The sequence below is a fragment of the Pelobates fuscus genome, chromosome 11, assembly GCF_036172605.1.
Source record: "Pelobates fuscus isolate aPelFus1 chromosome 11, aPelFus1.pri, whole genome shotgun sequence".
Taxonomy (NCBI): Eukaryota; Metazoa; Chordata; class Amphibia; order Anura; family Pelobatidae; genus Pelobates; species Pelobates fuscus.
In genome coordinates, this window is record NC_086327.1 from 115,169,006 (window position 1) to 115,313,184 (window position 144,179).

Genomic DNA, 144,179 nt, shown 5'->3' on the forward strand with positions numbered 1-144,179 from the left:
AGCGGCATTTGCAATTCACTGGCTGCTGTCCAGGGTCTTGCTAGCTCCATGTTGCTCTAGGTAGGGATGCTGCGCAGAGGCTAGCGTTGCCCTCAATACTCTCTCATACGATACCAGTGCTGTTGGGGTTGCCTCCAGGCTGGCTGGAAGTTGGACCGTAGAAAGGATGCTCCTAGCGCTCACCAAAGGACCATCAGCACCGTAGACACCATAAGTACTACAGACTCCACAAACCACCGCTGCTGGGCTGGTATCTCGCTGTCTGTTGTCCACCGTGAACCTATGACCAGGCTCCAGTGGGTGATCTCTGTTCCTTCTGTAGAGCGAAGCAGGATCAGGAACAAGAGCTCTTACAAGAGCTTAGTAGCTAAGGGAGTATGAAGAGCATAGCAATCCCTGTAGTGATTATAGCTGTCCCCTACAAACATGAGTCAAGGCTGCAAGTTAGAGGGTCAAGTAATTCTGTTTTATTGCATATTTATGTAATATTTTTACATAATTAAGTAATTTTATTAATTGCAATTTGAGGGACCTGCCTGCCAACCCAGGACGAAATTCCAGAGAATTTAATTTGCTAGCACTGTATTTTACCCTGTAACTTTCTATGACACCCTAAAACCTGTACATGGGGGGTACCGTTTTACTCGGGAGACTTCACTGAACACAAATATTAGTGATTCAAAACAGTAAACCCTATCACAGCGATGATATTGTCAGTGAAAGTGACTTTGTTTCGTATTTTTCACACACAAACAGCACTTTTACTGATGATATAATTGTTGTGATATGTTTTCCTGTTTTGAAACACTAATATTTGTGTTCAAGAAAGTCTCCCGAGTATAACAGTACCCCCCATGTACAGATTTTATAGCGTTTTTGAAAGTTACAGGGTCAAATATATGGGTCAAATATTTTTACATTGAAAATGGCCAGGTTGGTTATGTTGCCTTTGAGAGCGTATGGTAGCCCAGGAATAAGAATTACCCCCATGATGGCATACCATTTGCAAAAGAAGACCACAAAAGGTATTTCAAATGGGGTATGTCCAGTCTTTTTTAGTAGCCACTTAGTCACAAACACTGGCCAAAATTAGCGTTCAATTTAGTTTTTTAGTTTTTTCACACAGAAAACAAATATGAACGCTAACTTTGGCCAGTGTTTGCGACTAGGTGGCTACTAAAAAAGACTGGACATACCCTATATTAAATACCCTGGGTTGTCTACTTTAAAAAAAATATGTACATGTGGGGTGTTATTCAGCGATTTATGACAGATAATAGGGTTACAATGTCACTATTGATCCATTTTAAAAATTTATGTTTTGAAACCGCAATATCCTACTTGTACTTATAGCCCTATAACATACTAAAAAATAGCAAAAAGCATGTAAACACTGAGTATTTTTAAACTCAGGACAACATTTTGAATCTATTTAGCAGTTTTATTCATTCACTTTTGTAGATGAGTAAAAGATTTTTTCACATAAAAGTCAAAAAACATGTATTTTTTTCAATTTTTCATCATATTTTTTTATTTTTTAAAAATTAAATTACATGAGATTATATAAATAATGGTATGTAAAGAAAGACCCTTTTGTCCTGAAAAAAACAATATATAATTTGTATGGGAACAGTAAATGAGAGAGCGGAAAATTACAGCTAAACACAAACACCACAAAAGTGTAAAAAGATGCCTGGTCGCAAATGTACAACATCGCAAAAACAGTCCGGTCCTTAAGGGGTTAAAAAAAATATTATTATAGATTATAATTATAATAATAATAATAATATAATAACCATCAGTGGGCAAATTGTTAACTAACCTTTGGCAGTGAAAGTGTTATTTATGTGGAGACTGGTCTCTTGTTACATAGTTACATAGTTACATAGTTACATAGCTGAAAAGAGACTTGCGTCCATCAAGTTCAGCCTTCCTTTCATATGTTTTTTGCTATTGATCCAAAAGAAGGCAAAAAAAACCCAGTTTGAAGCACTTCCAATTTTGCAACAAGCTAGGAAAAAAATTCCTTCTTGACCCCAGAATGGCAGTCAGATTTATCCTTGGATCAAGCAGTTATTACCCTACATTGAAAGATTATATCCTTGAATATTCTGTTTTTGCAAGTATGCATCTAGTAGCTGTTTGAACATACAACAGACTTTTGGCAGATAATAGTGTTACAATGTCACTATTGATAAATTTGAAAGAATATATGTTTTGAAATCACAATATCCTACTTGTACCTATAACCCTATAACGTGCAAAAAAAAAAGCAAAAAAGCATGTAAACACTGGGTATTTTAAAACTCAGGACAATATTTTTAATCTATTTAGCAGGTTTTTTTTTTATTCGCTTTTGTAGATGAGTAAAAGATTTTTCAAGTAAAAGTCAAAAAAACATGTATTTTTTTAAATTTTTCATCATATTTGTCTGTTTTTTAAAATTAAATTACATGATATTATATAAATAATGGTATGTAAAGAAAGCCTTTTTTGTCCTGAAAAAAAAACAATATATAATTTGTATAGGAACAGTAAATGAGAGAGCGGAAAATTACAGCTAAACACAAACACCACAAAAGTGTAAAAAGAGGCCTGGTCACAAATGTACAACATCGCAAAAACTGTCCAGTCCTTAAGGGGTTAAAGGTGTATTATCACTCTGTTTATTCACAATGTCACATTTGTTTGGATTTTTGTTTTTCACATAGAACCCACTGTTCTAGTTAGGCTCTTTATATTTTAATATTCTAATATTCGGCTTTAATACAGGTTTATATCCCCTATACGAATTTTTACCTTTAAGGAACTTCTTTTGGTGGAGTGGGAGTCTGCAAACTTTAAGTGGGCGGTCGTCCCATCCTGCTTTATTTTTCCTCTATGCCAAAGGCTTATACCAAATTTATGGATACTTAATTCATTTAGAGGTTCTCGTTTATGGAGGAGGGATTCCCCACATATTTGTGAGGAGTTATCCTGACTCCATTTAGTAGTTTTTGTTCAATTTACTTTGGGTGATGCCCTTGAGTTCCTCTGTAACTGATTAGGAGGCACCAGTGCTGACTAGTGAAGCCTTGTTGCCTCTTCTTGTGTGAAGTATAAATGCTGGCTGATCAGCAGATAATCAGCAGATAAGGACCCTCTAAACTGTGCTGTGCTTTCAAGGGCACCTATCAAAGGGTTAATCTAGCTGTCACTGTCTATTAGGATAAAGCAGATCGCCAAAGTGTCAAGACACCCAGGTCTGACCCGCTGCTGATAGATATTGTTGTTGAAAATCTGTGAACATCAGTTTGCATACAGTATACCAGTCACAGTAGATATATTGAGTGGTAATCTGCAGTCAAGGCTGGGTGTTAGGATAGAGACCCAACGTACGTTTCGCCGGTCAGGCGGGTCTTCAGGGGGAAATGACCCTGTCCTCAGAGGTTTTAAATGCCAGGTGATGTCTAGTGATTGGTGTGAATGTAGCCAATCACATACTTGGTTGAGTTTATTGACAGATGTAATATACAATGAGGGAGATCTGGATGATTAATGACGTAGTGGTTAGGCTATAACATGAATTTGTGTAAATGAATGTCATAAATTAGCATAATCTTGTTCAATTAATTAATGACTTGCCTGTATTAGGCTGTTTGACCAAAAAAAAAAAAAGAAGAATACAAGATGTAGAATAAGGACATATAATATGAAAAAGTAGTTAGCTGAGTGTTGGTTAAAGTAATTGTAGTAATTCACTAAATAGTGTAAGTAATTTAAGATAAACAGTGGTCAATGATAATATTGATGGTAAATCAAATATTAGATATACAATTGAGAGAGCGAGCTAAGCATGGATGAAGGAGGTGAAGTTACATTTTTAATTTAACCCCCTAGGTACCATCGTTTGGTATTGATAGATGAATCTTCATTCCTTCTGTAATAATTTCAGATTGAAATTTCCTTCACGTGAGGCAAGAGTTAATTTCTCTATGGCTTGGAATCGTAAATGATCAGGATCAACATTATGAACGTTAATGAGGTGTCTGGCAATAGGGGTGGGGTTGCCAGCGTGAGTAGTGTAATTGACGTGTTGTAAAATATGTCGCCTGAGTTCCTGATAGGTTTTCCCGATGTATTGTTTATTACAGGAACAAGTGATAAGATAAGTAATCTTAGTGGTACTGCAGTTAACAAATGCATTGGTGTTGATTGTGATATTGGTTTGCGATGACCTTATGGGTTGGATAAATTAACACACCTTGCAGTGACCACAGCGATAGGTACCTTTGGTGGGAGTTAACCAGTGTGAATCTGTAGGTTTTTTCTCAAGATGAATATGTACAAGTAGATCATGAAGGTTCTTGGATCGGTGGGCTGTAATTGATGGATACTTGGGCAGTGTTTCACTAAGGTCCTGATTATGTGTCAAGATGGGCCAGTATTTTTTAAGGGCGTCCACCATGGTATCAAACGTCGCAATGCATCTGATGGTTTTATCCGGTGGTGGCCTTCTAGTTCTGATACTAGATGCTCTGTCTGTGAGGCATACTTTGTTGTATGCTATTTTAAGGACCTTGTTAGGGTATCCAAGTGATCCAAATCTCTGTCAAAGTTCCTGACATTTCAAAATAAAGTCGTTGTCATCAGAGCAGTTCCTGCGCGCATGCAGATACTAGCCGCACGGAATGGAGGATTTCAGTCTGGGGGGGATGATGACTTTCCCAGTGCAGAAAACTGTTGGTAGATGTTTTTCTGTACAGTTGTGTTTTTAAAGTATCATCTGGAGACAGCATTATTTTTAAGTCAAGAAAAATCAATCACAAAGATTAGTGTCATTGTGGTTTAGTTCTTCCACATATTCCTCAAATGTAGAGATGGACCCAGTCCACAGGAGCAGCATGTCATCTGTATACCTGTACAAGTGTAATATATACTGTTGGTATTTGGTATGCATAGGAGAACAGGTGACATGCTGCTCCCACAAGCCTAAAAAGAGATTAGTGAAGCAAGGGGCACAAGCTGTGGCACAAAGCTAGGGGCACAAATTAGATGAGGAAATCAAATTAATCCAGGAATTAGATAGAGAATCGCTACTGGTATATAAATCTAAACAACTAAAACGAGATAAAGGGGAACAAATACCTTTGATTTTTAACTATAGTAAAGACCAAAAACAACTTGAAATTCTGATCAAAAATTGGCATATCTTACAACAAGATTTAGAGATTTCACGTGTTACTAGCTTTCAATGTAAACACTGTATTTTCTCAGAAAATACAGTGTTTACATGAGAAAGGCTGCAGGAACTATAGTTCTCACCTGAACAACCTCATTAAGCTGATGTTGTTCAGGTGACAATAGTATCCCTTTAAGAATTAGCAACCAAAAGGACACTTTTTTCCAAATTGATCTGAAAGTACGACTCTGACATTAATTTGATAGTTTTTAATAAAAGTATTGGCTGGGGACCAAGTGGCTGCTTTACAAATCAGTTCTGGAGAGACTTTAGCAGTGGCTGCCCATAAGGAGGAAATAGACCTAGTAGAATGATCCTTGAGTCCATCTGGAACTGGCACCACTGAGGCTTGATATGCTTGGATAATAGCTGACACAATCCATCTGCTGATGGTCATCTTAGGAGCTTGCATACCTTTCCTAGCTTCATTAGGTACGACAATAGACTCTGAGAAGAGCGCCAAGCCGTAGTCCTGTCAATGTAAATCTTTAGACATCTAACCAAGTCTATGGATGCCAATTCTCTTTCCTCTCCCTTGTCCTCTGTTTCTGGATTTAAAGTTGGAAGGACAATATCCTCATTAATGTGAAAAGCTGAGGTTACCTTTGGTCTGAATTCAGGAATTGTACGTAGAATGACTCTATCTCTGTTAAAAACAGTAAATGTTTTTTGTTAGCTGATAACGCATGAGGTTCTGAGACTATTCTGCCTGAAGCTTGAGCCACCAACAAAACTATCTTGATTGTAAGAAAATGTAGCGAAATAGAGTCTAAAGGTTCAAAGTCGTGAAAAAAACCTTAAAGTTTTCAAAACTAAAGGTATGTCCCAAGGAGGAGCAAAAGGCTTGATTGGAGGATTCATTTTCAAAACAACCGTTGGGAATCTAGAGACATCTGTATCATAGGCCCATTTCTGATTAGTCAGGGCTGATAAAACAGAAATATGTACCTTCAAGGTATTATAGATTAATCCTTTATCAAGGCCAGCTTGCATAAATTCCAAGATGTCTTTGATAGAAGGCTTTTGTATGTCTATCTGCTTCTAAATGGCCTGTGAAGAAAAAACATCCCACATTCTGTAGTATGTAGATGAAGTTGATCTCTTTCTTGCTTTAAAAATAATGTTTATTACTGCTTGAGAAAAGCCTTTGCCTTCCAGCCCTTCCCTTTCAACTTCCATGCCATCAGATTTAGGGAGGCTGGGAATGGATGAAGAACTGGCCCTTGGTGCAGAAGATACGGAACCTTCGGAAGTTACTATAGAGGTTCTACGCAGAGACTCTGTAGAAGAGGGAACCATGGTCTGCGAGGCCAGAATGGAGCTATCAGGATGAGGGAAACCGATTCTTCTCTCATTCTCCTCAGGATAGGAAAAAAAATTAGAGGGAATAGAGGAAAGGCATAACCCCAGCTGAAAATCCGCAATTTGGTTCTGTACTCCTGGAAGGTGAACTGCTTTCAGACCTGTCAAGTGAGATTGTGCCCAGGTCATCAATTGTATCATTTTGTGGCTTCTGGTTCCTCCTTGGTGATTGATGTAAGCTACAACTGTAGTATTGTCTAACTTTATTTTTACCCATTCCTGAAGAAGTTATGGAGAGAAGTGCTTCAGAGCTTTGAGAACAGCTAGTAGTTCTAGCAGATTGGATGGCATGTTGGTCGTTTCGAAGTCCCATTACCCTTGGGCAAAATTGTCTTGGAAATAGGGTCCCCAACCCCATTGGCTTGCATGTGTCATAAGGATTTCGCATGTAACTACTCCCAGTGGGAATCCTTTGGACATTGTTTTCTTGTTCAGCCACCATATCAGAGATTGTTGAACAGTTAATGGAATCCTGATAGGTTGGTGTAGATTTCTTGAGGAAAATTGAGGAGGAAAATTGTTTTGGAAAGTCCTTATATTCCATTGGGCCCACCTTGTCAGCCCTATGGTGGAGGGCATAGATCCCAGCAGGCTATAGCTTTCTTTGTCAATGACACTCTGTATGCCAACATCTCTTATTTTGTATCTCATTCGTAGTATTCTTTCTTGGGAAAGCTGAACAGTGCCTGCAACTGTGTCGAATGGGGCTCCCAGGTATATAATTGATTGGGTCAGAATCAGATTGGTCTTTTTGAAATTGATTCTCCAGCCATGATGTTGAATGAATTGAATACAGATGAGAACATGGGAAGGTAAGGTCTCTTTGTTGTCTGTCACAATCAGTATGTCGTCCAAATAATGGAAGATGAAGATTCCATTCTTTCACAATGCTACAATTAGAACTACCAATACTTTTGAAAAAAAGTCCTTAGGGCTGCCCAAAAGGCAGCACTCTGAACTGGAAATGTCCTTCCACCACAAACCTTAGGTATTTCTGATGGGCTTTGGCTTTAGGTGTGTGAAAGTAGGCATCCAACAAGTCTATTGACATCATCCACTGATTTGGAAAGACTGTCTTTATGATTGATTGCAGAGATTCGATTTTAAACTTGTGAACATGCAAGTGTTGGTTCAGTCTGTGTAGGTCGAGAATAGGTCTCCATCCCCCAGATGATTTTATGGTTAGGCATAGGTGAGAGTAAAACCTGTGAGTTTTCTCTGGTCTTGGTACCTGTATAATGACTCCTTTTTGCAAAGAGGAGATGAAGTCTCGCAGATATTATTTTCTCTATCGTTTGGCCATCTTGTACCTTGAAAGGATCTTAGTGGAGTTTGTTTTTATAAAATTCCAGGAGATATCCTTTTCATACGATTTCTAGAACCCAATTGTGTCCTTTGGATACCTTCCATGCTGATCGGTATAGAAGCAGATGTACCACTACTCCTCCTTACTGGGAGAGAATACCATCACAAATTTCTAGAATTTTTGGATGTTGAGGTTCCTCGTGACTTTCCTTCTCTGGTGCCAAACTGATGGTGCCTGCACCATGATGGGTTCCTTCCATTCTCTCTTCCTGGTCTGTAAGATCTGCTATCTCGAAATGGGTAATATTCTCTTTTGGTACGAAAAGGTCTTTTGGATCTGCATTCCTGAGGTAAAAAGGCTCTTTTACCTTCCGCCGCTCTCTTTATACACTCATCCAGGTTTTTGCCAAATAGCATATCCCCATGAAAAGGAAGGGAACACCAACTGCTTTTGGAGGAAGCATCTGCAGCCCATGATCTGAGCCAAAGAACTCTTCTGGCAGAAACCAAAAGAATCATATTTTGTGACTAAATTTCTGACTAGATCTACTGCTCTTTCTGATGAGAAGTCAATAGCCAGTTTCACGTCCCTCAGGCTGTCCAGTAGTGAAGGCCTACTTCTGACATTTTTGTCCTCCTCCACCTGTACTTTCAGTTTCCTAGTAACTGAAGGATCAGAATACCTTGGTATTTTGTGCACTTTCTCTCTGATTCTTTGCTCTGCCTCCTTTAACCCCTTAAGGACACAACTTCTGGAATAAAAGGGAATCATGACGGAATATATCCGTCATCTGTCCTTAAGGGGTTAAACCTTGAGAGACAGCTTGTTTGTGATGGACCTGCAGCCACTGATAAACAATCTGTACAGAGACGTTTACCTTCTAGGGCTTTGTTATCATAGGCTTTGCATTGCATCCTTCTGGGCGACTTCCATTTGGATGATCCTGAGGCTCTGATTCCTTTAAAACGATAGTTTATTAATATATTAATGCCACACACTATTTTAATTTAATTAAAAGTACGACAAGAACAAGGAAGAACACTGCTTACCTATATGTCTTAGAACGCCGGCACCTGGGCATTTGCACAGTCAAATGCCGGCATCTGCGCATTCGCTCAGCTGAACGCCGGCGCCTGTGCATTTGTATAGCCAGCGCATGTGCAATAGTAAATACAAACACCAGATTCGCTCTCATAAAAAAAGATAATTGTCAACTAAAGAAAAGCTCACTAACCTTAAAAATTGCCAAACTCAGCTGCTCCAGGATCTGAAACATAGGAAACCCTGCAAAAGAGCCAGGAAGGAATATTTAAAGATGTGAGCACATACATTCATTGCATAGGAGCCTGCCACACTGCTACTCCATGGGTCACTGCAGTAAAAGGGCCATGGCATATAATCTTGCTACCACTTGGTAAAAAAAAAAACCTGGTCAGTAAAGGGGTTTCTCTAGGGGGTCACCTTTGTGCAGGACCATGTACTGTAGACTTCCCAGGGGAGAGTTGCGGAACTCCCAAGGGGCCAGAGGAAATTACTATCCTCAGGTAAGCCGTAAAATACAAAGTGTTTAGTACAAAGACTAACTTATCCTATAGGGATAGGACATGAACACAAAGACTGAGGGAGGAGAGGATAGGGGTGGTAATTATACCTTTATTTTAATTAGTCCCTGTCTCATTAGGAATGGGGAGGAGCTACCCATTGTTGTTCTGCCATGGATATGGCCAGGAAATTTATTTTAATATATAAACGTGACCAAGAGGGCTACACTCACCTGAGCATGCATACGTTATAGGGCTCTGCTGGGGCCAATTTATACAACATACAAAATCCAGCGCACTCGCTCATTCTCTAAACAGCAATTTCAGATCTCACAATATGTAATAGTTTTATTTAAACACACCTCACCTAGGCAAAAAATAAGGGGGGATTAGTTACAGTATTTGATCATACATTGCATAAGCTGGCCACAATGTCAATGTACCCCATTCTTGACAGGTCCTACTCTAGCAGCCTAATGACTGCCCTTATGAGATTAATCCACTTACATGGGAGCTACTTCCTCCTGGGACTCTCTGCAGGTCAAGGCTAAATAGGATCCTGGAATGAGGCACCCGTGACAGGGAGGGTTGCAAAACCAAGGAGTTGGCCTGGACTCCAAAATTTATAAATTAAACTAAGAGGTTCATTCTTAGCAGGTCCTACTCCAGCAGCAGCTAGTGAATAATTAAACAGTTTATCTCTTTGAATTTAAGCTTTAACGACAAATGCTAATGCCACCACAGATAACAGTACAACCATTCTTTTCATGTAAATGTTTGATAAAGATTTGCAGGACGTCTTTGTATAATTTAAGATCCATCAAACTCACATGTATATTGAAAGCATTCTTCATGTGTTTGTGATTTTGTATTGCATAATAAGTAACACTAATAATGGTGAAGGGGTGCAGTAGATATAGAACAGCCATCAAAACTAGTCATCTAAAGTCTTCCTTTTTCAAATCCTTTGTTAGCCTCAAAAAAGGCAAATTAGAAATCAATAATAACTGACTAGATTTAAAAGCAAAGAAAACATGGAGCACAAAAAATAAAAAATATATACAGTTTATATAAAATAAATAATGTAAATGTATATTTCTTTGAGAGGCATGAGAACTGCTTAGTAATGCATTACAAGGCTACTGTCAGGAGACAATGTGTGAGTCATGAAATCATTTAGCTGATAGCCTTCTGATTTTTATAATCTTTTATGTCTGTAGCATTAGATCTACAATTACCTATTACTGTTAAATATTAAATAGAATTACTAACATATTTGTCTCTTTGAATTTCAGCTCCAATTATAAATGCTAATGTCACTACAGATAACCGAACAACCGTTCTTTTGATGTTTATATGTTTGATAGCGATTTGCAGAACGTCATTGACAAATATTACATAAATCGAGATCCATTATGCTTACTGTTGGACATGTTAAGTACAAAGGTGCATAATATTTTGAAATTCTGACCTTGCATTTAAAGCTGCAAACAATACTGTATCAGCTCCTCTCTACAAATTATCAGCAACTTGCATGATTTAATATTTATTCCCAGGATCAATACCTTTCCTCCATTTAAAGTTGTTCCTGCTTATTTCTACATGATAATTCATACTTTCATTGTCTGTTGGACATTTGCTAATTTCCAATCTTCTGGGACTACACCTGTTAACAATAATTGGTTAAATAGATTTGTTAATGGTTTTGCTAGTACACCATTAAGCTCTTTTAATGACTTTGGGTGTATTCCATGAGGCCCCATCAATTTATTTGTCTATACTTTTGACAGTTGAAATAGAACCTCTTCCTCTGAAAACTCATATGTAACAAATTACTCCTTTTTCCTAACTGAGGTCCCTTTCCTTCATTTGCATCAGTAAATACTGACAATTTCTTTTTTAGGCAGTCATCTAGACCTTTATCCTTTTCCTCATACATTCTTTTTTTTTATTTTATTTTTTTAAATATATCTAATCCTTGCCTTACTTCCCTTTTCTAATTTAGCTATCTAAAAAATGTTTTGTCCCCTTTTTCTTTTCTCTTCTGGAGGCTTGTATAACTTGCTTAGACTGTTTCTGCCTAATCTTAAAGATCTGTCTCTCTTCTTCACTCTGTTTTTTTAAAATAATTTCTAAATGCTAACTTTTTGTTTTTCACTATTTTGGCCACTTCTGCAGAGTACCACAGTGTTTTTTTATTTTTTATTTTTTTGTTTTTACTGACAAGTCTGTGGTGTTACTCAGTCTCTGTTCTTATATTAAACCACACAGACTGGTGATCACTGGATCCTAAACGTTCACTTACAGTAATATCTGATACCAAATCTCCATTTGTTAACACTAAATCTATTATGGCCTCTTTACGAGTTGGCTCCTCAACGACTTGTTTTAGAGATAATCCCAGTAGGCAGTTTAGAATATGTGTGCTCCTGGCACAAGCAGCTATTTTGGTTTTCCAGTTCACATCAGGAAGATTAAAGTCACCAATGATGATAACTTCCCCCTTCATTGTCATTTTAGCTATTTCCTCGACTAGTAGATTATCTAACTCTTCTATTTGTCCTGGGGGCCTATAAATCAGACCTACATGAATTACTGTGTGATTACCAAATTCTAATGTAACCTAAACTGACTCTATGTTCGCCTCACTAACTTTTATTTGGCTAGATTTTATGGTATTCCTTCACATACAGGACCATCCCTCTGCCTGTCTTGCCTTCCCTTTCTTTTCTATATAAAAGACACCCTGGTATTGCTATGTTCCTGTCATTTTTCTCATTATACCATGTCTCCGTAACAGCGACTAAATCTACATTATCAGTTGCCTAAGATCAGTTATCTTATTCCCTAAACTGTTAGCATTTGTAGACATGACCCTCATCTCTTATCATTTTTAACACCCAGGAGTGATGGGAGTGTTTTTTTGTATTTATATTCACTTTTTGTATCACACAGCTATGTTTCAATGCTGCCACCCATCCCATGTGTTCCCTTTTAAGGGTTAATAAGTATATAGGGGTGTATATAAAAAATACCCCTCTTTGTCTAATAGAGATATCTTTGCCAGAAGCTCAAGGAAGCAAGGTAAAAGGTCAGTGTAGGACCCACCTGAGGGGGTCTGCCTTGACATTGGCAGGTGTGCATCCCCTCCAATGGCCATTGGAGTAACTAAATTTGTTTAAATATACATAGGGATTTAGGAGAGAATGCAGGTAACTTTTTCTTTAGTTTTTACTGTATGTATTGGGGCTGATGTGTACTGTCGTTGTTGCTGCTGCTCAGATGTGATGGGAGTGAGCACAGGAACACTCGAATAGTTTTTTGTATTTGTATTCACTTTTTGTATCACACAGCTATGTTACAATGCTGCCGTCCATCCCATGTGTTCCCTATTAAGGGTTAATTAATTTATAGGGGTGTATATAAAAAATGCCTTCTCTGTCTCATTGGAGATATCTTTGCCAGAAGCTCAAGGAAGCAAGGTGAAAGGTCAATGTAGGACCCACTTGAGGCAGTCTGCCTTGACGTTGGCATGCGGGCTGTCAGAACTTAACTGTCAGCTTCTCTCTATTCCGACACTTCCGGGTTGACGGAAAAACAACACGCCCCCCTTCTCTGACGCGGCTTCCTCATGCTACATAGGGGAACCGAGCCAGTTTCAAAGTGCTTGGTTATTTTGAAGCTTCCAAGATCTTCTGACCGGCTACAAACAATTCTCTTGCTAAACTTCTCTACACTTGTACCGAACTTGGACTGTTAAACTGCTGATCTCCATTCTCCTTCCCTTGACCTCGGACTACCTGAGATATTGTTCCTACTTCCTCTAGTCGGATTACATTAGTGGAAAACCTTCCAAGGAAACGGCAAGTTATATAAATTGGATTGTATCATTCTTCTGACATTTCAATACTATTGCAAATCTATTTCCTCGCCTCCTGATTTCAACTAATGAAATATCTAATCTTTGATATTCCATCTATAAACTGGCCTTCGTTTACCTAAACCATCTGCAGCAACCACTCTGCTTAATTGTTCCAGCTTCTACCTTCAAATCGTGTTCCTTAAAGCTACAGGAACTCTTCTCAACAAACTATCTTCATATTGTATTCCTTAAAGCTAAAGGAACTCTTCTCAACAAACTATCTTCATATTGGATTCCTTAAAGCTACAGGAACTCTTCTCAACAAACAATCTTCATATTGGATTCCTTAAAGCTACAGGAACTCTTCTCAACAAACAATCTTCATGTTGGATTCGTTAAAGCTACAGGAACTCTTCTCAACAAACTATCTTTATATTGTATTCCTTAAATCTGCAGGAACTCTTCTCAACAAACTATCTTCATATTTTATTCCTTAAAGCTACAGTAACTATCCTCAGCAATCCACCTTCAAATCAAATTCCTTTATTAGGAATTGTTCTATTTAAATTCTAATTATTTTTCTGATCATTCTCTAAGGTTTGTCCTATTAACAATTTCTGCTGTTGAGTTCCACTCCAAATCCATAGGTAGCATAACACGGGCATTCCCTCCAACGGCCATTGGAGTAACTAAATGACCTCCATTTGTTTAAATATACATAGGGATTTAGGAGAGAGCGCAGGTAACTTTTTATTTGGTTTAAACTGACTCTATGTTCGCCTCATTAACTTTTATTAGGCTAGATTTTATGCTATCCTTCACATACAGGGTCATCCCTCTGCCTTTCTTGCCTTCCCTGTCTATTCTATATAAAAGACAACCTGGTATTGCTATGTCCCAGTCATTTTTTTTCATTATACCATGTCTCTGTAACAGCGACTAAATCTACATTATCAGTTCCCAATATTGCCACAAGTTCATTGCTCTTATTCCCTAAACTGCAAGCATTTGTAGACATGACCCTCACCTCTTATCATTTTTCACACCCGACACCATTTATCAAGCCACAAGTTAAAGTCCCTAATAAGCATCCGCCTGTCATTTTGAGTGTTATGCACAGGCAGAACTTCAGAGAATGACAGTGTGGAAGCAACCTTCCGTATGTCAATGGCAAAACCCCCCCAAAAAACTCCTTTACCTCTGAAACCTTATTGCAAGGCAAGTCATTTGTCCCTAAATGGACATATACATCCAATTCACCTTCCTGCTTTGTTTGCTTAACCATATTAAAGATATGTCTCCTATGTCTGCGATCAGTTGCTTCCAGAAGACATTTCACAAGGCCACTATTGTCCAGATCCACACCTCTTATTGTAGAATCACTTAACAACAATTGCTTTCTATCAGGCCTCACCTTATCCTTTTTGGTCATTGGTTGGATCCACAAACTCAGTGCCTGAGCCTTTCTCCACAATACCACTACAATTGGTGGCTGACCCGTTATCATAATGACAGAGTTATGCGCTGTCATTTTCTTTTGGCAACACAAAACCAGGAAGATGCTGAATTGAGTAAATATCTTGCATTTGTGCTTTTTATTATTTACATATTTGGTCATTTATACTGTTCTTTGGGATTAATAAAACTAATTTTAGGTCTGCAACATCACTCGCTATCCTAATAACAAGGGTTATAGCAGCAATAGAGCAATTTTCTAGATTTTCTTATGTGTTTGCTAAAAGGTAAGTCTATTTTTGTGACAAACAACAAAGCAAACACCATTCCCTCACACAGTGGTGAAATGGTGTTCAGGAGTGAAGCGCTTAAGTAATACACTTACCCCTCGGGGTTAAAGGGGAGTATACAACAGTTGTAGAATCCTAGAAAATATATAGAATACAAATATAGAGTAGCACTGTACAGCAAATGTACTATATAGATGTCTAATAAGGACGCACTCACGCGATTCAGAGCCTATGGATGATCGGCTCTGATCTTGTATGCGGACGTGTACTTTAAGGTGACACACACCTATCTTGCGTAAATCACAACCTCAGAAAGGAAAAAAAACGGAAAAACCAGGGAAGCGATGCCAACCCTGGTGTAGAGACCTTCAATATATTCAATATATATAGTATTGTTACAGGTAATTGCTCACCTTCTAAGGAGCCTATAACTTGGCTCTCAGCGTATGTGCAAATATATCGATTTAGGGTGATATTTGCCCTTCTTGGTAGCAGGAAGTAGAGTTCATCTAGACCAGCTTGCAATAAAATTAAAACATTTATTCAATAAAATAAAAAATACATACAAATGATGCTGGTATCGGGAAGTCAACCAAAACGCGTTTCACTGATTCAGTTCAGCTTTATCAATTGGTAATTCGTTCTCTGCTACACATAGTTTAAATAACACCCACATTCACGTTATTGGTGGGTCAGGCCAATAGTTTAACCAATCAATCACAGATTGTTATTACCCCGCCTGTCAGGTGATATTGATAGTGCGTAATCTGTCCCCCTTGTGATGACATCACGCACCATACGCCGTGCGGATGACAGCACATATGGGACGCTGATCCTCCGTTCTTCTGAATCCGGAAGTAGAAATTTCCGACGATCGCAATCGCCATATCCTCATCAGCTGGTCTTTAATGTTGTAACGGGAAATCAAGTTTCTTCTTGTAGGTAGTTGCCATCTTTGTTTCTGGCATAGTCCGTTTTCTCAACAGTATGAATTTGTGTGGAATAGCTCATTCATGAATGTTGAATTGGAATAAGAAATAAGAAATAGCAATAAAAATACAATAAAAATTACAGTGATATTAATTCATTATAAATGAGTAAGTATAATGATGTCTAAAATCTAGTAGCAAATACATATATAGACAATGTTTTCAATGTGTGGATATAATAGTATTGAAAGACGACCCCGTAATCATGTGTATAAAAAGGATCTAACTACAAATGAAATATACTGTAGTGGGGGTAACTATCTATTAACCCACCTAATATCAAATATGAAAATATGTGTAGTATATAAACTACACATATAAAAATAAAAAGCCTATAAATCTATAAATAGCAAAATTTACAATTATAAAAAATGACATAACTCAAAGTCGTCATTCAATCCATACGGTTGCATGGTATCCAAGTTGAAAATCCATTTCATTTCTGCTCTTCCAATAATCTTGATTGGATCAGCACCCCTCCAGTTGGTATTCATTTTTTGTATACCTAAAAATTCTATAAAACTAGGATCACAGTTGTGGTGGTCTCTAAAGTGAAGGGACACACTATGCTTGTCGAAGCCTTTTTTCACGTTTCTCACATGTTCCTGTATTCTAGTGTTTAGAGTTCTTGTAGTTCTTCCAACATACACTAAATTACAGGGACATTTAATCATGTATACGATTTTAGTGGAATAGCATGTAATCAATTCCTTGATTTTGAACTTTCTCGTATCGTCTCTGGGATGTTGGAAGTCTCTTATAACACGTTTTTTGCTATTTGTGTTTTTGCATGCCGTACAGGAACCGCAACCATAGAATCCAGTTGCTTCGTTAAAGTATTGTTTCATTTGTATTTTAGGGGGAATGTGGTTATGAACCAAGTTACTCTTTAGACTCGGTATGCCCCTATATGTGATCATGGTTTTTTTCTGGTAATAAAGGGTAAAGGGTAGGATCATCCCTCAAAATTGACCAATGCCTTTTGATTATTTTTTGCAGTTGTCTATTATCACTATTAAAATCGCAAATAAAATTGAAATAAAAATTTTGGAATTCTGTGTTGGTATTTCTTTCTTTATACTGTATTAATTCTAATCTATTTGTTTGTTCTACCTCCACATAAGCTTTATCTAAAAGAGTCTGTTGGTAACCTTTTTGTTTAATATCATTGATTATCCTGAGTGATTGTTCCTGAAATGTATTCTTATCCGTACAGTTGCGTTTCACCCTCAAAAGTTGTGCCTTGGGGGCGTTAAGCAGCCACGGGGAAAAGTGACAGCTTGTTTCCCCTATGTAGCTGTTGACATCAACTTTTTAAAGAAGGTGCAAGTCTTTAGTGTGTTATCTTCTACATATATTTTAAGATCAAGAAATTCTACTGAATTTTTACAATAATTGCTACTTAATTTGATCCCCCAATTGTTATTATTTAGATGTGATACAAAAAGGTTCAGGGATTCCTCACTCCCTTTCCAAAATATAGTCTATGTAACGGTGATAGGTCACGAGGCTCGTACCCTACTCATGGCCCTGGTAAACAAATTCTTGTTCCCATAGTGCCATGAATAAGTTGGCATAACTGGGCGCGAACCTCGTGCCCATCGCCGTCCCACAAACCTGTAAATAAAACTGCTCACCAAACCAAAAATAATTATGCATCAGTATCCATTGGATGCCCTCAATGATAAATTCAATCTGTGTCTCCAAGAAATCATGCGATTGTTCCAAAAAGTGTCTTGTAGCCTTGCATCCCAGATCGTGGGAAATAATTGTATACAGCGAACTTACGTCCGCTGTAACCAAAAAATAATCAACATCCCACGAAATGGTGTGCAAAATCTGAAGGATATTTATCGTATCTTTAAGATAACTTGAGCACGCATTGACTATCGGTTGAAGGCATCTATCAATGTATTGCGATAGTTTTCCTGAAATGGAACCGATACCTGAGACTATGGGTCTCCCTGGTGGTTTATTCCTATCTTTGTGCAGTTTTGGTAAATAATAAAAAAACGGAATCTTGGGGAATGGCACATCTAAAAATTTGTATTCCTTTTGATTGAGCACGTTCAGTGATCTACCTTTTTCCACTAATTGGTTAATTTCCCTAGTTGGGTCTTTTGTTACTTTTTTATACGTTAAAGTGTCATTCAGTAGTCTCTGGGCTTCCTCAATATAATCATCTATGTCTAATATAACCGTTCCCCCACCCTTATCTGCCGGTTTGATGATTATCGAGTGATCCTCTCTTAATTCTTTCAAAGCGTGTTTTTCTTTAAGGTTAAGGTTGTATTCATGTAAAAAAACAAAAAGGCATGAATACAACCTTAACCTTAAAGAAAAACACTCCTGAACACCATTTCACCACTGTGTGAGGGAATGGTGTTTGCTTTGTTTTTTGTCACTTTATATTAGGACGAAGGGTTCCTATTTGGGTGGTAGCTGCTACTTCATTGTAATCGTTTTTACACTTTACAAGCACCTATTTCATAGATATCCATATATTTTCTAAGTCTATTTTTGTGGTTATGCATGAGTTCCTTCTGTCTCTTTCTTGTCCAACTCTAACTAAGAAGCTAGTGTTGAACATTATTCAATTAAAAACTATTTATAGGGAATTGTTGGAATGCAAACGCAGGTATCCAGTATTTATAGAAAAAGTATAGGTAGTGGAGCGCTGATTGAAAATAGAGATAGATGAGAATAGGGTGCACAAATAGGGAACCTAACAACCTATACAATATTGAACAAACTAAATAATAAACCCTTCTCTTTTAATAGATAATAAATCAATGACCTTGTTAACACACTGATGATTAGTATTGAAAATCCATTTTATTTATCAATATAAAAAATATATATAAAAATATAAAAATAAACTTTCCATATATCACAAATAATTTGTCGATTAGGAATCACAAATCAAGCCATGAAAAGTCCAGACCTTATTTGAAATGCTCAGCGTCCCAAGTCAGCAAAATAGTAGTGCTGAAAAAATATCAAACAATAGTGCCGATTAAAATGATAAGTAGTAATTTAATTAAAATAGCTTCTGAGTTTAATCAAATATTGTTATTTAGATACATAGTGAATAGATAGATTTTTTTTTTACACACACTGTTGGTCACTAATTTGCCACGGTCAAAAGAAAGCCGGCAGACACTATATAAACAAGCACTAAGAGACAGACCGCATCCATTGATAAAGCCGCCGAAGCGGAGAAACGCGTCTGGAGGGGTCTGACTCCCATCACCATCAGCCATCATCTCAACTTCAGAGAAGACTATTGTTTGATATTTTTCAGCACTACCATTTTGCTGACTCGGGACGCCGAGCATTTCAAATAAGGTCTGGACTTTTCATGGCTTGATTTGTGATTCCTAATAGACAAATTATTTGTGATACATGGAAAGTTTATTTTTATATTTATATATATTTTTTTTATATTGATAAATAAAATGGATTTTTAATACTAATCTTCAGTGTGTTAACAAGGTCATTGACTTATTATCTATTAGAAGAGAAGGGTTTATTGTGGCAACTGACATTTAAAGTGGATAAGTGCATCTTGGACATAAAAACCCAAGGGCAGAGTACAGAATATTTGATAGAGTCCCAACCTCAACATCTGAGGAAAGGGATTTAAGGGTGATAATTTCTGATGACTTAAAGGTAGGCAGACAATCCTTGGATCAAGCAGTTATTACCCTACATTGAAAGATGATATCCTTGAATGTTCTGTTTTTGCAAGTATGCATCTAGTAGCTGTTTGAACATCTGTATGGACTCTGATAAAACCACTTCTTCAGGCAGAGAATTCCACATCCTGATTGTTCTTACAGTAACAAAACCTTTCCTTTGCCTTAGACTAAATCATCTTTCTTCCAGTCTAAACGCATGGTCTCGTGTCCTATGTAAAGTCCAGTTTGTGAATAGATTTCCACACAATGGTTTGTATTGGACCCGAATATATTTGTATAATGTTATCATATTGGCAGAGGCGGCTGCAATCGCAGGCTGGCCGGGTGCTGGATCCAGATGGGCATACTGGTCCAAATGGTGGTTCTGCTGGTCCCACCGGGTAAATAGGTTAGGTATAGGTGTATTACCTGTACCATCTGTATTCATGGCCCTTGCGTAATGACAGGGACCAGGAACCAGACAGAGACAGAACTAGATGCAAAAACACCTTTATTAATAAATAACAAAGAAATAACCAAAAGCAAAGTCCAGGAATCAAGCAGGGGTCAGTCACCAGAGCGGGTAGTCAGACAAGCCAGGATCAGGAGCATGGAGAGCAGCGGAGTCAAGAACAAGGCCGGAGTCAGGAACCAGGAACAAACAGGAAACACAGGAACAAGGAGACTTCTGGGGAACAGGAAACCACACAAGGGCAAGGAGGTTCTGGGATTTGCTGCTTAAATAGGCTGAACTGATTAGCAGTAGGGTTGATTACTACTCTCAGGTGAGTAACCGTGGCAACATGCTGAAGGAACTGTAAGTAATAACAGCTGAAAGCTCAGTCACTGAAACAGAAAGGGTTGCTGTTTAAAACAGCAAAGAAACCCTGACACATATCCCCTCTCAGGCGATGTTTTTCTAAACTAAATAGGTTTAAATTTGTTAACCTTTCTTCATAGCTGATATGTTCCATTCATTTTATTAATTTTGTAGCCCGCCTATGCACTTTTTCTAGTGCCATAATATGCTTCTTTGGAACAGGTGCCCAAAATTGCACAGCATATTCAATATGTGGTTTTACCAGTGATTTATAAAGAGGCAAAATTATATTCTCGTTCCGAGAATGAATGCCCTTTTTCGTGCATGACAATACCTTACTGGCCTTGGACATTGCTAATTGACATTGCACATTGTTGCATAGTTTGTTGTCTATAACAATTCCCAAGTCCTTTTCGTGTGTTGTTCTCCCTAATTCGCTTCCATTAAGGGTATACGTTGCTTGAGTATTCTTTACGCCGAAGTGCATAACTTTGCATCTTTCAACATTAAATTTCATCTGCCATTTGAGTGCCCAGGTTAAAGGATCTTAACATGTATAGCTTGGAGGAAAGACGAGACGGGGGGATATGATAGAAACATTTAAATACATAAAGGGAATCAACACAATAAAGGTGGAGAGCATATTTAAAAGAAGAAAAGCTTCCACAACAAGATGACATAGTCTTAAATTAGAGGGGCAAAGGTTTAAAAATAATATCAGGAAGTATTAGTTTACTGAGAGGGTAGTGGATGCATGGAATAGCCTTCCAGCTGAAGTGGTTAACACAGTAAAGGAGTTTAAGAATGCATGGGAAAGGCATAAGGCTATCCTAACTATAAGATAAGGCCAAGGACTAATGAAAGTATTTAGAAAATTGGGCAGACTAGATGGGCCGAATGGTTCTTATCTGCCGTCACATTCTATGTTCCTATGTTTCTATGAATTAGTTTATCCAGCATTTATGTTTAAGAGTGGTTATTTAAACAATAACAGAATTCAGCATTCATATCTGCTCAACTACTATATAAAGTCCACACATCATTAAGTCACAGAATAGACCTGAAAAATTAGAAGAACTGACACAGGATCAGCCTAACTGTAAACAGTGAGGAGGGAGGATTCCTGCAAGCCTACAACAACATTGTGGGAATTTCAACTCATGCACACAACTCTGATTTTATTAAAGACACGGAGGCTCCTATTATGCATATCTCTTTCTTTATTTCCTCAGCAGCAAAGATAGAGGAATATAAATATTATCAAAAAATGAAAGAAAAAAACTGTATAGGCATAACAGGTAGCCAATCACATAACAGAGGAAGTAGCTATATAAGTCCTGTGTCTCCCACAATCCCCCTCTTTCTTTGCTGCTTCCTCAGACAGCTAAGTATTTTACTTGAGCTCTCCTACTCATTGCATTTCGTTTTGTGATGTTTACCTGTGATTCGTGTTTCTGATTATATTTATGATTATTACTATTGTCGTTTTTATTCATTGTTAATATTTTCTGGTACCTACATCGTTGGTGTATTTGGGGGTTCCCCTGGGACTTTGCCCGCCGCCGCGGGCTACTTTTCCCCTCCTCCCGTCCCTGTTTGCCGCTTCTCGGCGCTATCTCAGCCGCGTGGTCCTTCTCTGTGACCGCGGCTGAGTGTGCTCGTTTCCCCTCTCGCGGGCTGCCCGCGCGGGTAGGTGCACGCGCCCCTTCCCCCGCCGGGAGCCGGTCCGCGAGCGCACTCTGACACGTGCGGTGGCCATTTTGGGCGGTCATTCGCATCACCCTGTTCTGCCGTGCGGTCGGTCCTTTTCTCCGGGCCCCCCTGCTACACCAACAATCAGGTTTAGCTTATTTCTGTTCTACTGGGTTAATCAACCCATTTCTAGTGTTTTTCATTCTTGGCTTCTATTAGTGCCCGTTTTTTCTATTGTGCCTCATTATGCAGGATAGTAAGGATGGGCCTACTGACCCCTCTGGGGATTTCCCTATTGATAATCCTGAGGGTGCTATGGCCTCTCAGGAACTCCAGGCCTTATTAGAAGCTACTATGGCTTCCTCCCTTCAAAAGGCTATTGCCTCCGCTATGGGGGCTGTCTCATCCTCCTTTACCCAGTCACTTCACTCTGTGTTTTTGCCTTCCATGGCTGCCCCTAACCCCCTGGGTGTGGGGTCCCCTTCCCCTGCCCAAACTGTGCCGGGTGCCCGTAAGGCGAAGGCAAAGTCTCGACATATCGGCTCCCACTCCTCGATGCAGGCTTTGCCTGCCATGATTGACACGCCTCTGGCGGTCGCAGATAGCGCGCACCCCACGCGCACAAGAGCCCCTGGCCGGGCTAAAAAGGCTAGATTGTGGAAACGGGCTAGAGCCCTGGATGATGGGTCGGATACCGACCGGAGTGTGGAAGATGATTCCGATATTATGGAATATGACTCCTATGTGGAGGACGAGTCAGGCGAGGATCAACCCCTTATGGGTGTAACCCCTTCTGGGTCCTCTGCCGCCCCCCGAGGAAAAGTGCCAGACCCCGCTGGGGATAATAATAAAGGGCTTTTAGACCCACAGGGTAACCCCCTGTTTGACCCGGACGACCTGCGTCACCCGCGGTCTGCTGAATGGGTCCCTCCGGACCATATCGCCCAGTATGTGGCTAAGAGAATACGCACGCCTCTGTCCAAGGAAGGCCGCAATAAATTGCGTGCCGAATGCCCATGACCTTCCCTCCCTGGCGCTGCCTGTAAGACCCCAGACGTTGACCCTCAAATTGCCCAATTTCTTAATAAGTCTGGGTGGAAGCCTAAAAAGGGTCTTGATCACTCCCTGAAAGGGTGCCAAGATAAAATTCTAGATACGCTGGGCCCCCTGTCTAAGCTGTACGAGCTTCTTGAGGCCGCTCGTAATGGTGACTCAGTTCTGGATGTGGATGTGGCCATCGGGTGGGTCCAGCGAGCTATCTGCCTTGTGGGGAATGCCAACACGGCTTTGTCCTCCGAGAGACGCAAGGCTATTCTTTTGAAAATAGACCCTAAGCTGGCTGCTATGACCGTAGCTGAGCCTGACTCAGCCGATGAGGGGATGTTGTTCGGCACATCCTTTGTGAAGGACATGGGGTCCTATGTTAAAACCTTTACTGCTATCGACAAGGCGCAGGCAAATATGAAGCGCGTCTTCGCGCCCAAGGTTTTCGGTGGGGCCGGGCGTAGCAGGAACCGTCCACCCGGCCGTGGTTTCCGAGGCTCATTCCGTGCCACCAGAGGTTCCTTTTTCCCCTCTCGAGGGTTCCAGGATCCGAAAACGCCTCCCTTCTTCCCGGCTAGAGGGAGATCCTGGGGCTCCAGATACCCCCGTGGTGGGTCCTCGGGCAGACGCCCTTATGGTGAGTACCCCTTCTTCCCTTCTCGATCAGGTTCGGGTGGCGGGGAGGCTGGCCTTATTCTCCCCAAGGTGGGCAGTTATAACCTCAGATGCTTGGGTTCTGCAATGCGTAAAGGGTTACCAACTAGATTTTGTCTCCCTGCCTGTTCAAACGTATACCCCCAGGGAATTGTCTCTCCCACAGGAGCAGGACGCGATGATCTCCGCGGAAGTCGCGGAGATGTTCTCGAAGGGCGCCATCGAGGAATTGCCGTTTGCCACTCCAGGCTTTACGAGCAATCTCTTCCTGGTACCCAAGAAAGGGGGCGGTGTCCGCCCAGTGATAAATCTTCGCCCTCTCAACGCCTTCCTGCGCTACCAGCATTTCCAGATGGAAGGCATTCATTGTCTCAGAGACCTTCTGAGACAGTTGGATTGGATGGCCAAATTGGACCTGAAGGATGCGTACTTCACGGTTCCAATAGCGGTAGAGTCCAGGGACTACTTGCACTTCACCTGGCATGGACGGCGTTGGCGTTTTACATGCCTGCCGTTCGGTCTCTCCTCGGCCCCTTGGTGTTTCACCAAGGTAATGAAGCCGGTGGTGTCGTTCCTCCGTACCCGAGGGGTTCGACTGATTATTTACCTGGACGACATCCTAATCATGTCCCAATCGTTGAAACGCCTGAGGTTGCATTTGGACTGGACAGTCAATCTCTTACAGAACCTAGGTTTTCTGATCAACTGGGACAATTCGGTCCTGACTCCTGCCCAGTCTATGGAGTTTTTGGGGTTCCAGGTGGATTCCGTACGGCAGTTCCTGTACTTGCCGGAGTCCAAGATAAAGGCCATCCAGAAGGAGCTTCGTCGAGCTCTTCATGCTTCGGACTTGTCGGTCCGGCAGCTGGCAAGGATCATCGGTCTGCTGGCCTCCTCCATTCAGGCGATATTCCCAGATCCTTTGCACTACCGGGCTCTCCAGCGGCTCAAGGGGTCACACCTACGTTCGGGTCGATCGTACGAATCCCGAATTTGTCTGGACGAAGAATCCAGAGGCGAGCTGGTATGGTGGTTGGCACACATGGAAGCCTGGAACGGACGGGCGATTTTCGGTTCCGTTCCGGACGTGATCATAGAATCAGATGCCAGCTTGCATGGCTGGGGGGCTCGTTGTGGCGACATTTCCACGGGGGGCAGATGGTCCGACGCAGAGAAGTCGTTACACATCAACTGCCTAGAACTTCTGGCGGGAGCCTTTGCGATTCGCAGCCTTACCCCTGGAAGGGCGAACTGTTGTGTTCTCCTCAAATTGGACAACGTATCGGCGGTCCGATACATAAATCACCTGGGCGGCACCAAGTCCAAGATGTTGGCTCTACTGGCGAAAGACTTTTGGCAATTCTGCCTTCTCAACAACGTCTCGGTGACGGCGGAACATATTCCGGGTCTGGACAATTCCGGTGCGGATTGGAACTCCAGACATTTGAGAGACTCGGGAGACTGGCGATTGCACGCCTCGGTCTTCCAAGGCCTAACCAGGCTGTGGGGACGGTTCGAGATGGACCTGTTCGCCTCTCGACTGAACACTCAGTTGCCGAGGTTCTACAGTTGGAGACCAGACCCGGCGGCTGTGGCGACGGATGCCTTTCTTCAAGAATGGCCTCCGGGCCACCTGTATGCCTTTCCTCCATTCAACATGATCGCTCGTACGATCTCGAAGCTGGTTCGTCACGACTGTTGTCTAGCTCTGATCACCCCTCTGTGGAGATCCCGTCCGTGGTTCCCTCGTTTGATGGAGTTGTCCATAGACTTCCCTCGTCTGTTGCCGAACTTCCAGAACCTCATTCTGGATCCGGATGGGAACTCGCACGAATTGGTGCTCCAGCACCAGTTGCCCCTAGTAGCATGGTTCCTTTCAGGGGACGCTGGCTTGTCCCTGACGTTCCACAGTCAACTCTCTTGCTCCTCGATAACGCCTGGGCTCCGGGCACGCGATCAGCTTACCGAGCTGCATGGAAGTCTTGGTCTGATTGGTGCATGGAACGGGCAGTGGATCCCGTATCTGCCCCTCTCCATTTGATCCTGGGGTTTCTCACAGCCCTGTTCGACTCAGGCAAGGCGTACAGGACTATCAATGTTTTTCGCTCGGCCATATCTGCCGGTCACGGAGGTTTGGAAGGTTTACCCGTCGGCAAACATCCTTTTGTATGCCGTCTTCTCAAGGGTATTCGCTTCGTCCGTCCACCTAGGTCGCGGTTTTCGGCATTTTGGGACGTCAACATTATGTTGCGGTTTCTGTCGGAGTGGTACCCTAACCAGGACTTGACTCTTAAACTATCCTCCAAGATGGTTATGCTGTTTTGCCTGGTCTCTTGTAAGAGAGTCTCCGATGTTAGGGCTCTTGATTGGGGTGTTTACTCCTGAAGGCGTTACTTTCAACATATCTAGGAGAACTAAGTCGGCGTCCAAATCCTTCGTATATCCTAGATTCTCGTTATGTCCGGCACTCTGTCCGGTGGATTGTTTGAAGGCCTATCTGGAGGCTACGCGACCGTTGCGTTCATCTGACCGCCATCCCCTATTCATTTCGTTTAAGGCTCCTCATCGCCCAGTATCGACACCGACGCTAGCGCGTTGGATTCGTTGGCTTTTATCCCTAGCGGGTATAGACACGTCTGTCTTTACGCCTCATTCTGTACGAGGTGCTATGGCCTCGAAGGCATCCACAGTTGGTTGCCGTCTGGAAGACATCATGCGCGCTGCAGATTGGTCCCGAGAATCGACCTTCAGAGACTTCTATTTCAGACCAATTGAACACGTCGCATCTCAAGTGATAGCACAGCTTTGAACTTGCATAATAGGAGCCTCCGTGTCTTTAATAAAATTCCCAGATTTTACTAGTAACATGACGTAAAGTCATGATTTTATTAAAGACACGGAGGCGAGTATTATTCCCTCCCACCCTCCCGGTGTGGATTTGGGATTAGAGATGCTTCGATGCTATACAGGTATGTTGTCAATTAGGTCTGTATTGAGATCATGTTTTTGTATCGTGTAATTTTATCATGCTTAGATGATTTGACAGTTTTATATTGGTTTCTAATCTTATATGTTTTTTCTATTTCAGAATCTTATTTCATGTAGAATTCCTCACGGTTATGTTTGGTAAGTCTACAGTTTTGAGTTTGGAAATTACCATATTTCTCTATCTTTTTTGTTTTAGCTTGAAGTTATCGTTTTGTTTCCCGTTTCCTGTTTGGATCAAGTGGGACATCGTTTATCTTACCTGGTCTTCGGTTTCGCAAGAAAGAGGGGGATTGTGGGAGACACAGGACTTATATAGCTACTTCCTCTGTTATGTGATTGGCTACCTGTTATGCCTATACAGTTTTTTCTTTCATTTTTTGATAATATTTATATTCCTCTATCTTTGCTGCTGAGGAAATAAAGAAAGAGATATGCATAATACTCGCCTCCGTGTCTTTAATAAAATCATGACTTTACGTCATGTTACTAGTAAAATCTGGGAATTAGTTAAACGTTAAAAAAAAAAAAAAAGAATGAGACATATGGATACAATTGCTATTTCCTTTTAGGAAGTTGTTAGACTTGCTATCTGAATGACAGCTGGTGGTTGTGACCAAGCCGAAAAAAAAAATATCTGTGACAAAAATTAGACAGAATTAAGAAATAGAAGTGCATATACAGTATCAGTAAGCTTAACTTAAAGTGTTGTTTGTGCTTAGCCTGATGTTTTAAAAGGACACATTAGGCACCCTGCCACTTCATCTCACTAAAGTGGTCTAGGTGCAGTGCATCTGAGAAACTGCAATGTTTACATTACAGGGTTAAGCCCACCTTAGGAAAGCACTGTTTCAATGCTTTCTTACATGGAAGCTTTAATCTGCACAAGACAAACATTCTGTATGCACAATAGGACCCACCATTAATGTGAAGTCGTAACGGGGGAGACCTAGTTTGAAAGAAGACAATGGAAAATGGGTTCTCAACCCTTTGATCACCAGATGGTTTGGGGGGCCTAATTAGTCAGGGACACTAGAATGTTCCTTTAATTTTGCACTTTTTAATTCACTCCAATAACACAATTTTGTTTTTCAAGAATATACATAAGCAATGATATAAAGCTTTAAGTTGAATAGTATGGTTCAGAACAAAGTGTCTCGATGCAAAACAATGCACTGGTGTCATCAGTCGGTGTATATTAACAACATTTTATAACACCAATGAATTTCTGAGGACATTATAGACTACACATTGCTGGACCTTTTAACAATACAACATTGTAACAAATACACAAAATTTAAGAAGTTAATCAAGGGTACATAAGAAAATAAGGTAATTTAACAAAGCATGAAGTAGAGAAAACGTAGTGCCATTCTGTAGTTTGATGTATAAAATGAAAGTGGACTGCTGTTGGAGGGACTAAACTAAAAGGTGTCCCGTCTTTCCACCCTGTGTGTAATTAGTGTGATTTGTTGGTAGCATGTTAAGTTTTATTTGTAAGTTCTGCAGTGTAGTGAGTTCTGATCTCTTAGCTATTGGTGTTTTGTACATATCTAATAAACTGTCTTACAGTGTTTTTATTTTTGTTCATTAAGACAGAAGTTTGTTCTTCATTTTTACATTTTTAGGCAGCAATTATTTTGATGATTTTACCTCTTACTTCACACTTGTGAGCTTCCCATAATGTAGTGTGTGCAATGTCTGGTGTTCATTTTCTTCAAAATATCAGGTAATAGCGGACTTCAACTTGGTAATGGTGTTGTTGTGATTGAGTAATAAATCATTAAATTTCCATTGTGGGGAGATATGGGGAAGAGATGGTATTGACATGGCAAGAGACAGGAGTGCATGATCGAGCATGTGATTGGACCGTAGGAGCATGATTGGATTAGAGGGACATTCTGTGTGGTAGAAAGAGCATGACTATGTGTGTATAGGTACCTGTTGGTGGGGAATAGCTGGCGTAGTCCCTACTCATGGGGTGTAATGTCCTCCAACTGTTGTATAATTAAGCCTCATAAATGAGAAAGTGGAGTAATTTGCCCCTAGGCTAAATGGTCACTAGATGTGGGTTATGTGTCTAAATCATTGTCCATAGTGATGTTGAGTTCCCCACCCACAATACGAATACCTCTTTGGAATTGTTCCAATTTAGTAAGAATCTTACGCAGAGAAAGGCATTGTTTCCTATTCAGGTAATACAAATGCGATAATGTTATCATTGTATTGACGATTTTCCATTTAACATACATTTATCTACCTGCCTTGTCATTCAATTGATCCCTGAACAGGAAAGGGACGTTTGCGTCCATCAACATTCATACATCTCTGGATTTAGATTCGGAGTAGTGATTGAAGTAGCCTATTGGAAATTCTCGATTGCGTAATGTGGGTGCTGAGTTTTTATGGAAATGGGTTTCCTGCACAAACACTATCTCTGCGCTAAGTCTGTGGAAGTCAATTAGGGCTAAAGAGCATTTTTCAGGGGTGTTGAGGCCCTTAGTGTTGAAAGAAAGAATGTGTAATCTGGCCATGTGGTGCACATTGTGTGGTCAAAAGTAGTGTTAATTAATTTGTGAATATCAACAGTCACTGGTGCAAGGTAAAGTGTAACAAATGTGGTATACAGTAAGATCACAAAATAAAGCAAAAACTAAGACAAAGAAACTAAAACCTAATATCAGAGTAACAAATTGTAACAAAACTCTTGGATGGAGTTTTCCACCTGTTTCTTTGAGGCAGCTTTGTGGGTTCATAAGTTGGTTGTGGTGACTACCAGGCCAATATTTGGGTATCTAGAAATTCTAATGCTTGGGGGAAGGGTTACACATACAAGTGCGATGATGTAGAGTGTGTAGTTCCTCGGAGTGTGACTATGAGGGTGAAGGTAAACCCCATCTATATTTTATGTTGCGTTTCTGAAGGTCTTCCATAATCCGTGGTTTGAGTGTTCTCCTGGCCTGGAGCATGAGCCATGAGAGATTGGGACCAGTGATTTAGTAATTTTGACGAAAAAGGGGGCGTGGCCTGGCAGGGAGCTCGGTAAGTTTTATTAATAAAAAGTGCTGAGATTAAAAAACTTTTAATGGCAAGTTCATATAAAAGCAAGAAAGAAGGCTGGGGGACCTGTCTTTCTTGCTTTTATATGTTGACTATAGTGATCCTTTAATTTTTATTTGGTGTTGTCACTTGGTTTGTTTTGTTAATACACTTTGCATCTATCATATTTGTGTCTGTGTTTCTTTATTTTCATCCCTTAGTTATTGCTTTAGTATTACCCAATGTTGTGCTGCCATGAATATGGCCAGGAAAGAGGAAAATGTATTCATACTTACCATAATTTTCCTTTCCTGGTCATAGGCCATGGCAGCACAAAGATCCCACCCTGGGATATTGCTGGAAACAAGACTGAGTGAGGAGGGGATAGGGGGTGGTACTTAAACCTTTATTTTAATTAGTTCCTGTCTCATTAGGGAGAGGGAGGAGCTACCCATTGTTGATCTGGCATAGACCAACAATGAAAGGAAAATTACGGTAAGAATGAATACATTTTAATAGATAGATAGATAGATAGATAGATGTATAATAGATTAATCCTTTATCAAGGCCAGCTTGTAGAAATTCCAAGATGTCTTTGTGCCTGTGTATCAGAGTGTGTGTATCAGTGTTGTACTACATTAATAACAAAATACAGTTAGAATGAAATTACATATGAATATATAATTTATATAAAATGTTGTTTCAATATTTTATTTATTTATTTTATTATTTTATTTATTTATTATTTTAATTATACGTGTGTATATATATATATATATATATATATATATATATATATATATATATATGTAGATCTATTATATATATAATATATATACATATTATATATATGTAACGTCATTCTAAGGGTATTTTAATACTAATATATGTACTTATATTAATATTAAAATACACTTTGTATGACGTTACATATATATAATATGTATATATATATATATATATGTGCTCGGAATTTAATATGTAATGGATAATGTCAGAGATAAAAGTTGGTTGTGGTGTGCCGGAACCAACGTCCGAGTGGGCCTGTAAATAAAAGAGGGCCCACCAAGGAGAATTGTATGCACTAAGGGTGTCGGTGGGTGGGGAACACTTGAACTCTACTTGTGCTCGGAATTTAATATGTAATGGATATTGTCAGAAATAAAAGTTGGTTGTGGTGTGCTGAAACCAACTCCAGAGTGGGCCTGTAAATAAAAGAGGGCAAAGAGAAGTTCGAAAAAAAAACACTTTATTGCATTTGATTAAATAACTAAATTCCTGAAGGCTTGGCGAAGTTCTCTTTCTGGTCGTGGAATATACGTATTGTATATGGAGGACTTCCAGCGGCCCAGTCTCTTTATGATGTGGACCGGAGTGTTAGTACTAGAAGCTCCTATACGGAAGGAATGCCCGGAGAATGAAGTTGGGTTGTAACCCAATTTTTCCAGTAAGTTTCTGACATGTGTGGTAAATTTGGCTGTAGTGAGTGGGTGCCCTTGTAGTTATAATAGTGGTGAGTCTGGTAGGTATGTGCTATAAGCTGACCGTAATATGTCTAGTGTCTTAACTGGACACCAAGCATTGTCTGTAGGAAAGAGAGGAATGATAGTGGGGTGTAGGGACTGATTTGTTTTGGTAGATGGGTTTGTGAGAACGTAATAGTCGTCTATTTTTGTGAGTTGTGAGGTTTTAAGGCTGTGAGTGGTATCCCCTTGACAAATGACAGTAAATTCCGTAGGTCTTAGGAACCCATAAAAAGCCAAAAAAGATTGCAGATTTGATCACCAGGTTAGTGTTGGGATCAAACGGGGATTCGTCGAGGAGGTTGCTTAGTAATCTAAAGATAGGCCCATCTATAGGTAGTCTGGTGGTGATAGGTGGAACCGATACTTTAGAGATCCCCTTTAATATTTTCTTTATGGGGTATGATGATAAAAAGGGGGTGTTGTTAGGGAAATTTGTGAGGCTGTGGTGCTGCACCCCCGTGAGGTATAATTTAATGGTGTTGTGGGAAAGTTTTAAATGTAAATGGCAAAAAGAGGCAAAAGCCACCATGGTTTGGGTTGAGAAATCACCTTGTAATCCGAATTCAGCAGTAAATGTATTGAAAATGGTAATTGCCCTACTGTAGGTGATTGTAGTGTTTGGTGATAGTGCTTGTTGCGTGATTGTCCTAGCGTGGTGCATAAGTGTGTTTAGTCCAAGATTAGCTTGTGAAAATTCGGTGTTGTGGATGGTTGATGGTGGGCTGACGGGAGTGCCTGGAAAAACACCTGAAATTGAGATCGAGATAGAGCGTCAGCAGCCGTGTTGTGAATGCCCGGGATGTGAAGGCAAATTAGGTGGAACTGGACGGTTGCTGCCAACTAGGTCTGCTTGCGAATCAGCCGCATAATGGTAAGAGAGGATGAGCGCCCTTTATTGATGATATCGCAAGCTAACGAGCTGTCGGAATAACACTTTACTGCCTTGTCGGACCAGAGGTGACCCCAAGTGTGTGTGGCTGCCACAATGGGGCTGAAGTTTCTCCAAACCCCGGCAAGGCATCCGTCTCAGCTGGCCAGTGACCCCTAAACCAGTGATTACCAAATATAGCTGCAAAACCCGTGTTGGCAGCAGCGTCAGTGTAAATGCAGGGAGAGGATTCTGAGAGGGGGGGAATAAACATGGAGATACCGTTCCATAGGGACAAAAACTGCCCCCACATGAGTAGGTCGGCTTTGGCGTGCTAGTCCAACGCAATTGGGCAGTCGTCCGGTACCCAGTGAAGCAGACAAAGGAGCCTGGACACAAAAGATCTGCCCTGCGGAACGATGCGCATCGCGAAATTCAGGGACCCCAATAGGGACTGAAGTTCTTTCCTGGTGCATACATCGCTCCGCAGGAACATGTCTATTTCCCCTCTCAGGCGGATGAGTTTTTCAGTGGGAAGGCTGGCGCGGAAGGTAGCAGAATCTAGCTCTATGCCCAAGAAAGTGAGTTTAGTGGTGGGGCCAATTGTTTTAGCGGGAGACAAAGGTACCCCGAGGGTGGAGAAAAGTGCAGAGGTACTGAGGATATCGGTGGGTGTGCGTGTGCTTGGTTCTATGATGAGGAAGTCATCCAAGTAGTGAATGATGGCGTGACACCTAATAATGTTCAGAAGCAGCCAGCATAGCGTTTCCGCGTAAATATCAAAGAGTTTGGGGCTGCTTCTGGAACCGAAAGTGAGATGCGTGGAAAAATAGTACCTGTTTCTACATTTAACATCGTGCAAGTGCCAAAGTGATGGGTGCATGGGCAGTAGTTTGAAAGCGTTGGTAATGTCTGTTTTGCTAAGCCAAGCGTTGCTGCCAGTTGACATGATGGATTGTATGGCATCGTCTATTTTAACGTATTGTAGTGAGAATTCGTGTGCGGGGATGAGTGCGTTGATGCTAGGAACAAAAGAGGAGTGCGGTGCAGATAAATCGATAATCATAGTTTTTTTTATTAGAATATTTGTGTACAGCTATACCGATAGGGTTAGTGCGCCAGGAGGAAAACGGTGAGGAGGTGAAGGGGCCGATCATGAACCCTTGAGTGATTTCTGTGGAGAGGAGGGCGTCCGTGGCTTCCGGGTCTAGACAGGCTGATAGGAGATTAGGGCATTCCAGTATCCCTGGGGGGATGGCCACGAGACCCGTGAAAAAACCCTGGGTAAACCCTGTTATTAGATACTCCACAAGATGTTTACTTGGATGATCTTTAAGGTAAAAGGCCAGGTTGTCGATATTAACGTCGGTTAGTCATTTGTTAGGGGACAACCTGGCCGGACACATGGTCTTAGTGTGTGCCCTGAAACAGATGGAGCAGATGTGCAACAATCTACAAGCGCTGAAGCTGCAGGAACCTGCGCCTTACCCAAAAAGGAGATTTATCCCTCTGTCTGCCTTCCTGTTTAAGGTGAGGAGTGGAAGAGGATTGAGGGGTGGGAGTGGGGGTGGATGGGTCAGCCATAGAAGGGCACAAATCAGCCAAGTGGGTTGAGGAATTGCACATGGTGCAGGACGGGGGCCTCAGACCAGCGAAGTGGTGACAGAATAGTTCTGTATCCATCTGACACCAGTTAATTCTGACATTAAACTGTTTCAGATGGGTCGCCGCTTTCGCTGATATCGATTTGTGATAATCGTAAAAAGATGAGCCCCCGTACTTAACGCCCACATCCACCACTTTATGGAGATAGAGGTCCAGTTCCTCTCTCCTGTGGGGTTATACCGAGCAGATGACATCTCGGTATATCCCGAAGGCCAACATGAAATTGGGGATAGACAACTTTTTGTTGAGCCTTGGGCCTCTGGTTTTAAGAACCACCGAGATATCTCCAAAATTATAAGCCCTGTTCTCCAGTACGTCTTGGGAGGCAATAAGTAATGACACCAGACACACGTCCTTCCCATCTAGGATTTCTTTCCTAATGGAGTCTGGGACGGAGTGAACTGGTGACACAAAAGGCGACATGACTGGAGCAGGAGCGGGAGGGGGAAGTGTAGTGACGGGTGTTGGTGCCACAGGTACAGTCGGGATTGGGGCTATAGAAACAGGGAGGTTACCTGGGTAGGCTATGGCACTTTCCACCTTGCTTAACCTCCTGTTTAAGGTCTGCAGGTTGGCCAGGATTGCCGCAAGTGTGTCCTGGGTGGCAATGCCAGTGTCAGGGCTCCGCGGGCAGCGGTGAGGGGAGGCTGCAATCCTCTCGCAGCACTCACCCTCGGTCCGTCGCCGCCCGCGGTCCCCTCTCCCCTTACCGATAAGCGAGCGGCGTCCTCTCCTCTTGACACGCCGCTCGCGTCCTCCTCTCCTCCTCCCAGCGGCAGCATGTCTAACGCTGCACGCTGGGAGCCGGCACTATTATCTAAGTGCCGGGGTCACTCACGTGACCCGGCGTTAAAGCTACAGTGCAACAAACACAGTGGGGGGTATAGATATCCCCCACGTGTGTTTGTTAATACTGATTGGTGGTTAGCCAATCAGGATTCAGGCTAGGATTTAAATACTTACCTTTCCTGTCTATCTGTGCCCTGTTGTGGTCTTTGCTTTATAGTATTGATTCTGAATGTGTGCTTTCTGGTTACGTACTCTCTGGCTTGTTATACTGACTTTGTGACTTTCTCCTACCCTTTGACCTCGGCTTGTTTCTCGTGATTCTGTTTTCTGGTTCCCCTTACTCGGCTTGTCTCCTGACTATTCTGTGTGTGCTTAGCCCGGCCACTCTAAGGACCGGTACTGCACACTTTCTGTTTGTGTGTCTGTGTGTGTGTTAGCGTGTTGGGTTCCCCAGTATCGTGACAGCCAGCGCCAGAAGCTTGACTTTGAGAGCTTGTGCCTGGCCTAGGCTCTGGGGCTTGGTTGGTTAACAGTCTGTATAATTCCGCCTTTCGGGCTGTAGCCGGAAAGGGGATGCCCCTGAGCCTAACTTCGGCCGTGATTTTAGGTATAGTCCATGCTCTCAAAGACGTAGGGGTAGAAGGGGCGAGAGAAACTCCTGGGGACTCTGGCTGATAGGAGTTGATATTATATCCTTGGGTACCTCGTCCATGGGGATATGTCTTGCGACATTCTAGAATTAATTAAATGAGATGGGTTTAGTAGGGGCGTCTGAGAAACTATTTCAAGGGGTGGGGAAATTGCTCATGTGAACTGGACTGTAGGATTACTGCCGAAGCGAAGAACTTAACTTAGGCTAGTGACGGTTGAGGCCCTGCTAATGCCAAGTGGCGGTGAGAGGCTCTATCTATGATTTGGGCGAAGTGGATTACGTTGCCACAGATGTGGTGGCGGGATGTTGGCCTCTCGGTGACATTTAAAAGGTTCAAACGTGTGGCCGTGACAAGTGAGGCCCTGACTACGGCCCTGTAGAAGAGCGAATGAGGTGATTAACTATGATTTGGGCGTAGGGCCATACCTTCATGTTGAGGTTTGGGAGATGGTTTGTAAATGCCTCGGTGAGCTAGGTCTGACGTCCAGACCCTGAGAGCCAGTTCACGTAACAACTATGGGATAGATTGGCGGTTTATGTGCTGGTAGGATACTGACCTTGATAGAGATTATACCCGTGGACTTGTTCTTCAAGTATATGAGAGAGAGGTCCAGTGGTTGGTGATGTCGTAGCAGAAGCCTAAGGGGTTTGAGACAGATGTAGATCTAAGTGAGTGTGGCGAATGGGCGCCATATGCGTTAATGGGGGGCATAGACGGGTAAAACGAGTGGCAAAATGGACCATGAAGGCTGTCTGCGGCCTTACGTGGGAAACTGAAGTAACCTACTGAAGATTTAAAAAAAAAAAAACTATACCTGGGTATAAGGTACAAATAGCAAGGTTTTCCTCCGAATTTAGACGAGGCAAGTTGTTGTTGCTGCTATCATAGTAGAACCTAAGGGTTTGAGACAGATGTAAATCTGAGTGGCCGTAACGTATGAGTGCAGAGTGAGTTGATAAATGTAAATTGTTGGCTGCCTGAGTTTCCTCAAACAGAAAATAAAGCAAAATAAATACTCGACCTGGATTAAAGGACAAGAATCAGGGTTTCGAAAATATAGAATGAGCAAAACGGTTGGTGCTAGCGTAGAATGAAAACCTGGATTTAAGGATAAGAACCCCGGTTTGTTATTGCAATTTAGCCGTAATATATGGCAAAGTGCGATCTGTGGAGATCAAAGATATTTTTTTAACAGGGCTGAGATTAATTTGCGCGTTAATGCATGGTATAACATTGTGTGAATAGTCATTTAATTGCAGGGAAGCTGCATATTATACAGAAAAAAACAGTAAGTATCATAAAACCACTAGATGGTGATGTTAGCCCAATAAACTAGGTCTGTGAACTGATACCCAAAATATATTGAAGTATGAATGAAAGTTTATGGTGATACATGTGTTGTGCAAAATATGGTAAAATTACTGGCAACCCTTCTTTTATTCATACAATATAAAAGCACAGATTTCTATACCAGCATGTATTTTTACCCAAGAGGATTTATATATATATATATATATACCCCTAGCACAAAACGTTAGTACGGATTTTTAAGACCGTGAGAGGGTGAGGGGGGGTGTAGGACCCCTCAGACGGGTGTTTGAAAGTGACCGACTAGATGCTGGCGTGTGGGGAGCGTGTGTGGTTCCTGGTAAATTGTTTCATTTGCGTTCCGGCCCCAGATGAACCCACAGAGCGATGTGGAGGAGACCGGAATGAGAGGACTCACTGTTAGTAAGCAGGACCGCCGATTGCACGGAGGATTCTGCCGGACCGCCGTTAGCACGGAGGGTACAGACGGACCGCCGATAGCACGGAGGAGTCAGCCGTGCAGCTGATACGCGAGATGCCCGGACCAGAAATGACGCAACCTGAAGATACGCGAACCGGAAGTAGAACAAGGAACACTTGAACTCGAACGTCAGAGGTGAGTAGGGGCTGGGTGTTTAAGTAGGGGACTTACTCCTCCCACAAATTCAGGCCTTAATGGCCTTTCTACATATATAAATACTTTTAATTTAATTTTAAACATGTTTATTTTTATTTTTTTTACACTACCCACCAGCAGGGGACTGTCTGATATTTCAGACAGTCCCCCTGCTGGCAGATCCACAGCCAGCTAAAGGGGGCCATGTGATTGCTCTTTGAGAGCGATCACATGGCCCCCGGGGGCCTCATTTTCTGGGGGAGGGCTGCCTGGGCTGTCAGGCAGTCCTCCTGAAGAGGATCGCGCTGGAGGTAAGTACCTCCTGGCTCCTGGGGGCTTAAGCCGTTATGGCGTTCCATGCCGCCGCAACGGCTTTAAAGCCCATTTAAAGCGCGACGGCATTGAACGCCGTAACGCTGTTACAGCATCAAGGCAGACCCGTTGGCAGGCAGACATTCCCTCCAATGGCCATTGGAGCAACTAAATGACCTCCATTTGTCTAAATATGCATAGGGATTAAGGAGAGAGTGCAGGTAACTTTTTCTTTTCTTTGGTTTATACTAACAGACGCACATACTGAAACACATACACATGCATAAAGACACATACTAATATATATACAGACACACACATACATACTGACATACATACAGACACACACAGACATACATACAGGCATACATATAGACAGTCACACATGCATATGAACATACATACATACATACTGACATATACAGACACACACACACACACACACACATACATACTTGCATACATACATGCACACACATGCATACTGGCATACATAAACAGACATACATACATACATACATACATACATGCTGACATACATACAGATGCACACACATACTTACTGACATACAAACACACATGCAGCTCATTTTTCAGCCATTCTCCGGTTTCTTACCTTTTGGGTACAGAAAGGTGGCTGGGGCTGATGGGTGTTGGTCTGGCTCTCCCTCTTCATGCCCTTGGCTGAAAAGTAATGTGATGCTCAGGCCCCCAGGACTGCCGGACCCGTGACAATTGTCATGACGGCCATGGCGGCCATGGTTTGAAACAAGTGTGAGGGTGATCCCTTCAGTGGTAGTTTTCCAGCCTGGCAGGGAATCTATAGGGTTGACTCTTTTTTACATGAGATTGATTTTGTCTCCCATTAACTAAAGGGAAGCCCTTTTTGGTACTTGTCTACTGCTCATGTTGATTGTTTTAGAGAGTGACTTTTTCTCTTTTCTGGCACTCCTACTAAATCTCTTTACCAGACCGTGGATACCTGTCTTCTCTTGGTGAGCCTCAGCTGTACTAGGGACCTATACCCTGTTCATTTACACATTTCCCACTGCCTTCCCTGTGTGACCCCAGCTGTACTAGGAACCTAACACCCTGTGCTTGTACACATTTCTCACTGACTACTTTGTTTCTCTGGTCAGGACATGCCTACCCGCTGATCATGGGCAACTCACCTCAACCCACTCATTACTTTCAGGTGATGATCAATACTGCTGCAGCAGCATCGGTGGAGACAGTCTTGAAGGTGCTGACCCACATGCCAGCTGAGTCTGTTGGTCATGGGGCAAGTATATCACATGAGCAAAAGAATGCCAATGGCTCCAAGACTTCTAGGGATCACATACCTTTACTAAGCTGCACTGGAAAGGGGCTGGCTTTTATGTCCAGATACCGACATTTCATCCCCTCTCAATTAGACATCTGAGGTCATCGGAATGAAGCCTCCCAGTCCATCTATCTTGACTTATTCACTTCTGACTAAGAAAGCAATTGGAGAAAAAGGTGTGCATGCTTCTTTTGGCCGAAAGGCCTCACCTGCTGCTCCCAAAGTAGCGTACACTCTCAAATTTGACACCACATTAGTTGCCTTTATTTCCGGATGGGTCATGACTTCCGCAAGGGGATTGAAAAAGACTTGAAAGCTGCCCAAGCCCAAGACTTCTGGATATCATTGGTACTCTGGCTAAAAATAGAAAACTTTGCAGATCTGGCTCTCTCACAGGACACACAATTGGACCCAAATGACATCTGAGAGTTTAATGTGCATGCTTGTCAATACAAACACTGCTCATTAAACAGAACGTTGCAAAGCTGCTATTCTGAAGATAGACACCAAGCAACTTTACTCGGGTAAGAAGGAGCTCAGACCCTTTGTCAATGGGCTAATATTTGGGGAATTCTTTATCACCGAATTTAAGAGGCACATGAACCGTTTCACCACTCTGAATAAAGCAGAAAACAGATATGAAACAAATGTTTCGACCACCTCCTAGCTGGAGTGTTTTTGGCAGAGCTGATTGGCAGAGGGGCCGAGCAGCCATCTGTTTCAAGTATATTGGCCCCAGAACAAACAGTCTATCCTCATTTTTTTTTTTATGTTTTATATCATATATGTTTTCCTGATCGTTTCAGCAGTGCAATGCCAAAGTAACTCATAAAGCTATGGGTGCCAGTTCATTGTTATAATTTTTTTCTTGCTTTTATTATTTCTCTAGAAATGTGAAGCAACTCTCAGTGATCTATCACTGTAATAACTTGTTTTTGAAAAGCTTGATCTGTCATTGGGGCATCGCAAGCCTGTTTGCTACCTTATTCACAAGAAAATAAAGATTGACAAAAAAAAAATGGTTACCTAATTAAGTGGTTACCTCACACTGGGATTAATGACACAATTGCAATCTCCTATCCCCCACTCAAAGTTGTTTCAGGTGCCCATGGAAGTAGCTAGATAGCTAGATACAGCAGTAAACTAAAGCTAAAGTATAATTTGCTAAAGTAAGAATTCAAAGTAAATTTCAAACGTAAGGCCATAGTAGCTGAACTGAACACAGTATCTCTGCCTGTCTCCCTCCCTCATTAGATACAATTTTAAATGGATTAAGTCAAGATTTTGTTTTTTATTTTTTAACTTTGATTTCTGGATTATGTATTATTCCCTACATAGTATCCAGTAACCTCTGATCGGCTAATTGGACAGGTATACAAGGTACACAGTTCAATGTGTTTATCACTACTATTAGAGAGATGTAATCAGGGCAGTAAAGCCTCCATTTCTCATGAGCAGGAACCAGTGACATTGCACTATTCAGTTAATGACTTAAGATCAATCTGTTATATTTAAAAATAAGAAATTAATTGGGGTTGAAACTCCATATATTTCATTTATGGTACCTTTGACTGCCAGCACAGTTTGATGCATGAGGAGTCCTGTGGCAAACCTAGCCACTTACTGAATGTAATTGTATAGTTTCTGCTATTTCCTGTATCGTCTGTTTCCCCGATTACAAGATCCATGTATGAAGCATTCCTGTGTTACAGCACACGAATACCGCTAGCATTCAGCTTGGCTATCCATGAACAGTTAATCTCCGCACTGTTCGTGGAACAAGCAAAGTACCGAATGGGAGACCACCCCCAGCAGGTCGTGTGTCTCCAATTGGGTACTTTGCAACATTGTATCTGTGCCCAATTAATGTATGTTGCGTGTGGCCGCCGTTCGTGTACCGAACACGTGGCGGTGGCCATCTTTGTTCTCGGAGACCCAGCGGGGTTTTGTCATTGAGTGCCTGGAACTAAAATCGGCTACTCGGCAACACAAGCCCCGCTGGACTTCCAAGCCGTTCGGGAGTTTTATTCTTTCGGGAATCTCATTGCCTCAGTTAGTACAACTGTTTTAAGCCGAGTGGTCCTGATCATGTAAAATGAACGGCGTTCGGTTAATTGTGCTGGGATCTGAGCACAAGTTCCCTCAATAATGCGCTCAGGTCCCAGCTATGTAATAAGGGGTTTATTAGCTGCATAGCATAAATATTATGTCAGTTATAGATTTTTATGTAAAAACTGTATTTTTCTGTACTAGGAGATAATCCCATTAAAAATGCATTCTGGGGTAATTATCTCTCTAGTACAGCAGTGTATGATGGGAAATCAGCCTGTAAGCTCAGTCCCCCGTGTAGTCCACTACTGGACAACCCCTGCAATGTGACTTGGGAAACCCCTTACATTTGTAACCACATAAATACTGTGACCTGTGATTAAAACCTCAGTTGACCTCCAAGCTATGTGTCGTCTAGTTCTTGGGAGAAAAGGATTGTTACTATGCTACCTGTGTTTTACCTGCTTATCCTGACTACCAGCGGAGATACTGTGGATTAACCCCTACTACTCCGCTATAATTCCCATCTGATGGAACCTTCCACATCTTCAGCAATTGGGAGAGAAAAATTGAAACATCCTATAAAGTGATTCAGGAGTGTGATATTATTTTATATTTAATTTAAAATTAGTATTATGGAATATTGATCTTAAAGAACTTTTGTGATGAAGGTTGAGAATCCTCTTCCACTCATCAAAGTCCTATGAAAAAGTATGTGCCTATTTGATTTAAACAATAAAAGTCTACCCACCCATGTCCTAATAAAAACTGGTATAATACAGGTAAGGCTTAGTCTACTACTTAGTTTTCTAATGTAGGCAATTACATGAATTGCAGGTACATTAATTGTATTCATGTTATAATTTATGTAAAATAGTAACAACCTGCATACATTGCATGCACATCTGGAAAAAAAATATAATCAAAACCCTCACTCCAAAGTTTTTTTGCTTAAGACAGTTTCTAAATATACATGACATTTCTATATTAATTTTATAACTCATCTTTGTCACATCAAATCAATAAACAGGAAACAAGATTTGTGTAATGATGGGTTATTTTTTTTTGTTTTCACATGCAAAACGAAACTTTTTATTCAGTTCACAGGAAAATATTATATCTGCAATTACTTGTTTTATTACATTGCAATGAGTGGGGAAAAAAAAAGTTCAATAAAAAAAGGGAAAGAACAGAAATACCCCCCCCCCCCCCCCCCACATCCCCCCCCAAAAAAAAAAACATGTATAAAGCAGCGTGAACATCAGAAATGCTGTAAATGTACAGAACACAAACTTCTGCAATTACAACTGTCAAAAGAGAGAAGAGAAGGAAATCACAATAAGAATTTAAATGAAAAATAAAGTAAAGCTCTGTAGTAGGCTAGATTTTCCCTGGGTCATAAAGTCAATGCTTATCAGAGCTCCTCAGATGAGTTAATTTTTATTAATATCTGAACCATCTCATTCATCATGGGTTAATTTAATGACAAAACGCAGGCTTACTCACAAAAGTGGGAATTGTTAGGATTTCAAAGCAAATTTGACATTTCAGGGCAAAATAGCCAAATTAAATACATAGGTAATGTGGAGATTTTTGGTTTTCCAGTTTGGTTATTTAAGCCCAAACCTTTAAATTCAGTTTAGTGAATTACCCTATTAGTGTACAATACAGGTGCTGCTTCAATAACACATGCTTTAATGATGAGGTAACTCTCTAATAAATTACAGTTAATTCAAAATTAAAACTTCATAGGTAATGTTTTTGAAAATTCTGTTATTTGTATTGTACAATTCAACTAACAATCAATTATTTGTCAGTTAGGAAGAGGGAAAGATGTACAGACGCTTCTCTAGATGAGCATATATTTTTAAATATGAAGATTTGCTTCGAATTTTACTAATACAATCTATAATGTGCATACCTTCATGAAAGAACACTTGACATTCGCAATCTTGTAAAACTTTTTAGAAGACTTAAAATTTTCTACTTTGCTTTTTGGTAAAATGTAGACATTTTTTTTTTATATATTACTTTTGACCTACTGACAAACTTAGAATATATTTTTTTAACATGTGTATAACAGTCTATTTTATTGGGTGCACACAGTCAAATTTCAGCATTTCTGTTTTATGCCGTTAGACGTTTTGTGATCACAAGCAGGGTGAATGCTTGCATTAAAGCAATGAACACGGAGAATGGTGGAGTTGATAAACCGCTGGAGTTCTTGGGGACAGCTGTAAGATAAAAGAAACAACGCACATGAGTTTAACTTAAATATAAAAATGTAGCAACATATTAACAAGGATATTTTAACTTTTAGAAGCCTCTCTGTTTAACAATTGTTGAAGAGTTACATTTAATTTCCTAGCCATATTCTAGTGCCTCTTATCTCCTAACATAGCCCATTTCTTCTTGTCTCCACATAGTTTTCAATGTGCTTTCTCTAATCTCCCCAAGACTAATATCTTTCTTTCATTCAACTCCTGCTCTATCTATATACAGTAATGAACAAACACAAATTCATGCCAGCAGGACATTTTTACAGATTTCTCTCTAATTGTATATTTGTTAATACAGGATTTTTATTTTATTATTTATATTTAGGTTTTATCAGCTCACGTCAATGTCAATCACTCGAATAATGCCCATTTGTCGCTAAAATTCTTTGAAATTCTGATCCTAATGCTCCCAAATATATACTAATTCCTCTCTCCAAAAAACAAGTTGGCTTCTTTGATGTCCTGTGGATCAATACTTTCCCTTTATTCTAAACATTTTACTGTTTATCTCAATGTTTTATTGTACATACTTGTTTACACACTCTTTGCTGGACTTTCCTATAGATTTTCCCTAAACTTTGTGTTTTTTATTTATTTATTTATTGTTGCTTTAGTTGAATCCTGCATATTGTTCTCTTTTTTATCTATTGTAGCTACTTATCACAAAGAAAGAATTTAAGGCATACACACACAAAAAAAATAATATATATATTTATATATTTACCCTCCCTGCTGCATAGCTGCCCCAAGGCCAGTATTCTCAATGCTATATATCTTCCAACCACCCACTTTCTCACATTTACCATGCAATCATAACCCAAACTAGTCATATAAATGCATTCAATTGAATACTACAAACTGTGTGTGTGTGTGTGTGTGTGTGTGTGTGTGTGTGTGTGTGTGTGCGTGTGTGTATATATATAGCAAATGAGTTGGCAAAGTTTGTAGTATTCAATTGAATGTATTTATATGACTAGTTTGGGTTATAATTGAATGGTAAATGTGAGAAAGTGGGTAGTTGGAAGATAAGTAGACAGGGGTGGAAGAGGGTATGTGTGTACAAGTTGTTTCGGATGGTGTAGGTTTGTGGGGATGCTGCTTGTGGGATTACATGTCTGGTGTTGGATACTTGTAAGTTTGCATCTAGGGCTGTAATGGGGGAATAGGGGCTTGAGTGTGGCGGAGTGGCTATAGAAGGATTACAAGTTCTTTAGAGGGGTGGAGGGGTGACAGTGTGTGCGTGGGGTTCATAGGGTGTGTGGGGGCCTGTAACAAGGTGGAGAGGCTGTGACAGAGTGTTTGGAGAGTGAAAAGTTATAGGGGGCTGCGACACGGTGTGTGGGGTGACAGGGTGTGGGGGGGCTATGATAGGGTGTGTGGGGTGACAGAGTGTGTGGGGAGGCTGTGAAAGGTTGGGAGGGCTTAGTTATAAATTATGTTGCTCAGCCTTGTATCTATGCCTCCTTTATAAAAAGATGTGTTTGTATTTCAAGAACATATTATGCAGCACACATTATTTTTCATTAACTTACCATAGATTATTGTCGCATTAGCTACACTGGTAATAGCCCCAGTTCCATTTAGGATATAAACGCTAAAAGAAAATACATTTACAGATGTTAAAAACAGGCAACAATGTGCTGTTTTCCACTGATGCAAATTTTTACTATAGTTTTAATTTTATCAATTGTATCTTATTGAAATGCAAGTAGGAAAGGAAAAACTAAACATTTAACAGCATGCACATTAACTGTAAGTTTGTAGTCTAATCCTAAACAATCACAGCATTATTCTCTAAACTGTATAGTTAGGAGAATTCAAAGTGAATTAAAAGGACAAACAAACAGGAAAGAGGAAGCCTGAGGAACACACGTACTGGGGTTAACCCAAGGATTGGAGAAGTAAACAAGAGAAAGAATGAGTTTCCTTAAGAAATAACTTTTAATAGTAATTCTAAAATATAATCAAAATTCCCTAAATAGGAATAATATAGTGATAAACTAAGGTATATACATAGAGATTTTACACGAATATAATAATAAACCAAGGTATATACATATTATAGTTAGTAACTTATTAGTAGGAAAATATGTGAAGACGCCCTGTAAGCCTCAGATAAGTAGGGTACATGGCAAAGTATTTGGAAGTCTTATAAAATGGTATCTGCAGAGTCACAATTTGTGCAGACCACAGTGACTAGTGGTTGACACTGGCTATAAGGAAAGCCTTATCAAATGGTATCTGCATAGAGTCGTTTTTGCAGATCACAATGGTTGGTAGTTGTCACTGGTAACACAAAATAATAAATAACTAAAGTATATATACATAATAAACTGGTTAATAAATGAAGTACATACAGTAGAAAAAAAAATAGAAGGTGCAGTGTTAAAAAAAAAATGTTTGGAGTATATAATGGTTGGAAGGTTCTGTTCAGAAGTTTTCAGAAACCTTCACCTGATAACTGTATGCAAAACGGAGTTTTGCAATCCACAGGGGCTTGTCGCTTCGTGCTGATGATAAAGAGTGTGTCTCAGTACAGTAACAAGTTTATACTAAGATCACAGAAGGTGCAGTGTTAAAAAAAAATGTGTCTGCTGACTGTGAGGTTCCGGATCAAAGTTTACACAATGATGACGAATAGGGGGCGGACCGGAAATCGCATATGTTCGCCCACCGCGAACACGCTATGTTCGCTGGCGAACAGTTTGGCGAACAGTTCGGCGAACAGTTCGGGACATCACTACTAATAAGTTACTAACTATAATATGTATATGTCTTGGTTTATTATTATATTCGTGTAAAATCTCTATGTATATACCTTAGTTTATCACTATATTATTCCTATTTAGGAAATTTTGATTATATTTTAGAATTACTATTAAAAGTTATTTTTTGAGGACACTCATTCTTTCTCTTGTTTACTTCAAAGTGAATTCCATGTTGGTATTTTGATATGAAATCATGCTTTAGTGAATAACCATGTCAAGCTCTGCGCATAGAGTAGCTTTGAGCAGATATTTGTTCTTTGGAATGTAGTACATATTATTTGTAGTGTTGGTGGCTGGAGTATTTTGATTGCAGTAACTATTTAGAGGTATAGGAGAGGGGGCATCTCAGCAGTCTATGTGTAATACAGTAAGGGCCCAGTCCCTAGGACATCTCCTGGGTTCTTAATAACAAGAACAGCAATAATATTACTAAGCCTCTCTACACTGAGCCCTTGCAGTAGAGAGAGAAAAAAAAAAAACATTTATTTTCCTTAAATACTGGAGAGAGCAGAACAATTATTTTACTTAAGATTGTTGACCCACTCTCTCTATTTACAAGCCAGGGTCTGACAAACCTTTATCTTTGTCACCAATTTCAACGTTAAGGTGTTAAAAACGTGTCACTGTCTGCAGTTAGAATTGACAGGTTTATGCCTGTTATTTCCATAGCAAAGTGCTTTCTCTGAACTTACTCCATGGAAATAGATCCTCTGACTCCGCTCAGTTACACAAAGAAGCCACACTGTCATTTGTGATGGTGAATATCATGGATCTTTAACCTGACTTCTAAGTGTCAGTAGTGGTGTGTCAATTTACATTGTTTAGTGAAAAAAGGTGACAACATTTAAAAAATGGGAACAGAAGCCTGGGTCCCCACATATATGGATGAATAGGTAAATTGTTACCACAAAACATCACATGGATTGAAAAGACATTGTACAGATCCAGCATACATATACAACAATGTAATTATAAAAGGAATAGGGACTAATAAAATTACATTGAAAAACTTTAACTCTTTCTTTATATAAGAACATTCTTATTTTTTTTTTTTTTACAGTGCTCACTGTTCTTATTTAAAGGAACACTATAATGTTAGGAATATACTTATCTGGAGGAGCTGGTAGTCTCCTCCTCCAACGTCAGCCAATGGTGGAAAACTTATGCGGATGGGTGGCATGAGCCGCATGCACATTTGGCCTTTCCCTTAGGAAAGCATTGACTAAATGTTTACAAATGGGGATTTAGATGATGCTGAACATCCTCATGTAAATTCTGAGGATGTCCAGAGTTGATTCACAGAGCTTAGCTCTGTGAAACTGCAGGAAGCACCTCTTGTGGCTGCCTCATAGACAGCCACAAGAGGAAGCCTTTCTCTGAAGTTGCAATGTTTTAGATTGTAGGGCTAAGAGGACAGGGACAGTGCACGCAGACCACTGCAATGATATGAAATTATCAGGGTGTCTAAAGTGTCCCTTTAAGTTCTTTTTTTTTCACCGATTTGTATTTCCTCTCTTTCATTTCCTGCATTTCAGACTATAAGGAAGGAAAGGATGCAGAAGAAGGAATGTTGGTAAAAGGGGAAATGTAAAAAAGGAGTGTGGAGAAATAGAAAATGATAATTGGTAATTGGTAATTGGTAAAGGAAACTGAAATAAGGAAATTGTATTAAAAGAGATTAAACCTATTACCACTTCTTGTCTTAATTAATTCAATGCTCTACTGCTGTACCCCGTGTATCAGCTCATCATAACTCATATAATTTCCTGCTCTCTGTACAAGCTCATCCTGTGTATTTGAGCTTCTTTGACAATTCTTTTCACACTGCCATTTCATCTCTCTTTTTAACTTCCTCCTTTATAATCTCTCCAGCAGTAATTTGTTATATGTAAATATTCATTCTCTCCCTCCTCGATATCTAACCATTTATCCTCCCATTGATATCAACATACTAAAGTTCTTGATTTGCACTGTTATCACAAATTGCAGTGATAAATTGGAACATCGCCTTACTGAATAACATTTGTTCATTCAAAGGACTAATGCTGGCATGTGTGCCATTAGCTTGCCATCACTGGGCTAGGTCTTCAAAGATGGATCTCCTTGCCAGCTTGCACATTTGTCCATTTTCAATTTATGGGACATGTACATTAATGCACCATGACACCTTCATATGCTCTGTATGAAACCCAAGGCTGATGTATTGAGAATATGATTTTACCTTAGTATAACTGAAGAATTTACAGAGCTCGGAGCTGTCCAGTTTGCAGTGTTTGTTGTGTTGGTTGCATTGAAAGCAATTCCAAGAATACAGGTAGCAACATTAGTAGCATTTTGCCAAGTACCCACTGTAGAATTATTTGACTGTGCCCTTAGGATAACTGTTTTTGTATCATTGAGTCCATTCACTGTCACTGTAAATTGAGACAAATAAACAAACATGTCAAACATGTCATTATAGTTACAGTGAGTAATGTAATGGAGTACTTTATTATGGTAGTTCATGCAACATCTTTACACAATAAATGTGTATTGGAATGAATAGGCAGAAATTGATATCACACTAGTGCACATTGACTAACAAATAATTTAGGAAACAACTATAATTTATTATTATTATTATTATTATTATTATTATTATTATTACTTTTAAGCTCCAACAAATTCCACAGCAATGTACAATGGGTGGACTAAGGAAAGGGACAACTAGGAAAGGGACAACATTACATATAAATTAAACAATTACCCATGTCCAATCATTCCCATCCTCTTAGTGTCCAAGCCTGGATTAACAGCATCCAAATAAATCTAGGACTTCAACTAGCCTCCAGTTCTAAAAGCTATGGTAGGGACAAGTACTTTAGCAAGTCATAGTTGGCTGGTACATGTATGGCACATTTTAGTATTCTAATAATTTGCAACCTTGTTTTTAATCTGAAATTATTTGGTTTGGAACTTAATTATTTGGATAAGATTTTCAAATTATGAAAAAAAAATGTTAAACTTTTTAAATGATGTCATATTCTGAAAACTATACTAATATTGTAATATTTTAATATTTTTGATTGTTTTTTATATATGTGATTTTAAAGTGATAATATTCAAAAGGTTTATGCAAAAAAAAAAAATCATCTGAAACATATCATCTACAAGCCCAAAAAGTTGAAGCAAGATTTACAGAATTGTCTAAGGCTAGAAGACTAGGCTATTAATGATTTTTCCTAATTGAAATTGTAAGAGAGAAATTCATTTTTAGTAACATCCGTTTTTATGATTTCTATTCATGAGTTCTGGAGACAAGGAGCAAGGCATTTTGCACAATTAAGTGGACAGGAAAGTATAGATTCAAGGCTGCATGGGGACTGCCTAAAGATTAAGCAATCAAGATCAAGGCATTAAGGTATTAAGGCTATTATTTTCGCTTGTGAAAGGTGGGTGCATTATGTGGGACTGGGGAGAATCTTTTAGCCATAGAATTTAAAGTGAACTGAACTGACTAAAATCATGGAAAATTGAGCAGATTAACCACTAAAATTTAATATTTGAGAAATTATATTATTAATATGAAAAAATATTATTAATTAATCTTCCATTGAATAGAGAAGGGAATGAGCACATGTCCCATATTTTACCCATATATTTTTTAATGAAAAAATCTGAAACCATCTGCCAGACCTAGTGTGTTTAGTAGAAGGTCCAGCGAATTTGTGCACAATACTTTGAATAAAGGCTATTGCATTATAGAATACAAGTGGGTTCCATTGAGCAATGTAATTTTTTCCTTTAAGTAGGATGGAAGGTAGTGTATGCCTGTGGATAAGTTTATCTCCAGTACCTACACAATCATAATGCAATATGGTTAAAATGTTTTTACCACCATTATTTTCTATGATCCCATTTTACATTTCTTCATCACATACTTTTTTTTATACCACACACTCATTTATTTTCTTTTTAATACAATTAAACATTATTTCACAAAAGCCTAAAATTCTCAGTGATTTGGGGGTAGGGGTGGGAGAACTAGTGTAATGAATCGCTTTGTAGCCAGTTATTTCCTGGGTGTTCTATTTGCCCTGTTCTGTATTCCTATTGGTGAAACATTTTGGGCAATGTTTATTTACTGTACACAATGATCTATGTAAACTGGATCTTTATACAATAAACAGGGACTGCGTTCTTTTGAGTTGCTGTTGTTTGCAACAAGAGTAAGCTGGGGTTGTCTCCTTATTTACTGAAACTATCTAAAGACTGCTATAATGCAATCACTCATACGAGAATTGCTAGCAATTTTTAGTTAGATAGAATATCTTGCAATACTGGGAGCAACTCCTAGTCCTACCGTTTAGATGAGAAATTTAGTGGTACAGGCTATGTGGAAAGAATATGCCAGGGCCGTATCATCACTATATTTATATAAATAAATAAAACATAAAAATGCTCTGTTACTTATCACAAGTATGTATTACAAGTACTTAAAATGATTATCATCACCTTAGATGCAAATATAAGTGATCACATTTTAAAACTTCTGGATTCAATTCTGGATTCATACATCTTAAAACACACAGCAAGTGACAGCACTGAATTAAATGCACCTACTTAGTAATATTTCTTTCATATTCTCAGAATTAATCAATACAGATACAGTATATAGAAAACTTTTAAAGACTTGTAAAGGAGATTAACTGTATCTCACCTGTGTAGTTAGAGTTAGCAGTAAGATTTTGAGATGAAACAGTCAAACTGAAATTGGTAGAAGAGATGGCACTTGAATAATTGTCCCCACACTGAGTAGTGAGATTCTGTGTGTAGACTGGACTGATCATAAAACCAAGAACAAGAAGTGCAGCAGTTCCAATCAGAGCCATTGTGAATGTAATGTCAGCACAAAATCAATAATGCATTCTGTATATACATGCTATGTTATATATAGTATCGATAATGCAAATATTTTTAAGGGCAGGACAAAATATTCAAAATCTATAGATTTTATTCGTCAATTTTATCTGCCATTTATACCTTCCTCCTTATATCTGACAATAAAATATTGTAGCTACTGATGGCATTGCTTCACTTTTGCCTTAAGGATATTGAGGAAATATATGTAATAATAATTTACAATGTTCTTATTTTACATCACATTTCAAACATTCTGTAGATTTCAGTTCTGAAAGAAGTATGACTGGACAAACCGCATATTTAACTCTAACGTAGCTGTGATAAAAATGCTGCTCCTTCCCAGTAACCAACAAGTAGTCTAAAACTAGGTTCAATTCAACTATTACTAAGCAAGACATATCTATATAACTCCACATTTTTTGTATGTGGCACTGTACCACTGGCAGAGGGTAGGCACAACAGTAACCTAACCAGTCTAAAACTAGGATCAAAGACTCAGGCTATCTTTCCCTCAGAGTTTATGTATGTAGCAGTCAGGGCCGGTGCTTGGATTTTTAGTTACACAGGTGAAGATGCATTTTGGCGCCCTCTCCCCCCCCCCCCCCACCCTCCTTAAAAAAAAAAAAATGCATCTTCACCTGTGTGTCTTTCCTCCCAAGCCACAGGCACACAGGCATCAGTTTTCAGTCACAGAGTCAAAGTCATACAGGTACACTGTCATACAAAGACAGAAATAATCATACAGAGACATACAGTCAGAGACATACAGTCAGAGACATACATGCAGGGCCGTCTTTAATATTGATTGGACCCTGGGCAAAGCATTTGCTTGGGCCCCCTGGTACCCTCTCCCCAGGTGAGCAATCACGTCCTCCACCCCAACGCAGTGGCAGACCTAATGTAGAGAGGTGCAAGAATTTTTTTGAGCCTCCCTTTCACACGAGATATTAAAAGGTAGTTCCCCATCTGTCATGCAACTCCAGCAATGCATTGAATGTAAACAGGTTTTTGTATGGAATATGTTTGTATGTGGTGTTGGCGTACTTGCATGCATGTATTTATATGTAGGGTTGGTTTTTAAATGCAGGGGTGTGTTTACATATAATTTTGGTGTGTAACACAGACGTGTGTTTGTACATAGTGTTGGAGTTTGAATGCAGGGGTGTATTTGTATGTAGTGTTAGTGTGTGAATGCTGAGATGTATGCACATATACACACACACACATAGATATATATACACACACACTGAAACACATGCAGACACACAGATATACACACTGGCACACATGTAGCTATACAGACACATATACACACATGCAGATACACACACACACAGATACACCGAAACACACAAAGACAGCATACAGACACACACTGATACACATACAGACACACAGATATACAGACACATATAGACAGACAAACTGACACATACATACTGACATATGGACACCGACACATGCACTGACAGACATGCTGACACACACACACAGACACATACTGAGACATACTGACATACATTCACAGACACACACACAGACCTACTAACAGACACATAGACATACTGGCACACACAGACAGACATAGTGGCACACACACACAGACATACTGATACCCAGGCAGACATACTGGCACACTGACACACAGACATACTGGCACACACACAGACAGACCTACTGACAGACACAAACACAGACCTAGTGACAGACACACACACACACAGACCTACTGACAGACACAAACACAGACCTAGTGACAGACAAGACACACACACACAGACTGACACACACAGACAGACAGACACACACACACACAAACCTATTGACAGACACAAATAGAGGCCTAGTGACAGACAGACTGACACACAGACAGACTGACACACACACACAGACAGACTGACACACACACACACACACACACAGACAGACTGACACACACACACACACACACACACACACACACACACACACACACACACACACACACTGACACACACACATAAACACACACATACTGACATACACATGGGCAAACTGTAAAGTCCCCCTCCAGTTTCCTACCTTCCCTGAGGTTCAGTGTGCTGCCTTGGGTGGTTGGAAGTTGGGGACTGGCCCTCTTTGCTCAGCCCCCCTCCTTGCTGCCTCCTGGCTCAGCCTGCCTCCCGGACGTCACTTCCTCCCAGGCTGCCGTAAAGCAGGAGGCCCGGTCGTGCAATACAAGCACCGCGGGCCCATGGGTGGGGAGGGAATTTTTCTTATGCAGGCTATGGGCGGCGGGGCCACAGTGCAGCTGCTTTGGGCCCCCCAGGAGTAACTGGTCCCGGGGCAGCTGCCCCATTTGCCCCGCGTTAAAGATGGCCCTGCATACATGCAAACAGACATGCAGGCATATAAAGATATACATGCATACAGAGGCATACCATCATACAGACACAAACATACATACAGGTGTACAGAAACATACATACAAAGACATTCAGGCACATACATGCATACAGAGACATAAAGGCATAAAGAAACATACATACAGAGGCATACAGGCATGCAGACACATACATACATACATACATACATACATACAGGCATACAAAGACATACACACATACCGATACATGCATGCATACAGAGACATACCCTCATACAGACACATACATATATATTGGCATACAGAAACATGCATACAAAGACATACAGGCATGCAGAGACACACACATACATACATACATACAGAGACATAAAGTTACATACATACATACATGCATACAGATACATATATACAGACATTCAGAAACAAACATACATCCAGTTACATACATACAGAGACATAGATACATGGATACAGAGACATACAGAAACATATGTACAAGACATACAGGCATACAGACACATACATACATACATACATACATACAGAGGCATACCATCATACAGACACATACATACAGAAACATGCATACAGAGACACACAGACACACACATACATACAGAGACATAAAGGCATACAGTTACATACATGCATACAGAGACATATATACATACATTCAGAGACAAACATACATCCAGTTACATACAAACATACAAAGACATACAAACATACATCCAAAATTACATACTTGCATCTGTTAAAGCATGTCCCTGGGGTGCATGCTTCCTTGGCTCTGTGGAGTCCTGTCGTTTTGGATCAAAGAAAACTTTGATTATTTGTCTATCTACACCTTCCAAATTGATTGATGAATGCGTGCACGCTTTCCCTAGAAGTAATTCACACCGGAGACAAAGTTTCTGATCAGTGAAATACTAAGGAATGCTTTATTCCCCAAAGTGGGGGGGCTCCTTCTTAAAGCAAAAATACATCACAGTTTAACATACAGTATCCATTCAACAATTGGTTAACATTCTAAAAGGGTCTTGTCTAAACCCACCCTACAGGATGTGATGTCATCATTACAGAGCTCTTCCCCCCATATTCCAGCTCCGGCTTGGATACATGAAGAAAGGGGAAGTGAGTAGTTCCTTTGTTACTTTAACAGTGATTCTCCATTTTGTTGCACGTGGAATTGGCACAAAGGAAGTGGGGGAGGAGTTATCAAAGGAAGCTAACTGTTAACACAAGAATGTGTAACAAGAAACTTGCAGAGGAAATAGTGACTGAACCATAAAGGGGGAAGGGAATATTTACTCTAGCATAGTGAACACAGAATAAATAGACATTAGTAAATAGCTATTTTGGTTTAATTATTCTGTCCATAACACTGTCCTGCAGCTCAGCCTCATCACTGTGCGTCAGCCGCGCTGTGTGATACACAGGGAGCTGGGATATGATGTCATATCCCTGCCCCCTCCACACAGCCTGCGGCAGACACCAGCATAGACATAATATATATGTCTATGGACACCAGGGTAGGAGGTGGGCAGGCAAAGGCTGGGATCCGCGGGCGGAACAATCAGGGCTGCGCTCGGCCACGCTACAAATAGATTGGGTTTTACCTAGTCAGAGGTCACCTCAGGTGCGCGGGTTATGGACCCGTCAAGCGTGGGTTGAAGCCAAATAAAACAGACTGGATGAGAGCACAATCCGTTTCATTGTGTGCGATGCACTATGTAGACCCCAGCAGGGTGTACTAGTGTGCACTTTATTGTGTGCAATTTATTGTCTCAAAATACCAAAACAACCCCAGCAGGGTGTGTGATATGGGGTACCCCTGCAGGGTATCTTTTGTGGTGTAAATAATGTTAGTGGACCCCAGCAGGGTGGGCCTCACAGAGGTGGCCACAGGGCGACCTCCAAAAGCAGCACGGTAATAGGGGCAGCACCCCAGGCAGACAAAAGACGTATATATCATGCAATGGAAGAAAGAAAGAAGCAGCAGAATTTATTACATGAACCATCTTTCTCCTAGTACATATGTTGTTCGCTCAAACGAAACCCAGACGGCTAATGTTAGGAGACTCGCATTGTGACACAACATTTCCACCTGATGAACACATACCGAGCAAGCACAACACAGCAGCTGTTGCCCTTTCTCGTTGCAATCTACAGGTTTTCTTTCAAGGTCCTCCTACAGCCAAGAGAATCCCAAATAGACCACCGCTATTCCAGGAACTCATGCTGGACTAGCAATACTAATGGTGCATGGGAGAATGCTGACACAAACAGCACTATCAGCTAACACTAGACGATCATACAACCGAGCTCTCACTTTATTCAACAGATTCATCACAGAATACCGTATACAAAACCCATTCACGTTAGATACTATGGTGGCCTTTACCTCTTTTTGCCACGTAAATCTAAAACCTACTCACACTATGTTATATAAAACAAACAAAAAAAAACTTAGCCCACTGCCTAACTCTAACTGGAAAACAGAGACTTTGAACAATGAACGGGTTGTATTTTACAATGAACAGGTTGTATTTTACATTGTATATATTTTGCTCTAGACAAGTTGTATACACAATATTACATGCCTACTGATATGTTCCATTAGATTTTACTAGACGACTGTACCAATCTGAGTCAGGCCAATGAGTCCTGTCCTAGCCCATTTCTCTTCTCACCGTATATTGAGAGACTTACCCTGGGCACCTAATTGTAACATAGCATAAAAATGAATACCCTGTCACACCTGGAGACACCTTCAGGTACCATTCTAACGATACCTCCACAAAGCGGTCACAGTGGGCCACACAGTGTAAGAGTTAGACCTTATACATATGTGACAGATCCATCTGTATATGAAACATGGGGGATGGATGCACTCACCTGAACATGCTTAAATGGGGTGCTGCTCGGGGCCATATTATACAATAAACAATACACAAGATCCAGCGCACTCTCCTATCTACTAAACAGCAACTTCAATGTTGACAGATTTTATTAGTTTTTAAAAGTTTTTTTCAAAAACACCTAATCTAGGCAAAAAAAATAATGGGGATTTAGTTACATTATATGATCATACATTGCATAAGCCTGCCACAGTCTAATGTCTGCTCTTATGAGATTAACCCACTTACTTGGGAAAAAATTCCATCTGAGTACAAGGCTAAATAGGGACCTGAAATGAGGCACCTGTAACAGGGAGGGGTGCAAAACCAAGGAGTTGGCTAGACTCCCAAATATATATATATATGAAACATGGGGGATGGTGGCACTCACCTGAACATGCTTAAAATGTATGGACAGCAGGGTATTACAGACGCTTTGTCCCCGACTACAGCGCTATTGCTAAGCCCCTGACTGACCTGACGAAGAAAAATCTCCCTAAGCAGGTCCTGTGGTCTCCAGCTTGTGAAGCTGCGTTCCAAGCACTTAAGCAGGCTCTCGTGAATGCCCCTATCCTGGCTGCCGCAGTCCCTAACAAACGTTTTCTTGTCCATACAGATGCTTCCATGTATGGACTGGGGGCTGTGCTGAGCCAGGTCGGGGAAGATGGAGGAGAGCACCCTGTCGCATATCTCAGTAGGACGCTGTTACCCCAAGAAGTGAGTTATGTGGCAGTGGAGAAGGAGTGCCTGGCCCTGGTCTGGGCATTGAAAAAGTTAAGCCCTTATTTGTATGGGCAGGAATTTTCCCTTGTGACGGACCACAATCCCCTTGTCTGGCTTAACCGGGTCTCAGGAGACAATGGTAGACTGCTACGGTGGAGTTTAGCTTTACAACCATATAACTTCACCATCAGCTACCGACCCGGTAAGCAGAATGGGAATGCAGATGGATTGTCGCGGCAAACCGACGTTCTTGCTACCTCCTAGTCCGGTCATCCCCAAGTTGACCCGCTAAAGGGTAAAGCCGGGTCTGCTGGAGTGTCCCACAAGGGGGGAGCCGTGTAACAGATCCATCTGTATAGACTTATATTGCTGGTTCGTCTGTTTGCCTTGATTTAGTTTGATTTCCTGTCCGTATGCCCCTGTTCGTGTGTTTCCCCAAATACCGATTGAAACTACCGAACGGACGGCCACCCAGGAGAGGAGTGTGCTGCTAGTTAACCTATTGGCCTCAATTAGAACGTTGCGGTTAACCGCAGACACCTTTCCATTCCATTCGTACGGGTGGTCGTCGTTCGTATGCCGACCACGAGGCGGCGGCCATTTTGGGACACGAGGAGAATCAGCGGTGTTCGGTGCAAATCCTATGGAACTAAAAACGGATACTTTATCTGCCGAACACCGCTGGAAGCTGCCGCCCGCCTTCTATTTTGTCGAGGCGTACGAACACCGGTCAGTTCGGGAGTTTCTATCATTCGTACGGACTTTACCCAGGTAGCCGTCCCATGGAGTCATTCGTATACCGAAGGACTTGTGAAAGACTTTGACTCCATGGCGATTGAACTAGGTACATCGGATCTGAGCGCTATTCGGTAGAAATATGCACCATATGAATTCGGTATTTCTGAATTTACGTATTTTATTGTATTTTTCTTATTATGTTTTAAAATGGCGTTTGTCTCTATCCTGGGAGATAATTAGGTTTCTTCCTAATTATCTCCGGGATAGAGAAGAACGATTTATGGGTAAAATGGGAAGGGCTTATATTGAAGCCACTGCAATTGGCTACTGTCCAATATATTGTACAGTCTTCCACAAGGTCCCCTAGGGGAGTGTCCACCTTGTGGAGACCCGCATAAATACCGGGCAGGTAGCCCCCATTAAACACATTCCTGTTTGACCTTCAACACGGAGCTTTGTCTCGTTTGTGGAGGGATTTATTATTGGGACAGTACTTTTCATTATTTCTAGCTGTGGAAGGATTTCGACTGAATTGCTGATCGGGAGTTGCCGCGTTCGTATGCTCCGTTCGGGAGTTTGACGATCGGCTGGATTAAAACTGCATTTCTGGAGAAAGGGGATTATTCACTAAACGGCGGCTTCATTTCTCTGGCGGTGAGTGTCGTAACAACATATTTAAAAGTAGATAGCTAGGAGGAGAGTTCCTTGCATTGCATTACTCTAAAATACTACGCTAGTCTCCTGGTTAATCACCCTCCCCCCCACCCCATACACACAACATATTCTTTGTTAGAAGCCTCATTTCTAAAAGTCTCCATAATATGTTTGTGTATATCAAAGGGATTTATGTCGACTCAAGCACCACTCATCCGATAACTTATTCTGTCTCCTGCACTGGGATCCATTGCCCAAATAATAACCCCCCCTCCTTGTACGTTACACAGTCCACCAGTTAGCACACTGTCATCCCTACATCTACAATCTACCACAGGGATAGCATCTACTGCCCAGAAAATGTATCAGATTGTCACAATACCTGTCACTTCCAACGCTGTGCGATCACAGAAATTATGTAATGTCTTGAGTTGTGAAGCACACCCACTCATCCCTAGCTTTCTGGTGCTTCGTTATGACATCATATGACTTGGACCCCACCCATTAGTCTCATTTTACAGTGTCATCCCATGTGACACTTTTTGAGGATGTATACACACTTGGGACATCATGGTCCTCTGCAACCAATCACAACCCAGTATAGGGTATATATGCTTCCTGGTTTTCCTTGTTTCTTTGCCCTGTTGTGGTTCTTGTAACCTGACAGTGTGTTTATACAGTGTATTGGATTTCCTGTTTACTGACCATGGCTTGTTTGACAATTCTTGCTCTCTGTTATCCTGATCTTGGCCTGGATATTGATTCTATGTATTTCTGTTATCCTGACCTTGGCCTGTCTCTCGTTTATTCTCTGTCTGCTTGCAGACATTTCATATATATATCTGTCTTAGGCACTAACCCGGCCACTCTAAGGACCGGTACTTGTACCTTTACTGTTTCCTTTAGGTTTGTGTGTTAGGGCAACACCCCTGAAAAACGCTCTTTAGCCCTAGTCTACTTCCACGGACTTAAAGCAGAGATAGTGCTTGTGCAGGAAACCCATTTCCGTAAAAACTCAGCACCCACATTACGGAATCGTACATTTTCAATAGGCAACTTTACTCACTACTTCGAATGCAAATCCAGAGGGGTAGGAATATTGATCCCTTTCCTGTTCAGTGTCAGGGATCTTACCTGGAGTGGGAGTCCGGCAGGCAGAGTTAAGGCACCCTTTGCAATTCAGCACAGACCGAGGGGACTCAGGACAGAAATCCCCAAGGGTGTGACACAGTGCACTGGGGCTGAAATAACCAGTGCTTCCTGGAACGCAGTACAGACAAGGGAAATCCAGAAGAGTACTCGGTAACAGAATCAGAAGTCAGGGCTGGCGGCAATCAGGCGAAAACAGTAGACGAGCAGGAGATCAAAACCAGGAGTCAGATAAACAGCAGTGAAACCAAACGGAACAGGAAACACGATCTGACAACGAGGACCAGACTTGCGGGGTTTAAATAGGAAGACTCAGCCAATAATCATGGAACCAGGAACAGGTGTGCAAATCCCAAGCAAACAGGCTCAGGCTACAGGATACCAAGGACATGTAGAAACAGTCAAAGATGTGTGGAGCCCAATGTAAGGATCCTGACTGGGATGCAGACAACTCAGGTTCAATCCCAGCCAGACCCAAATACACAATATTGTGTAAAACCCAATGATGATCCTGACATTACCCCCCCTTCAAAGACGCCGTAGGCGAGAAGAGGAAGGCAAGTACGACCCAGGAGGTTACTTTTTAGTTTTCTTGGTTTTAGTAGTACCTGTAGGAGTGGAGGTCATAGCTCTTAGGGCCTTTTCAAAAACTTCCAAGTGCTCCTTCCGGACTAGAGTCCCATTAGAGGCATAGGTACAACCAGCAGGAGGGATTTCCTTGATAGGACTTGTAGTGGTTGTGGTGCTTGCCTTCCTAGAAGCAGACTCTTTAGTGGAAATAGCGATCTCGGGTTCTTTCGTAACTGATTCCAGCACATCCTCAGGAGCAACAACTGTAGAAGACGGAGGATTGTTCAAAGTGGTCAAGCAAGGACAGGCAGCATGTTGGCAGACAGGTCTCATAGGATATGCCGGAGTAGTACCCAGACGGAGAACCCGAGGCCTAGAAGGACGAATGGGACAAAAGGAGATTAAATGCCCTCTCTCCCCACAGTAAAAACACAGTCCATGCGCCACCCTTCTTGCCCTTTCTTGAGATGACTGACGGCACCTAACCAGTCCAATCTCCATGGGTTCTTCCGCCTCGCTGCCAGATGTATAGGATGTTTCAGGCATTTCAGGAGACTTGGGAGTGGTAGGGTTAGTAGTAACATCAGTCCGAGTAAAAGGAGTAGTGTAAACCATTTCCAGTCCGGGTTGCAATATATGGGAAGCAACAGTAGGTGTTCTCTGTACATAGGACTTTTGTGTCTTGTTGCATTGTAGCCCCAGGGACCGAATAAAGGACTCCCAGGAATCCAGGACTGGGCTTTTGGTGAGTAACAATTGGTGGGCCCAAATCTTAAGGTGCCCCGACAATAAGGTAATTGCTGTCCTCACTTTAATGGCATCTGTGGCATAGGTAAGTGGTCTCAAGAAAAACAGGACCTCGCAGTCAAGCTTGAAGGTGTCAAACTTAGACCGGATCCCAGAAAATTTCTCAGGTAGAGCAACCAGCGGTTCAGATAGTCCAGAGTCATAGGTTACTCTCCCTTTAAGGGAAGCCAGCTCCTGCTGTAAGCCCTGCAAAGCCTGGGTGAGCTGGGAAACTTGCTGGGTCATGGCTGCAACGGTAATCCTCAACTCTGCAGACTCCATTTGGTCAGATCGTACTGTCAGGGATCTTACCTGGAGTGGGAGTCCGGCAGGCAGAGTTAAGGCACCCTTTGCAATTCAGCACAGACCGAGGGGACTCAGGACAGAAATCCCCAAGGGTGTGACACAGTGCACTGGGGCTGAAATAACCAGTGCTTCCTGGAACGCAGTACAGACAAGGGAAATCCAGAAGAGTACTCGGTAACAGAATCAGAAGTCAGGGCTGGCGGCAATCAGGCGAAAACAGTAGACGAGCAGGAGATCAAAACCAGGAGTCAGATAAACAGCAGTGAAACCAAACGGAACAGGAAACACGATCTGACAACGAGGACCAGACTTGCGGGGTTTAAATAGGAAGACTCAGCCAATAATCATGGAACCAGGAACAGGTGTGCAAATCCCAAGCAAACAGGCTCAGGCTACAGGATACCAAGGACATGTAGAAACAGTCAAAGATGTGTGGAGCCCAATGTAAGGATCCTGACTGGGATGCAGACAACTCAGGTTCAATCCCAGCCTGACCCAAATACACAATATTGTGTAAAACCCAATGATGATCCTGACATTCAGGAACCAACTGAAGTATAAGGCAGGTAGATACATTTTCGTTAAAGGGAAAATCGGCAATACAATTAAAACATTTGCAAATTTGTATCTCCCGAATAAGAAACAATGCCATGCGTTGTGTGAGATCCTCCCTAAATTGAAACAATTCCAAGAAGGTATTCTTATTGTTGGTGAGGATCTGAAAATGACTCTGGACAATGATATGGACACGTCATCCACATCTAATAACTATTTAGCTACAGCGCACCACTCTCTCTACTATTTCCTTTATGAGACTAAATTATACGACTGTTGGAGGACATTACACCCCACAAGTAGGCACTATTCCTTCTACTCCCCACCAACAGGTACCCTATACATGCATAGACATGCTCATTCTACCACACAAACATCTCAATCTAATCCAATCATGCTCCTACGATCCAATTACATGGTCCAATCAGGAACCCCTGTCTCTTTCCATCTCAATAACATATCTTCCTCAAATCTCCCCACAATGGAAATTGAATTATTTCTTACTCAATAACAATGACACCATTAGCAAGTTGAAGTCAGCTATCACCCGATATTTTGAAAACAATGAACACCCAGACACTGCAAACACTACATTATGGGAAGCCCACAAGTGTATAGTAAGAAGTAAAATCATCAAAATAGCTGCTGCCCTAAAATGTAAAAGGGAAGAACAAACTTTTGCCTTAATGAACGACATAAAAACAGTGGAAGACAGCTCATTACATACATAAAAAACACTGATAGCCAAGAGATCAGAACTCACTACACTACTGAACTTACAAACGAAACGTAAAATGCTACTTACCAAACACTCTTATTACACTCAGGTTGGCAAGGGCGGACGTCTTTTAGTTCAGTGCCTCCAACAGCGAAGATAGTCCACTTTTATGTCATCCATCAAACTACAGAATTGCACACAGTTCTGTCCTATGCCACAAATTATATCAGCCTTTCAAGCATTTTACATTGAGGTATATAATCTTAGGAATAAACCACCCTCCACTCAGGAGATCCACACTTTCCTCTCGAAGAGGGGCAAACACCCTACCCACACAAAGTACTTGAATTGAAAGCCCGCTCTTAATAGATGAAGTTAGACATGCTATAGAACTATCCTAAGGTAAAAGCCCAGGACCAGATGGCTTCAGAGTCAAATACTATAAGACTATAGAATATGTTTTGACTCTAGCTTTTGTGAAGTCCTTCAACTCTTAGCTCACATCCACAACCTTGTTCCCCTCATCATTGCAGGCCACTTTTGCACTAATTCCCCAAAAGGACAAAGACCTTACAAACTGCGGTAGCTATAGGCCTATTTCACTAATAAATATAGACATTAAACTCCTTACCAAAATACTGGCTACCATGCTGAAGCCGTTGCTACCGGGAATAGTTTATCCTGACCAGTAAGGCTTTGAACCGAGCAGGGAGGCAAAAAAACAATACTGCCAATCTCCTAAACCTGATGTACTCGGTGAGACTATCTGAGAAGCCCAGTGCTGTAACGAAAATATACCCCAACTCGCAGGATTCAACTCAACAAAAGACAACACAGAGGAGAGATACGTCACAAAGAGACAGCTTAAACTAGGACTAGCCGGGGTCTGGTACACAGAAAACCGTAAGCCGGCAAACAGAACAGATAAGGATAAAGAGAAAACGTAGTCAGAATCAAAGCCAAGGTCAATAAGAAGGAACACAACTGAACACAACAAGCGCTAAAGGGAACTGCAATAGAAACCACGATAGGGCAAGGACTAAGGGAAAAAGGTGAGTATAAGTACCTTAGTAATTAATGTGATTGGCTCCTGTCATATTCACGCCCCCAAAAGGTAAGTGTATGGGGAGTGTGGCATGACAGGGGCCAATGGGAGCCCTTTGCCAATTTAGGCTCCTTTAGGAGCGCACCCGAGACCCGCGGCGCACTCTTAGATTCAGGCGGTCACTGCCCGCCTTCCTGTTGCAGCCGTCGGATGAGCCACGCGCGGCTCGTGCAGCAGCAGGACCGCGCGCGGCTCGAAGAGAGGACCCCGGCCGGCCCCTGGACAAGGTAAGTAACGCTACAAGTGCACAGCTCGCGATCGATGTCGAAAGGACGTTTGACAGGGTGGACTGGTCCATGATGTTGTCAACAGTATATGGGCTTCAGTCCGCACTGACTCAGCTGGATTTGAGCGATATACTCAACACCCAAGGCCTCTCCCACCCTGTGAAAATCTTAAATGGCACGAGACAAGGATGCCCCCTGTCCTCTCTTATCTTCCTATTAGTTTTAGAACCCTTTATAAAGGGGATCAGAGATAACCCAACTATACAGGGATTTCAGCATAAAGGGGAAGAGTATAAAATATCAGCATTCACCAATAAACTACTTTACACAGTCTCGAACCCGATAAATACGATACCACATTTATTGGAGGAAATGACTATTTACAATTTCCAATAGATTTCCAATTTCCAGGCAAACCAGTCTAAATGTGTGCTACAATGGTTTAAAAAATCCTTTGAAATAGACACAACACTGAAACAACACTTCCAATTCTCTTGGAATACTACAGCCATTAAGTATTTAGGTGTGTACTTACCTCACAGGATTGAGCGCCTCAATTAGCTAAAATTGCCCCCTCTCCTAGTGGTAATTTCCAAAGACTTAAAAAACCATCACCTTCCACAATATGGCTGGTTCTGTAGACTTTCTTAAAATGAATGTACTACCCCACCTATTGTACATATTACAGACACTTCCTATGGTCCACCCAAAACAATTTTTCACTACCAATTGTAAACTAATTATGATTTTCCTCTGGGCTAATAAACACATCAGGCTCACATATGTTCTTCTCACAAAGCCTTGAGCAGAGGGAGGTGTGAGGCTCCCTGACATTGACCTCTACCACCATTCTGTCCACCTCTCTAGAATATATAACTGGGCATCTACAACCTCAAGGCTACAATGGGTCAACATTTTACACTATATAATCTTAGGAATAAACCACTTTTTTTCTGAGTCCCTATCCACACAATCCTGTGGCATGATCCTGGCCAGACATTCCAACAACACAAGCTCCACCGGACCATTTCACCAACACAACGGATTTGGGCACTTATCAAACAAGCAGCACACATTTCCCCTCACCCATCACCCCTATACCCTCTCACACACAACCCACTTTTTCTGGCAGGGGTGTGGGTAGAGCCAAACAAAATTAAAAGGCCTTCTTGCAGGGATGTATGGTGACATGGGGCTAAGGAAGAGAGATACAAAGGTTACTTAAAAGGCATTTACAGCTGGGAGTGGCCACGGGGGGGGGGGGGGGAGGGGCGAGGGAGGGGGGTCAGGGGGAATGGAGCAGGCTAGCCATTTGCTATAAACAAGTAATTATTTGGCAACCAAAATTCTATCAGCCAGATTATTAATAACTACATGTAACATCAGGTACAAAATATTACAGTAGTAGACTATATGTAACAATGGTAGTATCATTATAGTAAACTAATAATCTAGTAACAAAATGAAAGAAATCTGGTTGAATATCTTCTCCATCTCAGTCCATACCTTACAGCTGCAGTGATCAAAATTAAAAGGCCTTCTTGCAGGGATGTATGGTGACTTGGGGCTTACAGCTGCAGTGATCAAAATTAAAATTCAAATTTCTGCTCTTTAACACAAATGCTAGATATTCTTTGCATTCCAACAATTCTCTATAAAAAGTATTTAATTGAAAAATGTTCAACACTAACCTCCTCGTTAGAGCTGAACAAGAAAGAGATAGAAGCAGTTATGCATCTAATAATAGGGAAGTTTTTAAGAAAAAAGGAAAGTATATAATATCATAAAAAATTCATTTTTAGTTAATGCATAACCTCAAAAATAGACTTACCTTTTAGCAAAAACATAATAAAGCTAGAAAATTGCTCTATCACTGCTAGAACCCTTGGTCTTCCAATTATTCTAATGCAGATGATCAAAAAAATAAATCCCACAGGCAAATATTTTTAAATCATATGTATTTAATGCAACAACATGTGTACAGTGTAATTATCTGTTTTGCAGCAAAACAAACAAACAGAAAAATATCTTAGGATAATATAATTTCTAATTAGTTTCTAAACATATACAGGAAATGTACAAAAGGACCCACAACACGATGAGTCCAATACACAAGGTTTATTAAGATAAACAGCAATGTTGCAATCCTAAAATTAGTTTTATCAAGCCCAAAGAACAGTATAAAAGACCAAATTTGTAATAATAAAAAAGCACAAATGCAAGATGTTTAATCAATTCAGCTTCTTCCCGGTTTAATGTTGCCAAACTATGTCATTACAATAAACATGGTCGGACTACAAGGGTGCACGACTACAATGTGTACTTTTCCTGTGTATATGAGAGCTTAGTCCTTCTAGATTGTGTGCATCATAATCATTGAGGTGTTTTCTATCAGTGACTGCTGCCTTTATTAGTCTGTGTTTCTTTTTAAATTTTCATTACATTTTTCTATTATAACCATAATTGTGTTATTTGTTACATCAAAATGTGATCAGGAATAAGATTTGTGTAATCATGGAATTAAATTATTGACACAGCACATGGCACAGTAAGATTATTCACTCAAGTGTGAACTGCCAGGAATTGAAACTGAATTCAAAGTATATTTCAAACTATATTTAATAATCGCATAGCTAAAAATACAGCTGACTTGAACTTTTTTCCTAGTTGGCTATTTGTGCCTAAAATTTTGAATTAACTTTCTGTTCACTTTGAATTCCAGACAATTCACACTGTAATAGATAATTGCGTTGTGTTATAGGTTCTGCTGTATAAATATGACTATCAGAATTTATTTTAAAAATGTGCTACAAATCCACTAAGGAATGTATCATTCAGCAGTTGATAGAATGGATAGCTGTATGTGCAATGTCTTTTAAAGCATAGATTTGTTGTACATTTATCCAATGCTATATATAATTTACATGTACTTCATGGGAGAAAGTTTGACATTCGCACTCCTGTAAAATATTTATATATAAAATAAATTATCTTTTACTTTTTGTAAAATTCAATCAATATTTTTTTTTAGATTCATTAAAACAGCTTTTGATAAACTGAAACTTTTAAAATATATTAACAGATAGCAATACATTTCTTTTTATGCTATTATGTGTTTTCTGATCACAATCATGGTTAATGTTTGTATGAGAGCAGTGAACATAGAGAATGCTTGAGTTGATGATCCGGAAGTAGTAGCTATAAAAGAAAAATAAACAATACATGAGTTTAAACATAAATACTAAAGTATAGCAACATATTAATAGTAAATCAAATCTATTGTTGTGACAATGACTTCTGATAAGCATGTTAAACAAAAAGAACACATATCTTATTATTATCTGTAGTGTTATCCCCCCTTGATTGATGGCTGCTGGTGTGATTTACATTTACATAAATGTATCTTATAGTAACCCCTTAAGGACCGGACTGTTTTTGCGATGTTGTACATTTGCGACCAGGCATCTTTTTACACTTTTGTGGTGTTTGTGTTTAGCTGTAATTTTCCGCTCTCTCATTTACTGTTCCCATACAAATGATATATTGTTTTTTTTTCAGGACAAAAGGTGCTTTCTTTACATACCATTATTTATATGATCTCATGTAATTTAATTTTAAAAAAAATGAAAAAAATATGATGAAAAATTGAAAGAAATACATGTTTTTTTACTTTTATGTGAAAAATCTTTTACTCATCTACAAAAGCGAATAAAACAAAACTGCTAAATAGATTCAAAATGTTGTCCTGAGTTTAAAAATACCCAGTGTTTACGTGCGTTTTGCTAATTTTTTGCATGTTATAGGGCTATAAGTACAAGTAGGATATTGCGGTTATAAAACATACATTTTTAAAATGTATCAATAGTGACATTGTAACATTATTATCTGTCATAAATCTCTGAATAACACCCTACATGTACATATGTTTTTTAAAGTAGACAACCCAGGGTATTCAATATGGGGTATGTCCAGACTTTTTTAGTAGCCACTTAGTCGCAATCACTGGCCAAAGTTAGCGTTCATATTTGTTTGTGTGTGAAAAAAGTAAAAAACTAAATTGAACGCTAATTTTGGCCAGTGTTTGTGACTAAGTGGTTACTAAAAAAGACTGGACATACGCCATTTGCAATACCTTGGGTTGTCTTCTTTTGCAAATGGTATGCCATCATGGGGGTAATTCTCATTCCTGGGCTACCATACGCTCTCAAAGGCAACGTAACCAACCTGGCCATTTTCAATGTAAAAATATTTGACCCATATATTTGACCCTGTAACTTTCAAAAACGCTATAAAACCTGTACATGGTAGGTACTGTTATACTCAGGAGACTTTGCTAAACACAAATATTAGTGTTTCAAAACTGGAAAATGTATCACAACAATTATATCATCAGTAAAAGTGCTGTTTGTGTGTGAAAAATGCAAAAAAGTCACTTTCACTGACAATACCATCGCTGTGATATGTTTTACTGTTTTGAATCACTAATATTTGTATTCAGCAAAGTCTCCCGAGTAAAACAGTATCCCCATGAATAGGTTTTAGGGTGTCGTAGAACGTTACAGGGTAAAATACAGTGCTAGCAAATTAAATTCTCTGGACTTTCGACCTGGGTTTGCAGGCAGGTCCCTCAAATTGCAATCAATAAAATTACTTAATTATGTAAAATATTACATAAATACACACGTAGAATTTAAATATATATGCATATTTATATATTTGAAGTCTACATGTATATTTATATAATTATTTATGTAATTGTGTATATGGACATATATATATATATATTTCGTATTCTTTTTATTTATTTATATATACATAGATATATATACAATTTCATTCTAAGTGTATTTTAATATAAATATATATATATATATTAATATCAAAATACAGTTAGAATAAAATTTCATATAGATATATAATTTTATTTTAAATTTTTATTATTATTTTTACATTGTTTAATTTAATTTAAATTACTTATTATTTGTATTTTATAATAATATATATATACAATATATAGTTATTATATATATGATATATATACTGTGTAATTTAATTATAAGTGTATTTTTATATTAATATATGTACATATTAATATAAAAATACACTTAGCATGACATTATATATATATGATATATAGACATATATTATATAGGTATAATATATGTCTATATAGTATATATATGTACACATATATAATTATTATTAATTTTTATTAACATTAACTTTATTTTTTTTCCAGATTTTACACTAGCTGGGAGACTGCCTGTCAGCACAGACAGTCCCCCTGCAGGCAGACACATGGACACCTATTGTGACCATGTGTTCGCTCTGCTGAGCGATCACATGGCCCCAGTGGTCCAAATCCGCCATGGGGAGACTGTCTGGGCTGCAGACAGTCTCCCCACACCGGGAGCACCGCCGATCGCCGCCGGGGAAACGACGGCGATCGGGTAAGTAACTAAGACCGTTAGGACGGTTCAGGACCGTCACCGGTCGGCAATGCAAAAATGACGATGACAGTCCTGAACCGTCCTCGGTCCTTAAGGGGTTAAAGGGACACTATAGTCAACAAAAAAGCTTTAGTTTATTGAAACAGTTTTGGTGTACAGATAACACCCCTGCAGTCTCACTAGTCAATTCTCTGCCATTTAGGAGTTAAATCACTTTGTTTAGGCAGCCCTAGTCATGCATCCTTTCATGTGACACACACAGCCTTCTTAACACTTCCTGTAAAGAGTAATCTAATGTTTATACTACCTTTATTTCAAATTCTGCTTAATTTAGAATTGTGTTTATTCTGCACTGTGTGAGACTAAAGTTCAATTTACAGAGCAGGAAATAAAAACTTTTAAAGTAATTTAACATGTGAATGAAAATGAAACCATTTTATTTTCATGCAGACTAGGTCAGTCACAGACAGGGAGGTGTGACAAGGGCTGCATAAAGAGAAAATAAAAGGCGATTTAACTCTTAAATGGATGAGAATTAAGCAAGTGAGACTTCGGAGGCATGATCCATACACAAAAACTGCTTCATTAAGTTAAGTTATTTTGGTGATTAAAGTGTCCGTTTAAACATTAGCCAGTCAGGTTGCATTAAAAAATTAATCTTAACCTGTCAATAATTATTTGCCATTGCAGTAACATAAAATGCCCTTTATAATAATGGAATAACATAAGTGTACAATTCTCGTGCACATATATCACTTTTAAATTATGAAATAAAGTCTACTAAGAACCAACATTTTGAAATAATGACTACCAAATTATTAAGGTCTCCTGGGACAAAGACATCTCAGTTAAAATTTAGTTGCTCAACTTTGTAACTATGTATCTATCATAAAACAATGTATTTATAGTACAAAACCATATGAAATAACCCCAAGTATTCTACCTACAGTAGTCTAATAACCAATACTAACACTGCTTCCTCAACTAAATATGTTCTACAAATCTGTACCTACCTTTGGTGGTTAGGGCTTGTGTAGTTGAAACTGAAATTAAATAAAATAAATATTTTAATTAGATATACAAAAATAGCAAGTAATGGTAGATTGGTTCAATAGTATAAACAGATTGTTCAGATGATGATTTAACTGTGGGCAAGTCTGCACATTTTAGACACATGTAGGAAGTCCATTGAAAGACTAAGTTTAATGCCAATCTCACATGTGCTAGAGTTAATTAATTATTATCTCTTGCAGAGCTAAAAAAAAATAAGTAAATGTTTAAAAATACAATGTAACGTCAGAAAAAAAAAAAACCATCAAAATTAAATCATTATGCTAACGGCATGAATTATGTAGGAAAACTAGTTATATTTCAACAGAAAAACTCACGTGGGACAAAGTATTATAGATGTCAAGTGCTGCAAACAACTCTGTTCCCAGATATGTATCAGTTCCTCTTTACAAATTCTCCCCAACTTTTATGAATTGATATTTATTCCCAGGATCAATACTTTTCCTAATTTCTAAAGTGTTTTTTTTTGCTTATTTCTACATGCTAAATCATACTTTAGATCCATTGCTTGCCGGACATTTCTATCATTGTTACTAATTTTGTAAAATTTATGATGTAGGAAAACTATAGTTGAGGAATCCTGTAATTTATTCTTATATTTAGTTGTACTAGTTACGGTGTACCTGTGAATTATGTATCTTTATAAATATAACATCAATGGGACACTATAGTATACAAACATTTATTCAATACACAATAGTGTCTTGCTACTAAAGTGTCCCCTTACCCCCAATATGTGAGGGTTTAAAAGCAGGCAAAATTCCTCACTGTGTCAATTAAATGCCGCCCTATGAGCAGCATATGATCTTTAGCTGAGTTTGCTCAGTTATAGCAGAGGAAGTGCTTCTTCTGGCTGTAAGGAAGACAGCCACTGAAGACACATTAAACCTGCAATGTAAACATTGCACCTCTGAAAGAATGACAATGTTTTACATTGCGAGATTGGACAGATGGTGCACTCCCCCCAGACCACTTCAATGAGATTAAGTGGTCTGGATTTCTCGAACGTCCCTTTTACAGTGAAATTTTACTTTCAATACATAAGTGAGCATGTTGGATCTTACACAATGCAATGAGTGTTCTGCAAATGAATAAATAAAAGTAAATAATTATATCAACCATATACACTACATAAAAAACAATGTTTGCATCATTACCCGTGGTAGCATTGGCTTGTGTACTTGAAACTGAAATTGCAAAAGACACATATTGAAATGATTCAATATATATATATATATATATATATGCAACAGTAATAAGTAATAGTAGAGAGGTCTAATACTACAAACACATTTTCAAACTCATTAGTACAATGATTACACTAGAGGCACTTTTACAGTTTTAGGGCAATCAGGCAAGTCTACTACAAGACCAATAAATCTTAAATACATGTAAAAAACATAATTGAAACTTTCCATCAGAATTCTTCATTCAAATCTTCATTTGTTAGGCTCCAAATAAGGCCAAATAAAAATCCATAAAACCAAGACTTAAAATATGAAAAAAGCATAACAAGCAGAAAACTTTGCCTCTAATCAGAGTTGCCTTGCAATTTAATACCAGGCAGGACTTGTGATAGGTGAGAGTTACCACTCACAGTGCTCTGATTTTCTGTTATTAAGTTATCAGTTATTAATGATTTTTGTATTTGCCTGTTTTAACCTAAAAAGCAGCTGTTTTAGATCTGTTGTGCCCCATCACTATTATTAATGTTGCTCTTTATACAAAACAAGATCACAAATATAAGATTTAACCCATACATTTTACTTTCAATACATATGTGAAATGATGGATCTCAATTTATACAATAGGTGTCAAATACATTCTGAACATCTTTATTGTATCTTTATTAGTTATCTTTAACATATACATAAAAGGATGGTTGCATTACCACCTGTGGTGGCATTAGCTTGTGTAGTTAAAGCTGAAATTCAAAGAGAACATTTTAACAATTCAATTTAATATGCAATAGTAATACGTCAGTGCAAAGAGGTCTATTACTATGGACACAGTGTCAAAGTCATAAGGCTATCAGCTAAGGGGTAGGCTTACAAATTTTGACAAAAAAAAGAAGACCATTACAAGGCCAATATTAAATCCTCCTCCTATGGACGCTGGCGTCTTCTCACTGTGATTTTCACAGTGAGACGCACGCAAGCGCCTCTAGCGGCTGTCAATGAGACAGCCACTAGAAGCTGGATTAACCCTAATATAAACATAGCAGTTTCTCTGAAACTGCTATGTTTATAGAATAAAGGGTTAACCCTAGAGGGACCTGGCACCCAGACCACTTCATTACGTTGAAGTGGTCTGGGTCCTATAGTGGTCCTTTAATACAAAAATTGTAATATGCAATGTTAATAGGGACATTTGATAAAAAGCAAAAACTACTTTTTTACAATGCCAAATCACAAATCTTAAAGCAAATATTTTACTTAAAATGAAAAAGGAACAAAGCACAAAGAAACTTGACTAAAAAATCCCACCTGAAACCTTTGAGGGCACCAAACAGACTTAAAGGACCACCATAGTGCCAGGAAAACATACTTGTTTTCCTGGCACTATAGTGCCCTGAGGGTGCCCCCACCCTCAGGGTCCCCTCCTGCCGGGCTGGATGGAGAGGAAGGGGTTAAACTTACCTCTTTCTCCAGCGCCGGGCAGGGAGCTCTCCTCCTGCTCTCCTTGGCTGAATGCGCATGCGCGGCAAGAGCTGCGCGAGCATTCAGCCAGTCTCATAGGAAAGCATTTACAATGGTTTCCTATGGACGCTGGCGTCTTATCACTGTGATTTTCAATTAGACAGCCACTAGAGGCTGGATTAACCCAAATATAAACATAGCAGTTTCTCTGAAACTGCTATGTTTATAGAAAAAAGGGTTAACCCTAGCTGGACCTGGCACCCAGACCACTTCATTAAGCTGAAGTGGTCTGGGTGCCTATAGTGGTCTTTTAAGTTTCAAACTGGGAAAGCCTGATATAACAAACTGCCCACACAGTGAATTTTAGTCAGACCAATCTGATTGATTGTAAGTAATGGAAATGGAAAACCACAAACACTAGTGTGTAGACAAAATATAAATGCAGAAACAACCTGTATATATGGAGGAGATATTGCACTGGAGCAGTATATCTAGAGATAGATCAAAAATCTGGAAAATTACAGAAAATAGATAGCGTAATCCTGCATAAATCAAATATCCCCCTGTATTTTAGAGATGTAACACTCAGAAACAAACACGATTCATCCTTCTTCTGAGACTTCAGGAGGAAGTCCCAGAGGAAGTCCCAGAAGGACGAAACGCGTTGGATAAGCATTTTAGGACTTTTTATATACATTTTTTGATTAAGTATTTTATTTGTATTTTTTGTATATCGAGCTGTACATCCTGCCCAGGGCCGGCGCTTCCTATAAGGCGAACTAGGCAGCCGCCTGAGTTTGATGGATTTTAATTTGTACAATAGGTATCAAAGATGCATTGCAAATCTTTATCAAACATTTACATAAAAAAAAACAGTTGTACTGTTACCTGTGGTGGCATTCGCATTTGGAATTGAAGCTGAAATTCAAAGAGACAAATTGTTTAATTATTCAATTTAATATGCAACAATAACAGGAAATTTTACATGAAATTAGGTTTTATATTTTGCATTAAATGATCTTTACTGAAGTCCAGCAGCACAGATCATTAACAGGACAAAATATCCAAAAAAACAGATTATATTTAAGGCCCTCACCTCTCAAGCACTTCCCCCTTCTTTGCTGCTCCTGCTGTGCACAGGCAATTGTATTTTGATCCTTTATGACTTTATCATACTATTTACTTTCTCATTTATTTTGTGCTTCCTTGTTTTTGGTATGTTCAAGGGCTTCCCCATCCTGCCTACCCCTTGTTCCCTAGTTTTCTTCATTCTCATCCACCTTCTCCCAACTTCTTACCTGTCTCAGGCCTGAGCCTTTCTGGCTCTTCTGGGCTGTTATTCTCTGCTCGTGTGTTATTATTGCTCTGCTTTTCATATTGGGTTGTCTGATTTTTGGGGCTTGTGTGGGGTACTGCGGGTGGTGGGGGCACAGTGCGCATTATTCTCTCATGCTATGTTAATGACAGCCATCTTGGTTCTCATGCAACATGCATTGTTCATAGTGGCAACGCTCCGGGTCTCGCGAGAGTTCACTCACCACTAGGACCACCAGGGATGGCAGCTGCGCGATCCCCCTTCCCAGGCTAAAGGTAAGAAGGGAGGGGGGATATAATCACACACTGCACGTTGACACTCACAGTACCCTCACTCACATACACACACACTGCACCCCTGACAATCACAGCACCCTCACTCACACACAGCACAGACACTGCACCCCTCACACATACACACACACAGCACCCTTACACACATCACTCCCACACACACACAGCACAATACTCTTTCTTGTCATTTTTGTCTCCTGGTATCCAATCTATGGAGACACCAGAGACAAATTTCAAGCAAACACAGTGCAAGCATATTATTAAATTTGCTTGCGCTGTGCAGAACAAATACAGGGTCTTTTTCCCATGCTAGAGCTCCTCTGCAGAGTTCTGAGCATGGTCTACCCTGGAAGAGCCAACATGGTCTACCCATCATGCTCACTTTGTGATGGGGCATGCTTGTCATCGGTGATGACAAAACACACCCTATCTGGCTCCGCTCCCTTTTTAGTTTAGTTAAAAAATGCCCAGGCCAAAATTTTTTTCCCCAGTCCGGCTCTGTTAGCTATATAAAAGTAAAGTCAACAGTGACTTTTGATAAAAGGATAACAATTATTTTTATGCAATACAAAATCACAAATATATGAGTTGACGCATACATTTTATATGGAATACTAAAGGAAGCATAATGGATTTCAATTTATACACTATGTTATAATGACCTTCTGCAATTCGTTATCAAACATATATACATCAAAACAACGATTGTACTCTGTTACCTGTGGTGACATTAGCATTTGTATTTGGAGCTGAAATTCAAAGAGAAAAATATGTTAGTAATTCGATTTAATATGCAACAGTAATAGGCAACTGTAGATCGTTCTAATACTACAGACATAAATGATTATAAAAATCAGAAGGCTGTCAGCTAAATGATTCCATGGCTTACAAATTTTCTCCTGACAATAGCTCAGTAATGCATTACAAAGCAGTTCTCATGACAGGTTACACTTGAGATTGCCTCTCAAAAAAATGTTTTGCTCCATACCCAACTAATCAGATAACTGACTGCTAATTTAAACATAGGGATGCCAAATTTAAGGTAAAAAAATGACTACGCACAGAGACCTCCACAGAATTATTATTAAGTCTAGTCAATTATTATTTATCTTTAATTTGCCCTTTTTAAGGCTAAAAAAAAGATTTGAAAATGGAAGACTTTAGATGACAAGTTTTGACGGCTATTCTAGATCCATTGTACTCCTTCACTATTATTATTGTTAGTTTTTTTACAACAAAAAATAACAAATATATGATTTAATAGATAAAGTTTATTTTTAATATATATATGTGAGTTTGATGGATTTTAATTTGTACAATAGGTATCAAAGATGCATTGCAAATCTTTATAAAACATTTACATAAAAAAAACAGTTGTACTGTTACCTGTGGTGGCATTCACATTTGGAATTGAAGCTGAAATTCAAAGAGACAAATTGTTTAATTATTCAAGTTAATATGCAACAATAACAGGAAATTTTACATGAAATTAGGTTTTATATTTTGCATTAAATTATCTTTACTGAAGTCCAGCAGCACAGATCATTAACAGGACAAAATATCCAAAAAACAGATTATATTTAAGGCCCTCACCTCTCAAGCGCTTCCCCCTTCTTTGCTGCTCCTGCTGTGCACAGGCAATTGTATTTTGATCCTTTATGACTTTATCATACTATTTACTTTCTCATTTATTTTGTGCTTCCTTGTTTTTGGTATGTTCAATGGCTTCCCCATCCTGCCTACCACTTGTTCCCTAGTTTTCTTCATTCTCATCCACCTTCTCCCAACTTCTTACCCGTCTCAGGCCAGAGCCTTCTGGCTCTTCTGGGCTGTTATTCTCTGCTCATGTGTTATTATTGCTCTGCTTTTAATATTGGGTTGTCTGATTTTTGGGGCTTGTGTGGGGTACTGCAGGTGGTGGGGACACAGTGCGCATTATTCTCTCATGCTATGTTAATGACAGCCATCTTGGTTCTCATGCAACATGCATTGTTCATAGTGGCAACGCTCCGGGTCTCGCGAGAGTTCACTCACCACTAGGACCACCAGGGATGGCAGCTGCGCGATCCCCCTTCCCAGGCTAAAGGTAAGAAGGGAGGGGGGATATAATCACACACTGCACGTTGACACTCACAGTACCCTCACTCACATACACACACACTGCACCCCTGACAATCACAGCACCCTCACTCACACACAGCACAGACACTGCACCCCTCACACATACACACACACAGCACCCTTACACACATCACTCCCACACACACACAGCACAATACTCTTTCTTGTCATTTTTGTCTCCTGGTATCCAATCTATGGAGACACCAGAGACAAATTTCAAGCAAACACAGTGCAAGCATATTATTAAATTTGCTTGCGCTGTGCAGAACAAATACAGGGTCTTTTTCCCATGCTAGAGCTCCTCAGCAGAGTTCTGAGCATGGTCTACCCTGGAAGAGCCAACATGGTCTACCCATCATGCTCACTTTGTGATGGGGCATGCTTGTCATCGGTGATGACAAAACACACCCTATCTGGCTCCGCTCCCTTTTTAGTTTAGTTAAAAAATGCCCAGGCCAAAATTTTTTTCCCCAGTCCGGCTCTGTTAGCTATATAAAAGTAAAGTCAACAGTGACTTTTGATAAAAGGATAACAATTATTTTTATGCAATACAAAATCACAAATATATGAGTTGACGCATACATTTTATATGGAATACTAAAGGAAGCATAATGGATTTCAATTTATACACTATGTTATAATGACCTTCTGCAATTCGTTATCAAACATATATACATCAAAACAACGATTGTACTCTGTTACCTGTGGTGACATTAGCATTTGTATTTGGAGCTGAAATTCAAAGAGAAAAATATGTTAGTAATTCGATTTAATATGCAACAGTAATAGGCAACTGTAGATCGTTCTAATACTACAGACATAAATGATTATAAAAATCAGAAGGCTGTCAGCTAAATGATTCCATGGCTTACAAATTTTCTCCTGACAATAGCTCAGTAATGCATTACAAAGCAGTTCTCATGACAGGTTACACTTGAGATTGCCTCTCAAAAAAATGTTTTGCTCCATACCCAACTAATCAGATAACTGACTGCTAATTTAAACATAGGGATGCCAAATTTAAGGTAAAAAAATGACTACGCACAGAGACCTCCACAGAATTATTATTAAGTCTAGTCAATTATTATTTATCTTTAATTTGCCCTTTTTAAGGCTAAAAAAAAGATTTGAAAATGGAAGACTTTAGATGACAAGTTTTGACGGCTATTCTAGATCCATTGTACTCCTTCACTATTATTATTGTTAGTTTTTTTACAACAAAAAATAACAAATATATGATTTAATAGATAAAGTTTATTTTTAATATATATATGTGAGTTTGATGGATTTTAATTTGTACAATAGGTATCAAAGATGCATTGCAAATCTTTATAAAACATTTACATAAAAAAAACAGTTGTACTGTTACCTGTGGTGGCATTCGCATTTGGAATTGAAGCTGAAATTCAAAGAGACAAATTGTTTAATTATTCAAGTTAATATGCAACAATAACAGGAAATTTTACATGAAATTAGGTTTTATATTTTGCATTAAATGATCTTTACTGAAGTCCAGCAGCACAGATCATTAACAGGACAAAATATCCAAAAAACAGATTATATTTAAGGCCCTCACCTCTCAAGCGCTTCCCCCTTCTTTGCTGCTCCTGCTGTGCACAGGCAATTGTATTTTGCTCCTTTATGACTTTATCATACTATTTACTTTCTCATTTATTTTGTGCTTCCTTGTTTTTGGTATGTTCAATGGCTTCCCCATCCTGCCTACCCCTTGTTCCCTAGTTTTCTTCATTCTCATCACCTTCTCCCAACTTCTTACCCGTCTCAGGCCAGAGCCTTCTGGCTCTTCTGGGCTGTTATTCTCTTCTCGTGTGTTATTATTGCTCTGCTTTTCATATTGGGTTGTCTGATTTTTGGGGCTTGTGTGGGGTACTGCAGGTGGTGGGGACACAGTGCGCATTATTCTTTCATGCTATGTTAATGACAGCCATCTTGGTTCTCATGCAACATGCATTGTTCATAGTGGCAACGCTCTGGGTCTCGCGAGAGTTCACTCACCACTAGGACCACCACGGATGGCAGCTGCGCGATCCCCCTTCCCAGGCTAAAGGTAAGAAGGGAGGGGGGATATAATCACACACTGCACGTTGACACTCACAGTACCCTCACTCACACACACACACACTGCACCCATGACAATCACAGCACCCTCACTCACACACAGCACACACACTGCCCCCTTACACACACACACACACAGCACCCTTACACACATCTACCCCCCACAGACACAGCACAATACTCTTTCCTGTCATTTTTGTCTCCTGGTATCCCATCTATGGAGACACGAGAGACAAATTTCAAGCAAACACAGTGCAAGCATGTTATTAAATTTGCTTGCGCTGTGCAGAACAAATACAGGGTCTTTTTCCCATGCTAGAGCTCCTCAGCAGAGTTCTGAGCATGGTCTACCATGGAAGAGCATTGAACCAACATGCTCACTTTGTGATGGGGCATGCTTGTCATCGGTGATGAAAAAACACACCCTATCTGGCCCCGCTCCCTTTTTAGTTTAGTTAAAAAATGCCCAGGACAAAAATTTTTTCCCAGTCCGGCTCTGTTAGATATATAAAAGTAAAGTCAACAGTGACTTTTGATAAAAGGATAACAATTATTTTTATGCAATACAAAATCACAAATATATGAGTTGACGCATACATTTTATATGGAATACTAAAGGAAGCATAATGGATTTCAATTTATACACTATGTGTCAATGACCTTCTGCAATTCGTTATCAAACATATATACATCAAAACAACGGTTGTACTCTGTTACCTGTGGTGACATTAGCATTTGTAGTTGGAGCTGAAATTCAAAGAGACAAATATGTTAGTAATATGCAACAGTAACAGGCAATTGTAGATCGTTCTAATACTACAGACATAAATGATTATAAAAATCAGAAGGCTGTCAGCTAAATGATTCCATGGCTTACAAATTTTCTCCTGACAGTAGCCCAGTAATGCATTACAAAGCAGTTCTCATGACAGGTTACACTTGAGATTGCCTCTCAAAAAAATGTTTTGCTCCATACCCAACTAATCAGATAACTGACTGCTAATTTAAACATAGGGATGCCTAATTAAAGGTAAAAAAAATGACTACGCACAGAGACCTCCACAGAATTATTATTAAGTCTAGTCAGTTATTATTGATTTTTAATTTGCCCTTTTTAAGGCTAAAAAAAAGATTTGAAAAGGAAGACTTTAGATGACAAGTTTTGATGGCTATTCTAAATCCATTGTACCCCTTCACTATTATTATTGTTAGTTTTTTTACAACACAAAATCACAAATATATGATTTAATAGATAAAGTTTATTTTTAATATATATATATATATATATGTGAGTTTGATGGATTTTAATTTGTACAATAGGTATCAAAGATGCATTGCAAATCTTTATCAAACATTTACATAAAAAAAACTGTTGTACTGTTACCTGTGGTGGCATTAGCATTTGGAATTGAAGCTGAAATTCAAAGAGACAAATTGTTTAATTATTCAATTTAATATGCAACAATAACAGGAAATTTTACATGAAATTAGGTTTTATATTTTGCATTAAATGATCTTTACTAAAGTCCAGCAGCACAGATCATTAACAGGAAAAATATCCAAAAAACAGATGATATTTAAGGCCCTCACCTCTCAAGCACTTCCCCCTTCTTTGCTGCTCCTGCTGTGCACAGGCAATTGTATTTTGATCCTTTATGACTTTATCATACTATTTACTTTCTCATTTATTTTGTGCTTCCTTGTTTTTGGTATGTTCAATGACTTCCCCATCCTGCCTACCACTTGTTCCCTAGTTTTCTTCATTCTCATCACCTTCTCCCAACTTCTTACCCGTCTCAGGCCAGAGCCTTCTGGCTCTTCTGGGCTGTTATTCTCTTCTCGTGTGTTATTATTGCTCTGCTTTTCATATTGGGTTGTCTGATTTTTGGGGCTTGTGTGGGGTACTGCAGGTGGTGGGGACACAGTGCGCATTATTCTTTCATGCTATGTTAATGACAGCCATCTTGGTTCTCATGCAACATGCATTGTTCATAATGGCAACGCTCCGGGTCTCGCGAGAGTTCACTCACCACTAGGACCACCACGGATGGCAGCTGCGCGATTCCCCTTCCCAGGCTAAAGGTAAGAAGGGAGGGGGGATATAATCACACACTGCACGTTGACACTCTCAGTACCCTCACTCACACACACACACACACTGCACATTGACACTCACAGTACCCTCACTCACACACACACACTGCACCCCTGACAATCACAGCACCCTCACTCACACACAGCACACACACTGCCCCCCTCACACATACACACACACACAGCACCCTTACACACATCTACCCCCCACACACACAGCACAATACTCTTTCCTGTCATTTTTGTCTCCTGGTATCCCATTTATGGAGACACGAGAGACAAATTTCAAGCAAACACAGTGCAAGCATATTATTAAATTTGCTTGTGCTGTGCAGAACAAATACAGGGTATTTTTCCCATGCTAGAGCTCCTCAGCAGAGTTCTGAGCATGGTCTACCCTGGAAGAGCATTGAACCAACATGCTCACTTTGTGATGGGGCATGCTTGTCATCGTTGATGACAAAACACACCCTATCTGGCCCCGCCCCCTTTTTAGTTTAGTTAAAAAATGCCCAGGCCAACATTTTTTTCCCAGTCCGGCTCTGTTAGCTATATAAAAGTAAAGTCAACAGTGACTTTTGATAAAAGGATAACAATTATTTTTATGCAATACAAAATCACAAATATATGAGTTGACGCATACATTTTCTATGGAATACTAAAGGAAGCATAATGGATTTCAATGTATACACTATGTGTCAATGACCTTCTGCAATTTGTTCTCAAACATATATACATCAAAACAACGGTTGTACTCTGTTACCTGTGGTGACATTAGCATTTGTAGTTGGAGCTGAAATTCACAGAGACAAATACGTTAGTAATATGCAACAGTAACAGGCAATTGTAGATCGTTCTAATACTACAGACATAAATGATTATAAAAATCAGAAGGCTGTCAGCTAAATGATTCCATGGCTTACAAATTTTCTCCTGATAGTAGCACAGTAATGCATTACAAAGCAGTTCTCATGACAGGTTACACTTGAGATTGCCTCTCAAAAAAATGTTTTGCTCCATACCCAACTAATCAGATAACTGACTGCTAATTTAAACATAGGGATGCCAAATTAAAGGTAAAAAAAATGACTACGCGCAGAGACCTCCACAGAATTATTGTTAAGTCTAGTCAGTTATTACTGATTTTTAATTTGCCCTTTTTAAGGCTAAAAAAAAAGATTTGAAAAGGAAGACTTTAGATGACAAGTTTTGATGGCTATTCTAAATCCATTGTACCCCTTCACTATTATTATTGTTAGTTTTTTTTACAACACAAAAGCACAAATATATGATTTAAAAGATAAAGTTTATTTTTAATATATATATATATGTGAGTTTGATGGATTTTAATTTGTACAATAGGTATCAAAGATGCATTGCAAATCTTTATCAAACATTTACATAAAAAAACAGTTGTACTGTTACCTGTGGTGGCATTAGCATTTGGAATTGAAGCTGAAATTCAAAGAGACAAATTGTTTAATTATTCAATTTAATATGCAACAATAACAGGAAATTTTACATGAAATTAGGTTTTATATTTTGCATTAAATGATCTTTACTGAAGTCCAGCAGCACAGATCATTAACAGGAAAAAATATCCAAAAAACAGATGATATTTAAGGCCCTCACCTCTCAAGCACTTCCCCCTTCTTTGCTGCTCCTGCTGTGCACAGGCAATTGTATTTTGATCCTTTATGACTTTATCATACTATTTACTTTCTCATTTATTTTGTGCTTCCTTGTTTTTGGTATGTTCAATGGCTTCCCCATCCTGCCGACCCCTTGTTCCCTAGTTTTCTTCATTCTCATCCACCTTCTCCCAACTTCTTACCCGTCTCAGGCCAGAGCCTTTCTGGCTCTTCTGGGCTGTTATTCTCTGCTCATGTGTTATTATTGCTCTGCTTTTCATATTGGGTTGTCTGATTTTTGGGGCTTGTGTGGGGTACTGCGAGTGGTGGGGACACAGTGCACATTATTATGCTATGTTAATGACAGCCATCTTGGTTCTCATGCAGCATGCAGTGTTCACAGTGGCCATCTTTCTTCTCATTGCAGATCGTGATTTACATGAGCTGGGCCTACTGTTTTGGCTATCTGAACACATTTAATTGCTTTTAAAATGTATTTTTATGAACGTTCTAGTCTCAAAATTTAATGAATATGGGAAATGGTTTATGTGGATTGGATTGAGATTTATGGATGTCATTTAATTGATGTGTCTTACAATGCACACAAGTGTATATATGTACCACAGTGTTCCTGGCAGAGCATCATGGAAGGTGTAATCCAAAACATCTGGATTGTCGAAGGTTGCCTATGCCTGATCTAGAGGATGCATTGGGCTCCGAGACTTCTAGGGATCATGTACCTTTGGCTAAACTCCACTGCAACGGAGCTGAATTGAATTTCCAGAAATCTAAGGGAAAGGCCACAATTAAATAGCCTAAATAGATGGAGATGCAAGCCCTGCCTCCTTATCCATTGGCATTCTTGGTTGTGGTAGACAAATGTCGAGCAAACGGATCGGCTTCAGAGGAAAAAGAATGGCGAGACAAACCACAGACAGAGTCTCGATCTGTCAGGTAATCTATAGAGGACAATTCTTCCCACAGAAAGAATACTCAAAAGCCACTGGCTTCCAGGGACTCTCAATGGATGCTGTTTTTTCAACCCCACTCAAGCATTCAAGATTGGAATTGTGCCTGCCAGGCCATCTGACTTTATTCCCTTCTGGCTGAGAAAGCAATTGGAGAAGAAGGTGTGCATGCACCTTTGGGCCAAAGGCCCTTGTCCGCTGCTCCCAAAGTAGCGTACACTCCCAAATTTTACACTACGGTAGTGGGCCTTATATCCTGGATGGGTCATGGCTTCCGCAAGAGAATTGAAAAGGACGTAAAATCTGCCCAAGACAAACTTCTGGATATCCTCGGTCCTCTGGCTAAAATTGCTATACTTTGCTGATATGGCTCTCTCACCGGACACGCAATTGGACCCAAATGACATCCGAGAGTGTGCTCAGCATTCAATCTGCATGCTTGGCAATACAAACACTGCTCTTTTTACAGAACATTGCAAGTCCGCTCTTCTGAAGATAGACACAAAGCTAGTTTACTTGGGTAAGAAGGAGCTAAGACCCTTTGCTAATGGGCTCCTATCTGGAGAATCCTTTATCACCAAATTAAAGAGGCATGTGAAACTTTTCACCACTCTGAATAAAGTGCAAACCTCTATGAAATTAGTTATTTGACCATCTCCTGACAGTAGTGTTTTTTGCAGAGCTGATTGGCAGAGGGGCCAAGCCATAAGCTGTTTCTAGTATACCGGAACGAACACTGCATCCTCATCCTTCTTTTCATCCACCATTGCCACTTTCCATAAAAAAACAGAGAGGACAAGACGCAATAGAGGCAGAAGCTATGCATTCTTCTTTGATTCTATCTTCTACTGATTGAACTGCAGGCATATTACTGAATTGAATGGCAATCTTTGTGACACCTGGGTCCTTCAGACATCATCGAGTTCCACTCTGTTTCCACATAAACTTGTTCTCCACATCCCTTGTGCATGTCTGAGGTACACAGGTCCCTCATCAATGAAAACATTTGTGCCTCTGTTCTCTAGAGGTGCAGTGCAATTCACACCAGATGGGACAGGTTTACAGGCAACATTTTTCAATGACTTCAGACTTCCGACCTTTCCTCAATTTATGTCAACTTAACAACTTTGTGGTGTAATGACACTTCGAGATGGTAGGAATCCATTTTCTGTGGAAGCATCTCTGAAAAACAACTGGTTCACTTGTCTCGATCTAAAGGATGAGCACCTCTTGATTCTTGGCCATAGCTTTCTCCATTTCATTTGGTGGGACTGACCTTTCCAGTTCATGTGTCTGACTTTCGGACTCAGCTCTAAAGAACATAAACAATGCAATGGTTAAAAGCTCGATGTTTATGTTCAAGTTAGTCATGCGATCAACGGGTGCCTTTTTTTGGTGGAGGTTCAAACGTAGCTCCATTGGTGACTGCTCCACATGCAGACTGGATTTCATCGTAGAGTTGGACGCCAGCCTTCGGGGTTTCCAGATCTGCTGGAACGGTCTCATGACCACCCTCTTATCCTGCCATTCTTTCTCTATCTTGCCAGAAGGCATGTCCTTTTTAGTCTTGTGTCATACAAAGTCTACCTTGGTTTTTTTAATCTGTTTTTCTGAGAATTGCCCCAACTGTGCGTGGTCAACATGTTATTCTGTTACACGGAGGTCATCGTGTCCTTTTAATGCATAAGTAAGCAAGACGGTAAGCATGAAACAGTTATCTTTTGGTTTTTCAGATTTTTTTAGTATGTGTTTTACACATACTCTGTAAATGATTTATCCATATAAAAGTAAAGTTAAAAGTGAAATTTAATGCAATACAAAATAACAAATACTCAATTTAACACATAAAGTTCACTTTCAATTTATATATGTGAGTTTGATGGATTTCAATTCATACAATATGTGTTAATGACATTCTGCAAATCTTTATCAAACATGTACTTTAAAAGAATGGTTGTACTGTTACCTGAGGTGACATTAGCATTTATAGTTGAAGCTGAAATTCAAAGAGACAAATATATTAATGATTCAATTTAATACGCAACAGTAACCCGTAATTGTAGGTACTTCTAATACTACAGACAGATTATAAAAATTAGAAGGTTATGAATTAAATGATTTCATTAGGGGCAGACATTTTTAAAAAAAGGGGGGAGTCCATTACAAAGGCTAAAGAATTTACATATCTGTAAAAAATAGTTAATGCCTTTCTTCAAATGTTTTTTATTTTTTTAAATATTGATTTTTTTTTAGGGCTTGAAATGTCAAAGAATAATCCCTACTGCATAATAACACTTAAAAATGACAAAAATATAAAAAAGAGTAATCAAATTTTCACTCTTTGAGAGATCCAATAAGATTGAAGTTTCAAAATAGGAACAGCATTTATAAAGTCCCCACGCTTCTCCTGTGCATCTCAGGCTAACTAACCATATAACAATTCTGTATGAAACATTTACTTTAATATAACGATGTTTTGTCACCTGTAGTTATACCATATTGTGCAGTTGATGCTGAAATTCAGAGCATCAAATATGGTAATAATTCAATATAAAATACTTATTCAATATTTTACAGGTATTTCAGATTTTTTGCACCCCTGACTTTTATTAGCATTATTTACACTTGTGAAAGGTGTAGCTATGGAAATGTATTGGTTAAAGGTGACATTTAGTTTAAACAAAAAAAAAACAACACCAAACATTTTATATGATGCAAAATCACAAATATATGATTGAATGCATATATTTTACTTTCCAGGCATATGTGAGCAAGTTGGTAAGCATGACAAATTTATCGGTTTCCGTATTTTAGATTCATTAAACGACAATCACTGTTATCATTTTCACTCTTACGCTGCGGATGATTTAGCTAAATAAATGTAAAGCTAACAGTGACATTTGATAACAGAAAAACAAAACGTTGTATGCAATACAAAATCACATATATATGATTTAAATCATACATTTTACTTTCACTATCAAAGTGAGGATGGGGAATCTTTATTGATAGAATATATGTCAATGGCCTTCTGAAAATCTGTAATAAGCTTATGCATCCAAAGAAAGGTTATTTACCTGTAGTGGAATTATTTTGTGTAGTTGAAGCTGAAATTCAAAGAGACAAATATGTTAATGATTTAATTCAATATGCAACAGAAACAGGTAATTATAGATACTGCTAACCCTACAGACAGATTATAAAACATAGAAGTCTATTAGCTCAATGATCCCATTAGGTGCAGGCTTGCATATTTTTGACAAAATGGGAAGTTTATTACAAAGCCTAAAGCTTTTACATACCTGTAAAAAAAGTCCATCTCTGGTTAACTCACAAAATAAAAATTCTGTATCAGATATATACATTAAAAGGGAGGGGAGGAGGGCGAGAGGCAGAAATAGAACACAGGGAGGGAAGGTGGGAGAGAGGGAGAGTATGAGACACAGGAAGGGGAGGGGGAGAGATGGAGCGTATGGGACACAGGATGGGGAGGGGGTGAGGGAGAAATGGGACACAACGAGGTGGAGGGGGAGAGAGGGAGGGTATGGCACACAGGAAGGGAAGGGGGAGAGAGGTAGGAATGGGACACGGGGAGGGGGAGAGATGGAGGGTATAGGACACGGGGAGGGAAGGGGGGAGAGAGGGAGAATGGGACACAGGGAGGGGAGGAGGGAGAGAGGGAACAATGAGACACATGGATGTGTGGGAGAGAGAGGGATGGTATGGGACACAGGGAGGGGAGGGGGATAGACGGGGAAATGGGACACAGGGAGGGGAGAGGAGAGAGAGGGTAAGGTTCACATGTAAGAGAGGGGAGAGGGAGGGAGGGAGAAATGGGACACAGTGAGGAGGGGGAAAGAGGGTATAAGAGAGGGAGGGTGAGAGAGGGAAGAATGGGACACATGGAGTAGAGGGGGAGAGAGGAAGGAATAGGACACAGGGAGGGGAGAGAGGGAGGGAATGGGGCACAGGGAGGGGAGAGAGAGAGTGAATAGGCCACGTGGAGGGGAGGGAATGAGGGAGGGTATGAGACACATGGAAGGGAGGGGAGGAGGGAGAGAGGGCATGGGACACATGAAAGGGAGGGGGAGAGAGGTAGGGTATGGGACACATGGAAGGGAGGGGTAGAGAGGGAAGAATTGGATATGTGGGGGGAGAGAGAGGGACACAGGGTGGAGAGGGAGATATGGGACACATGAAGGGCTGGGAGGGAGGAGGGTATTTGAAACATGTAGGTGCTGCAGGGAGAGGGAATGGGATAAATGGAGGGGCTGGAGGGGTTGAGGGTATGGGACACATGGGGGATTAGTGGGGAGAGGGAATGGGAAACATGGAGGGGCTGTGGTGTCAAGGGAAGGAGTCAAGGAGGAGGCTTGGGTGCGGGAATGAGACAGAATGAGGCACCGGGGGAATTGAATGAGACACTGGGGGATGAGAAACATGGTAGGGGCAATTTTCAAATTACCACAAGGATGCAGTGTGCGTAGATTGGATACTGACACACAGACATACATACTGACACACAGACACACATACTGACACACAGACATAGACACTAGACAGATATACTGACACATAGACATACATACTAATACACAAACATACATACTGACACAAAAACATACATATTGACAGACACACAAGTAATTTTTTAGCCACCTTCCTGTTACTTAGCTTTTGGGTGCAGGAGGGTGGGTGGGGCTGATGGGTGTCGGTCTAGCAGTTAGCTATCCCATTCTCACTGCCTTTGCTCTGCCTTCCTCCCAAGTGGAGTAAGCTGGGAGGAAATGACCGTATGTCACTTACTCCCAGCAAAAGTTGTTGCTACCATTTGTAGAGGTGTCCAGTTGCGCTATATAATCTGACCAAGCCCCTGATGATATATATATGCCTTAAGAGCATGTACCACGGTGCAGTTGCACCAGCGGCAGTTCTGCCACTACAGATATACGGAATGTATAGTCAAATGGCCAGACACCCCAGCACTGCCGGGTCTGTGACAAGCATCTTGGTTGTCACCCACTGATGGCGGCCCTGAATAAGACTTAATGATAAAAAAGATACAAAAATCCTGTATTCAAATCCTGTATTTGAGGGCTCCAAGGAGATTAAAGTTTCAAAGTAGGAACAGCCTTTATAAGGTTCCCACACTTCACTGTCCATCTCTGACAAACTCACAATATAACAATTCTGTATTAAACATATAAATTAAAAGAAGGATGTTTTGTTACCTGCAGTGGCACCAGATTGTGTAGTTGAAGCTGAAATTCAAAGTGACATGTTAGTGATTCAATTTAATACGTAAAAGTAGTAGGCCATTGTAGAAAATGCTAATACTACAGACAGATTATAAAATGCAGAAGGCTATCAGTTAACATATTACATTATGGTCAGGTTGACAAATATTAACTAAACAGGAAGTCCATTACAAGGCTAATATAGCTTACATTGCTGTAAAAAATAGGCTATGCTTTTTTTTTACATTTTCATTTTACAGGCTCCAAAAAAGGTCAAAGAAAAATCCAATGCATCCAAAGAGAGTTAAAAACAAAAAACGCACAGTTTGTAAATATTCAATCCATTCTTAAATAGAATGTTCACCTCAATTAGCGGAAATGCTGTTTCCCCCCCAAAGCAATTATGGAGTCCAGTATTTCTCCCATTCTAAAACCAGGGAAAGATCCAAAACTGGTAATTAATTATAGGCCCATCTCCCCTATTAATATAGATGTTATGCTTTTTTCTAAGATCTCGGCACAAAGACTTAATCGCGTGATCCATGAACTTATTGATCCAGATCAGGCTGGATTTATGCCGGGTAGATCAGGAGAGGAGAACACCCGCAGAGTCTTCAACATTTTAGAGGAAATCCACGTTAAACAGACACCCTCCATTTTAATGGCTCTCGATGCCGAAAAGGTTTTCGATCAAGTTAATTGGAGATTCATATTGGAGACTCTGCGGGTGATTGGAATAGATGGCATATTCTTGGATCAAGTAAAGGCTCTTTACATGAATTTAACAGTGAAAGTTAGAGGTCCCTATATGAACTCTAACGCATTAAAAATCCAAAATGGCACACAGCAGGGATGCCCTTTGGCACCTCTGCTTTAAGCACTATCAATCGAGCCCTTAGCTGCTCTTATTAGAAAAAAATATTGAAATTAAAGGTGTAAAGATTGGCCAGCAAGAACATACACTGTATGTAGATGATGTTCTACTTTCACTATCTTCTCCAGCATCCTCAGTCCCAGCCCTTTTAGATGCAATAGATCTATTTAACTTGTTGTCTAATTAAATATTAAATCTTTCTAAAGCCCAAATTTTGACATTTTATATGACTGAAGAACAGAGGAAGGACATAGGTGACTTTGGTCGATTCGATTAACATCAAAAATGTATATATTATTTAGGAATTAAGATCAGACGTAAAATACTGCAAACTCTAGAAATAAATTATGAAAACTTGTGGGAGGAACTTAACATATTATTGACTCAATGGAAGAGATTGGAAATCTCATGGTTGGGACGTCTTTGTGTATTAAAATCAAATGTACTCCCAAAACTTCTCTACTTGTTTAGAGTAATACCATACCAAGTCTCAAACTCTATTCTGAAGAAAAATTGACTTGTCATTTTCTAACTTTGTTTGGGCATCTAAAAAACCTAAGATCCCAAGCACAGTTCTTAAGAGAAGCACCTTACAACATGGTTTAGGATATCCAGATATATATCGTTATCATGATTCATTCCAATTCTTTCATATGATGGCATGGAAGAGAAGGAAGGAGACTAATCTTGGTTAATATAACATTAAAAAAATATAGAATAGGAACCTGTGAGCCTTATTTATTGTTTTGGTCCTCTCCTAAACTATTACAAAAATTACAACTAATACAGCTACAATCTTTACTTGAACACTATGGAAGATACCGCATTCAGCTGCCTAATAAAGCAAATCTACAAGATGACCACAAAAGAAGTAGAGCTCAATAGCGACATATACGTTCTATCAATCTGCAAGAAAAGACAGCTGATCCCCAAAGGCCTAAAAATAAAAAATCCACTTGTAACTATGCACAAATCACAGTATGCTGAAAACCTGTGTAAACGCACTAGTGAGAAACTAAGGAACCATCTCATCTACCAGCTCTATAGCATCCAACATAAAAAACAATACTCCCAAATCTATGTGAGGAAAATATATAAATTGCTGAACAACTAGAACATAGAAACATAGAAACATAGAAACATAGAATGTGACGGCAGATAAGAACCATTCGGCCCATCTAGTCTGCCCAGTTTTCTAAATACTTTCATTAGTCGCTGGCATTATCTTATAGTTAGGATAGCCTTATGCCTATCCCACGCATGCTTAAACTCCTTTACTGTGTTAACCTCTACCACTTCAGCTGGAAGGCTATTCCATGCATCCATGGAATCTACACTATCTACAAAAAGCACTACAAAAAGCACTAAAAGCACTACACTATTTTTACAAAAAGCAACAACAGGACCTTTTTAAGAAGAAAAATAATAAACTCATCAGACTTCAGCACTTCTGCGCTACAGATATAGGAAATGTCGAGCATAGATGACCGGACACCCCAGGACGAGGCTCAGACTAAAATTTAAAGATAAAAAGATACAAAATCCCTCATCCCAAAATTTTTCCATTTTCACTCTTTGAGGTCACTAAGTAGATTTAAGTTTCAAAGTAGGAACATCCTTTATAACGTTCCTGTATCAAAACCACGTAGGGAGGGATAGTCCCAAAAACAAGTGTAGTGGTAGTAAACAACCATAAAATACAACCTGAACGTTGGCAGATGGCAGAATATTATCTACAAGATATACGTATAAAACATAACATAGTGTATACTGTGTAATACAAATGTATACTGAATAAAGATGGACTACCACTCACATTTGACAGAGCCGTGCCAGGCTCTGTATAGCAGGCTCAAAGGTGCCAATTCAGGCTAACAAAACTCCAAGGAATGAATGGAAAAATTCCGTAGTGAAAAAAAGTATATATTTATTTAAATGAAGATAAAATAATAAGCAAACTCCTGGTTATAAAGGGGTGGAACCCAAATGCAAGTGATATAAAAAGGGGGTATCCACTTACCCGAACAGTATTAACCATAGGAGTAATATAAAACAAGTATAAAAAAACAATCAAATAGTCCATCTTTATTCAGTATACATTTGTATTACACAGTATACACTATGTTATGTTTTATACTTATATCTTGTAGATAATATTCTGCCATCTGCCTACGTTCAGGTTGTATTTTATGGCTGTTTACTACCACTACACTTGTTTTTGGGACTATCCCTCCCTACGTGGTTTTGATACACACTCTTTACCAATATTTACTCTGATTTAGTGTCTGGGAAACACTGCTGTATCAATCAGTTCTATATTCACCTTAATTCCATTTTGGGAAGCACCTACTCACTATGTCCTATTTTGTATTAGACAATGTAATAGAGCAACAGGAAATGCTAGCAGAATGCTTGGTTGTATAGGTAAAGGTATTAGCAGTGGAAAGAGGAAGTACTCATGCCATTGTGCAGAACACTGGTGAGACCTCACTTGAAGTATTGTACGCAGTACTGGAGACCGTATCTCCAGAAGGATATTGATACTTTAGAGAGAGTTCAGAGAAGGGCTACTAAACTGGTTCATGGATTGCAGGATAACACTTACAAGGAAAGGTTAAAGGAACTTAACATGTATAGCTTGGAGGAAAGACGAGACAGGCGGGATATGAAAGAACATTTAACCCCTTAAGGACCAAACTTCTGGAATAAAAGGGAATCATGACATTTCACACATGTCATGTGTCCTTATGGGGTTAAATACATAAAGGGAATCAACATAGTAAGGGAGGAGACTATATTTAAAAGAAGAAAAACTACCACAACAAGAGGACTTAGTCTTAAATTAGAGGGGCAAAGGCTTAAAAATAATATCAGGAAGTTTTACTTTACTGAGAGGGTAGTGGATGCATGGAATAGCCTTCCAGCTGAAGTGATAGAGGTTAACACAGTAAAGGAGTTTTAGCATGCGTGAGAGAGGCATGAGGCTATCCTAACTATAAGATAAGGCCAGGGACTAATGAAAGTATTTCTAAAATTGGGCAGACTAGATGGGCCGAATGGTTCTTATCTGCCATCACATTCTATGTTTCTATGTTTCTACAGAGATAGAGAATGTTACGCATAGATGGGCGGACACCCCAGGACCACCTAGCCTGTGATATCATGGTTGTCACCCCCTGATGAGGCTCAAAATAACACTTAAAGATAACATACAAAAAAAACCTCAACCAAAAAATTATCCTATTTTCACTGTTTGAGGGCTCCAAGTAGATTTAGGTTTAGGAACAGCCTTTATAAAGTTCCAAAGTGCATCCTGTCCATCTCTGGCTAGTAGCACTGTTATGCATTACCAAGCAAAGATCATGCGAGGTGAGACTTTCCTCTCAAAGAACTTTGTAATAGTTTCCTATCCAACCAATCAGAATACTCTGACCAGGGGCAGACTGAGCACCTAGGCAAATCGGTTATGGACCAAGGGCCAGAGGCTCTTGAGGGCCTGCCCCTGCTGCAGTGCAGTATTGGCTGAGCTGGGGAGTTAAACAATCTCCCCAGCCAACCTGCACTCAGTAAGAGGCCCGGACAGCCTTCGGCAGGCCCCTACTGCTAGAAATCTGCTCCCCCATGCAGGGCACACTGAGGGACAGCTAAGGGGCCTTTCTAAAGACCCCACTAGGCTGCCCCTTTTTTAGAGTGGCTGAGAGAAATCGGAAGAGGCTCTAGGAGCATTGTCTCTGCCAGCAGGTCAGAACAGTCACACAGAGCTTGCAGGCTGTAACACAGATCAGGCAGCTCAGTGCTGCTGCTTCTGCAGGAAGTAACATCATTCCTGTGAAGCTGCCCTGATCTGTGTTACAGACAGCATGTCCAGTAGTGATGTACCGAACGGTTCGCAGGCAGCCACGGTGGGCGAACACATTCGCGGTTCGATCCGCCCCCTATTCGTCATCATTGAGTAAACTTTGACCCTCTACCTCACAGTCAGCAGACACATTCCAGCCAATCAGCAGCACACCCTCCCTAGCAGACCCTCCCACCTCCTGGACAGCATCCATTTTAGATTCATTTGGAAGCTGCATCCATTTTTTTTTTTTTTTTGTATTCTTTATTTTTGTAGTGCATGGAGGTATAACAAATGAGCATGTGGTACCCCAACTGCATTCCTCATGCTTTTCAAGTAACATTTGTAACAATAGGGTATATGTTAATATCCTAGTCTGCGCGAAGCCCTTCATGGGTGAAGATGGATTATTATTTTTTTTGCGCTCGGGTTTTTTTATTTTATTTTTAAGTTCGACGGGTATGATGGCTTTTTATTTGGCCTTTTTTGGGGGCTGAAAAATGAAGATTTTAGAAAAAAGAAGACGTTGAATAGTAAGTTGAATTTTACTTTACAGGGTAGTAATTTTATTCCCCCCTCACTATTTTTTAGGGTGAGGGGGATAGGTAGGGGCTTTTTTATTTGGGTGTGTGACTAGGGGCTTGGGGACCCCTAGTCACCTTTGATGTGGGAGGGGGGATTTTCATTTAGGGTCCCCACCCGCCGCTCAGGGGTGGGGGCCGTGGGGGGCAGTAGGTGTCCCCCCCTTATTGTTGTTTAGGGTCCCCACCCGCAGCTCAGGGGTGGGGGCCAGGGGGAGGACAGTAGGTCCCCCCTCTTATTGTAACTTAGGACCCCCACCCGCCGCTCAGGGGTGTGGGCGGGGTGGAGGACAGTAGGTCCCCCCCATTATTCTTTTATATGGCCCCCACCCGCAGCTCAGGAGCCATGTTACTCTGTATATAGAGGGAGCCATGTTTACACTGTATATAGAGGGAGCCATGTTACTCTGTATATAGAGGGGAGCCATGTTACTCTGTAAATAGAGAGGAGCCATGTTTACACTGTATATAGAGTGAGCCATGTTACTCTGTATATAGAGAGGAGCCATGTTTACACTGTATATAGAGGGGAGTCATGTTACTCTGTATATAGAGGGAGCCATGTTATTCTGTATATAGAGGGAGCCATGTTTACACGGTATATAGAGGGAAGCCATGTTACTCTGTATATAGAGAGGAGCCATGTTTACACTGTATATAGAGGGAGCCATGTTACTCTGTATATAGAGGGAGCCATGTTACTCTGTATATAGAGGGAGCCATGTTACACTGTATATAGAGGGGAGCCATGTTACACTGTATATAGAGGGAGCCATGTTATTCTGTATATAGAGGGAGCCATGTTTACACGGTATATAGAGGGAAGCCATGTTACTCTGTATATAGAGGGAGCCATGTTACTCTGTATATAGAGGCAGTGGTGTACTAAGGGGGGGCAGAGGGGGCGGTCCGCCCCGGGTACCACTCACTAGGGGGGTGCCTGGGGTGAACTTTCGCAGGGGTGGCGAAATGCCGCCCTGTGTCTTGTGTAAAGGGACCGGCCGCTAATAAGACTATCTACCCGAGTTTCCCATCCAGCAGCAGCATGGTCCTCTGTTCTCGCGATACGCGAGAGCGTTGCTGTGGGTTGCCATAGCAACGCTCTCGCGGATCGCGAGAACGTTGCCATAGCAACGCTCTCGCGGATCGCGAGAACAGAGGACCCTGCTGCTGCTGGATGAGAAACTCGGGTCTTATTAACGAGCATGGAGAATACTGGGCCCCTCTAAACTGCCCAGTGATGCTGTGCCACCGGACCACCAGTCGAGGAGGACGGGAGGGACAGGTAAGTGGCAGCACTTATTCCACACAACATACACACTGCATCTGCATACACTCTACACACACTCTACCCACACTGCATACACTGCATACACTCTAAACACACTGAATAAACTCTACACACACTCTACATACACTCTACATACACACTGCATACACACTGCATACACACTGCATACACACTGCATAAACTCTACACACACTTCATAAACACTACACACACTGCATACACTGCACACACACTATAAACACACTACACACACTATACACACACTGCATAAACTCTACACACACTGCATACACTCCACACACACTATACACACTCTACAGACACTGCATACACTCTACACACACTGCAAACACTGCACACACACTATGCACACACTGCACACACTATACACACACTGCATACACTCTAAACACACTGAATAAACTCTACACACACTCTACATACACTGCATACACACTGCATACACACTGCATACACTCTACACACACTTCATAAACACTACACACACTGCATACACTCCACACACACTATACACACTCTACAGACACTGCATACACTCTACACACACTGCAAACACTGCACACACACTATGCACACACTGCACACACTCTACACACACTGTACACACTATGCACACACTGCATACACTATACACACACTACACACACACTGCATACACACTGCACACAATATACACACACTACACACACTGCACACACTATACACACACTGCACATACTATACACACACTGGACACACTACATGCACTACACACACTTTATACACACACTATACACACACTGCATACACTATGCACACACTATACACACACACTACATACACTATGCACACACTGCACACTCTATACACACACTGCACACACTATACACACACTGCACACACTGCACACACTATACACACTCTACACACACTGCATACACACTGCACACACTACATACACTATACACACACTGCACTAACCATACACACACTGCACACACTATACACACACGGCATTCACCCTATACACACACTGCATACACACTATACACACACTGCATACACACTATATACACACTATACACTGCATACACTATACACACACTGCACTAACCATACACACACTGCACACACTATACACACACGGCATACACCCTATACACACACTGCATACACCCTATACACACACTGCATACACACTATACACACTGCTTACACACTATACACACACTGCATACACACTATACACACACTGCGCACACTATACACACACTGCACACACTATACACACAAGATACGCACACACTGTACACACTAAACACGCACTGTACACACTATGCAGACACTGCATACACTATGCACACACTATACACACACACTGCATACACACTGCACACAATATACACACACTACACACCCTGCATACACACTGCACACACTATACACACACACACTATACACACACTGCATACACTATGCACACACTATACACACACTATACACACACTGCATACACTATGCACACACTGCACACTCTATACACACACTGCAAACCTAATAACGAGATCTGTATCTTGGTATGCTTACATTTCACTTGGACATACGGATAAGTGTAATTTAACAATACTAAGCAGAAGACAAGGTGTGTAAAATATCACATATTGAGTCTGAGTAGAATACTTATCACGGTAGAATATTCATTATTTTGAGAGTTCCTTAATTGTGTGTATATTTTGTATTCTCACTAGTAATATTAATAGCTATTATCCCAGCAATGGGATTTGTATTTTGGTATGTCTAAATCCCAGTTGGATACAAGATTAATTTTATAATCTAGCAATATTAAAATAGAAGGCAAGTAGTGTAAAAGAAGACTTATTCAGTCTCAGTAGATCACAGTAGAATACTTATCATTTTGAGAGGTTTTTTTTAAATTAAGTGCAATCATCTTTTAAATAATGAGACAATACCATATACTACTTTCATTACTAGTTACTTTATTGTTTTAATTTGATTATATCAATATATGGCTGATTCCATAGCTACTATGATATAATACACCAGTGATGGTATGTCTTTATGTTAAGTACTCTCTGGTTAAAAGTTGTTATAAGGAATAACAATGTTTTTTTTTTCTCCTCTTACTTGGCTTGGCTGTTTCCCATTGTATTCAATTTCCTAGCTATCACTCAAATCTCACTACCTGCATAAAAAAATTGCAGGTCCCAGTTGGACTGGCTGTTCCTTTTAACTTTTTGTCAAATAATGAAAACTGTCTACACAAGATATAGACAAGTAATGTTTTGTTTTATGCATATTAGTGTTGTAGGACTGCAATATTGGGATTCATTCTTAGGGGGTGTAAAGGAATTTAATGGACCCTAGGTGTGTCTCATGGAATATCCAGGGGCTTAATTCACCTCAAAAACAGAGGACTTTATGTATATTCTTAAAAGTAAATAAGCTGGACATAGCTTTTATCCAGGAAACCTATTGGATCTCCTCTCCTACTGAAATATGTCATTTTAATAATTTTCCGATAGTATAGTATGCCGACCTTGGGTAATCTTATAAAAATGGGATTCGCTATCATTCTGTCAAAAAATCTCAAATTTGAAATCCACTCAGAAAGTGATTTTAACAGTAGATTACTGCTCCTAATTGCTAAGATAAATGATACAATCAGGGCCGGCCTTAGGGGTGTGCGAGCTGTGCGGCCGCACAGGGCGCCATGGTGCAGGGGGCGCCCTGCGGCCGCATAGCTCACACGGCATGTCTGTTAGCCGCAATGCTAACAAGACATTTGCCTTGGGCGGCATTTTCCAGGGGGCGGCAAAAAAAGCCGCCCCCAAATGCCCAAGGCTAATGTCTTGTTAGCCTTGCGGCTAACAGACATGCCTGGCTGCTGGGCGGTCGGGCGGCGCTGGCGGGCGGCTGGCGAGGGAGCACTTCCTCTGAGCTGTATGCTCAGCTCCCTCGCGCGCCGCAGAGTGAGGCTGGGAGCCGGAATATGACGTCATATTCCGGCTCCCAGCCTCACTCTGCAGCGCGAGGGAGCTGAGCATACAGCTCAGAGGAAGTGCTCCCTCGCCAGCTGCCCGCCAACGCCGCCCGCCCAGCCCAGCAGCCACTGGACCACCAGGGAGGAAGAGACCCCCCCAGCATTCCCAAAGGTAAGGAGGCTGGGGGGGGGTCTAAATAAATGTTAAAAAAAGTGTTAATGTGGGTGAGTGTGTGTGTATGTTAGTGTGTGTGTGTGTGTATGTCAGTGTGTGTCTGTGTCTGTTAGTGTGTATGTTAGTGTGTGTCTGTTAGTGTGTGTGTGTATGTTAGTGTGTGTCTGTGTGTATGTTAGTGTGTGTATGTTAGTGTGTGTGTATGTTAGTGTGTGTCTGTCTGTTAGTGTGTGTGTCTGTTAGTGTGTGTGTGTGTATGTTAGTGTGTGTGTGTGTATGTTAGTGTGTGTGTGTGTATGTTAGTGTGTCTGTGTATGTTAGTGTGTGTCTGTGTCTGTTAGTGTGTGTCTGTGAGTGTGTTTGTCTGTTAGTGAGTGTGTGTGTCTGACTGTGTGTGTGTGTGTGTGTGTGAGACTGTCTGCGCGTGTGTGACTGTCTGCGTGTGTGTGTGTGTGACAGGGTGTGTGGGAAGGGGTAAGGAGTGGGGGAGAGGGGGATGGGAAGGGGGGGCGCTGTGAAGATTTTTTGCACAGGGCGCCCAAATGCCTAAGGCCGGCCCTGGATACGATATCAACTTTGGTGAACATACATGCCCCGAATGACTTTTCATTGGGTTTCCTGGAGTATTGTATTTCCAAAATTGAAAAGGTCAAGCGTGGAAACCTAATTATTGGTGGTGATTTTAATTGTGTCCCCAACCTAAAACTATATAAAAATAAAAATAATAGTAAAGATTGAGACTCAAAAATTAAAACTTCCGCCAATTATTTTTTTATTAATTTATGTTGGAAAATTCATTATACGATGGCTGGAGAACTTTTAATCCAGGTTCAAGAGATTATACTTATTTTTCCCATGTTCATCAGACATACTCCCGTATAGACTGTTTTTTAGTTAGAATAAACTTCTGGAATTATTTGTTGATTCTAGGATTGGCTCAATTATTGTGTCAGATCATGCCCCAGTATTTCTAACACTTAAATCCGCAAATTGTTTTAAAATTAAAAATAGTTGGAGACTAAATGAAAGCCTATTATTAATAGATATGGTAACCTCTGAATTAGTTACAGAACTGTACCACTTTATTAAAACTAATAATAAATGGGTGGTTTCTACATCCACAGTTTGGTGCACTTTAAAAAGAGAGGTCGTACTAAAACCAAGTTCGAGACAAAAGAAAAAGAAATAGGAATCTACTTCAAATCTATATATTAAATTGTCTAAATTAGAAAGAGTAAATAAGGCTCAAATAACCCAAGTTATTACAGACGAAATTTCATCTCTGAAACAGGCTATTAATAAAAAAAATCTTGGATGAGATGAATAAATCTATTATTTTCCTTAAACAAAAATGGTCTCTCAACAACAATAAAGTTAGTAAAGTGCTTATGAATTGACTGACAAACACTTCTATGGATAAAGCTATTAAGAGCATAATAGTAGAGGATGATTGTTTTTTTAAGACCAGGAGATATATCTCAGGCTTTGTAGATACATATAATGTTTTATATAATCTACCAGATTCTAAGGCTATAAATTTGGAAATGAATGAATGTTTGAATAAAATGTCTATCCCGGTTATACTCCCAGTAAAAATAAGTTAATTTAAATCATCCATAGCAACTACAGAAATATTTAATTCAATATAAAAAACCTTAAAACCAATAAAGCCCCAGGACCGGATGGCTTTTGAGCGAAGTTTTAAAAAAAATTGCAGACATCTTGGTCCCTATATTACTGAAAGTATTCGATGAAGCCTCTATTACAAATCCCTTTCCTAAGGAGATGTTGCTTGCCTCTATTATTCCGATTCTCAAACCAGGAAAGGACCCAAGAAATACATTAAATTATAGACCGACTTCTTTAATAAACTTAGATATTAACATTTATTCTCACATCTTAGCTAATAGAATGAAACTGATTATTTCTGATTTAATATCGGTTTATCAGTCTTGCTTCATCAAGGATAGAGGTACGATGGATAATATATGTAGAATACTTAATTTGATAATAATCTTATGAACTCAGAAATGGCTATCTTAGACCTTGATGCTGAAAAAGCATTCGATAGAATGAACTGGAGATTCTTAGAAAGAGTATTAAATAAATTTGGTTTTGCAGGTCCTTTTAAAGATAAAATCATGTCATTATATACTGAACCATCTGTGAAAATGGTACGAGGCAGTGCTGTCCATTGGCTCCATTACTATATGTCCTATCTATTGAGCCATTGTCTATTCTCATTAGGGAAAATAAAAATATATATGGGATCAAAACAATCGACCGATACTATAAAAACTCCCTTTTTGCTGATGATGTCAATTTAAATACTTTATTCTGGTCAGTTAACTTAGATGTAATGACACAAATAAATGCTTTAAACCCACTGATTATGTATATGCTAGAAGTTTTAAAAATGCTGAAAACTAAACTTAACCTTTCAGCTTAATAAATAAATTGGCAGATCTCTTTGCTAATAAAGAATTGATTAGCTTTCTGGGTCTGCAAGATAAATACAATATACCGTATAGTGAAACTTTTCGTTACCTAAGGATTAAACACTTTCTAAATTCAAAACAGGTTATATTTGAACACCCTATTTTCGATTATTTAAATAGAGTAGATACAAAGGGCTTAATAACCCAAACTTCTAAACTTATATTAGTGTGGGATGAAGCTGACAAACTTCCATCAATAGTGAAATGGGAAAAGGATCTTAACATAAACCACACCCCATATGAATGGTATCATACTACTGTTCAATTAAAAAAAATAATTCATTGTATATCTTTGCTAGAACTTAATTTAAAGATTTTTTATAAATGGTACTTGGTTTCTTATAAATTACATAAAATGTATGAAGCTTATTCACCTATATGCTGGATATGCCAGAAAGAGATTGGTACAATATTCCATATTTGGTTTACTTGTGAGATATTAAATGATTCTAAGATACGTTTATCTTCCCTGATTTTAGACTTAACTCAAGAGATAATACTCACACCACCGCTATGTCTATTTAACTTAGATTTTCCATTAATTGAAAAGAAATGTAAATATTTAATTACACATATTATTTATGCTCTGAAGACTTTTATAGCTCGCCATTGGAAATCGACTCATCCTCCACTTTGGCAAGAAATTCTAAACCAAATAGAGTATCAATATACAATGGAATGTAACTTTATTACTACATCAGGTAAATCTGTTTCATACAAAAAATATACCAAATGATACCGCACTATCTGTTTCATATCATGATTTATGGCTCCTCTGGATAACAAACAGGAAAAATAAAAATGTATTCTAACTTAAGAATGGTTTAGTGGATAAGATAATTATCCCCCTGATTTTCTAATACAACAAGAGCTCTCTTGGATATACTGAAATCATTGCACCTGATATTGGGTCCCAAGGATTGCAGTCCTCAATATGTATGTCCTTATTCATATTGTATATTTTATTATTTATTTGGAATAAGTTCATTGCCTTAAACTCACCATATTTCTATACTAGACCTATATGAATCTACTATGCTGAATTGTAAGGAAATTTGGGATTTATTTGTATTTGTTTTTTCTATCATTGGCAATGCTGATAAAAAAAAAATAAAAAATAATAAATATAAAAAGAAAGGTCATTTACCTGTAGTGGAACTAGTTTGTACAGTTGAAGCTGAAATTCAAACAGACAAATATGTTAATAACTTAATTAAATATGCAACAGTAACAGGTAATTGTAGATACTGCTAATACTACAGATAAATTATAAAAATTAGAAATCTTTTAGCTAAATGATTCCATTTAATTACACATAATTAAAAAAATAATAATCATAATAAATATAAAAAGAAAGGTCATTTACCTGTAGTGGAACTAATTTGTACAGTTGAAGCTGAAATTCAAAGAGACAAATATGTTAATAACTTAATTTAATATGCAACAGTAACAGGTAATTGTAGATATCTCTACTACTACAGACAAATTATAAAACATTTAAAATCTTTTAGCTAAATGATTCCATTAGGGTCAGGCTTACATATTTTTGACAAATAGGGAAGCCCTTTATAAAGCTTAAATTTTTTTTATTTTATTTTTTTATTTTCCTTTTCCAGGCTTTAAAAAATGCCAAAGAAAAATCCATAATGCTTAATAAGACTTCAACCTGTTTCATCAGGTTGGGTAGTGATATGTGCGGTTGCGTCAAGGTTAGGAAAACATCATCCGCAAAAAGGCTAAGTTTATATTCTCTCGGTCCCAGTGTTACTCCATGTATGGATGGCTCTGCCCATATCTTTGCTACCAGGGGTTCAAGTGCCAAGACATAAAACATTGGGGAAAGAAGGAAACCCTGATGAGAGCCATTTGCTATATTAAACTGAGTGGAGCAGAGTCCCATAGTCATGACTCTGGCTGAAGGGTGGCTGTATAAAGCTTTCACCGTGTTTATGAATTGGTCTGTGGTGAGGTTCGGTAATGCTATGTCATTGAGATAGTCAGTTATCTCTTGCTCGGTCGGTTTGTGCATTTAGTCATGTTGTGCTAGGCTGTGGAGCTTTTCATAGCATGATGCAAAAGTGTTACTTATTTCTATTGGCGATATCACTTTTTCATTGTTAGGGATTGATGATTTACAGGATTCTATAGTTCACCTCCCTCTGCTTCACCCTTGTTGCTAGTGTTTTGCTTGCTCTATTGCCTTGTGAGTAATGAGCGGCTTTCAATCTGTAGAGATTAACCTACCTGTTATAAAGTGTGTGCTTTTAATATGTCCAGAATGTCTCTTTGTAGGGTATCTCCTGGTTAGGCTTTATTTTGTGAGATCTAATAATCATTTGTGCCAGAGCATCCATTGAGCTTGATTTTTCCGCTTTTGTTGCGATGCTCTTCGTATTAGTAGGCCTCTAAAGACCGATTTGTGTGCCTACCAGGTTTTGCTAATAGAGGTGTTTGACGTTTTGTTAATTGAGAAGAATACTCTCATTGCTACCTCGATGTCATCTGTAAAGGAGGGGTCATGTAAAAGGGATTCATTGAGTCTCCATGGGCTCTTATGTTTGTAGTCATAATTATCATTGACAGATAAAGTTATGGCCGTGTGATCAATTGATTCGACCTATGGAGCAGTCCATGATTTGGTCGAGGTGCTGTCCTTCCAAATCTATCTATTCTGGTGTATGTCTTGGGGGAGATGAAAACTTTGTGTAGTCATTCTCCTGTGAGTGGAGTCAGTGCCGCCATCCGGGCATGACTACCATGACGGTTGTCATGGGCCCGGCGGTCCTGGGGGGCACGGACTGCTCAGGGCGTCCTGGGCCCCACATTAGCTATGTGCACACAAATATAGCGTTAATCGAGAGTAGCTGGGAATTATATTTCAAGTGTGCTGGGCCCCCTGCAGAATACAGGTAGCGGGGGCTGCACCATGCCTCAGGACTTCTGACTCCAGACAATGTGATCCCCCCTCCATGGCCACAGGTAAGACACAGGGAGGGGGGAATAAATCATTACAATTAATGTAAGAAAAAGAAATACTGTAGGCTTTTCCCCCCATATTATGCAGCCCTATACATTTACACACACCATACACTATGCACTAACATTTACACACACTATACACTAACATTTACACACACTATACACTAACATTTACACACACTATGCACTAACATATACACACACTATACACTAACATTTACACACACTATACACTAATATTTACACACACTATTCACTAACATTTGCACACACTATTCACTAACATTTATGCACACTACACACTAACATTTACACACACTATTCACTAACATTTACACACACTATACACTAACATTTACACACACTATTCACTAACATTTACACACACTATACACTAAGAGGAAGAGAAGAGAGTGAACCATAATGAAGAAGTAAGATGAGCGTAGCTTCCACTTCTGTAACGCAAGTATGGGTGTCGTACCTCGGGTTAGGTACCATGTGGGAGCATGGTATTGCTTTATATTGGATTGACATGGGGGGTTTATCGGTCCATAATTTGTCTCCATGACAAGTAGCCAGCTTTTCACCTCATCTGGTACCCTTAATCGATCGTGATTGCCTAAGAGATCTTTTGATCCTCTAATATGGGCAAAGGGTTTAGAACGACGGATAACAACATATAATAACAACATTGTAGCAGGTATCGGTTATATTTCAGTAGGTAGGTTAATTTGCATAAGTAGTTTGGAACCTCCAGCTCTAAGTTGTTCATAGTCAGTGAAGGGTCTGTTGGGTGTTTTAGATGGAATAACACTAGCTGGGGCGTGTAGCAGGACAAAAAACTTTTTTCTCTCTTTTTCTCTCTCTTATTTCAATACATATGCTGTAGCTCTCAGAGATGTTCGGCAATGAGCTATAGGCATGGAAACTAGTGTATCTCTATAGGGAGATGAGTGACCAAGCTCTTATGGAGCTCCCCAATGAGGTGTATAGATACATTTCCCCCTCAGTTCCATCAGTTGTCTAAGTCTTTTCCACACAAGGAGCCCACCTACTCCCGACATTGAAGACTTAGCGTGGGGGTAGGTTTGTTCGCTGGTAGAGGGTGGAAACACCTGTACCCTGTCAGGAGGGGCATACGTTGTCATCTGGGTGGTAGCATAGTACGGTGGCTGTACGTCACTTTAGCATTAAGTGTCAGGTGTGGAATAGGGGATGCCCCCTGTTGTCATGTGGCATCTGATAGGCATTATTATTAGTGCTATAGTCACTGAGATTTGGTTATTGCTGCGCTATAACAGTGCATTTAACATATTAAAACTAAAATAAACTAAATAACTGTCACGTCCTGCTCTGTTCTGTGGAGATGTGTGGCCTTGGCTTCTAGTATCCAGTACTCTGGTTACAATTCTTGTTTAGTTTTTCTTGCAGGTAAGTGCTATATATGTCTATTTGTTGATTTAGCATATATTAGGCAGTGTAGGACCTGCCAGATATGGGTTACATTGGCGTTGTTGGCAGGCTTATGCAATGTATGATCATATAGTGTGACTAATCCCCATGATTTCCATAGGTAGCACTTAGTTATTTCTCCTCTTGTTTTGCTATGTTATCTTGTCTTGTTTTAGTTTGTATACCCAGCCCATGTACAGTCCTGTCCAGTCATGCCCATGTTATGTTCATGTTTTCCTCATGTCTTGTGTATATGTTCTGGGTTTAGCTTACTATCCTTCTCTGGTTCTGGGTTCTACTAGTTCTGTCTTGTTTCCTTGTTTGGTGCCCGGGACCCAGACACTATCCAGGTGGCGGTGCAGGACCGGGACCCAGTATGCCTGATGTTCAGAGTAAGAGTCACAGTGTGGAGGTGGATTAGCAGGGTCTGGTGCAGGGCAACCACACGCCCCCTGGTGTTGAGCACCAGCGTTTGTGCAGCCACATACCAAGACCCTGAATCAGCTTCAGCGGATACCAGGAACTAGGAGCTTGGAAATTAGCAGACCTCCCAGGAGCTGAATAGGGAGGCTCTGCAGCAAGATTGTATCCAGTACTAGAAACAAGGCAAGACTTGAGATAGGCACCAAACAAGAAAACAAGACAGAACTAGTAGAACCCAGAACCAGAGAAGGATAGTAAGCTAAACCCAGAACATATACACAAGACATTTAAGCTACTGTGGTTGAATAGCTAAGGTGTAAGGTGGAACTCACACCATGCTGACACTTCCCAGCAGTAAGTCAATGCAAGGTCTGCAGCTTGTGGGACAGAATGCCAAGCCGCAATTCTCAGGCACGCGCCTTCTTCCACTCTGGTTGGAACTAAGAGGGATCTTTAGGTTCTTCCTCCCTTCTTCCAGGGATGAAATGGTGTGTAGTGTCCCATTCCTGAGGATAAGCAAGCAAATAGGGTGACCCCAGTGTTAGGACACATTCTGCAGACGGAAAGCATTGGTGACTTCTTTGTATTCCTGCCATTTCTGGAGGGTGAGTGCAGAAAGGTCGGTGAAGAGCTGTACAGAGCGGTATTGGTCGGGGACGTCCTTGCGTTATCTGGAGGCCTTCATTATTGCTTTCTTTGCGTGGAAGTAATTCATGTGGGAAAGTACATCCCTGGGTGCCTCCTCTGGCAGAAACTTTGGTTTTGCAACTCTGCATGCTCGGTCCATTGGTAAAAAGATCAGGGGTCAAGGTTTTAACCACTTAACGCCGTTACGGCGTTCTATGCCGTCCTGCATTTAAAGGGCTTTAAAGCCGTTGTGGCGGCATAGAACGCCGTAAAGGCTTGAAGCCCCAGGAGGTGAGATTTATTCAATCCTCTTCTGGAGGGCTGCCTCACAAATGAGGCCCCCGGGGGCTATGTGACCGCTGTCAAAGAGCGATCACATGGCCCCATATAGCTGGCTGTGGATCTGCCAGCAGGGGGACTGTCTGAAATGTCAGACAGTCCCCCTGCTGGTAGGAGGTGTAAGAAAAAAGTCACAAACACTGCCCAAATAGTATATGAACGCTAAATTTGGCCAGTGTTTGTGACTAAGTGGCTACTAAAAAAGACTAAACATATCCCACTTTCAATACCTTGGCTTGTCTACTTTTTCAAATGGTATGCCATTAAGGAGGTAATTCTCATTCCTGGGCTACCACAACGTCTCAAAGGTAACATTACTAATCTGGCAAATTTCAATTTGAAAATGGAACATTCTATATTTGACCCTGTAACTTTCCAAAACACCATAAACCTGTTAATGGGGGGTACTGTTGTACTCGTGAGACAGCGCTGATTACACATATGTGCATTGTTTTGCAGTAAAACCTAACAGTATTATGACATTCACAACTAAAATGTCAGATGGAAATACAAATTTTAAAAAAAATATTATTTTCTCACATTTTTTTAAATTTTATGCATAATAAATTATGTTCCATATATGAATAGTTAATGATAAATTAAAGCCCTGTTTCTCCTGAACAAAATGATATATAATAAGTGTGGGTGCATATAATATGAAAGAGGGGAACTACGGGTGAACAGACATATAGCGCAAATTCCAGTTTTTGTTTACATTTTGTTTTGATCAGAACGTGTACTATTGACTCCGTCCTGAAGGGGTTAAAGTATCCCATTAGATATTCCATAAGGTCAGGTTGTTTCACTGCTTCTAGGATGCCTTGCAGCCTTATATTTTGCCTTCTGGACCAGTCTTTGAGGTTCATTAATTTAGTGTTTTGTGCGCTTCTGCGTATTCACCCATGCAGTTTCCATGCACGGACTTCGGTCTCCCAAATCTTGCACATCTTCCCTGAGGTCTGATATTGACCTATTGAAGTTGAGTCATTTGTCGGACATTACATCCAGGCACTCTTGTAGTATGTCTTGTGTGACAGGCAAGCCTCTGGTCGTTGTGGGGCCTGATAGTGGCAGGGTGTCATCTTGCTCTTTGTTTTGAGAGTTAGGAAGTTTTGGCGGCTGATTAACCCACTTTTCTCACCTTTTTTAGGGTGCTTCTTCCCATTGTTCTAAGCCATCTTGGGGGATAACTTTAAATGTTTTTTTCTGGTCAATATCGCTGTTTAGTCGCTGTATGGGCCGATATAGGATGGAGCTGCACTCACTTGCGAACGTCCGCACCATCAGCCAGGCCATGCCCCAAGTTTTCATTTATTAAGCTCCAAAAATTGCCAAAGAAAAATCTATAATGCTTAATACGACTTAAAGATAAAAAATATGCAAAAAATTCTAATCCGAAAAAATCATTTCAACTTTACTCTTAAAAGGGCTCTAAGCAGATTAAGGTTTCAAAGTAGGAACAGCCTTTATAAAGTTCCCACACTTCTCCTGTCCGTCTCTGGCTAACTCACAATATAACAATTCTGTATCAAACATATACATTAAAAAGGATGTTTTGTTACCTGTAGTGGCACCAGTTAGTGTAGTTGATGCTGAAATTCAAAGCAACAAATATGTTAATGATTTATTTTAATATGCAACCATAACAGGTAACAGTAGATTCTGCTACTACAACAGACAGATTATAAAATGCCAAAGGCCAAAGTATTCCACTATGGGCAGACTGACAAATAGTAACTAAAGGGGAATTCCATTCCAAGGCCAATATATCTTACATTACTGTAAAAAAATTGATGCTTTTCAAAACTTCATTTTAAAGTCTGCAAGAAAAGGTCAAAGAAAAATCTAACGTATACAAGGAGATTTAAAAAAAAACCGCACAATTTGGAAAAATTGCCCAGTCTCCACCCCCCCCCCCCTCAAAAAAAAATATATAATCTAGCCAAATAAAAACAAATGCCTACCAGTGAGAGCACCACACAGGCTGAAGTTTTAAACCAGTGGTTTGAAGAAGGAAGATTTGTGATGATTTAAAATATTTGTCTTTCTTTTTTTAATGTTAACGGAAATTATACAATCTGTCAATAAAATTCTTAAAATCTGTATCAAACTTATACATCAAAAGAAAGGATATTTTGTTACCTGTAGTGGCACCAGTTGGTGTAGTTGAAGCTGAAATTCAAAGAGACACATGTTCTCAATGATTCAATGTAATATGCAACAGTAATAGGTAATTGTAGATAGTTCTAATACTAGAGACAAGTTATACAATGCAGAAGGCTATTAAAAAAGGAATTAAAAAAATCCTTTTGTATTTACAAATACATACTGTGCAAAGGGTAATTTCCTTTTCCTTTTTTTAAATGTTGTCACTTGCACTGCACCATGTAGGTGAATGTGATCATTGCTTATTAATTTCTGCATTCTGAGAAACTGTATAAACATATACATTAAAACAGGATATTGTGATACCTGTAGTGGCAGCAGTTAGTGTAGTTGAAGCTGAAATTCAAAGCAACAAATAGGTTAATGATTCATTTTAATATGCAACAGTAACAGGTAACTGTAGATTCTGCTAATACTAAAGGCAGATTCTAAAATGCAGAAGGCCAAAGTATTCCACTATGGGCAGACTGACAAATTGTAACTAAAGGGGAATTCCATTACAAGGCCAATTTATCTACATTACTGTAAAAAAAATAGTTGATGCTTTTCAAAACGTCATTTTAAAATCTGCAAAAAAAGGTCAAAGAAAAATCTAACATATACAAAGAGATTTACAAATAAAAAACGCACAATTTTTACAAAATATCCCCCACCCCCCAAAACATATCTAGCTTAAAAAAACAAATCCCTTCCAGTGAGGGCACCGCACAGGCTGAAGTTTCAAACCAGGGGTTTGAAGAAGGAAGATTTGTGATGATTTAAAATATTTATCTTTCTTTTTTCAATGTTAATGGATCTCAAATTATACAATCTGTCAATAAAATTCGTAACATCTGTATCAAACTTATACATCAAAAGAAAGGATATTTTGTTACCTGTAGTGGCACCAGTTTGTGAAGTTGAAGCTGAAATTCAAAGAGACACATGTTCTCAATGATTCAATGTAATATGCAACAGTAATAGGTAATTGTAGATAGTTCTAATACTAGAGACAAGTTATAAAATTCAGAAGGCTATCAGTTAAAGTATTCCATTATGGGCAGGCTGACAAATTGTGACAAAAGGGAAATTTGGTTACAAGGCAGTTACATGTAAAAATAGTTGATGCTTTTCATCAGATGTTTTTTTTCAAATCTTTATTTTACATTATCCAAAAAATGCCTAAGAGAAATCCAAAGTTTTCAAATAGATTTAAAAACAAAAACTGCACAATTTTAAAATATTAGAAAAACTGAATTAGAATCGTGCCACAAAATGTATTCCATCTTCAATCACTGAGGGCACCACACATACTGAAGTGTCAAACTGAGAAAGATCGATATATAATGGACTTTTCACACATTGAATTTCAGTCAGAACAATCTGATTGGAAGCATCATCTCTCATGAGAGTAGTACTGTAATGCATTACCAAGCAAATCTTATGTGAGATGAGACTTTTCTCTCAAAGCGCTTTGTTTTGTTTCCTATCCAACCAGTCAGAATAATCTGACTGCTATTTTGAATAGAGGGATGCTATATTAAAGTCCTATCCTGCTCTGACACTTCAATATGTGCAAAACACTGCACATACAAACTCCACGACACATAACCCCTTCAAATCAGTGAAGAAGGTTTAAAAAGGAAGACTTGTGAGCGTGTCAAATATTTCTCTTACAGTTATTTCAGATTTATTGCACCCCTGACTATTATTAGTGTTATTTACACCATGCGAGTGACATAGATAAGAAAATGTATTGTTGATATTGAAATTTAATTTAAACAAAATACCAACAAAACATTTTATATGATGCAAAATCAAAAACAAGTTATTTATTGCATAGATTTTAATTTCAATGCTTAAGTGAAAAAATTGGTAAGAATGAAATATGTTACATTTTTGTATTTTAGATGTATTAAGCCCGATCACTACTATAATATTTTCTCTTACTCTTTAGATCATTTAGCTGTATCAATGTAAAGATAACAGTGATTTCTCGTAAAGACAAAACAAAACCTTATATGCAAAACAAAATCACAAATTTATCATTTGAATCATACATTTTACTTTAAATATCAAAGTGAGCATGATGGATCTCAGTTTATACAATATGTGTCAATAACAGTCTGAAAATATCCACTCAAGATATATCTTCAAAAAAATAGATCAAAGGTAAAAAAGTTTTTTTTTTTTTTTGAGGAATTATAGGAATCATTTTATATTTACAAATACATATTGTGCAATGGGTAATTTCCAAGGTGCATGCACCTTGTTGTGTATGTGATCATTGGTTATTATGTTTTTGCATTCTGAAAAACTGTATCAAACATGTGCATCAAAAGAAATGTTTTGTTACCTGTAGTTGTAGCATCTGAAGTTGAAGCTGAAATTCAAAAATACAAATATGCTAATGATTCAATGTAATATTTAACAGCAATAGGTAAATGGAGATAGTTCTAACACAACAGACACATTTTAAAATGCAGAAGGTTATCAGCTGAAATATTCCATTATGGACAGGCTTACAAATTGTGTCAAAAGGGAAAGTCCTTTACAAGGATATTATATCTTACATAAATGGAAAAATAATTGATGCTTTTCATCACATGTTTTTTCAAATCTTCATTTTCCATTCTCAAAAAAATCCAAAGTATGCAAAGAAATGTAAAAACAAAAATCACACACATTTTAAAATATTGGAGAAAAAAATGTAAATCTTGCCAAAATATATTTTCCATCTTCGATCATCGAGGGCACCAAACAGACTGAAGTATCAAACTGGGAAAGATCAATATAATGGACTTCTCAAACATTGACTTTTAGTCAGACCAATTGAGATTGGTTGGTTTGGAAGCTTTGTTTTTCATGAGAGTAGAACTGCAATGCATTACCAAGCAAATCTCATGCAAGGTGAAACTTTCCTCTCAAAGCGCTCTGTTTAGCTGCCAATCTAAACAATCCGAATAATATGACTGCTATTTTAAATACAGGAATGCAATATTAAAGTCCTCTCCTGCTATGACAATTCAATCTGTGCAAAACACTGCACATAAAGACTCCATACCACCTGACCACTTCAAATCAGTGAAGAAAGCTTGAAGAAGGAAGACTTGTGATGGTATGCAATATCGTGATGAGATACTGTTGAGGGGAGTGGGCCCTTTCAACCTAGATGGCGATACAATGGAGTCCTGGCTGAACATGTGAGTACTGTTCTTTCATTTTCTTTTTTTTGTGTGTTTTAATTTTATTGAGCCCTGTCACTATTATAATTCTTCATTTTACTCTGTAGATCATTTAGATGTATAAAAATGTAAAGATAACAGTGGAATTTAATAAAAGAAAAAGCAAAATGTTTTATGCAGTACAAAAGATTACAAATAAATGATTTGAATCATACATTTTACTTAAAATATCTAAGTTAGCATAATGGATCTCAATTTATAAAATATGTGTCAATAACATTCGGAAAATCTAACAACAAGATGTCTTCAAAAAATTGAACAAAGGTCAAAAAGCGTTATTTTTTTGAGGAATTAAAAAAAATCAATTTGTATTTACAAATACATATTGTGCAAAGGGTAATTTCCTTTTCATTTTTTTAAATGTTGTCACTTGCACTGCACCATGTAGGTGAATGTGATCATTGCTTATTAACCCCTTAAGGACACATGACGGAAATATTCCATCATGATTCCCTTTTATTCAACAAGTTGTGTCCTTAAGGGGTTAATTTCTGCATTCTGAGAAACTGTATCAACATATACATTGAAACAGGATATTGTGTTACCTGTAGTGGCAACAGTTAGTGTAGATGAAGCTGAAATTCAAAGCAACAAATATGTTAATGATTCATTTTAATATGCAACAGTAACAGGTAACTGTAGATTCTGCTAATACTAAAGGCAGATTATAAAATGCAGAAGGCCAAAGTATTCCACTATGGGCAGACTGACAAATTGTAACTAAAGGGGAATTCCATTACAAGGCCAATTTATCTTACATTACTGTAAAAAAATAGTTGATGCTTTTCATAACGTCATTTTAAAATCTGCAAAAAAGGTCAAAGAAAAATCTAACATATACAAAGAGATTTACAAATAAAAAACACACAATTTTTAAAAAATTTCCCCCACCCCTCAAAACATATCTAGCCTCAAAAAAACAAATCCCTTCCAGTGAGGGCACCGCACAGGCTGAAGTTTCAAACCAGGGGTTTGAAGAAGGAAGATTTGTGATGATTTAAAATATGTATCTTTCTTTTTTCAATGTTAATGGATCTCAAATTATACAATCAGTCAATAAAATTCTTAAAATCTGTAGCTGTAGTGGCAGCAGTTTGTGTAGTTGAAGCTGAAATTCAAAGAGACACATGTTCTCAATGATTCAATGTAATATGCAACAGTAATAGGTAATTGTAGATAGTTCTAATACTAGAGACAAGTTATAAAATGCAGAAGGCTATCAGTTAAAATATTCCATTATGGGCAGGCTGACAAATTGTGACAAAAGGGAAAGTCCATTACAAGGCCGTTATATCTTACATACATAGAAAAATAGTTGATGCTTTTCATCACATGTTTTTTCAAATCTTTATTTTACATTCTCCAAAAAAAAAAATCTAAAGTATGCAAGGAAATTTAAAAACAAAAATCAGACAATTTGTAAAAAAATATTTGAGAGAAAAATTAAAATCTTGCCAAAAAATATTTTCCAACTTCGATCATTGAGGGCATCACACAGACTGAAGTTTTAAATTGGGAAAGATCGACATAATGGACTTCTCAAACACTAAATTTTAAGCAGACCAATCTGATATTTGGTTTGGAAGCAATGTTTCTCATGATTGTAGCACTGTAATGCTTTACCAAGCAAATCTCATGCAAGGTGAGACTTTCCTCTCAAAGCGCACTGTTTAGCATCTCATCCAACCAATCATAAAAATATGACTGCTATTTTAAATACAGGAATGCAATATTAAAGTCATCTGCTGTTATGACACTTCAATCTGTGCAAAACACTGTACATAAAGACTCCACACCACATGACCCCTTCAAATCAGTGAAGAAGACTTGAAGAAGTAAGATATGGGATGGTATGCAATATCGTGATGAGATACTGCTGAGCGGAGTGGGCCATTTCAACTTAGATGGCTCTACAATGGAGTCCTGGCTAAAAATGTGAGTACTTTTCTTTTTTTGTATTTTAGATTTATTGAGCCCTGTCACTATTATAATTCTTAATCTTACTATGTGGATGATTTAGATGTATAAATGTCAAGATAATAGTAATATTTGATAAAAGAAAAAGAAAAACATTTTATGGAGGACAAATCATTACAAATATATGATTTGAATCATACATTGTACTTTAAATATCTAAGTTAGCATGATGGATCTCAATTTATACAATATGTTTCAATAAAATTCTGAAAATCTCCACACAAGATATGTCAACAACAAAAAATGATCAAAGATGAAACAAGTGTTATTTTTTTTGAAGAATTAGAGGAATCCTTTTGTATTTACAAATACATATTGTGCAAATGGTAATTTCCTTTTCCTTTTATAAGTGTTGTCACTTGCAGTGCACCTTGTACTTAAATGTGATCATTGGTTGTTAATTTCTGTATTCTGAGAAACTTAATCAAACATATACATCAAAAGAAAGGTTTTGTTACCTGTAGTTGCAGTATCTGAAGTTGAAGCTGAAATTCAAAGATACAAATATGCTAATGATTTAATTTACTATTTAACAGCAATAGGTAAATGTAGATAGTTCTAATACTACAGACTAATTACAAAATGCAGAAGACTATCATCTAAAATATTCCATTATGGACAGGCTTACAAATTGTAACAAAATGAAAAGTCCATTACAGAGCCATTCTATCTTACATACATTGAAAAATAGTTGATGCTTTTCATCACATGTTTTTTTCAAATCTTCATTTAACCTTCTCCAAAATAAAAATCCAAAGTATGCAAGAAAATTTAAAAACAAAACAAAAATCACACAATTTGTAAAACAATATTTGAGAGAAAAATGTAAATCTTGCCAAAACATATATTCCATATTCGATCATCGAGGGCACCACACAGACTGAAGTTTCATACTAGGACAGATCGACATAATGGACTTCTCAAACATTGAATTTTATTCAGACCAATCTGATTGGTTGGTTTGGAAGCTTCACCTAACATGAGAATAGTACTGCAATGCATTGCCAAGCAAATCTCATGCAAGGTGAGACTTTTCTCTCAAAGTGCTCTGTTTAACTTCCTATCCAACCAATCAGAATAATATGACTGCTATGTTAAATAGAGAAATGCAATATTAAAGTCCTATTCTGCTATGACACTTCAATATGTGCAGAACACTTTGCATACGGATTCTACATCACATGATCCCTTCAAATCAGTGAAGAAGGCTTGAAAAATGAAGATTTGTGATGGTATGCAATATAGCGATGAGATACTGCTGAACGGAGAGGGCCCTTTCCACCTAGATGGCTCTACAATGGAGTCCTTGCTGAATATGTGAGTTCTGTTCTTTCTTTTTAGTATTTTAGTTTTATTGAGCCCTGTCACTATTCTAATTCTTACTCTGTGGATCATTCAGATGTATAAATGTGAAGATATTAGTAACATTTGATAAAAGAAAAAGCTAAATGTTTTATGCAGTACAAAACATTACAATATATGATTTAAATCATACATTTTACTTTAAATATCTAATTTAGCATGATGAATCTCAATGTATATGATTTGTGTCAATAAAATGAAAAAATGAAAATCTCCACACAAGATATGTCAACAACAAAAAATTATCAAAGCTCAAAAAAGTGTTGGTTTTTCTTTTGAGGAGTTAAAGGAATAATTTTATATTTACAAATACATATTGTGCAAAAGGTAATTTCCTTTTATAAGTGTTGTCACTTGCACTGCACCTTGTGGGTGAATGTGATCATTGGTTATTAATTTCTGCATTCTGAGAAAATGTATCAAACATATGCATCAAAAGAAATGTTTTGTTACCTGTACTTGCAGTATCTGAAGTTGAAGCTGGAATTCAAAGATACAAATATGCTAATGATTTAATTTAATATTCAACAGCAATAGGTAAATGTAGATAGTTTTAATAATACAGACTAATTATAAAATGCAGAAGACTAGCAGCTAAATATTCCATTATGGACAGGCTTACAATTTGTGACAAAAGGGAAAGTCCATTACAGAGCCATTATATCTTACATACATAGAAAAATAGTTGATGCTTTTCATCACATGTTTTTTCAAATCTTCATTTTACATTCTCCAAAAAAAAAAAAATCTACAGTATGCAAGGAAATTTAAAAACAAAAATCATACAATTTGTCAAACAATATTTGAGAGAAAAATTAAAATTTTGCCAAAAACATATTTTCCAACTTCGATCATTGAGGGCATCACACAGACTGAAGTTTCAAATTGGGAAAGATCGACATAATGGACTTCTCAAACACTGATTTTTAGTCAGACCAATCTGATATTTGGTTTGGATGCATTGTTTCTCATGATTATAGCACTGTAATGCTTTACCAAGAAAATCTCATGCAAGGTGAGACTTTCCTCTCAAAGCACACTGTTTAGCATCTCATCCAACCAATCAGAAAAATATGACTGCTATTTTAAAGACAGGAATGCAATATTAAAGTCATCTGCTTCTATGACACTTCAATCTTTGCAAAACACTGTACATAAAGACTCCACACCACATGACCCCTTCAAATCAGTGAAGAAGGCTTGAAGAAGGAAGACTTGTGATGGTATGCAATATCGTGATGAGATACTGCTGAGCGGAGTGGGCCCTTTCCACTTAGATGGCTCTACAATGGAGTCCTGGCTAAAAATGTGAGTACTCTTCTTTTTTTGTATTTTAGATTTATTGAGCCCTGTCACTATTCTAATTCTTAATCTTACTATGTGGATCATTTAGATGTATAAATGTCAAGATAATAGTAACATTTGATAAAAGAAAAAGCAAAACATTTTATGCAGGACAAATCATTACAAACATATGATTTGAATCATACATTTTACTTTAAATATCTAAGTTAGCATCATGGATATCAATTTATACAATATGTGTCAATAACATTCGGAAATTCTCCCCACAAGATATGTCTTCAAAAAATTGAAAAAAGGTCAAAAAGCGTTATTTTTTTAAGGAATTTAAAAAAATCCTTTTATATTTACAAATACATATTGTGCAAAAGGTAATTTCCTTTTATAAGTGTTGTCATTTGCACTGCACCTTGTGGGTGAATGTGATCATTGGTTATTAATTTCTGCATTCTGAGAAACTGTATTAAACATATGCATCAAAAGAAATGTTTTGTTACCTGTAGTTGCAGTATCTGAAGTTGAAGCTGGAATTCAAAGATACAAATATGCTAATGATTTAATTTAATATTCAACAGCAATAGGTAAATGTAGATAGTTTTAATAATACAGACTAATTATAAAATGCAGAAGACTAGCAGCTAAATATTCCATTATGGACAGGCTTACACTTTGTGACAAAAGGTAAAGTCCATTACAGAGCCATTCTATCTTACATACATAGAAAAATTGTTGATGCTTTTCATCACATGTTTTTTCAAATCTTCATTTTACATTCTCCAAAAAAAAAAAATCTAAAGTATGCAAGGAAATTTAAAAACAAAAATCACACAATTTGTAAAACAATATTTGAGAGAAAAATAAAAATTTTGCCAAAACATATTTTCCAACTTAGATCTTTGAGGGCATCACACAGACTGAAGTTTCAAATTGGGAAAGATCGACATAATGGACTTCTCAAACACTGCATTTTAGTCAGACCAATCTGATATTTGGTTTGGAAGCAATGTTTCTCATGATTGTAGCACTGTAATGCTTTACCAAGCAAATCTCATGCAAGGTGAGACTTTCCTCTCAGAGCCCTCTGTTTAGCTTCTCATCCAAGCAATCAGAAAAATATGACTGCTATTTTAAATACAGGAATTAAATATTAAAGTCATCTGCTTCTATGACACTTAAATATGTGCAAAACACTGCACATAAAGACTCCACACCACATGACCCCTTCAAATCAGTGAAGAAGGCTTGAAGAAGGAAGATATGTGATGGTATGCAATATCGCGATGAGATACTGCTGAGCGGAGTGGGCCATTTCAACTGAATGGCTCTATGATGGAGTCCTGGCTAAACATGTGAGTAGTTTTCCTTTTTTGTACTTTAGATTTATTGAGCCCTGTCACTATTATAATTCTTAATCTTACTATGTGGATGATTTAGATGTATAAATGTCAAGATAACAGTAACATATGATAAAAGAAAAAGCAAAACATTTTATGGAGGACAAATCATTACAAATATATGATTTGAATCATACATTGTACTTTAAATATCTAAGTTAGCATGATGGATCTCAATTTATACAATATGTGTCAATAAAATGAAAAAATGAAAATCTCCACACAAGATATGTCAACAACAAAAAATTATCAAAGGTGAAACAAGTGTTATTTTTTTTGAAGAATTAGAGGAATCCTTTTGTATTTACAAATACATATTGTGCAAATGGTAATTTCCTTTTTCTTTTATAAGTGTTGTCACTTGCAGTGCACCTTGTACTTAAATGTGATCGTTGGTTGTTAATTTCTGTATTCTGAGAAACTGTATTAAACATATACATCAAAAGAAAGGTTTTGTTACCTGTAGTTGCCGTATCTGAAGTTGAAGCTGAAATTCAAAGATACAAATATGCTAATGATTCGATTTACTATTTAACAGCAATAGGTAAATGTAGATAGTTCTAATACTACAGACTAATTATAAAATGCAGAAGACTATCATCTAAAATATTCCATTATGGACAGGCTTACAAATTGTAACAAAATGAAAAGTCCATTACAAAGACATTATATCTTACATACATTGAAAAATAGTTGATGCTTTTCACATTTTTTTTCAAATCTTCATTTTACCTTCTCCAAAATAAAAATCCAAAGTATGCAAGGAAATTTCAAAACAAAAATCACACAATTTGTAAAACAATATTTGAGAGAAAAATGTAAATCTTGCCAAAACATATATTCCATATTCGATCATCGAGGGCACCACACAGACTGAAGTTTCATACTGGAACAGATCGACATAATTGACTTCTCAAACATTTAATTTTATTCAGACCAATCTGATTGGTTGGTTTGGAAGCTTCCCCTAACATGAGAATAGTACTGCAATGCATTGCCAAGCAAATCTCATGCAAGGTGAGACTATTCTCTCAAAGCGCTCTGTTTAGCTTCTCATCCAAACAATCAGAAAAATATGACTGCTATCTTAAATACAGGAATGCAATATTAAAGTAATCTGCTGCTATGACACTTCTATATGTGCAAAACAATGTACATAAAGACTCCACACCACATGACCCTTCAAATCAGTAATAAAAGCTTGAAGAAGGAAGACTTGTGATGGTATGCAATATCGTGATGAGATACTGGTGAGTGGAGTGGGCCCTTTCCACTTAGATGGCTCTACGATAGAGTCCTGGCTAAATATGTGAGTACTCTTCTTTTTTTGTATTTTAGATTTATTGAGCCCAGTCACTATTCTAATTCTTAATCTTACTATGCAGATCATTTAGTTGTTAAGATGTCAAGATAACAGTAACATATGATAAAAGAAAAAGCAAAACATTTTATGCAATACAAATCATTTCAAATATGCGATTTGAGTCATATATTTTACTTTAAATATCTAAGTTAGCATGATGGATCTCAATTTATACAATATGTGTCAATAACATTCTGAAAATCTCTCTACAAGATATGTCTTAAAAAAAATGAACAAAGGTAAAAAAAAGTGTTATTTTTTTAAGGAATTAAAAAAATCCTTTTATATTTACAAATAAATATTGTGCAAATGGTAATTTCCTTTTCCTTTTATAAGTGTTGTCCCTTGCATTGCACCTTGTAGGTGAATGTGATCATTGGTTATTAATTTTTGCATTCTGAGAAACTGTATCAAACATGTGCATCAAAAGAAAGGTTTTGTTACCTGTAGTTGCAGTATCTGAAATTCAAAGATACAAATATGATAATTGTTTAATTTAATACGCAAGAGCAATAGGTAAATGTAGATAGTTCTAATACTACAGACACATTATAAAGATCAGAAGGCTATCAGCTAAAATATTCCATTATGGACAGGCTTACAAATTGTGACAAAAGGGAAAGTCTATTACAAGGTCAATATATCTAACATAAATGGAAAAAATATTTGATGCTTTTCATCAGATGTTTTTTTTCAAATCTTCATTTCACAATCTCCCAAAAAGGCCAAATAAAAATCCACAATATCCAAAGAGATATATAAAAAACAAATGTTAAAATATTTGAAAAAAAATTAGAATCTTGTGGAGAGTAAAAAATGGGTCGCAAGAGAATACTGAGAACGGGCAGCAACTGAAATAGCCTGCCCTTCGGTCGGTCACCGCTCAGTTCTCAAGCTGTTTTTTGCTCATCTTGTGCCATTACAGAGAGAACTTCTCTGAAACATATCAGACTGGTCCCACCCATACGGGCAGTCCAGATCCGAAATGCCAGCAAGTTCCCTCTGCACGAGAGACACAGCAACCCCAGACGATCGTTTCAGCCTTATAAGGCATCATCAGTGAGGCATAGCTGATATCTCCCTAGGCACCGTGAGCAAGGGGTCCACGTCTGGATTATCCCTTAAACTTGTGGAGAGTAAAAAATGGGTCGCAAGAGAATACTGAGAACGGGCAGCAACTGAAATAGCCTGCCCTTCGGTCGGTCACCGCTCAGTTCTCAAGCTGTTTTTTGCTCATCTTGTGCCATTACAGAGAGAACTTCTCTGAAACATATCAGACTGGTCCCACCCATACGGGCAGTCCAGATCCGAAATGCCAGCATGTTCCCTCTGCATGAGAGACACAGCAACCCCAGACGATCGTTTCAGCCTTATAAGGCATCATCAGTGAGGCATAGCTGATATCTCCCTAGGCACCGTGAGCAAGGGGTCCACGTCTGGATTATCCCTTAAACTTGTGGAGAGTAAAAAATGGGTCGCAAGAGAATACTGAGAACGGGCAGCAACTGAAATAGCCTGCCCTTCGGTCGGTCACCGCTCAGTTCTCAAGCTGCGTGCAGAGAGAACTTGCTGGCATTTCGGATCTGGACTACCCGTATGGGTGGGACCAGTCTGATATGCTTCAGATATGTTCTCTCTGTAATGGCACAAGATGAGCTAAAACCAGCTTGAGTTCTGAGCGGGGATCTACCGAAGGGCAGGCTATTTCAGTTGCTGTCCGTTCTCAGAATACTCTTGCGACCCGTTTTTTCTCTCCATAAGTTTAAAGGGTAATCCAGACGTGGACCCCTTGCTCACGGTGCCTAGAGAGATATTAGCTATGCCTCACTGATGATGCCTAACAAGGCTGAAACGATCGTCTGGGGTTGCTGTATCTCTCGTGCAGAGAGAACTTGCTGGCATTTCGGATCTGGACTACCCGTATGGGTGGGACCAGTCTGATATGCTTCAGATATGTTCTCTCTGTAATGGCACAAGATGAGCTAAAACCAGCTTGAGTTCTGAGCGGGGACCTACCGAAGGGCAGGCTATTTCAGTTGCTGTCCGTTCTCAGAATACTCTTGCGACACGTTTTTTCTCTCCAAAAATTAGAATCTTGCAACAAAAAACTGTTCCATCTTCAACCATTGTGAACACCACACATACTGAAGTTTCAAACTAGAAAGGTTGATATAATGGACTTTGCACACATTGAATTTTAGTTACACAAATCTGATTGGTTGGTTTGGAAGCTTCACCTCTCATGAGAGTAGCACTGTAATGCATTAACAAGCTAATTTCATGTGAGGTGAGACTTTCCTCTCAAAGCCCTCTGTTTAGCTTCTCATCCAAGCAATCAGAAAAATATGACTGCTATTTTAAATACAGGAATGCAAGATTAAAGTCATCTGCTTCTATGACACTTCAATCTGTGCAAAACACTGCACATAAAGACTCCAAACCATATGACCCTTTCAAATCAGTGAAGAAGGCTTGAAGAAGGAAGACTTGTGATGGTATGCAATATCGTGATGAGATACTGCTGAGCGGAGTGGGCCCTTTCCACTTAGATGGCTCTACGATGGAGTCCTGGCTAAATATGTGAGTACTCTTCTTTTTTTGTATTCTAGATTTATTGAGCCCAGTCTTTATTCTAATTCTTAATCTTACTATGCAGATCATTTAGTTGTTTAAATGTCAAGATAACAGTAACATATGATAAAAGAAAAAGCAAAACATTTTATGCAATACAAATCATTTCAAATATACGATTTGAGTCATATATTTTACTTTAAATATCTAAGTTAGCATGATGGATCTCAATTTATACAATATGTGTCAATAACATTCTGAAAATCTCTCTACAAGATATGTCTTCAAAAAAAATGAACAAAGGTAAAAAAAAGTGTTATTTTTTTAAGGAATTAAAAAAATCCTTTTATATTTACAAATAAATATTGTGCAAATGGTAATTTCCTTTTCCTTTTATAAGTGTTGTCTCTTGCATTGCACCTTGTAGGTGAATGTGATCATTGGTTATTAATTTTTGCATTCTGAGAAACTGTATCAAACATGTGCATCAAAAGAAAGGTTTTGTTACCTGTAGTTGCAGTATCTGAAATTCAAAGATACAAATATGATAATTGTTTAATTTAATACGCAAGAGCAATAGGTAAATGTAGATAGTTCTAATACTACAGACACATTATAAAGATCAGAAGGCTATCAGCTAAAATATTCCATTATGGACAGGCTTACAAATGGGAAAGTCTATTACAAGGTCAATATATCTAACATAAATGGAAAAAAAATATTTGATGCTTTTCATCAGATGTTTTTTTTCAAATCTTCATTTCACAATCTCCCAAAAAGGCCAAATAAAAATCCACAATATCCAAAGAGATATATAAAAAACAAATGTTAAAATATTTGAAAAAAAATTAGAATCTTGCAACACAAAACTGTTCCATCTTCAACCATTGTGAACACCACACATACTGAAGTTTCAAACTAGAAAGGTTGATATAATGGACTTTGCACACATTGAATTTTAGTTACACAAATCTGATTGGTTGGTTTGGAAGCTTCACCTCTCATGAGAGTAGCACTGTAATGCATTAACAAGCTAATTTCATGTGAGGTGAGACTTTCCTCTCAAAGCCCTCTGTTTAGCTTCTCATCCAAGCAATCAGAGAAATATGACTGCTATTTTAAATACAGGAATGCAAGATTAAAGTCATCTGCTTCTATGACACTTCAATCTGTGCAAAACACTGCACATAAAGACTCCAAACCATATGACCCTTTCAAATCAGTGAAGAAGGCTTGAAGAAGGAAGACTTGTGATGGTATGCAATATCGTGATGAGATACTGCTGAGCGGAGTGGGCCCTTTCCACTTAGATGGCTCTACGATGGAGTCCTGGCTAAATATGTGAGTACTCTTCTTTTTTTGTATTCTAGATTTATTGAGCCCAGTCTTTATTCTAATTCTTAATCTTACTATGCAGATCATTTAGTTGTTTAAATGTCAAGATAACAGTAACATATGATAAAAGAAAAAGCAAAACATTTTATGCAGTACAAATCATTACAAATAAAGATTTGAATCATATATTTTACTTTAAATATCTAAGTTAGCATGATGGATCTCAATTTATACAATATGTGTCAAAAACATTCCGAAAATCTCCCTACAAGATATGTCTTCAAATAAATTGAACAAAGGTCAAAAGAGTGTTATTTTTTGAGGAATTAAAAAAATCCTTTTATATTTACAAATGAATATTGTGCAAATGGTAATTTCCTTTTCCTTTTCCTTTTATAAGTGTTGTCCCTTGCACTGCACCTTGTAGGTGAATGTGATCATTGGTTATTAATTTTTGCATTCTGAGAAACTGTATCAAACATGTGCATCAAAAGAAAGGTTTTGTTACCTGTAGTTGCATCACCTGAAATTCAAAAAAACAAATATGATAATTGTTTAATTTAATAGGAAACAGCAATAGGTAAAGGTAGATAGTTCTAATACTACAGACAAATTATAAAAATCAGAAGGCTATCAGCAAAAATATTCCATTATGGACAGGTTTACAAATTGTGGCAAAAGGGAAAGTCTATTACAAGGTTAATATATCTAACATAAATGGAAAAATATTTGATTTTACATTCTCCCAAAAAGGCCAAATAAAAATCCACAATATCCAAAGAGAAAATAAAAAACAAATGCTAAAATATTTGATAAAAAAATTTAAAATCTTCCAACAAAAAACTGTTCCATCTTCAACCATTGTGGACACCACACATACTGAAGTTTCAAACTAGAAAGGTTGATATAATGGACTTTGCACACATTGAATTTTAGTTACACAAATCTGATTGGTTGGTTTGGAAGCTTCACCTCTCATGAGAGTAGCACTGTAATGCATTACCAAGCAAATTTCATGCGTGGTGAGACGTTCCTCACAAAAAGCGCTCTGTTTAGATTTCTATCCAACCAATCAGAATAATATGACTACTATTTAAATACAGGAATGCAATATTAAATTCCTCTCTTGCTCTGACACTTCAGACTGTGCAAAAGACTGCAAATGCAGACTCCAGGCCACATGCCATCTTTAAATCAGTGAAGAAGGTTTGAAAAAGGAAGACTTGTGATGGTAAAAATGCCAACAAAAACATTTTATAGAATGCAAAACTGCAAATACATGATTTAAAGCATATATTTTTCTATCAATGCTTAAGTGAGCAAGTTGGGAAGCATGAAATATTTTCCTTTTAGGTATTTAAGATTTATTAAGCTCCATCACTTATATATTTTTTCTCTTAATCTGTGGATCATTTTGCTATATACATGTAAATATAACAGTGAAATTTGGTAAAGGCAAAACAAAACTTTTTATGCAATACGAAATTATAAATAGCCCAATGTTAAGGACCTGCCATGCTTGTATACTGAGCTGAGTTTGCCTTATGACATTTTAGGGGCATGTCTAGATGACAAGAAGACTCCAGTTCCCCATCCTTCACACTCTTGACAACTATGGGACACACTAAGATTACCAGGGACCCTCCCTGTACCCATAAACCATAATTTTCCTGTCCAGAATTGTCCATTAGCTCTTACCTCAGTATCCCTCAGGACCTGGCCTCACACCACAAGACAGAAGCTTTCAGTCCTAGCCTGGGGTCACCTTCTATCTGTCAGGATTACTGTTTGATCCAGCACATAGAACTTGTGGCGGAACCAACCTCGCCACTGTGCACTGGAGGAGCCTGGTTGCCTGCCTGCTGCCTTTTGACTATGGACCGGCATTTTAAATACTTTATTTTCCTGTGCAGAATAGTCTATTCATGTATTTCTTCCTTGGCGTTCGGTAGATTCTCAGATTTGCTGAATTGACTCATTTAACCCAGATAGCTATGCCATGGAGCCTATTCGTGTAATAAAAGACTTTGACTCCATGGCAATTGAACTGTATGTGTGTCTTCTGAGCGCCATTCCGTAATAATGTGCACTCAGACCTAAGCTATCTGGGGATATGTTGCATGTATGTATTTTATGTAGTAAATGTAACCTTGTGTATTTTGTTGTATTTTGCTGTGTTTTGCTACCATGTGGCTAATGGAGTTTTGCCTCTGTCCTTGGAGATAATTGGATTACTTCCCAATTATCTCCAGGATAGAAGACTCTGTGGAACTGGTTTTGGGCAGAAAAGCCATGCTTCATTTGGTCACAAAGGACTACGATCTATCTTTTGAACCAATGGACCAATTTGTATGTTTGTATTTGGAGTATGCTGATTCTGAAAATGTAAGTTTTATGTGAATGCGATACATACTTTTAAAGTTACAGGGTCTGTATAAAAAGTGTATTTTTCCTGCCTGTGATAAATTACATTAACCCATTGTGTTCAGTAATTATATCACAGGCAGAGGGGAGGGATTGTATGTTTGTGCTGGGTGTGTTTTACGGTTCTCCGGTAAATGATTGGTTGTACTGTGTCCCACCCTGCGGGATGTCCTCTTGCATGGGGACTTGCAAAAAAGCCAGTGTGTGGCCATTACAGGAGAGTTCATGCTTGCCCCTCAAAACGAAGTGTCGTCTCGTTATTGGGGGGGGGGGGGGATTTATTGTATGCTGTTCCAGTTTGACTGCTAGGAGTATGTGTTTTTCTATTCGGCTGTTTACAGCATTCATATGCTTGAGAGCATTCATATGCTTCTCCGATTCGGTGGTTGTGGTGTCTGCTGCAGTGCTTGGAGTCCTCAGGAAGTGCTAGGAGCATCCTTCAACAGAGTTACCCAGTCGGGGTGCCCGTCGATCCGTTACAGAACTGTATAGCACGGATGACAAATAAGTAACGTATTACCGGTCCTTAGAATGGCCGGATTTAACGTACATAGAATAGTCTAAAATACTAGCCTCTGCAGCCCCCACAGCCCAATGTCTATATTATGGCAATATAAATTGCCATAATACAGACAGTGACTCGAGTATAAGCCGAGTTGGGGTTTTTCAGCACAAAAAATGTGCTGAAAAACTCGGCTTATACTCGAGTATATACGATACTTTTGTTTTTGTTAGAGGACAACTCCATCACACCTAAGATCTATCCCCTTAAGGTTCTTAGCACTGGGCAATTAGTTATCATATGTCCCTTTCTACCGCAATATAGGCATAACCCCTCCCTTCTCCTATACTGTTTTACGGCCTCCGACAGTCTAGTGACCCCCAACTGCATAGGTTCAGGTTCAGACTGTACAGGGAGGTTAGACAAAACAGGTTTAGAGAATTGAGGTGCTAGGGACATAGCCGTATGTCTGGTCTTGCTTCTGGTGGCTTCTCTGAGTCTTAACCTATTATCAATATGCATGACAAACGTAATAAATTCGTTAAGACTCTTAGGTAATTCTTTAGCGGCTATCTCATCTAGTATAGTGTCTGAGAGACCCTTTTTGAATGCTGAGATTAACCCATTGTTAGTCCAGTCTACCTCAGAAGCTAAGGTACGGAATTCAATAGCATAATCCGAGATAGACCGGTTACCTTGTCTGATGTGCATTAGGGCAGTGGAGGCATCATCCTCTCTACCCAATGGCTCAAACGTGAGCTTGAATTCGGAAAGGAATTCCTGGTAATTATGAGCAATGCTCCGATTACTCTCCTACAATGGATTGGCCCAGGCAAGGGCCTTGCCCTTTAATTGATTCATTAGATAACCAATTTTTGCTCTGTCCATGGGGAACGACCCTAGTGAGGCCTCAAAATGGTACTCCACCTGATTAAGAAAACCCCTGCATTCCTGGATATTGCCATCAAACTGTAGGGATGGCGATAAGGAGATGCTAGGAGTCCTATTAACAGTGGGTGGAGGTACACAGGGTAGAGGTGCTATAGGAGGAGACGCTGCAGGCTGCAGATGCGCCGTTCTAGCGAGAAGCATACTGAAAGCCTGAGCGAATTGATCCATGCGGTGATCATTCTCCTCTAATTTCCTCTCACAAGCAGCTATGTGCTGACACAGTTCTACAGGATCTATGGCCATGTCGTAATGTCAGGATTACTGTTTGATCCAGCACGTAGAACTGTATAGCATGGATGACAAATAAGTAACGTATTAACGGTCCTTAGAATGGCCGGATTTAAAGTACATAGAATAGTCAAAAATACTAGCCGAGGTCAGGGAACACAGAAAGGGACGCAGCGATGAGGAAAGCCAGGAGTCAGGATACCAGAATATAGAGAAGTTAATAAACAAAGCCAAAGTAAAAAAAACAGGTAGAAAACTATAAACAGGAACGCGCTCTCGGACAACCTCAAGGGAAACCACGACAGGGCACTGAGCAGGATGAGAATTGGGCCTAAATACTCCTCCTCTAGATCTGATAGGCTTTAACCGGCCTTTGACCCCAAAGTCAGTTACCAGTTTTCATTTGCCTAATTGCTGCTCAGCATTAACCCTTCTGTGGATTAGGTTGCTGCTCGGCACAACTTTTCCTGTGTGGACAGTAAATGTCATTAACCACATTTCTATAAGCGGATGAATACGTGACATTACCCCCCCACCTGAAGAACCCCCACTGGGCGGGTTGTACCAGGCTTAAGAGGAAATTTGGCGTGAAAAGCGCGGATCTTACGGCCCGCAAGCAGGTCAGGAGCCGAAACCCAAGAACCATCAGCAGGATCGTAACCTTTCCAAACAACCAAGTACTGTAAAGTGCCCCTAGAAAACCTAGAATCCACGATAGAAGATACCTCATTCTCCTCCTGACCACCCACCACCACCGGAGGGGGAGGAACACAGGGAACAGTATATCTATTGTAGACAAGAGGTTTGAGTAAGGAAACATGAAAAGTGTTGGGAATCCCTAAAGATGCAGGAAGAGCCAGAGAGTAAGACACCGGATTGATCCTACGAAGCACTCTATAGGGACCAAGGAATCTGGGGGCAAACTTCATGCTAGGGACCTTAAGCTTGATTTGCGAGATGACAACCAAACCCGGTCCCTCACTTGGTACACCGGGTTGGCACTCCTACGCTTATCAGCAAAATGTTTGAAGCATTCAGCAGCAGCCCCTAGAGCAGTTTGAACCTTAACCCAGGTATCCCGAATGGAGGCCAGATGCTCATCCAGAGCAGGAATGTCAGTATCGGAAAATACCGCAGGGAGAACCGTAGGATGCTACCATTATTGACAAAAAATGGACTGTACCCAGATGAGTCATGAACAGCATTGTTTCTAGCAAACTCGGCCCACGGGAGTAGTTCGGGCCAATTGTCCTGTGTGCTATTAATAAAACAATGCAAATAAACTTCTAATGACTGGTGTGCCCTCTCAGCTGTACCATTGGTCTGTGGATGGTAGAAGGAGGAGAAGGAGAGCTCAATCCCCAATTGTTTACTGAACGCCCTCCAGAACCTGGGCACAAACTGAGAGCCCCTATCAGACACAATATTGTGAGGGATGCCATGCTAACGGACAATTTCACGTATGAAAATTAGGACCAATTCTTGCGAAGATGGCAACTTCTTGAGAGGAATGAAGTGAGCCATGTTAGAAAATCAGTCTACAACCATGAGAATAGTAGTGAACCCAGCAGAGCTAGGAAGCTCAACAATAAAGTCCATGGATAAGTGGGACCATGGAATCTCAGGAACAGGAAGAGGCTTCAACAGGCCACAAGAAAGTGCATGAGTCACCTTAGAAACTGCACACACAGAACATGCCTGCACATACTCCTTTACATCTTTCCTGAGTGAATCCCACCAAAATGATCTAGTGATCACGGCAGTGGACTTATTGATGCCCGGGTGTCCAGCAGTTATATTGTCATGGAACACTTTCATGATATTAACCCTTTCACATAGGGGAACGAACAGTTTATCACACGGTTTACCACTGGGCGCCTGAGGCTGGGCCTCCAGTATGGTGCCAAGCAGTGGAAAAGACAGTGAGAGGACAGTAGTAGCAATAATACACTCTGGTGGAATAATAGGAGATGTCACCTGTTCCGGAGCCGACTCATTATCAAATTGCATGGACAAGTCATCAGCCTTGGTATTTTTAGAACCAGGTCTATAAGTAATGAGGAAGTTAAAACAAGGAAATAATACACCTGAAGTCACACGAAGCACCAATTAATGCTTCCTCTACCAGCCCAACACTGGAACAGACACAAGATGACTGCTAACTAGACAAACCCTACCAACAGATAAGAGACAGACAACGCTCCTCTACCACATGAGAAAGTTGCAAATATATAACGCAGGTTTGCTTTTACGATATAAATTGTTTCGCGGGACCGGCGTGTCCCCCTTTCTACACAACAGGATACGCCCCGCTATGTAACACTCGCTCTTAGGCTTAACAATAAAAGCTCTGTTAACAATACTGTTTGATACACTTTTAAACTGATTATTTCTAAAATATCAAACTATCAAAAAATAGCCCAGTCTTAGCTCTAATCATACTTCATGGCATATTCCTCAGACATACACTCCACTATGAACAGAGGAGCTGTTCTATGTAATACTACACCACCTGTACAACTCGACACTACTGCTGGGACCTGCGTGTCCACTTTGTCCAATGCAATACCTTGCACACATCACAGCAATACGGATCTGCTCGATCAGTTCTGAAATGTAAACCCAAACATGTAAGGCTACCTGGCGACAACCTATGCTTGTTCTAACAACAGCTTTGTACTAGTCTTAATAGCAATGTCACTTAATTACCTTATGCTGTATAACACTGTTACCTGTTTTTATGCGAGACCTGCGTGTCTCTTCCGTTACTTCTTTGCCTCACTGTTGTAATTGTTCAGACTACACAAATAAAGCTCCTTTGAAAATTAAAACGTGAAAGGAACAGTGACCATCTAGCCTGTCTGGAAAACAAATGTTTGGCATCCCCTATATATGCCAGATTTTTGTGGTCGGTTATGATCAACAGGGGGTCCTTGGAACCCTCCAAAAGATGTCGCCACTCCTTGAAGGCAAGAATAATGGCCAACAGTTCTCTATTGCCAATATCATAGTTGCACTCAGCAGGAGACATATTTCTGGAGAAGTAGCCACAAGGATGCAATGGTGTTCCCTGGCTTTCTCTCTGAGAGAGAACAGCCCCTATCCCTGTCTCGGATGCATCAACCTACAATATAAAAGGTTTACTGGTGTCGGGATGTTTTAGTATGTCCGCAGAGGCAAATCTTTGTTTAAGAGTCTCAAAAGCATTCACAGCCTCTTTGGACCATACCGTGCTATATGCAAGTCATATTAGTGATGGGGGCTATTACAGAAGAAAATCCCTTGATGAATCTTGGCAAAACCAATAAACCTTTGAATGGCTTTTAAACCAGAGGGTAATGGCCAGTGTAGTACAGCCTCTAGTTTTTTAGGATCCATTTGAAATCCCGATGCAGAGATGTTGTAACCCAAAAAGTGGACTGCAGGCTGGTTAAATATGCACTTTTCTAATTTACAATAAAGTTTATTTTTCAACAACGTCTGCAGAACCTGTTTCACATGGGAGTGGTGAGTTTGAAGATCAGGGGAATACACCAAAATATCCTCCAAATAAACTAAGACAAATGAGTAAATGAATTCCCTGAGTACATAATTTACAAAGTCTTGGAATACGGCCAGGGCGTTGCATAACCCAAATGGCATTACCAGATATTCATAGTGTCCACTACGGGTATTAAATGCCGTCTTCCACTCATGATTCTCTTTAATTCTAACCAAATTGTAAGTGTTCCTAAGGTCAAGCTTAGTAAATACTTTAGCTCCCTGAAGTCTATCGAACAATTTGGAAATGAGTGGGATAGGGTATGCATTTTTTACAGTGATTTTATTAAGTGCCCTGTAGTCTATGCAAGTGCGTAACTCACCACCTTTTTTCTCAACAACAAAAAAATCCTGCACCAGCTGGTGAGGATGACTTTATGTGCCCTTTGCTCAAGGATTCTTTGATGTATTCCTCCATTATTTTACTCTCCTGGGGAGATAAGGCATAAACTGCCCCCTTAGGTGGCATAGCGCCTGGAAACAGGTTAATGGCACAGTCATATGCTCTGTGGGGAGGCAATACATCGGATTGAGCCTTGTTAAACACCTCCTGAAGTTCTAGGTATTGTATGGGAACTTCAGGAGTTTGGGGAGTGGTAGTGGGAAGGTCAATAGTATCCAATTTCTTTAGTACTGGTTTTATACATCTCCCCATACACTATTTACCCCATTATAATATCTCCCAATTAGCCCAGTCAAAATAGGGATTGTGCTTACTCAGCCACGGAAACCCTAATATGATAGGACATGATGGAGAAGTAATAACCTGAAACGCCATCTCCTCCCTATGGGAGGCCCCAATAGAAATCATAATAGGGACAGTTTTGTGGGTTATAAGCGGTTGTGTGAGTGATCTACCATCAATAGCCTCTACAGCTAGCGGTGTAGGTCTCTCCCGGACCGGTATCTCATTACCCCTAATAAACTGGACATCAATAAAATTTCCAGCAGCACCTGAGTCCATTAGGGCACTGCAAGAAAACGTCTTGTTATCAAGGGAAATAGATAACTCAAGGAGGAATCTACCGTATATACTCGAGTATAAGCCGACCCGAATATAAGCCGAGGCCCCTAGTTTTACCCCAAAAAAACTGGGAAAACTTATTGACTTGAGTATAAGACTAGGGTGGGAAATGCAGCAGCTACTGGTAAATTTCTAAATAAAATGAGATCCTAAAAAAATTATATTAATTGAATATTTATTTACAGTATGTGTACATAATGAATGCAGTGTGTGTGTATATGAATGCAGTGTGTGTGTATATGAGTGCAGTGTGTGTGTATGAGTGCAGTGTGTGTGTATGAATGCAGTGTGTGTGTATAAGTGCAGTGTGTATGACTGCAGTGTGTGTGTGTATGAGTGCAGTGTGTATGTATGAATGCAGTGTGTGTGTATATGAATGCAGTGTGTATGTATGAATGCAGTGTGTGTGTATGGGTGCAGTGTGTATGAGTGAGTGCAGTGTGTGTATGAGTGCAGTGTGTGTATGAGTGCAGTGTGTATGTATGAATGCAGTGTGTGTATGAGTGCAGTGTGTGTATGAGTGCAGTGTGTGTATGAGTGCAGTGTGTATGAGTGCAGTGAGTGCATGACTGCAGTGTGTGTGTGTGTGTGTGTGTGAGTGCAGTGTGTGTATGAGTGCAGTGTGTGTATGAGTGCAGTGTGTGTGTATGAGTGCAGTGTGTGTGTATGAATGCAGTGTGTGTGTATGAGTGCAGTGTGTGTGTATGAATACAGTGTGTGTGTATGAGTGCAGTGTGTGTGTGTATGAATGCAGTGTGTGTGTTTATGAATGCAGTGTGTGTGTATGAGTGCAGTGTGTGTATGAGTGCATGTATATGGGTGCAGTGTGTGTATGAGTGCAGTGTGTGTGTATGAGTGCAGTGTGTGTGTATGAGTGCAGTGTGTGTGTGTGTGTGAATGCAGTGTGTGTGTGTATGAGTGCAGTGTGTGTGTGTGTGTGTGTGTGATGCAGAGCCTTGGTGGGGGGTGGGCATTTTAAATATTTATAATAATTATTATTATTATTTTATATTTTTTTGGTATATTATTATTTATTTATTTATTTTTATTATTATTTTATTATTATTTTATTATTATTATTATATTTTTTGTCCGTCCTCCCTCCCTGCTTGATACATGGCAGGGAGGGGGGCTCTCACTCCCTGGTGGTCCAGTGGCATTGGCAGTTCAGTGGGGGGGGAGGGGGCTGGCAGAGCTGTTACTTACCTCTCCTGCAGCTCCTGTCAGCTCCCTTCTCCTCCGCGCCGGTCCGTGCAGCTCCTCTGTCAGCTCACACTGTAAGTCTCGCGAGAGCCGCACTATGACCCCGCGGCTCTCCCGAGACTTACACTGGGAGCTGACAGAGGTGCTGAACTGACCGGCGCGGAGGAGGAGGGAGCTGACAGGAGCTGCAGGAGAGGTAAGTAAACACTCTGCAGCCCCCACAGCCCAATGTCTGTATTATGGCAATATAAATTGCCATAATACAGACAGTGACTCGAGTATAAGCCGAGTTGGGGTTTTTTAACACAAAAAATGTGCTGAAAAACTCGGCTTATACTCGAGTATATACGATACTTTTGTTTTTGTTAGAGAACAACTCCATCACACCTAAGATCTATCCCCTTAAGGTTCTTAGCACTGGGCAATTAGTTATCATATGTCCCTTTCTACCGCAATATAGGCATAACCCCTCCCTTCTCCTATACTGTTTTACGGCCTCCGACAGTCTAGTGACCCCCAACTGCATAGGTTCAGGTTCAGACTGTACAGGGAGGTTAGACAAAACAGGTTTAGAGAATTGAGGTGCTAGGGACATAGCCGTATGTCTGGTCTTGCTTCTGGTGGCTTCTCTGAGTCTTAACCTATTATCAATATGCATGACAAACGTAATAAATTCGTTAAGACTCTTAGGTAATTCTTTAGCGGCTATCTCATCTAGTATAGTCTCTGAGAGACCCTTTTTGAATGCTGAGATTAACCCATTGTTAGTCCAGTCTACCTCGGAAGCTAAGGTACGGAATTCAATAGCATAATCCGTGATAGACCGGTTACCTTGTCTGATGTGCATTAGGGCAGTGGAGGCATCATCCTCTCTACCCAATGGCTCAAACGTGAGCTTGAATTCGGAAAGGAATTCCTGGTAATTATGAGCAATGCTCCGATTACTCTCCTACAATGGATTGGCCCAGGCAAGGGCCTTGCCCTTTAATTGATTCATTAGATAACCAATTTTTGCTCTGTCCGTGGGGAATGACCCTAGTGAGGCCTCAAAATGGTACTCCACCTGATTAAGAAAACCCCTGCATTCCTGGATATTGCCATCAAATTGTAGGGATGGCGATAAGGAGATGCTAGGAGTCCTATTAACAGTGGGTGGAGGTACACAGGGTAGAGGTGCTATAGGAGGAGACGCTGCAGGCTGCAGATGCGCCGTTCTAGCGAGAAGCATACTGAAAGCCTGAGCGAATTGATCCATGAGGTCATCATTCTCCTCTAATTTCCTCTCACAAGCAGCTATGTGCTGACACAGTTCTACAGGATCTATGGCCATGTCGTAATGTCAGGATTACTGTTTGATCCAGCACGTAGAACTGTATAGCATGGATGACAAATAAGTAACGTATTACCGGTCCTTAGAATGGCCGGATTTAACGTACATAGAATAGTCAAAAATACTAGCCGAGGTCAGGGAACACAGAAAGGGACGCAGCGATGAGGAAAGCCAGGAGTCAGGACACCAGAATATAGAGAAGTCAATAAACAAAGCCAAAGTAAAAAAACAGGTAGAAAACTATAAACAGGAACGGACTCTCGGACAACCACAAGGGAAACCACGACAGGGCACTGAGCAGGATGAGAACTGGGCCTAAATTCCCCTCCTCTAGGTCTGATAGGCTGTAACCGGCCTTTGACCCCAAAGTCAGTTACCAGGTTTCATTTGCATAATTGCTGCTCAGCATTAACCCTTCTGTGCATTAGGTTGCTGCTCGGTACAACTTTTCCTGTGTGGACAGTAAATGTCATTAACCACATTTCTATAAGCGGATGAATACATGACACTACCCCGGCGAGGTGCTCTGACCCGAGTGGTGAAGGAAGAAATAGCTCTAATGCAGTTGGTCATCTACAAAATAAATGCTATAGTGGCTAGACCCGACTCACCTCACTACCTCAACAATAGTGGACGACCTCAACAATAGTGGCAGCAGGAATGAGACACAAGGGTGACTGCAAACACCACGTGCTATAATAACTTATTTTTTATTTTGTCCTTGGAGGGCGAAAGATAGGTAGAGACTCTTCCCATCATCTGGTTCTATATGGACCATTGCTGGTACTGAATCACTAGGATGAGTCAGTTGAAGGGAAATGGTGTAAGGTTGCCACACTTGGTGGGGGTGTGTGTATGGGGGTTTGAGAAGTTTCAAATGTATAACCATTTCTGCATATATTTGGAAGAGGATGGATGACCGTATTGTAAAGAAAATGAGGGAAGAAATGGGGGAGGGAGGTTGGGGATGGGAAGGTGTAAAAATGGGGGAAGTGAAAAGAAAAAGAAAAAAAAGGAAGGAAAATAAAGAGGGTAAATATAAAAAAAAAGGAAAATAATAACATAGTTGAATCCAGAGTGGGGAAAAAATTAGCTTTGAGGATAGCCCTCAGGAGTATAGCTATCACTACTAGTTTATGATTTGTGCTCTGAATCCAATGCCTGTGTAGTAACTCATCCTTTACACCTCGATAGATACCCAAATTATTGTGAGCATTGTTGGAGTTACGGGGGGAGGCAATCAGAGGCAAGTTGTAAACCCTTATGCATACTTTGACCTTGTGCGTTGATGTAAATCACTCTGCCTACCCACATGTCTGATTACTCTGGGAAACTTTTTTGTCCTGGGATAGGAGACCCTGGTGACAGGTTGTTTTCGAGTACTGAATTCCACCTCCTCTCTTCATGACTACCACCACTACTTATTGTATAGCAACACTTTGTTCTTATCACAATTTCACTATAGAAGCAGCACAAACCGCATTAGAACTGGGTAGAGACATTGCAGAACTGGAGCCACTTCATGAATAAGCGCTTGATAAGACAACATGTTGCAACCTTCCTCTTAAGGGGAACCATATTTTAACACTCCTGAACAGATCCATTCAGTGCTCCTTGCAATATTTTAAACATGATATATGAACATGCTTGCTGGCGAAAATCCTCAAAAAGCGCAGGACTCATCTATACATCTCTAAAATTAAAGAATTGTCCCAAAAGTCTCACCACTTTCTGGAAAAAATCACTGCAGCCTTCAATATTATAGACCAATGTATAATTTATGTCAGGAACATCCAGTGGGAGTTGAGATGAATAGGACTGAAGAACTGCAAATATACCTTGACATGGCCAACATATATTTCTTTGAAGACTAGGGCCTAGAGCCACTAGAGGCCCCCATCACAACTGTTGAGTTGGCACTTGCCATCAAAAGAGCTAAAATTTGCAGATCATAGGTCTGGATGTTCTTCCTCTCCTTTATTACAAGATGTTTTTACCAGAGCTTCTTCTGAAACTGCAATTGGCTCTTAATTCTATCCTGGAGGGAACAAGTATGATTTATGTCCGCAAACATAACCTTACCGCCTAAAGAAGTAAAAAAAACACTCACTGTGCCAAAGCTGCCTTCTGATATCCATTCTTGACGTGGGACTTAAAATCCATTACACAAACACACACGCTGCAACCAATACACACGCTGCATCCACTACACAGACACATTCTGCATCCACTGCAAACACGTACTCTATCCACTACACACACACCACATCCACCTTACACACAATGCATCCTCTACACAAACACATCCACCACATCTACTATACAAACACACTGCATTTACTAAACACACACACTCTGCATCCACTCTACACACACTCCATCTTTTGGGAAGACTCGGGGGGGGGGGGGGGGAAACTGTGGGCAGATTAAGGGGTGGGCCCTGAGGGCAGACTTGTGTTAGGGGATCCAACATTTCTGATGGCATTTCTGATATTGCGCAAGGATATTATGTATTTACTGCACGACATTTGAAAACTGGGTCTCAAGAAGAAGTTTCATAGGTATATGAAACATTGGAAACATTTTACTTGCTGGAATAAAAGCTAAGTTTTAAACTAAATTCCTGAAGTGTCGGTATTAAGTGTTTATCTGCATTTTTCTATGAAACACTGCGACGGTGAGAACCCAAGTTTAAGTGAGCATCCTTTTTTTCATTATCTGTATATCAATGGTGGGTCAATGACATTCTGTAAATATTTATGGAAACTATACATAGAATGGAGGGTTGCATTTTTAGATTGTGTTGTTGAAAGTGAAATTCAAATGGACAAATATTTTATGACTCAATTAAACACACAAAGGAAATAAGTAACAAAAAAATGGACTAATTCCACAGACACATTTTTAAACCATTTTGGCTAAATATAGTCATCTTTTGCTAATCAAATATCCAGGTGTTCATAAACAAACTGGTTTTGCTTAGAGTAACCCCTTGTGTGGTTGTCTGAAAACCAAAGAAAAAGAGAAGACAACTTAAACTTACCTTTGTTCCATTGAAGAGGCCAAGTTCTCCCTTCACCCTAATCCCCTTGTCTGACTTCACAACCTTTTACTATAGGGGGAGGAGAGGTCACGGAGGGCAGTTTGAGGAGGGCACAGAGGTGGCACAGTGGGGAGGCATGCTGCATTAGCTGTCTAGCATCTGTGTATTGTGTATGTTGGTTTCAGATGCCAATTTTACACAAAATGTATATTAACCTCTTGGGAACTCTGACTTCACAGAGCGGAAGGAGCAGACTTCCTACAGCCCTATACATCCACCATCCTTGCGCATGTGCCGACATCTATGTTTTGACATGCGCACGGATGACATGGAGAACTTTTAGACTCTATGTTTGGTGAGCATGCGTAGATGTTCTGGCGGGACATGCGCAGTACTCTCAGCCCCTCCCGAGGAGATGATTGGACGATATTGGCTGATTGCGATCAATAGCAGATGTGAGGTATGTAGGAGCTATTTAAATGGAGGAAGGGGGAGACCTCATGTGGTTTACTTGGCTCTTGAGAAAGGCGGTTAGTCCGCCGAATTGCGCATCAAGCGTTTTCCGATGGAATCGCTGATTCCATTATAACTCTAGCCAACTCTTACTGATAGTTTGTTACATGCATTTTAGGCTGATCGAATTTGGTTACTATATTTTAAGGTGTTTGAACTTGGAATATGAAATTGCTGTAGGTATATCTATCTAGCTCCTGTTAAGTCTGAACTTTTGAAGCTACTCCTACTTTATATTTTCTTCTCCTATTTTATGACCTCCTCTATCCTTTCGATTTCTATTATGAATATGTAACTTTGTATTCTCCGACTACCTGCAAGGTCTAGTGTGTATTGCAACTATTACTTCCAGCAATAACTCTGCTTGAGTCTGACTGTTACATTATCTAGTGATTGATACATTGAACTTTATCCTTGCAGCTAACAGGAATGATTTCCTTATGAGTTCCTAGATGCTTTGGTTTTATCTAATTATTCTAAATAAAGTTTTTTTTTTTTCGTTATACGTTGTCTTGGGGTGGTTTGAAGGAGAGCAGCCCGTTTGGATACGGGGTGGTCTTACCTTCATTATTACTTTTCTTGTATTCAACCTTTAGCAATGCTCTTGCAGCTCACAAGAGAAGAGGAGCTGACCCTGTTGGAGATGGAAAATTAGATCTTTGGGTCCCTTTTTTATAGGACAGCTTGTTGTGCCACTAGATCACCAGGGAATCTCATGTCCCCACTCCCTGCCCACAGGTAAGAGGTAGGGAGGGGGGATTAAATTATTATATATATATATATATATATATATATATATATATATATATGGAACATGGGGGGGGGGGGTGGTTGCACTCACCTGAACATGCTTAAATGGGGTGCTGCTGGGGGCCATATTATACAATAAACAATACACAAGATCCAGCGCACTCTCCTATCTACTAAACAGCAACTTCAATGTTTACAGATTTTATTAGTTTTTAAAAGGTTTTACTTAAAAACACCTTATCTAGGCAAAAAATAATGGGGATTTAGTTACATTATATGATCATACATTGCATAAGCCTGCCACAACGTCAATGTACCCCATATATATATAGCAATAGAAAAAAATATACCAGCACTCCTCGGATTTTCCAAATGAAGTTTTCCTTTTATTACAATATACAAATTCGACGTTTCAGCTCTTTCTCAGAGCTTTCATCAGGACATATGTCCTGATGAAAGCTCTGAGAAAGAGCTGAAACGTCGAATTTGTATATTGGAATAAAAGGAAAACTTAATTTGGAAAACCCGAGGAGTGCTGGTATATTTTTTTCTATTGCTGTGCATGAGCTACCAGAGCACCAGGTACTGAACAAACAGTGAAGAGTGCAAGAGCTGTCTGCATTTATATATATATATATATATATATATATATATATATATATAATAACCTCCCCTCACAGCCCACACCACAAACACACATACATAGCATCCACTACACAACCACAAACACTGCATCCACCACACAGACACTGCATTCACTACATAAAACACACACTGCATCCACTACAGAAACACACACTGCATCCACTACTCAAACACAGACACTGCTTCCACTACACACACTGCATCCACTATACACACACAATGCATTTACTACACACACTGCATACGCTGCACACACTGCATCCACTACACAAACACAGACACTGCATTTACTACACAGACTGCATCAATTAATGGATTTGTGTATGTTTTGGTGAGCATGGTTGTGTTGTGTGTGGGGGGGGGGGGGGCAGCATTTTATCCTTGGGTCCAGCAAGCACATTGTCTTGGGCTGGCATTGTGTGTCAGTATGTGTGTGTATTTGTACGCATGTGTGTGTATCTGTCAGTATGTGTGTATCACTGTGCATGCAAATCTGTATTAGTATGTGTGTGCATCTGTCTGTGTGTCATTGTGCATATAAAGCTGTGTCACTATATGCGTGTAGCTGTGTGTGTCATTGTGTATGTGCATTTCTGTCAGTATATATTTCTATGTGTGTGGCAGTGTTATGTGTATTCTAGAAGGGGGATCCCCAAATTTAGCATCAGTGTCCTCTCTACATTAGTTTTGCCATTGACTGAAGTGGTTGTGTTGCTTGGAGTAACCCTTTAAATCTTTAGCAGAGTTAAAAAAAATGTTTTAACACAGAGGGAAATGGCAAACAATACACTTTGAACTCTTTAACCCTAGCTTGAGATGTACAAATTGAAACCTATTACAATGGAGGTGGGAATCGATCTGCCTTTTAATATGTGAAGACCCCCAGTATTAATTGCACTCCCATCCAACTGCAGATGGTTTGACATTGCATATTTCCAATATATTAACCAGCCACACACAGGGTAATGGAAGGGCTTTATATAAGTAGTGAAAGGTAAATAAGACCTATGCACATTTTCTTGGAAAAAGGTTACTGCTTTGGGTCATTCCAGGGTTTAAGGCAGGGGTAGGCAACCTTCGGCTCTACAGATGTTTTGGACTACATCTCCCATAATGCTTTTACAGCCATATTGCTGGCAAAGCATCAAGGGAGATGTAGTCCACAACATCTGTAGAGCCGAAGGTTGCCTACCCCTGGTTTAAGGAGTTCAGTTATATGTCTGTTGATACATTTATCTCAATTAAAAAAAAAAATAATAATTAACACAATTTAACATTAATTTCAAAAAGCTTTAATTATTTTATGATATATTCTTAGAAATATGCTTAGTTTATATCTTCATATTTCATCTATGCCTATACAGTGTGGTGAAAACGTGTAAAAATAAGATAAAAAGATTAACTGCATCTCAGATGTATTGCTAGTGCTAATGGCAAGCTTTTGCGATGTTAAAGTCTAACTAAAAATATTTAGTGTTTTGAATAGTTTGCTTACCTGTTGTCGAAACAAAGTATAATGGGCTAATCATCAAACCAAGAAAAAAAAGAAGTGCGGCAGTTCCTGTCAATGCCATGGTGATAGTAGGGTGAGTACAAAATCAGTGCTGAATATTTAGAAGCATGCTCTTTTATATATATTGTGGATAATGCAAATCTTTTTAAGGGCGGGACAAACTAATGCAAATCTACAGTTCACATTCTTTGGTTCTTTCTCATCCTCAAACCTGATGAGGCATTGTCTATTGTGTAATTAAATAGCTCAACTTGGAGAATCTTTTCTAGAAGAAATGTTTCTACCACCAATGCCTGTAACTATGTTCAGTTAGGTGTTGTATGGTTTCATAAGTTACTATATAATTTACACAAAGTCATAGCCTATTCTCTAAGTTTACATTACAATTCAATAAAGAAAATGACACTATAATTATCATTAAAGTAGCATCTGGTAAACATGAGCAAGATACACATTTTCTGAATACCCTAGGTAAGGGTTAACTTACAGGGACACTCTATTCACTGGTCAACATATACAGCTCAATGTTATTCTCTCCAGAACTTCCAAGCTATGCAAGTCTGTCCCTGTGTGAGTTCCTATTTAGTGGTATACCACATAGGTCTCCTAGCTCCTTTAACTAAACGATTACTTTTCTGCCAAGCCAATGTAAAATTATGTAAGGAAGTTCTTCCTCATTGTGCTTTTATTATTATTATTACCAAAGGAATCATTATTGCCTTGTTTTTAGCCAAGTTAACCCCCTTGTATCTGGCTGTCACAATCACAATATTAGACCAGCACTACCAACATGCGACAATAGTGTAAAATTAGAGATACGTTTATTATACCAGTCAAAGGAATTATTTAACACAGACTGCAAAAGTTGCATTTGAACTATTGGATCTACAAAATCAAGTCCAATCATGATAAGCCTCTGTGATAACCATTGCTAATTACCTAGAACCTTCCATTCCACCACCACCACCACATATATTCAGTGGAGACTCTCAAAACAGAACCTTCTAAATCTGGACATTGTTGAATGCCATGAATAATGGCCAAATTCTGCAGAATGGCTCCGTACGCAGCTGGATAGTTTTACCACATTCTACATGCTGCTATTCGGGCTTCACTGAATAAACCTGTTTATCATATATACAAAAGAAAAAATAAAGATATGTGGGTTATATGTGGGCAGGGGGGAGGACAGTAGGTCCCCCCCTTATTGTTATTTAGGGCCCCCACCTGCCACGCCGGGGTGGGGGCCGGGGGAGGACCACAGGTCTCCCCACTCAATTTGTATTTATGGCCCCCAACGCTCAGTGGTGGGGGCCAGGGGGAGGACAGTAGGCCCCTCCTTATTGTTATTTAGGGCCCCCACTCGCCGCTCAGGGGTGGGGGCCGGGGGGAGGACAATAGCCCCCCCCTTATTTTACTTTAGGGCCCCCACCCGCCGTTCAGGGGCGGGTGCCAATAGGTTTTTTTGTGTTTTTTTACAGTGAGCAGTTCCAAAGAACTTTCCAACGCTGTGTAAAATGACACAGAGCACTCTGATTGGTTAGCTAGCCCCCCCCCCCCATTGCTATGTAGGGCCCCCACCCGCCACTCAGGGGTGGGGGCCGGGGGGAGGACTGTAGGCCCCCCTTTTTGTTATTTAGGGCCCCCACAGCTGCTCAGGGGTGGGGGCCAGGGGGAGGACAATAGGTCCCTCCCCCCCTTATTTCACTTTAGGGCCCCCACATGCCATTCAGGGGTGGGGGCCAATAGGTTTTTTTTTAGTGTTTTTTTTACCCCATCATGGCATACCATTTTCAAATGTAGAGAACCCAGGGGTAAATGGGGTATTTCCAGTCTTTTGTTGTAACCACTTAGTCGCAAACGCTGGCCAAAGTTAGCAGTTTTATTTGTTTTTGTATAAATGTTTTGGTTTTAATTTTTTTTTATATATATATAATACACACACACACACACACACTTTTATTTCCGATATATGTATAATATATTATAATTACATCATTTTAGAATATATTATACATATATAATACATCTATGATTTTATCATAAGTGTATTTAGAGGGATATATCAAAGTACACTTATAATGAAATCATATAGATGCATTATTTATGTATAATATATTATAAAGTGATGTAATTATTTTATAATATATTACACATATATAATAAAGACACTCCTCACTTATCGACCGGGTTCCCTTCCCAGGACCTGGTCGTAGAACAAATCGGTCGGAAAGTGAGGAGTTAAGGGATTCCCTGCTCTGGTGCATTTGTTTATGTTTGGGTAAACTTCCCCAAACATAGACGTATGCACCAGAGCAGGGAATCCCTCTAATCTATGTTTGGGGAAATTTCCCCGAACATAGATTTGATGGATTCCCTGCTCTCGTGCGTTTGTCTATGTTCGGGGAAATTTCCCCAACATAGATTTGAGGAATTCCCTGCTCTGGTGCGTTCGTCTATGTTCGGGGAAGTTTTCTCGAACATATACATACGCACCAGAGCAGAGAATCCCCATGACTGCTTGCACTAACACCTGGTCGTAAGTGCGAGCCGTGGTAAAACAGGTTGGTCGCTAAATGAGGACCACCTGTATATGTATAACATATTTATTTTATTATTTTTTTAGCAGCCTGGGGGACTGCCTGACAGCTCAGACAGTCCCCCTGCTGGCAGCTCCTAGAGTCCTATTTCAGTGTTGTGATCATGGTGATCACATGGCCATGGAGGGCCAGGGTGGCCAGAGCTGCTGTAGGGGGACTGCTGGGGTCTCTGGCAGTCCTTCCTGACCGTGATCGATGCAGATCGTCGGTCCAGGGCTCCTATCGCGGACGTCCTGTCGCGGACGTTCTTAACGACCGTTTTTTGTTGGACGTACCCAGTTTGTCCCCAATCGTTAAGGGGAAATTATACATAGATATATATAATTTAATTCTAAGTGTATTTTAATTTAAATATATATATAGAAAAATATGTACAGTACCTTGCACTCAGGCTGCCAATTAATTCCAAAAAAACGGGTGCAATACCGGGGCCATTTATCCATAA

The 144,179-nt window shown here is 39.5% G+C and overlaps 2 protein-coding genes and 1 long non-coding RNA gene across 3 annotated transcripts; all 3 read right to left on the reverse strand.

Moving 5' to 3' along the window:
• Nucleotides 1-44,802: 44,802 nt before the first annotated feature.
• LOC134577133 (placenta-expressed transcript 1 protein-like) lies at nucleotides 44,803-51,009 on the reverse strand. The gene is made up of 3 exons (XM_063435794.1): nucleotides 50,797-51,009; nucleotides 48,319-48,511; nucleotides 44,803-44,923 (listed from the first exon to the last, which is right to left on the reverse strand). Exons 1-3 carry the CDS (start codon nucleotides 50,966-50,968, stop codon nucleotides 44,818-44,820), a joined length of 471 nt encoding a protein of 156 aa, XP_063291864.1. The 5' UTR covers nucleotides 50,969-51,009; the 3' UTR covers nucleotides 44,803-44,817.
• A 15,059-nt stretch (nucleotides 51,010-66,068) lies between these two features.
• Nucleotides 66,069-110,347, reverse strand: LOC134576959 (mucin-22-like). Its single transcript, XM_063435620.1, has 14 exons — nucleotides 110,281-110,347; nucleotides 109,247-109,276; nucleotides 108,917-108,946; nucleotides 108,337-108,366; nucleotides 88,691-88,720; nucleotides 86,537-86,566; nucleotides 85,426-85,455; nucleotides 82,286-82,315; nucleotides 81,624-81,653; nucleotides 80,151-80,180; nucleotides 79,484-79,513; nucleotides 71,477-71,506; nucleotides 70,262-70,291; nucleotides 66,069-66,996 (listed from the first exon to the last, which is right to left on the reverse strand). The coding sequence occupies exons 1-14, from the start codon at nucleotides 110,345-110,347 to the stop codon at nucleotides 66,899-66,901; spliced, it is 525 nt and encodes a 174-aa protein (XP_063291690.1). The 3' UTR covers nucleotides 66,069-66,898.
• A 943-nt stretch (nucleotides 110,348-111,290) lies between these two features.
• LOC134577542 (uncharacterized) lies at nucleotides 111,291-117,413 on the reverse strand. Its single transcript, XR_010086038.1, has 4 exons — nucleotides 117,303-117,413; nucleotides 115,957-115,983; nucleotides 114,600-114,626; nucleotides 111,291-111,302 (listed from the first exon to the last, which is right to left on the reverse strand). It is a non-coding gene; the product is annotated as an uncharacterized LOC134577542 (long non-coding RNA).
• Nucleotides 117,414-144,179: the final 26,766 nt, after the last annotated feature.

Coding starts and splice junctions, on each gene's coding strand:
- LOC134577133 (XM_063435794.1), bottom strand. CDS start 50,968: ATGGCTCTGATTGGAACTGCTGCACTTCTTGTTCTTGGTTTTATGATC. Junction 48,512..50,796: donor TGCTAACTCTAACTACACAG/GTGAGATACAGT, acceptor CTCAATTTACAG/TGACAGTGAATGGACTCAAT. Junction 44,924..48,318: donor AATTCTTCAGTTATACTAAG/GTAAAATCATAT, acceptor ATTTTCTTTTAG/CGTTTATATCCTAAATGGAA.
- LOC134576959 (XM_063435620.1), bottom strand. CDS start 110,347: ATGCATTACAGTACTACTCTCATGAGAGATGATGCTTCCAATCAGATT. Junction 88,721..108,336: donor ACTAACTGGTGCCACTACAG/GTAACAAAACAT, acceptor TTTGAATTTCAG/CTTCAACTACACAATCTGGT. Junction 79,514..80,150: donor AAATGCTAATGCCACCACAG/GTAACAGTACAA, acceptor TTTGAATTTCAG/CTCCAACTACAAATGCTAAT.